General features: G+C 43.9%; 1 protein-coding gene across 1 annotated transcript; it reads right to left on the bottom strand.

Moving 5' to 3' along the window:
• Positions 1–64,807: 64,807 nt before the first annotated feature.
• si:ch211-236l14.4 (SITS-binding protein) lies at positions 64,808–143,148 on the bottom strand. The gene is made up of 10 exons (XM_041836606.2): positions 142,229–143,148; positions 126,193–126,364; positions 91,887–92,094; positions 87,773–87,923; positions 82,119–82,325; positions 81,410–81,654; positions 81,169–81,305; positions 79,648–79,769; positions 66,776–66,955; positions 64,808–65,860 (listed from the first exon to the last, which is right to left on the bottom strand). The coding sequence occupies exons 1-10, from the start codon at positions 142,697–142,699 to the stop codon at positions 65,684–65,686; spliced, it is 2,070 nt and encodes a 689-aa protein (XP_041692540.1). The 5' UTR covers positions 142,700–143,148; the 3' UTR covers positions 64,808–65,683.
• Positions 143,149–144,179: the final 1,031 nt, after the last annotated feature.

Below are 144,179 nucleotides of genomic sequence, written 5' to 3'. Positions count from 1 at the left end.
TTGTATTCAGTAGTTGTTTGCTTTTAGTCAGTAACTACCTGTGGTCAGTAGTTGTGGTTTTGGTAATTCGTTTTGTGGTCAGAAGTTGTAGTCAATAGTTGTGGTTTAGTAGTTGTTGTCAGTAATTGTGTGGTTGTGGTCAGTAGCTGTGATCAGTAAGTGATGTCAGTAATTTTGTTGTTGTTGTCAGTAATTTTGCTAAGTAGTTGTGGTCAATAGTTGTGTGCTTGTGGTCATCTTGAAGAGCAATCTGGCCTTAAATGGCCATGTACTCTTATAATCTCCACCCGGCACAGCCAGAAGAGGACTGGCCACCCCAGTAGTTATGTTCAGTAGTTGTCATCAGTAATGGTCAGTAGCTTTGTTCAGCAGTTTAGGTAAGTAGTTGTGTGGTTTTGGTCATTAGTTGTGTGGTCAGTAGTTGTGTGGTTGTGGTCAGTAATTTTTGTCAGTAGTTTTATTGTTGTGGTCAGTAGTTCTGGTCAGTAGTTGTAGTCAATAGTTGTGGTCAGTAGTGGTCAGTAGTTCTGGTCAATAGTTGTGTGCTTGTGGTCATTAGTTATGTGGTTCAGTAGTTGTCTGGTCAGTTGTGATCAGTAGTTGAGTGGTTATGGTCAGTAGTTGTAATGATTAGTAGTGGTGAGTATTTGTGGTTAGTAGTTTTGGTAAGTAGGTGTGTTGTTAATTCGTTTAGGTCAGTAATTGTATGGTTATGGTCAGTAGTTGTGGTTTAGTAGTTGTGTTGTGTTCAGTAGCTGTGAACGGTAGTTGCGGTCAGTAGTTGTCTGCTAGTTGTAATTAGCTGTTTAGTTCAGTAGATGTGTGGTCAGTTGTTGTGGTGAGTATTTGTGTGGTAGAAACTTGTGGTCAGTAGTTTTGTTTAGCAGCATTGGTAAGTAGTGGTGTGGTTCAGTAGTTGTTGGTTTTGGTCAGTAACTGATTGTGGTCAGTAGTTTTCAGTAGTTGTGTGGTTGTGGTCATTAGTTGTGTGGCCAGAAGTTGTGGTCAGTAGTTGTCAGTAATTGTGGCCAGTAGTTTTGTTGTTGTGGTCAGTAGTTATGGTCAGTAGTTGCAGTCAATAGTCGTTGTTTAGTAGTTGTCAGTAGTTGTGTGGTTGTGGTCAGTAGTTAAGGTCAGTAGTTTTGTGGTTGTGGTCAGTAGTTGTTGTCAGTAGTTGTGTGGTTAAGTTGATGTGTGGTCAGTAGTTGTTGTCGGTATTTGTGTGGTTAAGTAGCTGTGTGGTCAGTAGTTGTGTGCTTGTGGTCATTAGTTGTGTGGTTTAGTAGTTTTGTGGTCAGTTGTGGTCAGTAGTTGTGTGGTTATGGTTAACTACTGACTACAAACAAACAACTACTTACCACAACTACTGACCACAACTACTAAACCACAAAACCAATGACCACAACCACACAACTACTGACAACAACTACTGACCATAACCACAAAACTACTCTCCACAACTGCTGACCACAACTACTGACAAGCACTACTGACCACAACCACACAACTCCTGACCACAATAATACTGAACTCAACAGCTAACTACAACCACAAAACGAATGACCACAACTACTGACCACTACTGACCACAACTATTGACTCCAACTACTGACCACAACTACTGACCACAACCACAAAACTACTGACCACAGCTAATGACAACAAAACTACTGAACCACAAAATCAATGACCACATCCACAAAATTACTGACCACAACTACTGACTACAACCGAACAACTACTTACCAGAACTACTGACCACAACTTCTAAACCACAAAACCAATGACCACAACAACACAACTACTGACAACAACGACTGACCATAACCACAAAACCACTCTCCACAACTGCTGACCACAACCACGCAACTACTGACCACATCTACTGACCACAACCAAACAACTGCTGGCAACAACTACTAAACCATGACTGACAAAACCTACAAAATGACTGACCACAACTACTGACCACAACCACACAACTAATGACCACAACAATAAAACTACTGACCACAACTACTGACCACAACCACACAACTACTGACCACAACTACTGACCACACATCTACTGAACTAAACAGCTAATTACAAGAAGCAGACATCTGCTGACCACAACTACGGATACAGCTACTGACCACAACAACACAACTAATGACCACATAACTATTTAACCACACAACTAATGTCCACAACTAATGAACCACACAACTACTTACCAAAACCACTAATCAAAAATTCTGATCACTACTGACCACCACTACTCACCAATACTACTCACTACAACTACTGACCATAACCACACAACTACTGACCACAAGTACTGACCCACAAAGCTATTGAAACACACAATTACTGACCGCAAACACACAACTACTGACCACAACCACAAAACTACTGACCACAACTACTGAACCACACAACTACTTACTAAAACGAATGACCAAAACTACTGACCACAACTACTGACCACAACTACTGACCACAACCACACAACTACTGACAACAACTATTGAACCATAAACATACTTACCAAAACTACTAACCACTACTGACCACAAACACCACTACTACTGACCACAACCACAATACTACTGAACTCAACAGCTAACTACAACCATAAAATGAATGACCACAACTACTGACCACTACTGACTGCTACTGACCACAACTATTGACTCCAACTACTGACCACAACTACTGACCACAGCGACTGACAACAAAACTTCTAAACCACAAAACCAATGACCACAACCACACAACTACTGACAACAACTACTGACCATAACCACACAACTACTGCCCGCAACCACACAACTACTGACCACAACCACAAAACTACTGACCACAACTACTGAACCACACAACTACTTACCAAAACGAATGACCAAAACTACTGACCACAACTACTGACCATAACTACTGACCACAACCACACAACTACTGACAACAACTATTGAACCATAAACATACTTACCAAAACTACTAACCACTACTGACCACAAACACCACTACTACTGACCACAACCACACAACTACTGACAAGTACTAGTAAACCATGACTGACAACAACTACAAAACTACTGACCACAACTACTGACCACATCTATTGACTACATATACTGAACGGAACTACTTACCACAACAACAAAACGACTGACTACAGTCGTGGTCAAAAGTTTTAAGAATGACACAAGTATTGGTCTTCACAAAGTTTGCTGCTTCAGTGTTTTTAGATATTTTTGTCAGATGTTACTATGGTATACTGAAGTATAATTACAAGCATTCCATAAGTGTCAAAGGCTTTTATTGACAATTACATTACGTTTATGCAAAGAGTCAATATTTGCAGTGTTGACCCTTATTTTCAAGACCTCTGCAATCTGCCTTGACATGCTGTCAATTAACTTCTGGGCCACATCCTGACTGATGGCAGCCCATTCTTGCATAATCAATGCTTGGAGTTTGTCAGAATTTGTGGGGTTTTGTTTGTCCACCTGCCTCTTGAGGATTGACCACAAGTTCTCAATGGGATTAAGGTCTGGGGAGTTTCCTGGCCATGGACCCAAAATGTTGATATTTTGTTCCTCGAGCCACTTAGTTATCACTTTTGCCTTATGGCAAGGTGCTTCATCATGCTGGAAAAGGCACTGTTTGTCACCAAACTGTTATTGGATGGTTGAGAGAAGTTGCAGTCTAAGGATGTGTTGGTACCATTCTTTATTCATGGCTGTGTTCTTAGGAAAAATTGTGAGTGAGTCCACTCCCTTGGCTGAGAAGCAACCCCACACATGAATAGACTCAGGATGCTTTACTGTTGGCATGACACAGGACTGATGGTAGCGCTCACCTTGTCTTCTCCGGACAAGCTTTTTTCCGGATGCCCCGAACAATCGGAAAGGGGATTCATCAGAGAAAATGACTTTACCCCAGTCCTCAGCAGTCCAATCCCTGTACCTTTTGCAGAATATCACTCTGTCCCTGATGTTTTTCCTGGAGAGAAGTGGCTTCCTCGCTGCCCTTCTTGACACCAGGCCATCCTCCAAAAGTCTTTGCCTCACTGTGCGTGCAGATGCACTCGCACCTGCCTGCTGCCATTCCTGAGCAAGCTCTGCACTGGTGGTGCGATCCTGCAGCTGAATCAACTTTAGGAGACGGTCCTGGCGCTTGCTGGACTTTCTTGGCCACCCTGAAGCCTTCTTCACAACAATTGAACCTCTCTCCTTGAAGTTCTTGATGATCCGATAAATGGTTGATTTAGGTGCAATCTTACTAGCAGCAATATCCTTGCCTGTGAAGCCCTTTTTGTGCAATGCAATGATGACTGCACGTGTTTCCTTGCAGGTAACCATGGTTAACATAGGAAGAACAATGATTTTAAGCACCACCCTCCTTTTAAAGATTCCAGTCTGTTATTCTAACTCAATCAGCATGACAGAGTCATCTCCAGCCTTGTCCTCGTCAACACTCTCACCTGTGTTAACGAGAGAATCACTTACATGATGTCAGCTGGTCCTTTTGTGGCAGGGCTGAAATGCAGTGGAAATGTTTTTTGGGGATTAAGTTCATTTTCATGGCAAAGAGGGACTTTGCAATTAATTGCAATTCATCTGATCACTCTTCATAACATTATGGAGTATATGCAAATTACCATCATAAAAACTGAGGCAGCAGACTTTGTGAAAATTAATATTTGTGTCATTCTCAAAACGTTTGACCATGACTGTACAATAACTGACCACAACCAAACAACTACTGACCACAACTACTGACCACACAACTACTGACCACAACAACTTACCACTACAGACAACTATTAACCACAACTACACAAATACTGACCACAACTACTGACCACAAGAACAAAACCTACTGACAACTACTGACCACAACAAGTTACTGATAAAATTACACAACTACTTACCAAAACTGCTGATCAAAACAGCTTACTACAACTAATTACTACAGCTACTGACCACAACTACAGACCACACAACTATGTAATCACACAACTAATGACCACATCCACACAACTACTGAACACAACCACAAAACTACTGACCACAACTACTGACCACTACCACAAAACTTCTGACCACAACTTCTTACCACACAACTTCGAACCACACAACTACATACGAAAACTACTGACAAAAACTACTGACCACAACCACAACACTACTGACCACAACGACTAACCACAACCACAAAACGAATGACCATAACTACTGAACACTACTGACCACAACTATTGACTCCAACTAATAAACAGTTAATTACAACAAACAGTTAATTAATTACAACAAGCAGACAACAACTACCGATCACAGCTACTGAAAACAACAACAAAACTATTGACCACTACTAAACCACAATAACTGACCACAAATACTGACCACAACTACTGACCATAACTATTGACCACAACCACAAAACTACTGACCACAACTACTGAACCATACACCTATTTACCAAAACGACTAACCACTACTGACCACAAATACCGGTACTACTGACCACAGCTACTGACCACAACCACACAACTACTGACAAGAACTGCTAAACCACGACTGATAACCACAAAACTACTGACCACAACTACTGACCACTACTGACCACAACTATTGACTATATATACTGAACAGGACTACTGACCTCAACAACAAAACTGCTGACCACAATTACTGATCACAACCACACAACTACTGACCAGAACTATTGACCACACAACTAATACCTCAACCACACAACTACTGACCACAACTACTTAATACTACTGACAACTACTGACCACAGCTACTGAAACACACAACTACTTACCCCAAGTACTGACTACAACTACAAACCACAATAAAAAACTACTGACAAAAACCACACAACTACTTACGAAAACTTCTGACCAAAACTGCTGACCAAAACTACTTCCCACAACTACTTCCCACAACCACAAAACTACTGACCACAACCACTTACCACAACTACTGAAACACACAACTACTTACCAAAACGACTGACAAGAACTACTAGCCACAACCACAACACTACTGACCACAAATACTGTCCACTACTGACAACTACTGACCACAAGTACTGACCACACACACACAACTACTGACCACAACTACTGACATAAACTACTGACCACAACTACTTACCACAACTACTGAACCACGGAACTACTTACCAAATCTACAAAAACTACTGACCACAACCACAACACTACTGACCACAATGACAAACCACAACCACAAAAACTACTGACGACAACTATTGACTACTAAACAGATAATTACAACAAGCTGACCACATTTACCAATCACAGTTACTGAACACAAACACACAACTACTGACCACAAGTACTAAACCACAACTACTGATCACAGCCTGAAAACTACTGACCCAACTACTGAACACATTTGAGAACAACTACTGAACACAGCTACTGACCACAGCCATACAATTACTGACCACAACTAATGAACCACACAACTACTTACCAAAACCACTGACCACTACTGACCAAAACGACTTACCATAACTACTGACCACAACCACACAACTACTTAATCACACAACTAATGACCACAACCGCACAACTTCTGAACGCAACCACAACACTACTGACCACAACTAATGACCACAACCACACAACTACTGACCACATCTACTGACAACAAAACTAATGAACCACACAACTTAAGACCACAACAACAAAACTACTGACCACAACCACACAACTACTGACCACAACTAATGAACCACATGACTACTTACCAAAACCACTGATCACTACTGACCACAACTACTGACCACAACTACTGACCACTACAACAAAATGACTGACCCCAACCACTTACCACAACTACTGAAACACACAACTACTGACCAAAATGACTGACAAGAACTACTAACCACAACACTACTGATCACTGATCACTACTGCCCACAACTACTGACCATAACTACTGACAACAACTACTGACCAAAACTACTGACCACAACCACACAACTACTTACCACAACTACTGAACTACACATATACTTACCAAAACTACGGACAACTACTGACCATAACTACTGACCATAACTACTGACAAAATCTAGTGACAAAAACTACTGACCACAACCACACAACTACTAATCACAACTACTGAACTACACACCTACTTACCAAAACTACTGACCACTACTGATCACAACTACTCACCACTACTACTCATTACAATACTCACACAACTATTGACCATAACTACCACAACCACACAACTACTGACCACAACTATTGACCACAACCACAAAACTACTGACCACAACTACTTGCAATGTTACAAATCACATTGCCAGATAGCAGCTGGCCAATTACATTGACATTCTTTGGAATTCCTAGCAAGCGTAGATAAACAAATGTAGCTCATTAGCTAGCTAGGTAACATTAGCTACCTTACCTCAGCTTGTTCTCTATTCTGCTGCACTGATTTTTGCTGATCGGATGCCTTCCTCTTTGAAGTGAAGGGGAATATAGATGGAATACCATCACTTTTCAATGTTGGATGACATGGCAACCCCATCAGTTGAGACTTCAGTTCCATTTTGAAGGCCTCTGTCTAAAAAGTGTTGTCTATAAACACAGACATTTTTATATTTCCTCCAAGGGGGCGGTCCTCCACTTCCTGAAATCTTCATGAATTATGGTTTGCTTACAACCAGGAAATGTAGCTGGCCCATTTCTACTGGTGAGATGTAGAAACATTCGTTTTTGCGTGTAGTGAGGAAATTCTAAATTTTGATGACACATACAATATGTTAATAACATATTAATGGACATATATAGTGAAATAGAGCAGCGGAGAAATGTCCATTTAACTTGCTGTTTGGATAGTCAGTATTCCAAAACGGGTTTGGAAAACAAAACTGATATGAGCATTGAGGCCAGGAGTGTAAACAAACTTTCAAACAATGTTTAATTAGCTAGCTAGTCACTTTGTTCCTAGTTACACTACATGGACAAATGTATGTGAACACCCCTTCAAATTAGTGGATTCTGCTATTTCAGCCACACCCGTTGCTGACAGGTGTATAAAATCGAGCACACAGCCATGCAATCGCCATCGACAAACATTGGCAGTAGAATGGCCCGTACTGAGGAGCTCAATGACTTTCAACATAGGATGCCACATTTCCAACAAGTCAGTTTGTCAAATTTCTGCCCTGCTATAGCTTCCCCGGTCAACTGTAAGTTGAAACGTCTTGGAGCAACAACAGCTCAGTTGGTAGGCCACACAAGCTAAAGAAAGAAGACGAGTAGGTGGCCGATACGTTGTAATAAACTTGAGTGAACCATTAACATAATATATTTACAAAATAATACATATGGGAGCAGTCAGCCTAGTACATCAGGCCACACAAGCTCACAGAACGGGACCTCCGAGTGCTGAAGCGCGTAACGCATAAAAATCGTCTGTCCTTGGTTGCAACGCTCACTACCGAGTTCCAAACTGCCTCTAGAAGCAACGGCCGCACAATAACTGTTAGTCGGGGACTTAATGAAATGGGTTTCCATGGCCGTGCAGCCGCACACAAGCCTAAGATCACCATGCGCAATGCCAAGCGTTGGCTAGAGTGGTGTAAAGCTCTCCGCCATGGGACTCTGGAGCAGTGGAAATGCCTTCTCTGGAGTGATGAATCCAGTGGCGGTCAGTGCCATTTAAGATGAGGGAGGACAATTGTTTTTTAGAACTAACGCGTTAGTAAACCCACTACAATCATGCAGTAATGTTACAGTGTACAGTCAGTAAGCAGTTACACCGCTGGTCCCCGGTGGCAATAAATTACTAATACCAAAAGTTTACCTTGACTTGGAAGTGTTCCAGAGTTGTGTTGGAAAGTCATAGCCAGCTAGCTAACATAGCATCCCTCTGTTTGAGCAAGGTGTTTCAGTAGGCTAAACTAGCTAGCTGCATTTGCTAGCTAAGTAAGCGAAACTTAAAGTGGGAAGAAAAAAAAATCTCTCTCTCTATTTCTCTTTTGCTTCTCCTTCATTTTGGAAGAAATTCATTTTCTCAAAACTGTTCAACTATTGTCTTTCTCTCTCTTTGAGTCAACTACTCACGACATTTTATACACTGCAGTGCTAGCTAGCTGTAGCTTATGCTTTCAGTACTAGATAATTCTCTGATCCTTTGATTGGGTGGATGTCCTCCAGAAGCTGTCATAATTACTGTGTAAGTTAATGGAAGGTGGTGAGAACCATGAGCCTCTTAGGTTTTGTTTTGAAGTCAATGTACTCAGAGGAGGACGGAAGCTAGCTGTCCTCTGTGTACACCATGGTGCTACCCTACAGAGTGCTGTTGAGGCTACTGTAGACATTCTTTGCAAAATAGTGTGTTTTAATCAATATTTGGTGACGTGATTCTATTTAGTATAGTTCTATCTAAAAAGGGTACTTTTTTAATCTTTTACAAATTAAATTTTTATGAAATTCACTGAGGATGGTCCTCCCCTTCATCCTCTGAGGAGCCTCCACTGGATGAATCACGCTTCACAATCTGACAGTCCGACGGACAAATCTGGGTTTGGCGGATGCTAGGACAATGCTACCTGCCCGAATGCATAGTGCCAACTGTAAAGCTTGGTGGAGGAGGAATAATGTTCTGGTGTCACGACTTCCTCTGAAGCTGCCTCCTCTCCTTGTTCGGGCAGGCTTCGGCATTCGTCGTCACCGGCATTCTAGCCACTGCCGCTCCTCATCACATCATTGCATTTGTTTTGTCTTGTTTATTACACACACCTGGTTCATATCCCCTCATCAGTACCTGTATAAGTGTTCCCTCTGCCCCCTTGTCTTTGTGTGTGATTGTCTATTGTGAGGATAGTGAAGCTCAGTCGAGCTCCTTGTATTTTGTATCACCAGGATATTTTCCCCATGTGCCTTGTTGGTTCCAGTACGCTTATTTTTCGCACTGGACTGTTTTGACGCATTACTGCTAAATGGCATATTATATTATTATTATTATTATTATTATTATTATTATTATTATTATTATTATTATTATTATTATATTATTATTATTACTGTGTAACTCTGTATTCCGAAATAAATCCTGTTATTCTGTAATTTCCCTCCTGCGCCTGACTCCTTTAAATCACCCATCACAGAATCAAACACCCTCCATGAAGTCAGCAGGAGAGGAGCACATGCCTGGAGTCGTGGCACGGGTCCGGGAGCATTCGACGATGCTAGCCAGCATGGGAGAAGCGATGGATCAGGTTCTCCAGGTCGCCCAACGCCTGGAGAGGAGAGGACCCGATCTGTCGGGACCAGCTGGGTGACCGGATCCAGCCACCCACACTCCAGCACCCAGAGGGATCCATATATCCCGACCATGGGATTTCGACGGGACAGCTGCTCTCTGCAAGGAATTCCTCCTACAACTGGAGTTATATTATTCGAACATCAGCCAGGCTCCATTAGAGCAGGAAAAGGTGTCCGCCCTCGTCTCCTGCCTCTCGGGGAAAGCCCTGGAGTGGGCCAACGCGGTCTAGAGTGAAGGAGGAGCCACGTTGGACAACTACGGGGAGTTCGCACGCCTCTTTCGGGCCGTCTAAGATCACCCGCACGAAGGTAGAGAGGCGGGCGAGTGGCCGGTCCACCTGAGGCAGTTTTAGACTCTAGAGGCTGGGTCCGGGTGGAACGAACGGGCCCTCATCGACCACTTCCGGTTCGAGAGGACGTCCGAAGGGAGCTAGCCTGCCGGGACACCATGTTGTCCTTCAATCATCTGGTGGACATGGCCATCTGGTTGGACAACCTGCTGGCTTCTAGAGGACGTGCTGGAAAGGCAAGGCACTTTCGCATCACCCCAGGTATCGAACACCCACATTCGTTCAGAGCCCTCTACTGCACACTGTACCCTACCCATCCACTTTCCTGATTACACAGTAGTTCCCCAGTGAAAGGCGCTGGTCGATTCAGGCGCTGCTGGGAACTTTATGGACAGGTTATTTGCACATAGTCTAGGCATTACATTGGTTCCCCAATCCATTCCACTCCCCATCAGAGCACTTGACAGTCGACCACTAGGGTCCGGGTTCGTTAGGGAAGTTACAGCACCGTCACTATGGTTACACATGAGACCCATAGAGCGCAAGTCACCTTTTATATTATTGAGTCTCCTTATTTCCCTGTTGTGTTAGGTCTTCCCTGGTTAGCATTACACAACCCCACCTTTTCATGGCCGCAGAGGGTTCTCACGAGGTGGTTGCGAGAGTGTCAGGGTAGGTGTCTAGGTGTTTCCGTTGGTGCAACCATGGTGGAAAGTACAGACACTACCTCCACCGTGTGCATTCTCCCCGAATACCTCGATTTGGCGCACCCGTTTTCCAAAACGCAGGCAACCAAATTACTACCTCATCGGGCGGGGGATTGCATGATAAACCTCCGGGTAGATGCTGTGCCTCCCAGGAGTCATGTGAATTCCCTTCGCCCGCCTCCTCCAGTTTCTATTTTGTGAAGAAGAAAGACGGAGGTCTGTGCCCTTGCATTGATTACCGAGCACTGAACAAGGGGACAATACTTTGTAGTTATCCTCTACCCCTCATTCCATCTGTGATCGAATCAATGCATGGGGCACGCTTCTTCACAAAATTAGATCTCCGGACTGCGGACAACCTGGTTCATGTCCCAGAGGGGGACGAGTGGAAGACAGCATTCAGCACAACCATTGGGCATTACGAATACCTGGTGATGCGTACGGTTTGATGAATGCTCCATCAGTCTTCCAGTCCTTTGTGAACGAGGTGTTTCGGGACATGCTTGGTTGCGGTGTAGTGTTGTACTTCGATGACATTCTGGTGTATTCCGCTACGCGCGCCGAGCATTTGTTCATGGTTCGCAAAGTGCTGGCCCGACTGTTGGAACATGACCTTCATGCCAAGGCAGAAAAGTGTCTGTTTTTCCAACATTCCGTCTCCTTCCTCGGATACCGCATTACCACCTCAGGTGTGGAGATGGAGGGAGATCGCATTTCAGCCGTGCGTAATTGGCCGACTCCAACCACGGTTAAGGAGGTGCAGCACTTTATTGGCTTTGCCTACTACTATCGGAGGTTTATCCGGGGCTTTGGCAAAGTCGCAGCTCCCATCACATCTTTGTTGAAGGGTGGGCTGTCCCGGCTCAGCTGGTCTGCTGAGGCTGACAGGGCCTTCGGTAACCTGAGGAATCTGTTCAACTCAGCCCCGGTACTGGCCAATCCCAATCCATCACTACCGTTTGTAGTGGAGATGGATGTGTCCGAGGTAGGGATAGGCGCTGTCCTATCTCAACACTCGAGCACGCCACCCAAGCTCCGCCCCTGTGCCTTCTTCTTCAAGAAGCTCAGCCCGGCGGAGCAGAACTACGACGTTGGTGATTGGGAGCTGTTGGCTGTTGTCCGAGCCCTGACCATGTGGAGGCACTTTCTCGAGGGGACGAAACACCCTTTCCTCATCTGGACGGACCACCGTAACCTGGAGTACATCTGGGCAGCGAGGAGGCTGAACCCTCGCCAGGCCAGGTGGGCCCTATTCTTCACCCTGTTTGATTTTACTCTATCATACATCTCGGGTACGAAGAACGTGAAGGCAGACGCACTGTCATGGCTGTATGATGCAGAGAAGAGGCCGATAGACAACACCCCCATAATCCCAGCCTCCTGTATTGTGGCGCCGGTAGTATGGGCGATGGACGCGGACATAGAGCAGGCGTTACGCACAGAGCCATCTCCACCTCAGTGTCCAGCTGGGCTGCAGTACGTGCTGTCTCTTGTCCGTGACCATCTGATCTATTGGGCAAACACGTCCCCCTCCTCTGGTCACCCAGGTATCGGTCGTACAGTGCGCTGCCTGATCGGAAAAGTACAGGTGGCCGACCTTGGCTAAGGACGAGAGGTTGTATGTCTCCTCCTGTTCGGTGTGCGCCCAGAGTAAGGCACCTAGGCACCCCCAAGTGGGTAAGTTACAGCCCTTACCAGTTCCACAACGGCTATGGTCCTACCTGTGTATTGATTTTCTAACTGATCTTCCCTCTCTTAAGGTAACACCACCATCCTGGTTGTTGTGGACCGCTTTTCAAAAGCCTGCTGCCTCCTTTCTCTGCCCGGTCTCCCCATGGCCCTGTTTACTCACGTATTTCGGCACTACGGGGTGCCAGAGGACATAGTATTACATCCAGGGTCTAGAAGGCGTTCATGGAACGTCTGTGGGTCTTGTCAGCCTGACCTCTGGGTTTCACCCCGAGTGTAATGAGCAGATGTAACGGGTGAATCAGGATGTGGGTAGGTTCCTGCGGTCCTACTGCCAGGACCGGCCGGGGGAGTGGTCAGTGTTCTTGCCATGGGCAGAATATGCCCAGAACTCTCTTCGCCTCTCCTCCACTAACCTATCACCCTTTCAATGTGTTTTAGGTTATCAGCCGGTTCTGGCACCGTGGCATCAGAGCCAGACCGAAGCTCCTGTGGTGGATGACTGGTTTCGGTGCACGGAGCAGACGTGGGACACTGCTCATGTCCATCTCCAGCGCGCCGTGCGTCGTCAGAAGGCCAACGCTGACCCTCACCACAGTGAGGCTCCGGTCTTGGTACCGGGTGATTGGGTCTGGCTCTCGACCCGGAACTCCAGGGCGAAGTCCTGCGCGGTCCTCGTCCCCTGCCTCAGGTGGACCTCTCTACCTTCGGGTGGGTGATGGAAGACGGTCCGAAAGTGGCAAGCGAACTCTCGGTAGTTGTCCAACGCGGCTCCTCCTTCACTCCAGACCACGTTGGCCCACTCCAGGGCTTTCCCTGAGAGGCAGGCGACGAGGGCAGTCACCTTCTCCCACTCTGACGGAGCCTGGCTGATGTTCGAATAATATAACTCCAGTTGTGGGAGGAATCCCTGGCAGAGAGCAGCTGTCACGTCGAAATCCTGTGGTCGGGATATATGGATCCCTCTGGGTGCTGGGGTGCAATGGATCGGGTTCTCTCCTCTCCAGGCGTTGGATGACCTGGAGGATCCATTGCTTCTCCCACGCTGGCTAGCATCGCCGAATGCTCCCGGACCCATGCCATGACTCCAGGCATCAGCTCCTCTCCTGCTGACTCAATGGCGGGTGTGTGATTCTGTGATTGGTGATTTGAAGGAGTCAGGCGCAGGAGGGTAAATCACAGAAAAACTGGATTTATTCCGGAATACAGAGTTACGCAGTAATGCGTCAAAAACAGTCCAGTGCGCAAAACAGGCGCACTGGAACCAACAAGGCACACGGGGAAAAGAACCTGGCGATACAAAACACAAGGAGCTCAACCGAGCTTCACTCTCCTCACAATAAACAATCACACACAAAGACAAGGGGCAGAGGGAACACTTATACAGCTACTGATGAGGGTATATGAACCAGGTCTGTGTAATAAACAAGACAAAACAAATTGAATGATGAGATGAGGAGTGCCAGTGGCTAGAATGCCGGTGACGACGAACACCGAAGCCTGGCCGAACAAGGAGAGGAGGCAGCTTTGGAGGAAGTCGTGACACTTGGGGACTGTGAAGAGACCTCTGGTGGCATGTCTTGTGGGGTATGCATGACTGTCCAAGCTGTGCGCCAGTAGTTCAAACAGACAGCTCGGTGCATTCAACATATCAATACCTCTCATAAATACAAGTAGTGATGAAGTCAATCTCTACTCCACTTTGAGCCAGGAGAGATTGACATATTAATATTAGCTCTCTGTATACATCCAAGGGCCAGCCGTGCTGCCCTGTTCTGAGCCAATTGCAAGTCCTATTTTGTGTCACCTGGTGCCGACAGAGAGGGCTGCCTCGCCTCTAGTCCTTAGGAAACTTTGCAGTCTTTAGTTTTTTTATGTATTATTTCTTACAATGTTAACCCAGAAAATCTTAAGTGTTATTACATACAGCCGGGAAGAACTATTGGATATCAGAGCGGCGTCAATTTACCAGCACTATGACCAGGAATATGACTTTCCCGAAGCGGATCCTTTGTCCGCACCACCCAGGGCATTTGAGGAGAGGAGAGGCAGCTGGAGCGGTCTTCTAGTCAGACTTAGGAGGCGCGCACACCACCCATCGCTTCCGAGTATATTACTTGCTAATGTCCAGTCCCTACATAACAAAGTTGATGAGATCACGGCAAGTGATGCTTTCCAGAGAAACATCAGGGATTGTAACATACTCTGTTTCAAGGAAACATGGCTCTCTAGGGATATACTGTCCCCGTCCATACAGCCCTCTGGGTTCTCAGTACATCGCGCCGACTGAAGTAAACATCTCTCCGTGAAGAAGAAGGGTGGGGGGGTATGTTTCATGACTAACGACTCATGGTGTAATTGTGAAAACATACAAGAACTCAAGTAATTTAGTTCACCTGACCTAGAATTCCTCACAATCAAATGGCAACCGTATTATCTCCCAAGATAATTATCTTCGGTTATTGTTACAGCCGTGTATATTCCCCCTCAAGCCGATACCACGACGGCCCTCAAGGAACTTCACTGGACTTTATGCAAACTGGAAACCATATATCCTGAGGCTGCATTTATTGTAGCTGGGGATTTTAACAAAGCAAATTAGAGAAAAAGGCTTCCTAAATTCTATCAGCATATTGACTGCAGCACTCGCGCTGGAAAAACACTGGACCATTGTTACACTAACTTCCGCGATGCATACAAAGCCCTCCCCTCCCTCCTTTCGGCAAATCTGACCACGACTCCATTTTGCTCCTCCCTTCCTATAGGCAGAAACTCAAACAGGAAACACCAGTGCTAAGGACTATTCAATGCTGGTCTGACCAATCGGAATCCACGCTTCAAGATTGTTTTGAACACGCGGACTGGGAAATGTTCCCGGGTAGCCTCTTAGAATAATATAGACGTATGCGCTGATTCGATGAGTGGGTTTATAAGGAAGTGTATAGGAGATGTTGTACCCACTGTGACTATTAAACCCTACCCTAACCAGAAACCGTGGCTAGATGGCAGCATTCGCGAAAAACGGAAAGCACGAACCACCGCATTTAACCATGGCAAGGTGACGGGGAATATGGCAGAATACAAACATCGTGGTCATTCCCTCCGCAAGGCAATCAAACAGGCAAAACGTCAATATCAAGACAAAGTGGAGTCGCAATTCAACTGCTCAGACACAAGACGTATGTGGTAGGGTTTACAGACAATCACGGACTACAATAGGAAAACTAGCCATGTCGCGGACACCAACGTCTTGCTGACAGACGAGCTAAACAACTTCTTTGCCCGCTTTGAGGATAACACAGTGCCACCGACACGACCAGCTACCAAGTACTGTGGGCTCTCCTTCTCCGTGGCCAACGTGAGTAAGACATTTAAACGTGTTAACCCTCGCAAGGCTGCCGGCCCAGATGGCATTCCTAGCCGCGTCCTCAGAGCATGCGCAGAACAGCTGGCTGGTGTGTTTACGGACATATTCAATCTCTTCCTATCTCAGTCTGCTGTCCCCACATGCTTCAAGATGGCCACCATTGTTCCTGTACCCAAGAATGCAAAGGTAACTGAACTAAATGACTATCGCACCGTAGCACTCACATCTGTCATCATTAAGTGCTTTGAGAAACTAGTCAAGGATCATATCACCTCCACCTTACCGACCCACTTCAATTTCCTTACCGCCCCAATAGGTCCACAGACGATGCAATTGTCATCACTTCACACTGTGCCCTATCCCATCTGGACAAGAGGAATACCTATGTAAGAATGCTGTTCATTGACTATAGCTCAGCATTCAACACCATAGTACCCTCCAAGCTCATCCTTAAGCTTGAGGCCCTGGGTCTAAACCCCGCCCTGTGCAATTGGGTCCTGGACTTCCTGATGGGCCGCCCCCAAGTGGTGAAGGTAGGAAACAACATCTCCACTTCGCTGATCCTCAACACTGGAGCCCCACAAGGGTGTGTGCTCAGCCCCCTCCTGCACTCCCTGTTCACCCATGACTGCGTAGGCATGCATGCCTCCAACTCAATCATCAAGTTTGCAAACGACACAACAGTGGTAGGCTTGATTACCAACAACGATGAGACATTCTACAGGGAGGAGGTGAGGGTCTCGGAGTGTGGTGTCAGGAAAATATCCTCTCACTCAACGTCAAGAAAACAAAGGAGATGATCGTGGACTTCAGGAAACAGCAGAGGGAGTACCCCCCCATCCACATCGATGGGACAGCAGTGGAGAAGGTGGAACGTTTTAAGTTCCTCTGCATACATATCACTGACAAACTGAAATGGTCCACCCACACAGACAGTGTGGTGAAGAAAGCGCAACAGCGTCTCTTCAACCTCAGGAGGCTTAAGAAATTTGGCCTGTCATCTAAAACCCTCACAAACTTTTACAGATGCACAATTGAGAGCATCCTGTCGGGCTGTATCACCGCCTAGTACGGCAACTGCACCGCCCACAACCGCAGGGCTCTCCAGAGGGTGGTGCGGTCTGCACAATGCATCACCGGGGGCAAACTACCCGCCCTCCAAGACACCTACAGCACCCGATGTCACAGGAAGGCCAAAAAGATAATCAAGGACAACTACCACCCGAGCCACTGCCTGTTCACCCCGCTATCATCCAGAAGGCGAGGTCAGTACAGGTGCATCAAAGCTGGGACCGAGAGACTGAAAAAAAGCTTCTATCTCAAGGCCATAAGACTGTTAAACAGCCATCACTAGCACAGAGAGGCTGCTGCCTACATACAGAGTTGAAAATCACTGGCCACTTTAATAAATGGAACACTAGTCACTTTAACAATGCCACTTTAATAACGTTTACATATCTTGCATTACCCATCTCATATGTATATACTCTATTCTATACTTTCTTAATAATGTTTACATATCGTGCATTACCCATCTCATATGCATATACTGTATTCTATACTATCTATTGCATCTTAGCCTATGCCGCTCTGACAATGACATTGCTCATCCATATATTTATATATTCTTATTCCATTCCTTTACTTAGATTTGTGTGTATTAGGTATTTGTTGTGAAATTTTTAGATATTACTTGCTAGATATTACTGCACAGTCGGAACTAGAAGCACAAGAATTTCGCTACACTCACAATTACATCTGCTAACCATGTGTACGTGACCAATACATTTGATTTGATTTTGACAAAACTAGGGCCTGTAGGACCTGCCTTGTTGATAGTGCTGTTAAGAAAGTAGAGTAGCTTTTTATTATGGACATACTTCTCCCCATCTTAGCTACTGTTCTGTGAATATGTTTTGACCCTGACAGTTTACAATACAGGGTTACTCCAAGCAGTTTAGTCACCTGAACTTGCTCAATATCCACATTATTTATTACAAGATTTAGTTAAGGTTTAGGGTTTAGTGAATGATTTGTCCCAAATACAATGCTTTTAGTTTTAGAAATATTTAGGACTAACTTATTCCTCGCCACCCACTCTGAAACTAACTGGAACGCTTTGTTTAGTGTTGCAGTAATTTCAGTCGCTGTAGTAGCTGACATGTATAGTGTTGAGTCATCCACATACATAGACACTCTGGCTTTACTCAAAGCCAGTGGCATGTCATTAGTAAAGATTAAAAAAAGTAATGGGCCTAGACAGCTGCCCTGGGGAATTCCTGATTCTACCTGGATTATGTTGGAGAAGCTTCCATTAAAGAACACCCTCTGTGTTCTGTTAGACAGGTAACTCTTTATCCACAATATAGCAGGGGAAGTAAAGCCATAACACATACATTTTTCCAGCAGCAGACTATGATCAATAATGTCAAAAGCCACACTGAAGTCTAACAAAAGAGCCCCCACAATCTTTTTATCATAAATTTCTCTCAGCCTATCATCAGTCATTTGTGTAAGTGCTGGTCTTGTTGAATGTCCTTCTCTATAAGCATGCTGAAAGATTGTTGTCAATTTGTTTACTGTAAAATAGCATTGTATCTGGGGATTTAACAGTTTTTACTGTCATTTTCTTAATGGGTGCATGCTTATTAGTAACTGGAATAAGCAATTTTATAAATGTGTCAAATGCAGTGTCTGTTTGCTCCTCATTACACACCACAGACCAACATATATTCTTTGCAGATGGTTGATCTGTCCAGGCTATTGAATGCCTTTTCAAAGTCTATGAAGTTGATATACAAAGATGTGTTGCATTCTATTGACTGTTCAATGATGATGCGTAGTGTTGCGATGTGGTCCGTACCTGATCTGTCTTTCCTAAACCCGGCCTGCTGGTCCCTGAGCCTCTTGTCAACACTAGCCGCATCCTCAGAGCATGCGCAGACCAGCTGACTGGAGTGTTAACAGACATACGATCAAGGCTGGTTGTGATACAGCCCGGGATCGAACCCGGGTCTGTAGTGACACCTCTAACACTGCAATGCAGTGCCTTAGACAGCTGCGCCACTCAGGATCCCAACTAAATGACTCTCGATCCCGTACCACTCACTTCTGTCATCATGAAGTGCTTTGAGAGGCTAGTTAAGGATCATTCACCTCCACCTTACCTGACACCCTGAACCCACTTAAATTTGCATACTGCCCCTATAGATCCACAGATGATTCAATCGCCATCACACTGCACACTGCCCTATCCCATCTCGACAGGAGGAATACCTATGTAAGAATGCTGTTCGTTGACTACAGCTCAGCCTTCAACACCATAGTACCCTTCAAGCTCATCATTAAGCTCAGGGCCCTGTGTCTGAACCCCACCCTGTGTAACTGGGTCCTGGACTTCCTGACGGGCCACCCCAGGTGGATGTGCCCTGTGGAGCCTCGAAGGTGGTAAAGATTCCAATTCAGAACTCCACACAACATGACATTTACCTCTCTCAGAGAACAGTGCTGGGTTGGGTAGAGCTGATGGATGACATCAGACCTGTTATCACAGCACCTGACTGTCAGAAGAAGCATGTGAGTCAGTCTAGTGATGCTTTCCTATGCTCCACTCAGCTTCATCATGGTGAGCAGAGAAAAGAGAGTCACACACCAGTTGGGTCCAGAGAAAAACGGCACCCACCTGTTGACTTAGAACATCTACAGGAAGAGGGACATAACATAGTCAGAAGAATGCTGTATGAAGAATCTGATGTGTTCGCACAGGAAGATGGAGATATCGGCTGCATTCCGAACCTTAAGCTGAAATCAACTTGAAGGATCACACGCCTATCCAGAAAAGTTACAACTCCATTCTGAAACCTCTATACAAAGGGGTGAAAGAATATGTCCTAAACCTACTGGAGAGAGGCTGGATCAAGAAATTCACATCTCCATATTCATCCCCATATTCATCCCCGGTGGTCTGCGTGCAAAAGAAGGACAGCAGCCAGCGGTTATGTGTCGACTTCAGGGAGCTGAATCGCAAGACCATCCCTGACCGTCATCTGTTGCCACGGATACAAGACCTGCTGGATAACCTAGGGGGATACACGTGGTTCTCAATACTCAACCAAGGCAGCACTTACATCAAGGCTTTGTGGATGAAAGCTCAAGACAAGCCATCACTTTCAGCACCCCCTGGGTTCTATATGAGTGGTTCCGCATCCCCTTTGGTTTGACCAACGCATCAATCCGCTTTCCAGAGGTATATGGAAGGAGTTCTAGAGGGCATGAGAGATGACTGCTGTTCTCCATATCTGGACGATGTTCTCTGCTATTCCAAGACGTTCAGTGAACATGTGGAAGACCTGAGAAGAGTGCTTAGTCGGATGAGGAAGCACGGTATCAAACTGCGTCCGAAAAAGTTTGAAGTTTCAGACGCCAGGTGAGGTACATAGGTCGCATCGTATCCTGCGAGGGAGTACAAATCGACCCAAAAGACTTGGAGGCTGTGTTGCGGCTAAAGGAGAGGGAGCCACAGACAGTTGGAGAGGTCAGAACACTGCTGGGATTCTTCGGCAATTACAGGTCGTTCATCCAAGATTTCTCCAGGATGTCCAAACCCCTAGTTGAGCTGCTACAAAGTCCATCAGAAGAAAAGGGGAAAACTGCCAAGCCCAAATCAACCAGAGCAAAAACCCAGGCCAAAAAGGTTAGCAATGGACAACGGCCTCCCAAGACACCAGTCCAGTGGACGTCTGTACACAGAGCCATCGTAGCCAAGTTGGTGGACATGCTAACCAATCCACCCATACTAGCATACCCAGACTGTGACTTACCATTTGTGCTACACACTGACGTTTCCAATGAGGGTCTAGGGGCTGTCCTTTACCAACATCAGAACGGGAGACTACGTGTAATCGGGTATGGGTCCAGAATGCTAACAGAATCTATGCCACCAGAAGTCATCTCAGCGGTATCGCAAGGAAGCAGAGAAGTGAAAAATGAGGATGTTCCATTGGTGGCTGCGCTGCAAGTCAACTCTGGAGAGGGTGGTGTGTCACCTGAAGGCGTGCCTGCCATCACACCAGAGGATATCAAGGCTGCACAGCACGAGGATGCTGCAATCAGAGAAATCATCTTGCTGAAAAACTAAAGATGGAATCCAAATGAGAAAGAGAAAAAGCTAATGGGACCAGAAATAAGGAGACTAGTCCATGAGTGGAACAAGCTGGTCATCGAAAATAGAATCCTGTACAAACAGGCTGGACAACAGAAGCAACTTGTACTACCCAGCAAGCTGAAATCAATGGTGCTGAAGAACTTATATGACGACATGGGACACGTTGGAGAAGACAAAGTGATCCATCTAGTCAGGGAAAGATTTTACTGGCCATTCATGCAGCGTGAATTAGAATACTATGTGATCAGACAGTGTGCATGTATCAAGCAGAAACGTCCCTGTGTTCCAGAGAAAGCACCTATGGGTTCTATCGACACCAGTGCACCCTTTGAGCTTCTCTCCGTCTACTACATGCACCTGGAGCCAAGCAAAGGAGGCTATGAATATATTATTGTACTGGTCGATCATTTCACACACTTTGCACAGGCCTACCCAATGAAGAACAAGTCAGGAAAAACTGCAGCCGAGAAGATATTCCAAGACTTCATTCCTCGGTTTGCCTATCCTAGTAAGCTTCACCACGATCAAGGGCGAGAGTTCGAGAACAACCTGTTCCAGAGACTCCAGCAGCTTGCAGGGATCTCACACTCTCGAACTACCCCATACCATCCACAAGGGAACCCTGTGTAAAAGATTAATAGAACACTCCTGCAGATGCTCCGTACTCTGCAAGAAGAGAAGAAGACAGAGTGGAAAGACCATCTATCAAACATCGTCCATGCCTTTAACAATACGCTTGACCTCATCTTTACTAGATGCTGTACTTCTACTAATCTCACTGCAACTCCCCTCCAAGTCTCCGACCACTACTTTGTATCCTTTTCTCTCTCGCTCTCCTCCAACACTACTCACTCTGCCCCTACTCAGATGGTAATGTGCCGTCGCAACCTTCGCTCTCTCTCTCCCGCTACTCTCTCCTTTGCCATCCTATCATCTCTTCCCTCTGCTAAATCCTTCTCCCTCCGATCTACTGATTCTGCCTCCTCAACCCTCCTCCTCCAACAATCTGCATCTTTTGACTCTCTATGTCCCCTATCCTCCCGGCCGGCTCGGTCCTCCCCTCGTGCTCCGTGGCTTGATGACTCATTGCGAGCTCACAGAACAGGGCTCAGAGCAGCCGAGCGGAAATGGAGGAAAACTAGACGCCCTGCGGACCTGTCATCTTTTCACTCCCTCCTCTCTACATTCTCTTCCTCTGTTTCCGCTGCTAAAGCCACTTTCTACCACTCTAAATTTCAATCCTCTGCCTCTAACCCTAGGAAGCTCTTTGCCACCTTCTCCTCCCTGCTGAATCCTCCTCCTCCTCCCCCTCCCTCCTCCCTCTCTGTGGATGACTTTGTCAACCATTTTGAAAAGAAGGTTGACGACATCAGATCCTCATTTATCCGCACTGCTAAAGCTAACTCTCTCTCCTCTGCTCTTATCCTTCTAGACCTATCTGCTGCCTTTGATATTGTGAACCATCAGATCCTCCTCTCCACCCTCTCCGAGTTGGGGCATCTCCGGTGCTGCTCACTCTTGGATTGCGTCCTACCTGACAGGTCGCTCCTACCAGGTGGCGTGGCGAGAATCTGTCTCCGCACCACGTGCTCTCACCACTGGTGTTCCCCAGGGCTCAGTTCTAGGCCCTCTCCTATTCTCTCTATACACCAAATCACTTGGCTCTGTCATATCCTCACATGGTCTCTCCTATCATTGCTACGCAGACGACACATAATTCATTTTCTCCTTTCCCCCTTCTGATAACCAGGTCGCGAATCGCATCTCTGCATGTCTGGCAGACATATCAGTGTGGATGTCGGATCACCACCTCAAGCTGAACCTCGGCAAGACGGAGCTGCTCTTCCTCCCGGGGAAGGACTGCCCGCTCCATGATCTCGCCATCACGGTTGACAACTCCATTGTGTCCTCCTCCCAGAGTGCAAAGAACCTTGGCGTGACCCTGGACAACCCCCTGTTGTTCTCCGCTAACATCAAAGCGGTGACCCGATCTTGCAGGTTCATGCTCTACAACATTCGCAGTGTACGACCCTACCTTACACAGAAAGCGGCACAGGTCCTAATCCAGGCACTTGTCATCTCCCGTCTGGATTACTGCAACTCGCTGTTGGCTGGGCTCCCTGCCTGTGCCATTAAACCCCTACAACTTATCCAGAACGCTGCAGCCCGTCTGGTGTTCAACCTTCCCAAGTTCTCTCATGTCACCCCGCTCCTCCGCACACTCCACTGGCTTCCAGTTGAGGCTCGCATCTACTACAAGACCATTGTGCTTGCCTACGGAGCTGTGAGGGGAACGGCACCTCCTTACCTTCAGGCTCTGATTAGACCCTACACCCAAATGAGGGCACTACGTTCATCCACCTCTGGCCTGCTAGCTCCCCTACCTCTACGGAAGCACAGTTCCCGCTCAGCCCAGTCAAAGCTATTCGCTGCTCTGGCACCCCAATGGTGGAACAAGCTCCCCCACAACGCCAGGACAGTGGAGTCCCTGACCACCTTCCGGAGACACTTGAAACCCTACCTCTTTAAGGAATACCTGGAATAGTATAAAAGTAATCCTTCTTCCCCCACCCCCCATTAAAAAAAAAAGTGGTTGTCCCACTGGCTATCATAAGTTGAATGCACCAATTTGTAAGTCGCTCTGGATAAGAGCGTCTGCTAAATGATGTAAATGTAAATGTAAATAACTGTACAAGGCACGAGGCAACAGGATACTCACCATTTTCCTCCTGTATGGCAGAGCCCCAAGCCTTCCTATCGACCTACTGTTCAACCTCAAACCAGAAACAGTGACAAGAACCCAACAAACATTCGCAGAGAAGTGGGCAACAAAGATGCAAAGAGTCTGGAGACAAAGCTCTTCGTGTGCTGCACCGGAACTTCCTGTTACCTGTAAATGACTTGCCAGTGCATCAAGACACACCAACCAAACTTGTGAAAAGAACAACACCAAGACAAAAACAGACAACAAACAGTAACATGATTGACCAAGAATGTGACAGTTCAGATAAAGAGGAAAGCTACATGATTGCAGCTGCAAGACATCTGCCTTTTGAACACCTGCCCTGCACCGCGCACAGTCTCCAAAGATCCATCACAGTGCCCCTACTGAATAGAGGGTTCGACAATGCCCTAGTGTCACGAGAATTTATATCTCTAATTAATCAAACTTAATGCTTTGAATAATTCCCAGAGGGTGTAAGACTCTGGTTTAATCATGAATTAAACGAAGGTCCGCAACCAACAAGAATGATCTGTATGTTTTAATCATGGAGAGCTCTGGCGCCAAAAAACATACATACAGCTTTTATATCCCTTGACACACAAAGGCACTTTGCTCCGCCCACCTTTAAACAGTTTCGTAGTCCCCTTCACCCTGGAATGGTTTCTCAACAGTTTCTAACTTCCCCCCTCTGTTAGTGGGTTGACACTACATTATAACTCTAACACCGTTCACACATTTATACTGTATTTGGGGTGAAATCCTTTAATCATTATTCTTAAAATACAAATTACAGTTTTTGCCTATTGCTTACACACTTTTTGCAGAATTTGGCTCATTATGTCAAAACTCAACACACAAGCCAATCAGACATAGCACTTGGAGATTAACAACTCACATATATGCCAAAATGAAACACTGCAATCAAAACTTAACACTCCTTTCTAAAAATGAAATTCTTGCAACAAAACCATACACACAAGCAACATTTGAATTACTCTTTCATATCACCAGCAACACACTGATGGGCTTTATATAAAACACTGCAGTCTTTGTGTTTCTATTTTTATTGTCATTGTCTTCTGTAAAACTCAAAAGTAGAATTTCTGCAGTAATCAAACAGTATTTACAAAAAAGTTTTTACAAAAAAACAAACATTCTTACAGACATTTTTAACATCAAATTTAGCAACAAAACAAAAGTAAAAAAACAAGACAATTACTGGATAAATTGCTATTGGGGGAAAAAACATATACTTGTTTTGTGTGTGTGTGCGTGTGTGTGTGCGTGTGTGTGGTGGGGGGCGGGGGGGCTTATGGATCACGCCTTCTGTTCGGATCTGGCCACAAGACCTCGTCAACATCACAGGCGATGTCCTCACGGGCTAGGCATCGGGAAAATATCGCCTTGTGTGCCGAATCCACCCTTGGATTGATCCCACTTCAATGTCTCCACATGCCTCTTCCATTGCTTGCAGAAGAGTCATGCGGGCATGTGGTTGCCGATCATATACTTTCCACCGCCACGCTGAAAAGAATTCCTCGATTGCATTTAGAAAGGGGCTGTAAGGGGGCAGGTATAAAACTGTGAAATGATTATGGTTGTTGAACCAATCTCGGACCAGAGCAGCCCGGTGAAAACTAACATTATCCCAGATGACAACAAACCTGGGCTGCTGTGGTCTGTCCTGCACAACTGCATGTAGTGCATCTAGAAATGCAATGACCTTTCCTGTATTGTAGGGACCTAGAGTGGCATGATCCTTGGACACAACAGTTTTTGCCTATTGCTTACACACTTTTTGCAGAATTTGGCTCATTATGTCAAAACTCAACACACAAGCCAATCAGACATAGCACTTGGAGATTAACAACTCACATATATGCCAAAATGAAACACTGCAATCAAAACGTAACACTCCTTTCTAAAAATGAAATTCTTGCAACAAAACCATACACACAAGCAACATTTGAATTACTCTTTCATATCACCAGCAACACACTGATGGGCTTTATATAAAACACTGCAGTCTTTGTGTTTCTATTTTTATTGTCATTTTATTGTCATTGTCTTCTGTAAAACTCAAAAGTAGAATTTCTGCAGTAATCAAACAGTATTTACAAAAAAGTTTTTACAAAAAAAGTAACATTCTTACAGAAATTCTTAACATCAAATTTAGCAACAAAACAAAAGTAAAAAAACAGAACAATTACTGGATAAATTGCTATTGGGGGAAAAAACATATACTTGTTTTGTGTGTGTGTGTGGTGGGGGGCGGGGGGGCTTATGGATCACGCCTTCTGTTCGGATCTGGCCACAAGACCTCGTCAACATCACAGGCGATGTCCTCGCGGGCTAGGCATCGGGGAAAATATCGCCTTGTGTGCCGAATCCACCCTTGGATTGATTCCACCTCAATGTCTCCACATGCCTCTTCCATTGCTTGCAGAAGAGTCATGCGGGCATGTGGTTGCCGATCATATACTTTCCACCGCCACGCTGAAAAGAATTCCTCGATTGCATTTAGAAAGGGGCTGTAAGGGGGCACGTATAAAACTGTGAAATGATTATGGTTGTTGAACCAATCTCGGACCAGAGCAGCCCGGTGGAAACTAACATTATCCCAGATGACAACAAACCTGGGCTGCTGTGGTCTGTCCTGCACAACTGCATGTAGTGCATCTAGAAATGCAATGATCTGTCCTGTATTGTAGGGACCTAGAGTGGCATGATGATGCAGGACTCCTTGGACACTAATTGCAGCACACAAGGTGATATTTCCCCCACGCTGCCCGGGGACATTTACAACAGCCCTTTGTCCAACTACGTTACGGCCCCGACGCCTGGTTTTGGCCAGATTGAAGCCTGCCTCATCCACGTAGATGAACTCATGCGGCAGTTCGGCTGCATCAAACTCCAGAACTGTCTGTAACAGAAAATATTGAATAGTGTTACTGAAAACACATACAGTAACTACAATGTCTATATTTTCACACAAGTTGGGTGAGTATAGACAAAAACTACAAGCTACAGGCAGGGCAGGTGGCAGCATAAACCCTCATTCCCACATCACAATATATAGTATATAAAGTAAAGTGATACAGTGGGGAAAAAAAGCATTTAGTCAGCCACCAATTGTGCAAGTTCTCCCACTTAAAAAGATGAGAGAGGCCTGTAATTTTCATCATAGGTACACGTCAACTATGACAGACAAAATGTGGGAAAAAAATCCAGAAAATCACATTGCAGGATTTTTTATGAATTTATTTGCAGATTATGGTGGAAAATAAGTATTTGGTCAATAACAAAAGTTTCTCAATACTTTGTTATATACCCTTTGTTGGCAATGACACAGGTCAAACGTTTTCTGTAAGTCTTCACAAGGTTTTCACACACTGTTGCTGGTATTTTGGCCCATTTCTCCATGCAGATCTCCTCTAGAGCAGTGATGTTTTGGGGCTGTCGCTGGAAAACACAGACTTTCAACTCCCTCCAAAGATTTTCTATGGGGTTGAGATCTGGAGACTGGCTAGGCCACTCCAGGACCTTGAAATGCTTCTTACGAAGCCACTCCTTCGTTGCCCGGGCGGTGTGTTTGGGATCATTGTCATGCTGAAAGAACCAGCCACGTTTCATCTTCAATGCCCTTGCTGATGGAAGGAGGTTTTCACTCAAAATCTCACGATACATGACCCGATTCATTATTTCCTTTACACGGATCAGTCGTCCTGGTCCCTTTGCAGAAAAACAGCCCCAAAGCATGATGTTTCCACCCCCATGCTTCACAGTAGGTATGGTGTTCTTTGGATGCAACTCAGCATTCTTTGTCCTCCAAACACAACGAGTTGAGTTTTTACCAAAAAGTTATATTTTGGTTTCATCTGACCATATGACATTCTCCCAATCCTCTTCTGGATCATCCAAATGCACTCTAGCAAACTTCAGACGGGCCTGGACATGTACTGGCTTAAGCAGGGGGACACATCTGCACTGCAGGATTTGAGTCCCTGGCGGCGTAGTGTGTTACTGATGGTAGGCTTTGTTACTTTGGTCCCAGCTCTCTGCAGGTCATTCACTAGGTCCCCCCGTGTGGTTCTGGGATTTTTGCTCACCGTTCTTGTGATCATTTTGACCCCACGGGGTGAGATCTTGCGTGGAGCCCCAGATCGAGGGAGATTATCAGTGGTCTTGTATGTCTTCCATTTCCTAATAATTGCTCCCACAGTTGATTTCTTCAAACCAAGCTGCTTACCTATTGCAGATTCAGTCTTCCCAGCCTGGTGCAGGTCTACAATTTTGTTTCTGGTGTTCTTTGACAGCTCTTTGGTCTTGGCCATAGTGGAGTTTGGAGTGTGACTGTTTGAGGTTGTGGACAGGTGTCTTTTATACTGATAACAAGTTCAAACAGGTGCCATTAATACAGGTAACGAGTGGAGGACAGAGGAGCCTCTTAAAGAAGAAGTTACAGGTCTGTGAGAGCCAGAAATCTTGCTTGTTTGTAGGTGACCAAATACTTATTTTCCACCATAATTTGCAAATAAATTCATTAAAAATCCTACAATGTGATTTTCTGGATTTTTTTTCCTCAATTTATCTGTCATAGTTGACGTGTACCTATGATGAAAATTACAGGCCTCTTTCATCTTTTTAAGTGGGAGAACTTGCACAATTGGTGGCTGACTAAATACTTTTTTTCCCCACTGTACATACCTGCACATAATCATGGCGCAGATCCTTGACCCTGACACTGTTCCTCTCAAATGGCACCCTGTACAGCTGCTTCATTCTGAAGTTATGTTTCTGTAGGATGCGACTTAGTGTAGAAATGCTGACCCTGTTGATATTGTTGAATTCATTTCCATTTGCAATTATGCGTTGTTGCAACTCACGAAGTCGGATTGCATTATTTTCTCGCACCATTTCAATGATGGCAAGCTCTTGTTGTTGAGTGAAGAGCCGTTCCCTTCCACCTTGAGGAGGTCGTCCAACCATTCTGTAGAAAATGCCACCACAAGATGTCATTGGTTAGGTTATTTTTCACATACTGTACTTTCAAACTGTACACAGTACTGCAACATCACAATGGTATTCCTTTACATATACAGTACTTCACAGCACTACCCATTTTTGTATAGTATAGTTAGTACAGTAATACTGTAATATGATACAGAATCATGTGACACGTACAGTCTGGAGTAGAGACTTGAAGATATACCTGTTCTCCAGTCGGAATGTCCTTATTATCGATGCTACTGTGTAGTGACTGAGGTTAGGGTGGACTCTTTGCCCAGCCTCCCTCATGGACAGGCCATGATTTATCACATGGTCCACCAGAGTAGCCCTGATGTCATCTGATATACGTCTCCGCACTGGTCCTCGTCCTCTTCCACGTCCTCTTCCACATCCGACTCCTCTCTCTCTTTGTCCTCCTCTTACTCTGACTCTCATTGCCTCCATGCTTGCAAAGTTCTAAAAATGGCTTTGTAATTTGTAGTGCTAAGGCTCAGACTGATTGGTGTTCTGTTTTCTGTGCAAGTGTTTTCAGGTGTGTATGTAAGTGCATACAATTGCCAGATGAGTTTTGCATTTTGAACAGAGTGTTTTTCCAATGATAACAGGTGATTTTGTTTTTGAACAAAGTGTCTAATGTAAGAAAACGTGTGTAGTGTTTCGCAATAAGTGTGTTACAGAATTGCAAACAAAGTGCAAAGTTGACATTGTGTTTAAGCTATGGTTACACTGTGTTTAAGGTATGCTACAAGAAGTTTAGGTATTGAGGCTTTGGTCTAAGCATTCGGTTTTAGTGTGTAAGCAATGGGCAAAAACTGTAATCTATCACCTAGCCAAATAATGAAAAAATTTTGGGTTTTTCAAACACAGCCCACCAAAACGCTGCAGAGCTAGGACAACAGCAAGTTGCAAATGGCCAAAAGAAGGAGTCACTCGCACAAGATGTCACAACAAGATGGAATTCCACTCTGGAAATGGTCAAGTGTGTCCACAGAAACCAATAACCACTGTGAGATGCTCTGGCCCAACAGAAAACGAACATCACCATGCCAACCATAGCTGAAATGGAGAAACTACTGGAGCCCTGCAGGTTATCTTCTTTATCACACTATTAGTGGTATAATACGATTGTGTGTGTTTGTATGTGTGAGAGAGAGCGAGATTGTGTAAAGTGTGTGTGTGAGAGAGAGAGTGTAAAGTGTGTGTGTGTGTGTGTAAGAGAGAGAGAGAGAGAAGGAGAGAGTAAAGTGTCAGTGGTGTTGCCTGCTTTGTGCCGGGTGATGGAGAGCTCCGATGATGACCCTGCCTACGTGGTAAGATTCAAGCTAACATTCACAACAGACCTGGATAAATGCAAGGAAAACACCAACCTCACATGGCTGAAGATCGCCACAGCACTTGACCCAAGGTTTAAGGACCTGAAATGCCTTCCCAGACCTGAGAGGGGTGAGGTGTGGGCTTTGGTCAGCAACTTGCTGAAGGAAGAGAGGCCTGCACAGCAACCTGATAAAGCAACAGAGTCAGATCCAACAAAGAAGAAAGCTGTCCTCTTGTTGAGTTCTTCTGTCTGAGTCTAATGAAGAGGAGGAGACCATTGAGAAATGTGTGGAGCGTTACAAAGCAGAGCCCAGCATCAACATGGAGGACTGTCCACTACAGTGGTGGTCACAGCATGCAGGGGCACACACCAGGCTGGCCTGCATTGCACGAAGGTACCTCACAACGCCTGCCGCCTCTGGGCATATCATATACAGAAGAAGAGAGCAGCTTTATCATCTGAAAATGTCAACAGGCTTGTTTGACTTAGTAACTGGCTCATTGAAAATAAATAAGAGAGGACGACTGAAGTGTATGGTCACAGGTTCATGTTCTATGGAATCCATGACATTGTTGGACAGGTTTATGCTCTTTGTTCTTTTTATCTATAGAGCCAGTTATTTTTTCTTATAGACAACGCTATAATCATTTGGAATGACTGAAGCTTTAACAATGTGTGTGTGTGTGTGTGTGTGTGTGTGTGTGTGTGTGTGTGTGTGTGTGTGTCTGTGTGTGTGTGTGTGTGTGTGTGTGTGTGTGTGTCTGTGTGTGTGTCTGTGTGTGTGTCTGTGTGTGTGTGTGTGTGTGTGTGTGTGTGTGTGTGTGTGTGTGTGTGTGTGTGTGTGTGTGTGTGTGTGTGTGTGTGTGTGTGTGTGTGTGTGTGTGTGTGTGTGTGTGTGTGTGTGTGTGTGTGTGTGTGTGTGTCTGTGTGTGTGTCTGTGTGTGTGTCTGTGTGTGTGTGTGTGTGTGTGTGTGTGTGTGTGTGTGTGTGTGTGTGTGTGTGTGTGTGTGTGTGTGTGTGTGTGTGTGTGTGTGTGTGTGTGTGTGTGTGTGTGTGTGCATGCGTGTGTGTGGAGAACATTTATGAGGGAGTAGGCCTAGTGAGAGCATTAGTAAGTTACAGGATTTTAATATTGCTTACCTTGTTTCAAATATGCCATTAAAAACATTCTGATACAGAAAATGTTAGTTTTTTTAGTCCCTACATGCCTATAACTCAGTACACTGCTTTTTTTTATTTATTGAAAATCTTTATTTAGCAACAAATCTGAGCAAAAATTTTTTTTCTCGATTAATCGTGATTAACTACAGAATTTAACGCGATTAATCGTGATTAATTATTTTAATCATTTGACAGCCCTAATATACAGTATATACAGCACCATTAAAAAGTTTGGACACACCTACTCATTCAAGGGTTTTCCTTTACTATTTTACTATTTTCCACATTGCAGAATAATAGTGAAGACATCAAAACTATGAAATAACACATATGGAATCATGTAGTAACCAAAAAAGTGTTAAACAAATCAAAATATATTTGAGATTTGAGATTCTTCAAAGTAGCCACCCTTTGCCTTGATGACAGCTTTGCACACTCTTGGCATTCTCTCAACCAGCTTCATGAGGAATGCTTTTCCAAAATTCTTGAAGGTGTTACCACATATGCTGAGCACTTGTTGGCTGCTTTTCCTTCACTCTGAGGTCCAACTCATCCCAAACCATCACATTTGGGTTGAGGTCGGGTGATTGTGGAAGCCAGGTCATCTGATCACTATCCTTCTTGGTCAAATAGCCCTTACACAGCCTGGAGGTGTGTTTTGGGTCATTGTCCTGTTGAAAAACAAATGATAGTCCCACTAAGCGCAAACCATATGGGATTGCGTATCGCTGCAGAATGCTGTGGTAGCCATGCTGGTTAAGTGTGCCTTGAATTCTAAATAAATCACTGACAGTGTCACCAGCAAAGCACCCCCACACCATCACATCTCCTCCTCCATGCTTCATGGTGGGAACCACACATGCGGAGATCTTTTCACCTACTCTGCGTCTCACAAAGACGCACCGTGCGGTGCTCGGCCCAGTCAGGTCTTTGACACGTTCACCCACTCCCCTGCTGAAAGATCAGCCACAAAATGTTGCCACCATTGTAACAGGTTGTAATCAAGCCCTGGTCTCCAGCATGGAAATACAGAAGAGGAATACCTGGTGCGGTAATCAGGTTGGAATAATCCAAATCATCTTGGTTCTGACACACACAAACAAACACAAGCTTTGCAGGTCCATCAACCCATTTAAATACCTCTCACACTCTACAGTAATCTGTGGATCATGAGAGAACCTTCATAAATCAGCAGAATGTTAATAACCCATTTATTGACACTTTATGTGGTGTCCTGTAATACTTATATTATTTAAATGTGCATACATTTCCATGAAATAACCCACCAACAGTAACTCTTGAACCGTTCATGCTAGAGACACCAAACCAACTTTCACATGTTCAGGCTATTCTAACTTCAAATTCTTTAAAACGTTCTATCAACTAGAACTATATAAATGATCATAAATTAGCACAATATAACTAACGAACAGTAACTCTTGAACCGTTCAAGCTAGATACACCAAACAAACTTTCATATGTTCAGGCTATTCCAACGTTTCATCTACCTACTTTTTCAACTATAACCGGTCACCGCCATTACTACTGCAGACACTACCACTACTATAATGTTTCTCAAACATGCTTTAAATCTGCTTTGCTTTGTTTCTCAAACACTACTACAAAAATACTTTAAAGTGTTAAAGCAAGTCCCATCAATTGTACTTCATGGACAGTTACCATCTAGTAACAATATGAGTATGTAAGAAATCTAGAGTAAATATGATCTTGTTTGCATCAATAGCTATACACTACAGTGGTTAAAGCAATTCGACAAGCAATGCTTTTTTAATCAAAGGGATGTTGACTTATTATATTGCAGTACCACAGAGGTTTTCATTAGTTATAGATGGATGTCAATTCAATTCAATAAAAAATTCTGAACTTTTTTTACTTCTGAGTGTTTCCGTTCACCTTTGAAAATGAAATATATATTACAAGATTTCACTAGGATTTATATAGTCAGAATAAGAACCAGATACCTTTCGTTTCCTTTAACACCTAAAGCTAAATAAGTTAATCTCAAGACAATGAATGACATTAGTCCATGTAATGACTACTTAAGACAGAGATTTAACCATTGTGTTTTTTGTAACTCTGATATTAACATTTACATTTTAGTCATTTAGCAGACGCTCTTATCCAGAGCAACTTACAGTTAGTGAGTGCATACATTATTTTTTTATACCTCCCGTGGGAATCGAACCCACATTCCTGGCATTGAGCTACATCCCTGCCGGCCATTCCATCCCCTACCCTGGACGAATTGTGCACCGCCCCATGGGTCTCCCGGTCATGGCCGGCTACGACAGAGCCTGGATTCAAACCAGGATCTCTAGTGGCACAGCTAGCACTGCGATGCAGTGCCTTAGACCACTGCACCACTCGGCAGTGGTCTAAGGATGCATTTCTATACTGGATTACATATAATTATTTTATCATACCCACTTTAACTTATAATAATGGCATATTTTATTTCCTATTGGAGGACAGAAATGTTGAATTTATGTACAATAATTGGATTATTATGGCATATTTCATACACAAAATGGTGTTTCTTAAAAACGACCCCTCTGTTTGTAGTCTTTTTGAATGAGGTTACATTGTACAAGAAATCTTTGAAATTTGTTAAATCTAAAGAAGCCCTATGTCTTTATAATAACGTTTGTACTCTGATTTCTGATTAGACCACTTTGTGTCTTTGTTTTGTTTATTTCTTTGTTTAATTTAATTTTCTATTATTTATTCATGCTTTTTCTAATTGCTTGGTCTGTTTATTAGAACAAGTGTTTTTTATGTAAAATAAGCCTATTTGATTTAAAAAATATATATATATAAATAATTATGCTCATCAAATGAACATCTAGCCTATATCATGAGTGATCCTTTCATTTGATTTATAAATTCAAATCCGTAAAGTGTGGGCCTATGAGATAGGCCTAACCTTTGAATACACTCAGTTTCCCTGTTTATCCACTTTGAATACACTCAGTTTTCCTGTTTATCCAATACAGTGTACAAATAAAGAAAGAAATTCACACACTCTATAATAAAACATTATTGGGAGCACCCACAACATTTTTGCTACTACTTTATTTTTACATAGGCTATTATTCCGTTACTAAGCACCTCTTCCAAAATGTTTGGGTGTCAGCTCATTGTAGTAATGATTGTATCCCCTAGAGGGAGCTAAAAGATAGAGTATGATGTATGGTATGATGACACCCCGTTTGAAGAGTGCGAATTCCAGCAGGAATTAAACCCACGACAGTAATTACATCAAGGAAGGATTGATGCACTTTTAATGAGCTGAAACTGGGCCATGACATTTCTATACTATATAATAAATGCCATTTAGAAGACACATTTATCCAAAGCAACTTACAGTAGTATGCATACATTTTCGTATCGGTGGCCCCAATAGGAATTGAACCCACAACACTGACATTGCAAGTGCCATGCTCTACCAGCTGAACAACACAGAACTCATACATCAGCAATGCAGAACTCATACATCAGCAATGCAGAACTCATACATCAGCGTTGCAGAACTCATACATCAGCGGTGCAGAACTCATACATCAGGGGTGCAGAACTCTTGATCCCACAGATTTTAGTGCTGTGTTTTCTCACCCAGTGTTAAAGACAGTTTATTGTCCTGGATTCCCCAGGTCTACATCACTCTTTAACCCTCAAGCTACCAACATATTTTACATAAATGGATTACCAAATGGGGTCATTTTGACCACAAGAAGAAACATAAATGACATATAATAACTATTGAAAAAATATATATATATACAGTGGGGAGAACAAGTATTTGATACACTGCCGATTTTGCAGGTTTTCCTACTTACAAAGCATGTAGAGGTCTGTAATTTTTATCATAGGTACACTTCAACTGTGAGAGACGGAATCTAAATCCAGAAAATCACATTGTATGATTTTTAAGTAATTCATTTGCATTTTATTGCATGACATAAGTATTTGATACATCAGAAAAACAGAACTTAATATTTGGTACAGAAACCTTTGTTTGCAATTACAGAGATAATACGTTTCCTGTAGGTCTTGACCAGGTTTGCACACACTGCAGCAGGGATTTTGGCCCACTCCTCCATACAGACCTTCTCCAGATCCTTCAGGTTTCAGGGCTGTCGCTGGGCAATACGGACTTTCAGCTCCCTCCAAAGATTTTCTATTGGGTTCAGGTCTGGAGACTGGCTAGGCCACTCCAGGACTTTGAGATGCTTCTTACGGAGCCACTCCTTAGTTGCCCTGGCTGTGTGTTTCGGGTCGTTGTCATGCTGGAAGACCCAGCCACGACCCATCTTCAATGTTCTTACTGAGGGAAGGAGGTTGTTGGCCAAGATCTCGTGATACATGGCCCCATCCATCCTTCCCTCAATACGGTGCAGTCATCCTGTCCCCTTTGCAGAAAAGCATCCCCAAAGAATGATGTTTCCACCTCCATGCTTCACGGTTGGGATGGTGTTCTTGGGGTTGTACTCATCCTTCTTCTTCCTCCAAACACGGCGAGTGGAGTTTAGACCAAAAAGCTCTATTTTTGTCTCATCAGACCACATGACCTTCTCCCATTCCTCCTCTGGATCATTCAGATGGTCATTGGCAAATTTCAGACGGGCCTGGACATGCGCTGGCTTGAGCAGGGGGACCTTGCGTGCGCTGCAGGATTTTAATCCATGACGGCGTAGTGTGTTACTAATGGTTTTCTTTGAGACTGTGGTCCCAGCTCTCTTCAGGTCATTGACCAGGTCCTGCCGTGTAGTTCTGGGCTGATCCCTCACCTTCCTCATGATCATTGATGCCCCACGAGGTGAGATCTTGCATGGAGCCCCAGAACGAGGGTGATTGACCGTCATCTTGAACTTCTTCCATTTTCTAATAATTGTGCCAACAGTTGTTGCCTTTTCACCAAGCTGCTTGCCTATTGTCCTGTAGCCCATCGCAGCCTTGTGCAGGTCTACAATTTTATCCCTGATGTCCTTACACAGCTCTCTGGTCTTGGCCATTGTGGAGAGGTTGGAGTCTGTTTGATTGAGTGTGTGGACAGGTGTCTGTTATACAGGTAAAAAGTTCAAACAGGGGCAGTTAATACAGGTAATGAGTGGAGAACAGGAGGGCTTCTTAAAGAAAAACTAACAGGTCTGTGAGAGCCGGAATTCTTACTGGTTGGTAGGTGATCAAATACTTATGTCATGCAATAAAATGCAAATTAATTGCTTAAAAATCATACAATGTGATTTTCTGGATTTTTTGATTCCGTCTCTCACAGTTGAAGTGTACCTATGATAAAAATTACAGACCTCTACATGCTTTGTAAGTAGGAAAACCTGCAAAATTGGCAGTGTATCAAATACTTGTTCTCCCCACTGTATATACTATTGGAACAATCTTTGCAAAATATCAACTTATTTCTTATCACAACATCATTATACATGTAATTTATGTTTAGCTAAAATAAAAAATTACCAAAACAGACTGTTATTTTAGCAAAATTACAGGTAATTTGCATATTCTGTAAAACGAAAATATAAATGCAGCTTCTTTTCAATGTACAATGCACATTAGTACTAAAAACTATAATTTGATTCAAGTATCATTTAGTTTTCAGAATTTTGAAGTAAATATGAATTTTGTCATATTTATGTTGCAATATATACTTAATTTTACTGACAAAAAGTAATTAATTAAAATCACTTCAAAAAGTAATTTTGAGAGACATTGACCAAAAATATGGCTTAGTTTTCTTTCTTTACTTACCCCACAGCCAGCATTAGCGTCACTGTTAGTGAAACTGTAACGATCCCGGCAGTCTGAGTCGGGTCCTGTCTGTGGACTAGGTTTCTGCTCGTGATCTCCAGTTTCCCGAGGGTTCTGGAACGCTCCGGGGAGCTCTCTTGATTTCCGCACCTGCATCCCATCAGCAATCTGCACACCTGGTCCTGATCATCACCCTTCTTAGGCTCTGGCCTAACATCCATTCCCTGCCGGATCGTTAGCCATGAACAGTAGGTTTACCAGAGTATCAGTCTTAGAGCTTCTAGCGTTAGTTTTGTTGTTTTGCACCTTGTTGGTTTGTTGTTTACTTACCTCCGTTTTGTTCCATCTGCAGTCACTCGTCCGGAACCTTCATCCAACCTCTGCCTGGTGGTCGGCGGCTGCCGAGCCATGATTGGATCAACCACTGCACCCCCAACAACTAATCAACGCCGCCCGCTCTGTTCCCTGGATTATTCAGCATCACTCTTGAATTTGTAAATAAACACTCACCTTCGTTTCAACTTACCTTGTCCTGGTCTGCTTCTGGGTTCTGGCTTTGTAACTCGTGACAGAACGATCCGGCCAGTAATGAACCCAGCGGACCTGGACTCTGTTCGCCATGCCATTACCCATCAGGAGAAGATGTTGGGCCATCATAGCACGGTACTACAGGAGATCGCGTTGTCAGTTCGGAACCTTTCTACCGGTCTGACGGAGGTCCAGAACCAACGCAAGTTTCCGGTGGAGGATCCACTACCGGTTTCACCCATCTCGCCTGCCGCTTCTGGAGCTGTGTCCTTCCGTGAGCCCAAGGTTCCGACCCGGATAAATATGAGGGGGAGCTGGGAAGATGCCGTTCCTTCCTTATGCAGTGTGGATTAGTGTTCGATCTACAGCCCTACTCTTATGCCACAGACAAGGCTAGGATAGCCTTTGTGATTGAGTTGCTGCGTGGTCGAGCGCTGGAGTGGGCTTCAGCCGTTTGGGAACGACAGGATCCCTGCATGGCTTCATACCAGGGGTTCACGGCCGAGATGAGGAAGCTCTTCGACCATTCCGTCCGAGGGAGGGACGCAGCTAGGCGCCTGTTTTCGCTTCGCCAAGGAACTCGCAGCGTGGCCGACTTCGTGATCGAGTTCAAGACGTTGGCTGTGGAGAGTGGGTGGAATGAGGAGTCTCTGCAAGCGGCCTTTTACCAGGGTCTGTCGGAGCAGCTCAAGGATGAGTTGATCTCCTATCCGGAGCCTAGTGACCTGGACAGCTTGGTAGCCTTGTCTATTCGGGTGGATAATCGAGTCCGAGAGTGAAGGAGGGAGAAGCAATGGGTTCCGTCCAACCGATCAGCTTCTCAGGTTCCAGTCGGGTCGGGGATTGGACCAGAATACGTCGATCATCGTCCACCACACAGGATTAGTGGAGAGGTCCTGTCTCCCGATTCTGAACCAATGCAAGTAGGGCGGCACGGGTTAACCAAGGAGGAACGCCAACTCAGACGTAGGACGAACTGTTGCCTCTACTGTGGTGGTTCGGGACATTACCTCGCCACCTGTTCCCGGCGGTCGTCAAACTGCGCGGCTCGCTAAAGTTGGGAGGACTTTTAGCGAGCCAGTTTCGACCTCTCAATACCTCTGTCAGACCCCGTTTCCCGGCTACCCTTGTGAACAGGAATCAGAGCTTAGCGATTAACGCTTTGATCGATTCAGGTGCCGATGGAAGCTTTCTTGATGCCGAGTTGGTGGAACAGCTGGGGCTTTCCAAGGAGCAATTGCCGGAAGCCATTGAAGCGACCACTCTGAACGGCAGTAGTCTGGCACGTATCACGATGAGGACTGAACCGGTTAAGCTACTGTTGTCGGGAATCATTCGGAGATGATTTCATTCTTCATTCTGCCGTCTTCCCATGTTCCTCTGGTCCTTGGATACCCCTGGCTGAAGGAACACAATCCCACGTTCGATTGGGTGACGGGCAAGGTAACGAGTTGGAGCCTTGATTGTCATGCTAACTGTCTCAAGACTGCCTGTCCCCATTCGGTTCCCAGTCAGGTGATTGAGGCTAAACCCCCAGATTTGTCCCTGGTTCCCGAGACATATCACGATTTGGGGGAAGTGTTCAGTAAGCAGAAGGCTCTGTCACTCCCTCCCCACCGACCATATGATTGTGCCATCAACCTGTTCCCTGGAGCTGTCTACCCCAAGGGAAGGTTATACAGTATCTCCCGCCCTGAACGTGAGGCTTTGGAGACCTACATCAAGGAGTCCCTAGCTGCTGGTCTCGTTCGTCCCTCGTCATCACCCCTGGGGGCAGGATTCTTCTTTGTGGGTAAGAAGGATGGCTCTCTTCGACCGTGTATTGATTATCGGGGGTTGAATGACATCACGGTCAAGAACAAGTATCCCCTGCCCTTGATGAGTTCTGCCTTCGACTCCTTACAGGGTGCTACGGTGTTCACCAAGCTAGACCTACGCAATGCGTATCACATGGTCCGGATCAGAGAGGGAGACGAGTGGTTGACGGGTTTCAATACACCGATGGGTCACTTGAGTATCAGGTGATGCCGTTTGGACTGACCAATGCTCCAGCGGTATTCCAGAGTATGGTGAACGACGTCCTGAGAGACATGATCGGGTCTCTTTGTGTTTGTTTACCTGGATGACATTCTGATCTTCTCGAAGGAACCTTCCGACCACGTCCAGCATGTCCGGCAGGTTCTGCAGCGATTGTTGGAGAATCGCCTGTTCGTGAAGGCAGAGAAGTGCGAGTTTCACGCCCACACGACATCCTTTCTCGGGTACATCATCTCCAGGGGGGAGATTAGGATGGACCAGGAGAAGGTTAGAGCGGTTCTGGAATGGGCCCAGCCCGGTACGAGATTGCAGCTCCAGAGATTTTTGGGGTTTGCGAATTTCTACCGCAGATTCATCCGGGATTACGGCCGTGTGGCCGCTCCGTTAACTGCCTTGACTTCCAGTATCAGGAGCTTCAAGTGGAATCCGGAGGCGGATCGAGCGTTTCTGGATTTGAAGAGGCGATTCACCAACGCACCGATTCTCTCTCAACCGGACACGGCCCGTCAGTTCGTCGTTGAAGTGGACGCGTCTGATGTGGGAGTTGGCGCCATCCTGTCGCAGCGATGCTCCACGGACAGTAAACTCCATCCCTGCGCCTACTACTCTCGTCGCCTTTCGCCTGCGGGAGAGGAATTACGATGTGGGTAACCGGGAGCTTCTCGCGGTGAAACTTGCCTTGGAGGAGTGGCGGCACTGGTTGGAGGGCGGAGCAACCGTTTATTGTCTGGACTGACCACAAGAATCTTGCTTACGTGCAATCGGGCTAGACGTCTCAACTCCCGCCAGGCCAGGTGGTCGTTGTTTTTCGGACGATTCAATTTTTCCCTGACGTTCCGACCTGGATCTAAGAACGGCAAGGCGGACGCCTTGTCTCGGATGTTCTCCAAGACGGAGGAGAGTGGGTCCAAGACCGAGACAATTCTCCCCCGGAACTGCGTCGTGGGAGCTGTTAGGTGGAAGATTGAGGAGGAGGTGATGGCGGCCCTTCGGACGCAGCCCGGTCCCGGTAACGGTCCACCCGGTCGGTTGTTTGTGCCTGAGTCGGTTCGTCCTGCGGTCCTCAAATGGTCCCACGCCAGCAAGATGGCTTGTCACCCTGGCGTGGCTCGGACGATGGCGTTTCTTCGCAGACGTTTTTGGTGGCCTGCCATGGCCGAGGATACTCGGGGTTATGTTGCTGCCTGTCCAGTGTGTGCGCAGAATAAGAGTACCAATCGGCCCAGCTCTGGACTACTTCACCCCCTTCCTATTCCCCGCGACCATGGTCGCATCTGGCCCTGGACTTTGTCACTGGGTTGCCCGCTTCTGAGGGGAACACGGTCGTTCTGACTATCGTGGACAGATTCAGCAAGTTCGCCCACTTTGTGCCTATTGCCAAGCTTCCCTCTGCCTCGGAGACGTCCGAGATCCTGGTTAGGGAGGTTTTCAGGGTCCACGGTTTGCCCAGTGATATCGTTTCCGACCGTGGCCCTCAGTTTACCTCTGCTGTCTGGAAGTCCTTCTGTTTGGCCATTGGAGCTACAGTCAGTCTCACATCTGGTTTTCACCCCCAATCTAATGGTCAGGCGGAGAGAGCCAACCAGAAGATGGAATCCACGCTACGCTGCCTGGCCTCTTCCAACCCCACCTCCTGGGTCTCTCAGTTGCCTTGGGTTGAGTATGCCCACAATACTCTCCCTACATCTGCCACTGGGATGTCTCCCTTCCAGTGCCTGTATGGCTACCAACCTCCCTTGTTCCCTTCTCAGGAGAAGGAGCTCTCAGTGCCTTCTGTTCAGGCCCATATTCGCGTTGCCACCGGACCTGGCATCGGGCCAGAAAGGCACTCCTTAGAGTTTCGGACCGGTATCAGCTCCAGGCGAATCGTCGCCGGATCCCCGCTCCCACCTATACCATCGGAGATAGGGTCTGGTTGGCCACACGGGATCTTCCTTTACGGACTGAGTCTAGGAAGTTGTTACCGAAGTTCATTGGTCCGTTTGTGGTGGAGAAGGTGATCAATCCGGTGGCAGTTCGACTCAAACTCCCGAGGACGCTCAGAGTCCATCCCACCTTTCATGTCTCCTGCCTCAAGCCTGTTTTCCTCAGTCCTCTGTTGCCTCCTCCGCCTCCTCCTCCTCCTCCTCGGATGATCGGAGGTGGTCCTGCCTACACGGTGCGACGCATCATGGATTCCAGACGGCGGGGCCGGGGTTTCCAGTATCTCGTGGACTGGGAGGGGTATGGTCCTGAAGAGAGGAGTTGGATTCCGCGGCGACAGATCCTAGATGCTGACCTCATCCGTGACTTCTACCGCCTCCATCCTGGCGCTCCGGGAGTCCGCCCGGTGGCGTTCGTCGGAGGGGGTACTGTAACGATCCCGGCAGTCTGAGTCGGGTCCTGTCTGTGGACTAGGTTTCTGCTCGTGATCTCCAGTTTCCCGAGGGTTCTGGAACGCTCCGGGGAGCTCTCTTGATTTCCGCACCTGCATCCCATCAGCAATCTGCACACCTGGTCCTGATCATCACCCTTCTTAGGCTCTGGCCTAACATCCATTCCCTGCCGGATCGTTAGCCATGAACAGTAGGTTTACCAGAGTATCAGTCTTAGAGCTTCTAGCGTTAGTTTTGTTGTTTTGCACCTTGTTGGTTTGTTGTTTACTTACCTCCGTTTTGTTCCATCTGCAGTCACTCGTCCGGAACCTTCATCCAACCTCTGCCTGGTGGTCGGCGGCTGCCGAGCCATGATTGGATCAACCACTGCACCCCCAACAACTAATCAACGCCGCCCGCTCTGTTCCCTGGATTATTCAGCATCACTCTTGAATTTGTAAATAAACACTCACCTTCGTTTCAACTTACCTTGTCCTGGTCTGCTTCTGGGTTCTGGCTTTGTAACTCGTGACAGAAACAATGGGAGTGGTAGGGGTTATGGCATGCCCAAACCCTGTAAGTCAAATCAAACCAAATGGTATAGCACCCAAAATATCATTCCAAGTTGCACATATAGAATATTGGAAGTTAGTATAGGAATTCTGGTATATAATATAACATTTTCAGTAGAATAACTATTTTGGGGAGAATACACACCTATACAGCACTATGTGTACATTCAGATGGTGGCCGGTTACTGTGCTAGACTTTTATGAGCTGTTTTGACTGCAACTAAGCATATATCTAAATATGGCTTTTTAAATTCGATACCTAGTTATAACCAGTTATAACCATAGGCGAGTACATAAGGTGCTCCATCTCTGCAGGTGATCTGTCTATCTGGTAAAATCACTGATACAGGTCCCCCTCCACCCTCTGATGATATAGTATGTATAACTTAACATTATGTCTCCATAGAAACCAACTCAGTTGCCCTAGAATAACTATACACTGTTAAAATGAAGTGTTTTGCAACACTAAAACTAGTGGCAACTGAGCTGCTGGAATATTGAAACACATGGTTGTGAGGGTATTGGGACAGATTTAAGGTGTACTGAAACACCAATTATTCAGATTGAAGAACCACTTTGTGTGTTTCAGAGTACTTCCATTCTGTTTTGAAATACATTCAGTGTATCATAACACTTACATTGGGTTTACATTCAAACACCATCCAAACACCAGATCTCAGCTTAGGTGCACTACTTTTAATGGTTTTACTACACAATGATGGTGATTTAAGTTGTATTTGAACTGATTGTCCCTTCAACCCTCAAGCTACCAACTTGTGTCGGAGGCATATTTTTGATCGTAGGCAGTTTATTCAATTCTTAAAATGTTTCATGACTTTATCAATCAACTTGTTCTTAACAAATCGAAGTCATTGTTTAGTGTTTCGGTATCAATATTGACTTTTTAAATGTTCAAGTACTTTGTGGTCATTTTTACCCCAGCCAAAAACACCTACAGTAATTCAGCCCATAGTAATTTGATAGATAGGACCTATATTTGAATCTATTTTTATCTGGAAACATAATAACAAGTTATCCATCCCACCAGAGGGTGGAGGGGGACCTGTATTAGTGATTTTGACCAGATAGACAGATCATCTGCAGAGAAATAGCTCCCCATGTACTCGACTAAGATTGTACTTTTCTATACCACCTTTCATATGACTGTGTACAAAACCAAAATTACCTTATTTTTTGTGCATATAAAATCTGCCAATGGTAAATACTTGATAGAACTGCAATACAGTACTTAGATACAATTTGAATCTACACAGAGAGCTGTATTGGTGTGTATTCTCAGAAAATTAGTTATTCTAAAGGCAAATCTAATAAAGTATTTATTTAAATCCAGGTTTCTCTGGAGACATAATATTAAGTTATACATATCCTCAGAGGGTGGAGGGCGACCTGTTGGAGTGATCTTGACCTGATAGACAGATCACCTGCAGATGTGGAGCACTGTATGTACTCACCTATAACTGGTTATAACTAGGTAATTACCTTAGACATTATGCTTAAAGATGTCGGATCTTAACTTGATCACTCTTTTGTCGTGGATAATTTTCTCTCTCACTCGCTCAAATGCTAGTCCTAGGTCCTATTACTGCAACATTTAAATGTACAAAAATGTATCTAAAATGCAGCCATACAGATCAACAACTGTCATTTTATGTAGATTAATAACACAAGATAGATTTTGGTCTCCAGTAGGTTACGACATACAAGGGTCAAGTGTATCCTAAGGTCAAAATTCAGTTCAATTGTAGCCTGGGGTGGTCTAGCGGTTAGGGCTGCTGCCTTCAGCTTGCACACATAGGCCGAATGTTTCAGTGTGGGTTTGATTCCGGCCCATGCCTTTCTGGCACAAAGAACTCAATCCCCTGATTGACATGATATATTTACACATTTCAGACTAAGGTAATACTGAAATCATATTTTAGGGAGCGGTAATGAGGTGACCAATGGTTGCAATAATGGTTGCAATTAGCAGCTCTGCGTGGGAATTTAGCGCGTATTGATGGTTTTAACGAGACATAAACTGGTAATAATCTAGTGCCATTGATGGTTACAATAGGCCCCATATTTGATTATATTCCAATAGGCTACATTCTGTAGGCTACCTGTTAGCCTATCCATTGTCACATAATGAAAGGTGTGAAAACCGATAATAGGCTACTGTGTTTCCATGGCTGAGTTGATGAGCTGATTTGGGTCATCAGTTGATTGACAGATGTAGGCAAACTGTATAGTCGTGGTCAAAAGTTTTGAGAATGACACAAATACTAATTTTCACAGTCTGCTGCCTCAGTTTTGATGATGGCAATTTGCATATACTCCAGAATGTAATGAAGAGTGATCAAATGAATTGCAAATAATTGCAAAGTCCCTCTTTGCCATGAAAATGAACTTAATTCCCCAAAAACATTTCCACTGCATTTTAGCCCTGCCACAAAAGGACCAGCTGCCATCATGTCAGTGATTATCTCATTAACACAGGTGAGAGTGTTGACGAGGACAAGGCTGGAGATCACTCTGTCACGCTGATTGAGTTAGAATAACAGACTGGAAGCTTTAAAAGGAGGGTGGTGCTTGAAATCATTGTTCTTCCTCTGTTAACCATGGTTACCTGCAAGGAAAACGTGCCGTCATCATTGCTTTGCACAAAAAGGCCTTCACAGGCAAGGATATTGCTGCTAGTAAGATTGCACCTAAATCAACCATTTATCGGATCATCAAGAACTTCAAGGATAGAGGTTCAATTGTTGTGAAGAAGACGTCAGGGCGCCCAAGAAAGTCCAGCAAGCGCCAGGACCGTCTCCTAAAGTTGATTCAGCTGCGGGATCGGGGCACCACCAGTGCAGAGCTTGCTCAGGAATGGCAGCAGGCAGGTGTGAGTGCATCTGCACGCACAGTGAGTTGAAGACTTTTGGAAGATGGCCTGGTGTCAAGAAGGGCAGCAAAGAAGCCACTTCTCTCCAGTAAAAACATAATAATAATAATAATATGCCATTTAGCAGACGCCTTTATCCAAAGCGACTTACAGTCATCAGGGACAGACTGATATTCTGCAAAAGGTACAGGGATTGGACTGCTGAGGACTGGGGTAAAGTCATTTTCTCTGATGAATCCCCTTTCCGATTGTTTGGGGCATCCGGAAAACACCTTGTCCGGAGAAGACAAGGTGAGCGCTACCATCAGTTCTGTGTCATGCCAACAGTAAAGCATCCTGAGACCATTCATGTGTGGGGTTGCTTCTCAGCCAAGGGAGTGGGCTCACTCACAATTTTGCCTAAGAACACAGCCATGAATAAAGAATGGTACCAACACATCCTCCGAGAGCAACTTCTCTCAACCATCCAAGAACAGTTTGGTGACGACCAATGCCTTTTCCAGCATGATGGAGCACCTTGCCATAAGGCAAAAGTGATAACTAAGTGGCTCGGGGAACAAAACATCGACATTTTGGGTCCATGGCCAGGAAACTTCCCAGACCTTAATCCCATTGAGAACTTGTGGTCGATCCTCAAGAGGCGGGCGGACAAACAAAAATCCACAAATTCTGACAAACTCCAAGCATTGATTATGCAAGAATGGGCTGCCATCAGTCATCATCAACTTTCAGTGGACACCCCCCATGGGTGTCTTTCAGAACCCCTCCTAAAACCCCACCTGTTTTGTTTTGGTTGTTGTCAGTGACTCTTTGTTAGTTCCCCCTTCTGTTTGAGCGACAATTTTAGTTCTTCTTGCTGGGGAACGTAACAAAATGCAGGCTCGTCAGGATCTTGTTTCCTATGATAGCCACTCGAATTTCCTACTCTGAAGCTCTGCTGTGCCCAGATACTGTATTTGAGTGTTCAAAATACACTTTTGTGGTAGGGTTTCTGTCACTGACATCCACCCTGAGGGTTATAAGATTGGTGGAATCATTTTGAAAGTTGCATAAACACACAGGCTAATAAAAAATAGCCATGGACTTTAAGTTGGAAGCATTTGTGGAAAACCCTAGGAGATGCTAGATAAATGTACTTTGCTCATCATTGCAAAGCATTATGACGTGAAAGTGGCATCTGGCGATACAAAAGCAGTAGTCCGAGTTTATCGGTACTGTTTTGGTGGAGGAGGAAATCCTCTCGGAGAGAGAGGCTGATGAAAAGGGTGCTAAGGGTAGTGGGGTGAGTCCCGTAGACGTGCAACTGAGGGAGTAAGAAGTAAAGGCAAAGTTGGAGAAACATTAATTAGATCTAGAGCACAGGGAAAGACAAGATGAGCATGCAGCCAAACAACAACAACAAGAACGTGAACATGCAGCCAAACAACAAGATCAAGAACGTGAGCATGCCATTCGATTAAGAGATCAATCTGGAAGCACTCTGAATCCAGTCAGACCATCCTGCACCCTCAGAGTTTGATCTTGGCCAGAACAGCCGGCTTGTACTGATATTCAATGAAAAAGAGATGGATGTATATTTTACTCTGTTTGAGCGGATTGCCACATCCCTAAAATGTATGCGAGAGATTTGGTCACTGCTCCTCAAATGTGTTCTGGTGGGAAAAGCTTTTACGGAAATTATGAAAGACCGAAACACAAAGCCATGTTGAGTTCGCAAGGGAACAAGCATGTATTTTTGATCAGTGGTGTGGTTCTCAAGAGGTCAAGGACCTTGAGGATTTAAAGACATTCATACTTCTCGCAGTTCAAGAATTGCCTTCACGAAAGGGTTGCTACCTACATTTATGAGCACAAGGACCTCTCTCGAGAAATCTGCAGTCTTTGCAGATGAGTTTGTGTCTTTCATAACACCTAAAGCTACCTTCACAAACTAAGCACCCATTAGTTATCCCTACGCAAAAAGCAATCCTACTGCAAGGTTTCAGTCCTTTTCTACACCGCCCAAAGATGGGTTGCATGGAAGTTCCTTTGTGTAATGTGGAACTCGAGTCTGTTCTTGTTTCTGGTTCCATTGTCATTAGAGTGAGGCCTAGCCTACCGGTGAAGGGGGTCTCATTCATTTTGGGAAACGATTTGACTGGAGGAAGGTCGTGCCAAATCCTCCTTTTGTTTGTAAGGAACCCAGAGTACAGGAACCTGATGGGTTATCAGAAAAGTAACCTAGAGTTTTCCCAGCGTGTGCCGTTACACGTGCTATGTGTAAATGTTGCCGAGAGCAACTCTAGTGTTGAGGAGGATGTCAGCGATCCCACCATGGTCAATCCGTCTGAGGTGTTTATGGGTGATCCTGATTTCAGTATGTTTATGGGTGACCTCTCCTTTGAAAACCCCAAAGGTGAGCGAGTTTGTAGGACCGCTGAAGGAAGAGAGGGTTCCTACAGTTGACACTTCAATGTCTTGGAAGCAGCTGATTGCTGAATAGAGTAAAAATATTTCCCTCTCCCCTCTTTTTGCTGAGATACGTCTAGAGGAGTTTGGTGGGGTTCGTGGGGGTTGCTTTGACGGAGATGGTGTTCTGGTGAGGAAGTGGCATTCTTGCGCCACTTCTAGGCGGGACGATTGGCCCAGTGTATCTCAGGTTTTCATTCCAGTTACGCTTCGACGGGAGGTGCTGGGGTTGGCTCACGATGGTAGTATGGCAGGCCATCATGGGGTCAACAAGACGTTTGACCATACCTTGCGTAACTTCTTCTGTCCTGGTCTGAAACAGGATGTTGTGTCTTGCTGTGGATCCAGTTGAGTTTGCCAGTGGACGGGTAGACCGAGCCAGGCTGTGCCGGTTGCGCTTTCGCAGCCGGTTCCTGCTTTTGACTGGCCTTTTGGCAGGGTTCTGGTGGATTGTGTTGGTCCTTTGCCCAAAGCAAAGAGTGGAAACCAGCCTGTAACATACTTTGTTTCACGGAAACATGGCTCTCCGGATTCACATACAGGAACTCAAGTCCTTCTGCTCACCCGACCTAGAATATCTCACAATCAAATGTATTATCTCCCAAAATAATTTTCTTTGGTTATAGTCACGGCCGTGTATATCCCCCCTCAAGCCGATACCACGACGGCCCTCGAAGAACTTCACTGGACTTTATGCAAACTGGTAACCACATATCCTGAGGCTGCATTTATTGTAGCCAGGGATTTTAACAAAGCAAATTTAAGGACTAGGCTGCCAAAGTTCTATCAACATATCGACTGTTGTACTCGTGCTGCTAAAATCCTCGACCATTGCTATTCGAACTTCCGGGATGGTTATAAGGCCCTCCCCCGCCCTCCTTTCGGTAAATCTGACCATGACTCCATTTTGCTCCTCCCTTCCTATAGGCAGAAACTCAAACAGGAAGTACTCGTGCTTAGGACTATTCAATGCTGGTCTGACCAATCGGAATCCACACATCAAGATTGTTTTGATCACGTGGACTGGGATATGTTCCGGGTAGCTTGCAAAAATAATTTAGAAGAATACACTGAAACGGTGACTGAGTTTATCAGGAAGTGTATAGGTGATGTTGTGCCAACTGTGACTATTAAAACCTACCCTAACCAGAAACCGTGGATAGATGGCAGCATTCGCGCAAAACTGAAAGCGCGAACCACTGCATTTAACCATGGCAAGGTGACTGGGAATATGGCAGAATACAAACAGTGTAGCTACTCACTCCGCAAGGCAATTCAACTGGCAAAACATCAGTATAGAGACAAAGTGGAGTCGCAATTCAATGGCTCAGACACGAGACGTATGTGGCAGGGTCTACAGACAATCACGGACTACAAAAGGAAAACCAGCCACGTTGCCGACATCGACGTCTCACTTCCAAACAAGCTAAACACCTTCTTCGCCCACTTTGAGAATAACACAGTGCCACCGACGAGGCCCACTACCAAGGACTGTGGCCTTTCCTTCTCCGTGGACGACGTGAGTAAGACATTTAAGCATGTTAACCCCTGCAAGGCTGCCGGCCCAGACTGTATCCCTAGCCGCATCCTCAGAGCATGCGCAGACCAGCTGGAAGGTGTGTTTACGGACATATTCAATCACTCCCTTTCCCAGTCTGCTGTTCCCACATGCTTTAAGATGGCCACCATTGTTCCTGTACCCAAGAAAGCAAAGGTAACTGAACTGAATGACTATCGCCCCGTAGCCCTCACCTCTGTCATCATGAAGTGCTTTGAGAGACTAGTCAAGGATCATATCACCTCTACCTTACCTGTCACCCTAGACCCACTTCAATTTGCTTACCGCCCCAATAGATCCACAGACGGTGCAATCGCCATCACACTGCACACTGCCCTATCCCATCTGGACAAGAGGAATACCTATGTGAGAATGCTGTTCATTGACTATCGCTCAGCATTCAACACCATAGTACCCTCCAAGCTCATCAGGTCTGAAACCCGCCCTGTGCAACTGGGTCCTGGACTTCCTGACGGGCCGCCCCCAGGTGGTGAAGTTAGGAAACAACATCTCCACTTCGCTGATCCTCAACACTGGGGCCCCAGAAGGGTGCGTGCTCAGCCCCCTCCTGTACTCCCTGTTCACCCACGACTGTGTGGCCAAGCACGCCTCCAACGCAATCATCAAGTTTGCAGATGACACAACAGTAGTAGGCTTGATTTCCAACAATGATGAGACCGCCTACAGGGAGGAGGTGAGGGCTCTGGGAGTGTGGTGCCAGGAAAATAACGTCAACAAAACAAAGGAGATGATCGTGGACTTCAGGAAACAGCAGAGGGTGCACCCCCCTATCCACATCGACGGGACTGCAATGGAGAAGATGGAAAGCTTCAAGTTCCTTGGCGTACACATCACTGACAAACTGAAATGGTCCACCCACGCAGACAGTGTGGTGAAGAAGGCGCAACAGAGCCTCTTCAACCTCAGGAGGCTTAAGAAATTTGGCTTGGCACCTAAAACCCTCACAAACTTTTACAGAGGCACAATTGAGAGCATCTTGTCGGGCTGTATCACCGCCTGGTATGGTAACTGCACCGCCCGCAACCGCAGGGCTCTCCATAGGGTGGTGCAGTCTGCCCAACGCATTAACGGGGGCAAACTACCCGCCCTCCAAGACACCGACAGCACCCGATGTCACAGGAAGGCCAAAAAGATAATCAAGGACATCAACCACCCGAGCCACTGCCTGTTCACCCCGCTATCATCCAGAAGGCGAGGTCAGTACAGGTGCATCAAAGCTGGGACCGAGAGAATGAAAAACAGCTTCTATCTCAAGGCCATCAGACTGTTAAATAGCCATCACTAGCACATTAGAGGCTGCTGCTGCCTATTGAAATCACTGGCCACTTTAAGGAATGGAACACTAGTCACTTTAATAATGTTTACATATCTTGCACTACTCATCTCATATGTATATACTGTATTCTATTCCATAATATTCTACTGTAACTTAGTCCATGCTGCTCTGTCATTGCTTGTCCATATATGTGTATATTCTTAAATTCTATTCCTTACTAGATTTGTGTGTATTGGGTATATGTTGTGAAATTGTTAGATATTACTTGTTAGATATTACTGCACTGTCGGAGCTAGAAGCACAAGCATTTCGCTACACCCGCAATAATATCTGCTAAACACGTGTATGTGACAAATACAATTTGATTTGATTTGGATTCGATTAATGGAGAAGACCTTTGCTGCCAAGCTACTTAAACATCAGCCTGTTGTATCACGCCTGAACAAAACCAAATCAAATTGTAATAATAATAATAATAAATTGTCTTTGCCACATGCGCCGAATACAACAGGTGTAGACATTATAGTGAAATGCTTACTTACAAGCCCTTAACCAACAATGCAGTTTTAAGAAAAATACGTGTTAAGTAAAAAATAACAAATAATTAAAGAGCAGCAGTAAAATAACAGTAGGGAGGCTATATATGGGGGTACCGGTACAGAGTCAATGTGCGGGGGCACCGGTTAGTCGAGATAATTGAGGTAATATGTACATGTGGGTAGAGTTAAAGTGACTGAATAGATAATAAACAGAGTAGCAGCAGCGTAAAATAGGGGGTGGGGTGTACATTGCAAATTGTCCGGGTAGCCATGATTAGCTGTTCAGGAGTCTTATGGCTTGGGGGTAGAAGCTGTTAAGAAGCCTTTTGGACCTAGACTTGGCGCTCCGGTACCGCTTGCCGTGCGGTAGCAGAGAGAACAGTCTATGACTAGGGTGGCTGGAGTCTTTGACAAATCTTGGGGCCTTCCTCTGACACCGCCTGGTATAGAGGTCCTGGATGGCAGGAAGCTTGGCCCCAGTGATGTATACTAGTGCAAACTAGTGGTACTGATATTTGTCCACGTACAGCACATAGGCTGACAGTATAATATAATAATAATATGCCATTTAGCAGACGCTTTTATCCAAAGCGACTTACAGTCATGTGCGCATACATTTTTACGTATGGGTGGTCCCGGGGATCGAACCCACTACCCTGGCGTTACAAGCGCCATGCTCTACCAATTGAGCTACAGAGGACTACAGAGGACCACATGTGACCAGTATGTGGCCTACAGATTGCATGCCTGCATAGGACAAAAGCAAAGCAGCTAACAAGGTTCTGCTCTGTGTCAGCAGTCATGGTCAGCCTAACTGTATGGAGAAGAAAGTGCTTTTTGTATCCATGAGTGTCCATATCGCCCTGATCTTTGAAATGTTTGATTATTTCTTGACTGTCATGTGATTTGTGGATTCAAATAAAGTTTTAAAATGTGTGTGTGTGTGTGAGCCAGGTAGCGAAAGTTAAACAGTGACTGAAGCTACTTCAAACCAATCAGGATAGTATGTGGTCCTTAGCCCCTGCCTTGAAGCTAGTCTTCGTTGGTGTTCATCCAGACCCAAGCAAGACATAGTGGACACAACAACACCTGGACACCATTTGGTTAAGTCAGTATTAATATATATATTATATAGACAAAACCACCAAAGGATGGATCTACCAGCTAGCATGCATAAATAGACCCTACATTACTTCTTTGAGGAAATTGAAAACCACTTGAAATGAAGACTGTAGGAAAATGGGATCCTTCCTGCTACGAGGCAGTGTAGATTTACCTCGAGAGAGAGAGCTGTCCCCTTGCAGCAGCCCACCACACAGCCAGGTGGTCAGGCTCAAGTGTACCGCACCGAGGAGGCAGATCCAACTGCTGCGGTATTAATAAACCTGTCAAAGACCCACATTTGCGCGGTATTCCTCAGGAGCCCAAATTAAATGGAAAACGTTTAAAGGCGTCACGAGGTAGAGGGCGGCATTCCTGCAGGATGCCCGAGGGACATGCGGTCCCGACAGAGATCATTGCGGCGCAGTCTGCATTTATCATGCTGTGGTTGGGAGCAGGCGGTCACACAGAAAACTTTGGGATGAAAATATTTCTTGTTGTCCCGCAGATTATTTGGAAACAGTCCTCTTTCTTCTTTGTATGTATTAGCCTACCTATTGTATTAAAAGCACATCTTTGTCGCATTATTCACACTCAGAATTTGCTGCTTCAAATTAAGTAGCCTACCTCTTCTGTCCTAGTTGAGCTGCGAGATCAAGTGCGCCTAGTACCTGTATGTGTGGTCTCAATGAAATCGAGTAGGCTGCTGTCGTGGAAATTATTTTACAGGGACACTCGAAGTCAATCTTAAATGAATCATTGTTTATTGTCAGCGCGCTGGAGAGGTTCCATAAAACTTAATGCACCATAGTAAACGTCTGTCAGAAGCTCTAACGGGGCAGTCCCGTTAGTTCCCTTATATACTGACAAGTCATATTTGCATGATTTAGCTTATTCATAATTCATTAATCATTAACGTTTGCTTCATTCATGTGACCGACCAATACCTCACGAGGCTTCTTCTCTCTAAGCTGAGACCTTGAAAATTAGATATCCCTTTCTCTAAACAAGGTTCTGGGCATACTGCCAAATTGCAGACACTGATAGTGAGGATTCGTTCAATCAGTCACTTGCATGAACACAGAAATTGGTTTATAGAAAAGCACAAACATAGAACACAGAAATGTATAAAATAGAAAAGCACCAACACAAAATGTTCCATCACATACTGCCTATGCATGGGCGGAAAATCACGTGTCAGGTATCTTTCCAAGGAAATTACATTAAATATGATTAGACTATAGTTTACTACAGGGTCTGTAAATAAATATTGATAATTGAAAGAAGTGGCGGTGCAATCAAAAAATGTGATAATTGAAAAGGAAAAGGCGCAACACGCGCACAGGTTATGCTACCATGGTGAGCGAGCATTGCACCTTTTCATTTTCAATAAATATTGATTACCCATTTATTTGTCTCTGCCTGCAAATCGTCCTCCTAAAAGTTAAGCTATATCCTACATGCAAAACGTAGCTCAAGAGAAAGTGGAAGTGTCCGCTCATCATTCGTTGCTTCAAGTTTAGTAGCCATTCGTGCTAGATCAGGAGCGCGTGTGGTCTCACTTCAATAGAGTAGGCTAGGCTATAGCCTATGTATGGGCGGAGAACAACGGGGCAGTTATCGTTCCAAGGAAATGTACTTCCTAAATATGATTAGGCTATAGTTTACTATAAGGACCGCCTGGGACCAAAAATCATCCCTAGCATTTCTAACACACTGGACACATTTTGTTTTTTCTTGAGGCCCCCACACCCGGCCATTTTTTTTCCTTGTGGCCCCCATTATTAGCCAGATAATAATCATTTTGCATTTTTTTTAAACCAGTTAGACAGGCCACTGGGCTTAAAATGGACCAGCCCATCTGGCATTTTGGGCAAAGTCCGCCCCTGGTTTCCTACATTGCCTTGATAAATCAGTCCTGTGCAGACCACTATCACGAGGTGATAAGGAACAGGAAGTGATTAGATGGGACAGATCCCCCCTCCCCCCCTTTAAATCCCACACGCACCTCCAGAATGGTACGCCTGCCCCTATGTCACCCAGCCCTGGGCTTCCGCTGGTGGGCTAACGTTTCAAGGCCGAATTCCTGAGGTCTACTTGCCCCTCGTCAACTCTGGGAACCTGCAGCTTGGCTGCTTGGGGAAAAAGGATCACTTTCAAAGGCAGGGCCTTTGTAAATCAACATTTGAAAACACTTTCTTTGAATACATATCTCTAAGACTTGAGTATGTTGCATTCATTACATCTGCTGTGTTACACAGTATACCTTATTTTATCTGCTGAGATCCCTTTGAATTGCAGACAGAGAATGAATAACAGCCTACAAGCCAGACGAGACACACACTCATACTCCACACTACACATGCAGATACACAAATACACACACACATGCGCACAAACATGCAAACACACACACACACACACCCACAGACTGACACTGGCCTTGCACTGCACAAGAGGCTCCCAACCAACTGGCCCGTGGACAAGAGGCTTTTAAATTGTATGTCTAATTGGCAAGCTGGAAAACCCATTCACTCTGGGGCAGACACTGAAACCTAAAACTTGACTTGCACTTTCTAAAAGTAGACTGAGCGAGAGGTCTCAGGCCTCGGCTTGTCACCAATTTAATTCATCTGCCTGTCTCCCCAGTACACAACACCCTAAAAAAATAGACCATATTGTCTGCTGTGTGTGCTGGCTGACCAATCATCATGTGCGTTGACCCATTAATACAGGCCAGGGGTGTCCACATTCTAAACCAAAGTGACCATTCATTCATATTATTTGCCATTATGAAAAGGGCAAAGAGAGAGCGAACGACATTGTCGGTTCATGTCAGTTATGTAGATTGGATATCAAAGTTGTTCATTCGTGGCATTCTTGATTCGGGTTTGGCTGTACAATTTGTTTTTCATGCCTGGCTGGGAAGGTTGTGTTAAGCTCAAAGCTAATTGAGCAGACAGCAAATTCTCCAGTGTTAAATCAACACTGAGTGTTTAACACTGGTCCAGTGTCTATACAGGTGCACACTTTTCAGTGTTAAATGAACACACTGATTAGCGAAAAGTCTTATTTACATATTTCCCAGAATGCCTTGCCATTCAAGTACATTTTTGACTATATTTGTTAGTGACAGAGACATGGTTGTTGCATTCATCCATTTTCAGTCCTGTGACCTTCACCAAGTGAAATTCTAAGCAAACATATAATTAAAATACAATTATTTAACACAATACAACACATATTTCATAAGGCCTTATTTTCAGGGCTTAGTTTTACCCTAACACTCATCAGGCCTGCAAGTCACATTATGCAGGCTTGCAAAGTGACGTGTCATTTCTATCGGAATCCAACCAGAGTGGGGATTGCCAACATTTTGACATTTTATTCACCTGCATTCAGAATGATTGCTGGGTTGGGAAGACTAAGATATGAGACTATCTAAACTGTAACAACAAATTCAGTAAATGGGTGCAATAATTCCAAGTAAGAGATTGGATTACTTCAGAAACATGTTATTTATATTTGAGTAGCATAGGATGAATTAATGTACATGCAAAAACACAGATATTGAAACAAACAATTCTAAAAATCAACTTCCAATAGAGCATAATGGGAAATATGATCATGATAGGCGTGGTTTTGGTTCAACTCTGTTTATTAACACCAACAATGGGGTTATTTTACACCAATAAGTGTTAATTTAACACCAGAATCAACACTATACATTTTACACTGAAAAATCAACACTAGGTAACACTGGCAATTCGCTGTGTACATTGAATCAGGAAGAGCAGTGGAGAGGAGAGAAAGTAACTGGACCACTATGTGCTGCTGCAAAATATTTGCCTTTTTCACAGGCTGTGATACACAGAGCTACTGCTGTTTGGCATTTTCTCAGAAACAATGTTAATAGCTCACATTATCAGAAATACTGCACTATAGTCATTAGGACACAATAAGTTCAGTTTGATTTTAGCCGAAAATAGAGAGATTGAGATACCTAAACATTAACTCTGTACATACATTTTTCAGTATAGGCTCTGGTTATTGAGAGAGCCTTGTCAACAAACTGATAACCGTTCCTTCTGAGAACATTCAATCTTCATAATGGATGAGAAAAAAAGAAATCACCAATAAAAAAATAGATTATTGGAATTGTGCCCTTCAATGGCGTCTTGCCTGGGTCGTGTTCATTAGGGGGCACAACAGAAAACACTTTAAAGCGTTTTGCAATGGAAAACGAAAATGTGCGTTTCTTATTCGACAACTACGTTTTCAACCATTTGGTGCCTAATGAACATGGCCCAGGTCGCTCTACAAAAATACCTCCGGAGACCCGGCTGGTATTTCACATGGCAGAATTAACCTTATAAACGAGTTAAAAGCTGGCAAGCTAACTCATTGATCCTGCTTTAAGAAATACCTAGTATAAAAGGGATTACATAAATCCTAAATAGGGCTGAGTAGGGTGATTTGGTGAAGGTAAGATGTTGGTGGCCTGCCGTCTGTCTGAAGTGAAGGAGTAGAGAGAGAAACGAGAAAGGGGCCCCTGGATGGATCCCAGCCAGGCAGGGAGCTGAAAGGTAGCTCGGGGGGGCTGCATGGGTGAATGTGATTCCCCAGAGAATTCCAGCCACCACCGCATGCTCAACGCCACTATAAATAACTTTTTATTAGCTTTAAGAGGAATTAGTGGAGATGTTAGTCGTCAGCATGGACGCAGATATAAAGTGATAGACTGGCTGACAAGGAGGGGGGTAGAGTGAGTGACGTCCATATGTAGACTGCAAACACACGAATGCACAAGCAAGTGAATACATACTCACAAAGCCAAGCACATGACCATGAGCATACTCTCAAGCAAGTGAATACATACTCACAAAGCCAAGCACATGACCATGAGCATACTCTCAAGCAAGTGAATACATACTCACAAAGCCAAGCACATGACCATGAGCATACTCTCAAGCAAGTGAATACATACTCACAAAGCCAAGCACATGACCATGAGCATACTCTCAAGCAAGTGAATACATACTCACAAAGCCAAGCACATGACCATGAGCATACTCTCAAGCAAGTGAATACATACTCACAAAGCCAAGCACATGACCATGAGCATACTCTCAAGCAAGTGAATACATACTCACAAAGCCAAGCACATGACCATGAGCATACTCTCAAGCAAGTGTGCACACATACAACCAATCAAAAACACATTCACAAAACCACCCAAGCGCACACTCACAAAACCAAGTTAGCACACACTCGAAAAACAAAGCACACAGAAATATACAAGCAAGCAGGAAAAACGCACAAACTCACGCACACGTTTGTTTTACTATCCTTGTTGGCACCAAACAATGGATTCCCATTGAACATTATACTTTCCCATACTCCTAACCCTAATTCTAAGACTAATTGTAACCTTAAGCCTAAAACAGCCTTTTTCCTTGTGGTGACCGGCGAAATGTCCCCACTTGTCTGAATTTTCCTTGTGTTAGACTAGAAGTCCTACACACAAATATAAGGATGACTGCATCGGCACACACATAAACTGACAAATAAGCAAACAAGCATGCACATAATACAAAACACAATCACACACAGCCAAGCATACAGAAACAAGTAACCACACATTATTTTCTGTCCAAAGACACAGATGATAATACTATAATCATACAATAACTACAGACAAGAGCTCTCACAAAGAGACACACATTGACCATGTACATAGCAACACAACCTTGTGATATCATGATCCGTCTTGTCATAATTTAACAAAGTCAAGAACAGCTGTCGTAAGAAAATGTAAACTTTATTGCAGTTTGTCGATTTCTATTTCTCCAATTTACAGAAGAGAGAAATAAAATATGTAATGGCACAGTCATTGAAATATGTACATTGCTGATGTGGTCATAGTAAGACCCGGTCCGTCCTGCTACTGTATAAGAGAGGGCCGACAACAAGGTACATATGATCACGCTTGCTGCTCAGCGTGTGGTGGGAAAAGTGTCTCCAAGCTTTTCTTAGCAACTTACATCTACAGTACCATATAACAGCATACACTGAAAAACATAAATCAGGAAAAAAGAAAAGCTCCTTACATAAACAGTTAGTTCTACTGCATTGGGGCCATAACGGTTAAGTACATTCATCTCTAATAGGGTTTAAGACGTTTAAGACACGTGCTCACAACGTGCTGTGGCACTAAGACATTGTGTGATTTGATTAGCTACTAACAGTAGACCTGAGTGTTCTTTCTGTATACAGTAAACAAGTCAAATTAAAGTAAATCAATTAAGTTCTCAAAATTAAAGGTGTAATTAAGTGACGCAGCTCAGGTCCCAGAATGGCAAACAAACCAGAGAGAATCCGTACCGAGGCTTGATTAGTTTTTATTTCTTATGAAGGAAACGTTTTTATTAGAAATGCACTGTTTTCACCTATGTAGACACTGGTATGGTGCTTGATATAAAGAATGAGGTTACGGATCTGTGAAATTCTCTGTCTGTGAAATTCTGAGGGTATAGAGTTACACTAAATCAAATAACAGCACGAATTCACTAACCAACTCATTTAGCAGGTGCGTAATGTGTGGAGACATTGCTCTATGTTTGGACAGTCTCAACAAATCACATGCTTTCTAAACCAGATTGTCTGTCTATCTAACTGTATAGCAGGCCACTGATCATTCAGTCAAATGTTAATACAAAATCTATACAGTAGATCCTTCTTTCAATTGCTATGTAGCCTTCAAAAGATATTTGAGAATTTTTCCATAAAACTCTACTACTGCAGTAAATTAATCAGATGCTTTTAAAGATAGGATGTAGCTAATAATTCATAGAGATCAACTCAATATTATATTGATAAGGGCACTGATGCCAATTCATGGATCCAATTAATGGTTCCCACCGGCCATTTATGTTAGCCAAATATGCTATCATGCGAAATAATAATACAGAAACACAGAATTTCTACTATAAGCAATCAAGATATAGATGTGTGAACTATCATTTTAAAGGGGTAGTTCAGTGAAATTACACATGTAGATATTTAGAAATTCTTACCTTGAATGACTGCAATCCACAATTTGGTTTTGTTAAACTAGCTACTGGTCATGTTAGCATTTTGGGACCAAATAGTATCTCAATTTTTAAAATGTTCTGCCAAAATCATCTGAACCATTGAGCAACACAATCCATTTAAGAGATGATTTGGACTGCAGTGTGGATTGCAGTCACTCATTGTATCTAGACTGCTTTCAAAGAAACATATCGAAATATGTAATTTCCCTGAACTATCCCGTGAAGGTTAGGGTCACTGGAAGGAGAGCGAGCGCACACATTTGTTTGAGAGTGAATTGTTTGTAGCAGAAAGTTAAGTTTAACAGGCTGCAGTCTATTTTGTTTAATATATTTTTTTGTATTGGGTGTATTTACCGACGGCCTGTATAGGTCCGGAAAAATACATAAGTTATTGTCTCTTTTGTTACTCTGCCTGAAATCGCTATCTCTGCTACACCGATTTAGTTCCTATGTCTCTTCCCATGGAGGCTTTCCCGTTCAGGGAAAAAAGCGAGCATTTCATGCGCTGGAGGAGCTGTATTTAACATGCTCTCTTCCGGGACAATGTGGACCGACCAGAGTTTCGATGCAACAATTGTTTACTTGCAGAGGACTATAAGAAAGAAGTGACTACTCTTAGCAAACAGATTAAAAACTTGCACAATCTACTGGGGAAAGTACCCCCGCCTACCTTCTCCACACCACAGGCTGTGTTGAGAGTATCACCACCTTGTCAACACTCCTTGACTGAATGGCCAATGCCTTCCAGGCACCCTTCCCCAAAGAAGTCTCCTATTCCCCTGGGAAATGGAGCAGGACCATTGCTTCTGGTGGATTTAGCGGATAATACTCTCACCAATCCTGCTGCCCAACCATGGAAGCACTTCACCGGCCGTAGGCCAAATGGAGTGAAGTGGCCTGTGGCGAGTGGGGCTTCTTTGGTGCTGGGAAGCCCGACCCAAATCCAGTTGTCAAACAGCTTTACCATCTTGGCTTCGGAGATTCCAGCACCATTGTCCCCTTTCCGGACTCTTTCCGAGGGGGATTCTGTCTTGGATTCTGCCACGGATCCTCCAAGTTCCCGACGGGACTCTGCCCCAGACTCGGATCTGCTGCGCTCCTCCTCTCACCGGACCTCGAGGGTGTCTGACGCACCGGCTCCTCCATCAGCCATAATGGGTTTTGTGGCCGGCGGGAGACAAAAAACCTCCGGACCTCCTCTGCCATTTCACCAGCCGTTATCATCGGCAGCTTTATGGTGAGAAACATCTCGGTTCCCGGGGCAAAAACCTTGTGCTCTCCTGGGGCTCGGCTACAGGACATTACTAGGCTGCATCCTACTGTTTTACACCAGAAAACGGGGGTTGTTGCTGTCGTAGTCTTTGTGGGTTCTAATGACATTAGGATGGCTAGCTCAGAACTGCTGAAACGGGATTAGATCTGACAGAGTTGGTGGAGGTGTCGCCATATTTACAAAGGACAATTTAAATGTTTCTGTATCTCTCACTACCTGTCCCTAAGCAATTTGAATGTATAGTCCTAAATGTGGGCCTTGGTAATAATGCCCAATTTACGCTTGTGGAAATGTATTTCCCTCCCTCTGCCTCAACATGTGCTATTAACCAATTGTGTGACTTGCTGTCTAACTATGCTAAATCTGAATTATTCGTTTTGGGTGATCTTAATCTGGATTGGTTGAGGCCAGCTTCTGATAGGCAGTTGATAACTGAACCAACCCGCTCCAACTTTGAACACCCTGAAAAATCGACTCTTTTAGATATTATTTTGACAATTGCCCCTCATAAGTATCCAGCAATTTTTTATTTTTGCTAATGAGTTCAGTAACCATTGTCCCATTTTCTGCATAAGAAATGCAAAGCTACCTACATCTCGCCCTCGCATTATTACAAAGATAAATTATAGGAATTTAAATAAGCAACAATTCTTGTCTGATCTGGGATTGTGTGAATGGGGGGTTGTGTCATATCTCTAACTCGGATCAGGCGCTAAATTGTTTTACTTCTTTGCTCAACTCTATTTCAGATAAGCATCCTCCAAGAAACTAAGGGTAAGGGATAGAGCTAATCCCTGGTTTGCGCATGAACTATCAGAGATACTTCAGAAGATAAATTTAGCTTGGGCTAAGACTGACTTAATCTAAATCTGACTGGCAGTCCTTCAGACTCTTGAGAAATGCATGTCTATCCCTGGTTAAAAAGACAAAATCGACATACTTCTTGAACTGTGTGTCTGAGAATGGTGCGAATCCAGCTGCCTTCTGGAAGGTAGTCAAATCTCTGAAACAAAACTTCATCCCCTCATTACCCCAGCAGGTTATGACAGCCTCTGGTCCCATAACAGATAAGATGGACATTTGTGGTGCTTTTAATAACCACTTTGCCTCAGCGGGCCACCTATTTGATAAAATAGCTTCTGAAAACTTTGATTCCAGCAGAGGGAGTCGTTTTTACTCACCTCGAGCCAGGTTGTAGAGAACAAAACATTCCCAGATACACATTCCTCATTTTCATTTCAACCATTTGATGTCTATGTACTAAGTGCCTTATTGAAGATCGAAATCTGTTGTGGCTGACTCACTTGAGCTCTTTTTGCTGCAGCTTTCTGCCCCACATATTGCAGAATCCTTAACCTATATTTTTTACTTGCCAATTGTTTCTGGGGTTATCCCTAAGATCTGGATAACGGCATAAGTCCTCCCCCTACGCAAAGGTGGAGATCCTTCTGACTTGGATAACTACCATCCAATTTCCAAGCTACCTTGCCTTGCCAAAGTTTTAGAACCCTGGCCAACTCTCAGCTTAGAACTATTTAAACTTCTCATTCTATTCTTAATGAACATCAATCTGGTTTTAGACCTGGACATAGCACTGTTTCAGTGGCTGCACTTGTCTTAGGTGCTATATTGTTTAGACCATAAAAATATTTGTACTGCCTTATTTATCGACCTGATTTGAAGGAAGATTGTTCATGCAACGCTTCTCCCAGTACTTGATTATGGTGATATAATCTACATGCATGCGCAGCCTCTGCTTTAGAACCTTTAGATTCAGTCTATCATTCAGCACTGTGTTATATTTATCACTGGGGACAATTTTTTTTCACATCACTGCATTTTCTATAGTTCTGTTGACTGGGAGTCTCTGACTACCAGAAGGGCCCTGCATTGGCTACTTTTTGTATATAAATCGGTTCTTCAGAGACTCCCCAACTAACTCAGCTCACGTATTAACTGGAGATCCAGCCATTCTCAGACCCACTCTCTGGACTGGCTGGTTCTGGAGGTCCTGCGGGTCTCCACTGACCTGGGGGAAAAATGCTTTTTGTTTTTATGCTCATGGAATAGCCTTCAGGCCACCTTAAAATTAGACTCACTTGTCTCAATTGGACAGTTTAGATCAAGTTTAAGGGAGGTAATTTGTGAGTTGTTTGTTTTGATTAATCTTGTTGCATTTATTGTATTGATATGATTTATTGTATGTTCATGTTCACAGGGCTCCCTTGCAAATGAGACCCTAGTCGCAATGGTGACCCACCCTGTAAACAATTGGGGGAGGGGCTTACATTCTTTGACAGTAGTCATTCTAATCTGCGTCCAAACTGTGCTGCAACGGTTGCTATGACAGCGCAAACAGTACATAGGTGTTTCCAACCCTTGACATACGCAGGAACTTTGGGGCACCTTATCTCCATTACGACTGGCGTCCACCTTTAAAGCCTGGCGTCTTTGTTTAAAGCCTCCTCTGGCTACCATGAAAGAGCACACCAACACAGCAGCAGTGCCAGTAAAAAATGACCATCCTATTAAAAGCTTTTAAGACAGACAGCAGATTCAGTAGGAGGTTTGAGTGGGCTAAGCTGCAATAAGCAATATCTGTTGCGTATGGTGCATGCTATTACTGGGACAGCGGTTTAGGTTCAAGTTCATGTATAAAAAAGGCACTCAATTGGGTTGCTTATACCAGTGTAGAGCTTGACAAGCTACACTATATATATACGAAAGTATGTGGACACCCATTCAAATTAGTGGATTCGGCAATTTCAGCCACACCCGTTGCTGACAGGTGTATAAAATCGAGCACACAGCCACAGAACGGGACCGCTGAAGCGCGTAAAAAACATATGTCCTCGGTTGCAACACTCACTACCGAGTTCCAAACTGCCTCTGGAAGCAACGTCAGTACAAAAACTGTTCGTCCGGAGCTTCATGAAATTGGTTTCCATGGCCGAGCAGCTGCACACAAGCCTAAGATCCCCATGCGCAATGCCAAGCGTCTGTTGGAGTGGTGTAAAGCTCGCCGCCATTGGACTCTGGAGCAGTGGAAACGTATTCTATGGAGTGATGAATTACTGGCAGTCCGACGGACGAATCTGGGTGAACGCTCCCCGCCTCAATGCATAGTGCCAACTGTAAAGTTTGGTGGAGGAGGAATAATGGTCTGGGGCTGTTTTTGAAGGGAAAGGGAAATCTTAATGCTACAGCATACAATGACATTCTAAACGATTCTGTGCTTCCAACTTTGTAGCAACAGTTTGGGGAAGGCCCTTTCCTGTTTCAGCATGACCATGCCCCCGTGCACAAAGCGAGGTCCATATAGAAATCGCTTGTTAAGATCGGTGTGGAAGAACTTGACTGGCCTGTACAGTGCCCTGACCTCAACCCCATCGAACACCTTTGGGATGAATTGGAACGCCGACTGCGAGCCAGGCCTAATCGCCCAACATCAGCGCCCGAACTCACTAATGCTTGTGGCTGAATGGGAGCAACTCCCCACAGCAATGTTCCAACATCTAGTGGAAAGCCTTCCCAGAAGATTGGAGACTGTTATAGCAGCAAAGGTGGGTCCAACTCCATATTAATGCCCCTGATTTTGGAATGAGATGTTCGACGAACAGGTGTCCACATACTTTTAGTCATGTAGTGTATGTTAAGGTTGTAAAGTACAATACAGAATATTAGCATTATCTTCTGCATATTGTTTGAGCGTGAGTTTAAAAAATAAGTCCTTTAAAGGAGAGGGGTGTCTTGAAGTGTGTAAGTGTTGATTGACAGACTTGTTAGCGAGTAAAGCAATGAAAAACTGAAGTTGAGGTACATTCATCATATGTCAGCTCTGAGCCCAGGTAAGTTCAAGTAAAAGCTTTTCCAAAGAATGAGAGAGACATACCAAGGTGCTTCAGCCTCTTTCATATCAAGCTAACATCTCATTCATCTCATTCATTCCTTCCAGGCTCTCCTTTAGCAGAAACCATATCCTTCTGTTTCTTTTCCTTCGTTTGGTCTTTAGAAATTCATACGATTTGTTTTTAAGCGAACGAGGGGCTTGCGTTGGTACTCCATGTCTCCATAAGAACCGGCAGCAGTTAAACGTTTAAAGACTGTAGAAATGAATCGTATGTAAACACACAGGTTTCTTTCTCCATAACTTAGATACAAAAAAGCAAGAACAGCAATGATTAAAAGAAACAAAAAATAAGTCCTGAAACAATCAGCCGAGAGGTAAAACAGATTAAAGTTTAAAAAAGGAAGAAGAGAGAAGAAAACGACGTCAGTAAAATACAAATCGTTCTGAATTGTAAAGTGCAAGTATAAAAATATTCACATATAATCTCAAGAAGAAGTCTTGAGCCTCTGTCAATTGTCTTTGTGGAAAAGTGCAACTTGAGAACAGCACGAGTAAAACATAAAATAAAGGATTCAAAACTAGTATCCGGATAGGTCACGTATAAATCATGTGACTCGAGCCTCAAGATCTCCTCCTTAAGAAAATGGCAACCTCCTCGAGGGCGACAGGGTAGTCCTTCAAGAGAGTTCCCCCGTCGAACACCTGGGCGTTGCGGCTGTCCTGCCACTGGAAGCCCCCGTCGGGCAGGTAAATATCTCTCCGTACTGTCCCCCTCTCTATTACCGGGGCAACCAGGACCTGGAAATACATAATAATAATATTAATAATAACAACAACAACAAATTAAAGGAGTTAATTAAAGTTCCGTTTTTTAAAACTCAATGTTAGATGGTTCCTTACCCTGAAAGTAGTCTATCGACCAGGAGAAACTGTACTAACTTTAGCTACCGCTAGCTAAAAATCTATGGGAGTGATAGGAGCATGCAACACGTCTATCCCACTGACACCAACTGTAATAAAGAGACCTAGGGCCTCAGGCACTGGCCACTAGTTGATGTTGGCGTTAGAAGTGGGATCCACGCGGGAGACTGTCTGAGATGAATACTGAGGCCCTAGGCCTCTTTCTTACACTTGGAAACTGGGGGGTCTCATTCAGTAGGCCCCAAACGGCATATTTAAAAATATATATTTTTATTGAACCTTTTATTTGAACAGGGAAATCTCATTGAGACCCATCCTTCTTTTACAAGGGAGCCCTGCAATCAATCATACACATTTTACAATTTCAACACAATAAAAACATACAATATTTACAAGCAATTTAAGAAAAGTAGCTTCATAAAACTATCATAAAAAATAAAAAAGATTCCTCAGTTAAAAGGTGACCTAACAGCACCAAAACATCAAATTTTTGTGCGTTCTGGAGATCATTGAAAAAGTAAGGTAAAAAAAAATGAAATGCAGATCTACTTAACTCAGTGGAGACCAAAGGGATCTCCAGAGTTAGTCATCTCTGAGACCGGGTCTGGTAACTGAAGTAAGGTATGGCTGAAGTTTGTGCAAGAGGGCTATATAAAGGTTGTACCAGAATTTCTTCAATAAGAATGTTTATTATCGGTGTGCGTCCTTCAATTTGAGCCAACCACTTCAAGCATAACCAGCAGAATTAGAAAGAGTATAAAACAATTCCATGTCTGAGTGTCATTCGGTCACCTCGTCTCCAATGAGGAACTGGTCATTGATGGTGAAGGTCACAGGGTCATCAGGGCTGAGCCACCACAGGGGCCGGTAAATTGGGCTCCCCGAGGTCATCCAGTCCTCTGCATACCTCGTCACCAGTGGAACCACAAAGTCCTGGTGCCACGCGATGAGGGCCCGCGTCAAGTTCAGCACCTAGGGAGGAGGGACAATCACATATAAATACAGAGAAACAACATACTTTTGAACAATCATTGGAACAGCCAAAGCTGTAAGCAGTGTACTTACTGTACACTGAGGGCCAGTCTTAAACCAGATTAAGCCTATCCCACTGGGCAAAAACTGATTTGAATCAACGTTGTTTCCAAGTAATTTCAACAAAAAATCTAATGTAATGACGTTGAATCAACGTGGAAAACTGATTGGATTTTTTAAAAATCTTCAACGTAAGGGAATTTAGTCTCTTTTTCACCCAACATTTAACCTAAATCCAATGACACAGTGACACGTTTCGTTGAGCTCACGTTGAATTCAGGTTAGTTGACAACTCAACCAAATGTAAATCGAAACTAGAAGTTGAACTGACATCTGTGCACAGCACTTTCAGTGGAGATTTTCCATTGAGCATGCATTTTAGTCCAGGAGTGAGCTTAATCTGGGTGCGGAAACTGGTCCTCAGTGTACATTAAAGACCTGTAAATGCATTTGAGTTGAGAGAGGTGAGCCTATTTCAGCCATCCTTCTCAGACACGCAGGAATAAAGAACAGAGCATTGTTAACATTGTGGTCTAACAGTGTCCGTCTCCTCTCCGGTTCGGGCCAAACCTCTCGGACATTCCAGGAAGGGTCACACACCCGGGTTAACGTCCTCTCCAGTCTCCCGTGACGGAAACAAAACCCAACCACAACCATAAAACTATGTATTTTGACAAGGGGGGAAAACATTTGTCGAAATGAATGTGGAAGAATCATAGCCTGGCTATGACTGGAGCTCTAATTGAAAAAACAGGCATGCGGTTTAAACCATGGGTATTATTCCTATTTGGACCCAAAACGGTCATTGATGTAACAGTCTCTGAAGGGTGTTGCGCATGCGCACGCATGCATGCACACACGCACACACACACACACTATGATGGCCAATGCAAATACACCCAAACACAAGGACACTATGGAAAATAAATGTAGTCCAAGGTATTTCTCACGACAACACAATAATAGCAGTCTGACATACCTACTGTAATTTGTCATGCGTTATATATCCGGCAGAACACCACTTAATTCAAGCTCTCAGACACAAATAACACCCGATTCCCCAGTGCACTACTTTCGACCAGAACCACCAGAGAATAGGGTGTCATTTGAGATACAGCCAAGGACCGACATGGAAAAACTACAGTCCCTCAATCACTAACTGACCAATATTTTCACATTTCCCATATTTCCATAATTGTCATGCAAATGTTGTTTCTCTCTGGATATTTCCCCCTCTCTTTGCTTCCCAAAAGTGGAAAAATGAGTTGATCTCCATCAGCCCTGTCACACTAGTCAATTACACATGGGAACCTTAATGACTGTAATAAAGTCTTTTTCCAAGACTTGTCCTCAAATTTATTATCATTCCTGCCGAAGTGGCTCGCATCATGGCCCGAGAGTGAGAGAGTCATAAATCTAGAGGAAGGCCCTAATGTGGACCAGATGGATTCCTAACCACAGGTGATACTGGGCCGAAGGGAGGGAGGGGGCCAACCGATTGCTCCCATCGAGAAAAGTGGGAAAAAACCCTTTCACCACCACCACCATCATCACCACCTCAACCTCTATCCTCTCCAAAAAGACACGGCTTTGCGTAAGGCAAAACCTAGCCACCCAATCCAGAGAATTCCACCCCCTCGCTTCCACTACCACCACCCCAAAACCCCAACACTATCACCCCACCCACCATCATCTCCGAAAAGCCACTGGGCCTAGCGGAACACCCTTACTTGCATTCTAAATAGTAGGCTCATTGGGTATACGAAAAAGAACGTTTTATAAGATGTGATTTTGTTTTTGTTTTTATGGAGTGTGTTTTAAATGCCAGGATGTCATACTAATTTTGGCTTTTCATCTAGTATGAATTCGCTGCACACTAGTGAGGAAGATAATCTTCTTTTCAGATCCATGTGTGTTTGACAACAGCTGATAATCAAATAAGGGGATGTACTGTACCAAAATGAATGAATTGCGGGGAACAACCCAATTGTGCATTATATGACGACTTCTCAGTATGGATAAGCATTAGTATGTTGATACACTGAGTGAACCGCCTCAATTCGTCGGGGCATGGACTCTACAAGGTGTCGAAAGCGTTCCACAGGGTGGCGCAGTGGTCTAAGGCACTGCATCGCAGTGCTAGCTGTGCCACTAGAGATCCTGGTTCGAATTCAGGCTCTGTCGTAGCCGGCCGTGACCGGGAGACCCATGGGGCGGCGCACAATTGGCCCAGCGTCGTCCAGGGTAGGGGAGGGAATGGCCGGCAGGGATGTAGCTCAGTTGGTAGAGCATGGCGTTTGCAATGTCAGGGTTGTGGGTTCGATTCCCACGTCGGGCCAGTATGAAAAAAATAAAATAATGTATGCACTCACTAACTGTAAGTCGCTCTGGATAAGAGCGTCTGCTAAATGACGTAAATGTAAATGTAAATGATGCTGGTCCATGTTGATTCCAATGCTTCCCACAGTTGTGTCAAGTTGACTGGATGTCCTTTGGGTGGTGGACCATTCTTGATACCCACAGGAAACTGTTGAGCGTGAAAAACCCAGTAACGTTGCAGTTCTTGACACAAACCGGTGTGCCTGGGCACCTACTACCATACCCCGTTCAAAGGCATTTAAGTATTTTGTCTTGCCCATTCACCCTCAATGGCACACATACACAATCCATGTCTCAATTGTCTCAAGGCTTAAAAATCCTTCTTTAACCTGTCTCCTCCCCTTCATCTACACTGATTGAAGTGGATTTAACAAGGGATCATAGCTTTCACCTAAATTCTCCTAGTCAGTCTATATCATGGAAAGAGCAGGTGTTCTTAATGTTTTGTATAATTAGTTTATTTGTACCATTTTTACTGAACAGTATTCTCAAATATACTGAAAAAAATATAAAACGCAACAATTTCACTGAGTTACAGTTCATACAAGGAAATCAGTCAATTGAAATAAATAAATTAGACCCTAATCTATGGATATCACATGACTGGGCAGGGACGCAGCCATGGGTGGGCCTGGGAGTGCATAAGCCCAGCCACTTGGGAGCCAGGCCCACCCACTGGGGAGCCAGGCCCAGCCAATAAGAATGAGTTTTTCCCCACAAAAGGGATTTATTACAGACCGAAATACTCTTCAGTTTCATCAGCTGTCTGGGTGGCTGGTTTCAGACGATCCCGCAGGTGATGTGGAGGTCCTGGGCTGGCATGGTTATACGTGGTTTAAGGTTGTGAGGCCGGTTGGACGTACTGCCAAATTCTCTAAAACACATTTTAGGCGGCTTATGGTAGAGAAATTAACCTTAAATTCTCTGGCAACAGCTCTGGTGGACATTCCTGCAGCCAGCATGCCAATTGCACGCTCCCTCAAATCTTGAGACATCGGTGGCATTGTGTTGTGACAAAACTGCACATTTTAGAGTGGCCTTTTATTGTCCCCAGCACAAAGTACACCTGTGTAATGATGATGCTGTTTAATCAGCTTCTTGATATGCCACACCTGTCAGGTAGATAGGTTATCTTGGCAAAGGAGAAATGCTCACTAACAGGGATGTAAACAAATTTGTGCACAAAATTTGAGAGAAATACGCTTTTTGTGCGTATGGAAAATGTATTTAATTTCATCTCATGAAACATAGGACCAACACGTTACATGTTGCGTTTAGTATAGTATGTAGTGTGGTTAGTACACCGTATATAGTTGAGGTAGTATAGGCATCAACGATTTTGGGCACGGCCACTGTGCTTTGCTGAAGGCAAAACATACCCACCTCTCACGTACACTACATTACCAAAAGTATGTGGACACCTGCTCGTCGAACATCTCATTCCAAAATCATGGGCATTAATATGGAGTTGATCCCCCCTTTGCTGCTATAACAGCCTCCACTCTTCTGGGAAGGATTTCCACTAGATGTTGGAACATTGCTGCGGGGACTTACTTCCATTCAGCCACAAGAGCATTAATGAGGTCTGGCACTGATGTTGGGCGATTAGGCCTGGCTCGCAGTCTGTGTTTCCAATTCATCCCAAAGGTGTTTGATGGAGTTGAGGTCTGGGCTCTTTGCAGGCCAGTCAAGTTCTTCCATAACGATCTCGACAAACCATTTCTGAATGGACCTCATATTGTGCACGGGGGCATTGTCATGCTGAAACAGGAAAGGGCTTTCCCCAAACTGTTGCCACAAAGTTGGAAGCACAGAATCGTCTAGAATGTCATTGTATGCTGTGACTTTCAGATGTTCCTTCACTGGAACTAAGGGGCCTAGCCCGAACCATGAAAAACAGCCCCAGACCATTATTCCTCCTCCACCAAACTTTACAGTTGGCACTATGCATTCGGGCAGGTAGCGTTCTCCTGGCATCCACCAAACCCAGATTCGTCCGTCAGACTGCCAGATGGTGAAGCATGTTTCATCGCTCCAGAGAACGTATTTCCACTGCTCCAGGGTCCAATGGCGGCGAGCTTTACACCACTCCAGCCGACAACTGGCATTGCACATGGTGATATTAGGTTTGTATGCGGCTGCTCGGCCATGGAAACCCATTTCATGAAGCTCCTGAAGAACAGTTCTTGTGCTGACGTTGCTTCCAGAGGCAGTTTGAAACTCGGTAGTTAGTGTTGCAACCGAGGACAGACTATTTTTACGCGCTTCAGCACTCTGCGGTCCCGTTCTGTGAGCTTGTGTGGCCTACCACTTTGTGGCTGAGCCATTGTTGCTCTTAGGTGTTTCCACTTCATAATAACAGCACTTACAGTTGACCCGGGCAGCTCTAGCAGTGCAGAAATTTGAAGAACTGACTAGTTGGAAAGGTGGCATCCTATGACGGTGCCATGTTGAAAGTCACTGTGCTCTTCAGTACGGCCCATTCTACTGCCAATGTTTGTCTATGGGGATTACATGGCTGTATGCTCTATTTTATACACCTGTCAGAAATGGGTGTGGCTGAAATAGCCGATTCCACTAATTTGAAGGGGTGTCCACATACTTTTGCCCATGTAGTGTATTCCCAGGTTCCGCTGGATTTCTTAACACGCTACGGGAGATTACGTGGAGCTCTGAGCTAAAATAACCTTGGTTGTTACGGTGTCAAGCCAGCTTGATACTAGACAGCTGAAATTGCATGGGAAATGGTAATTGTCTGCGTTCAAACTCCCGCCCCAATTAAATTACATCCTATTATGAACAACGAAATCGAAATAAGAAAAAATATAAAATGTAAGAATTACATATTACAACTGAAATAAAATTATTCAACCAGAAATGTAACTTGTCAATTACGATGATTTAGTGAATACATTTTAAATTGCACACCAATTAGCAATTAAGACAAATTATGCCTACATCGAAGCTACTCTTCTGCGAAAATAAAGTTATTGAAGACTAACTTGTATTTAATTTCCACATTGTAAATGAAAGTATATGGAATGCAGCAACGTGTGATAGGCAATTTAAATATCATTATAAAACGAAGCACTTTGCAAAGCTTGATGTTCATTATTTGAATTAGCTGTGTAATGCTAGGGCAAAAAATAAAATGTGGACCAAGTTTGGGAAACGATAAGTTAATCTAACGACTTCCAAATAACACGAAATTACTCTCCCATACCACATTTCTTTCCAATTCAGACATTGTTTCTTCAATAAAGTACAATTTGCCACAGTAGGCCTACTGGCCTTCTAGTCCTGTAGGAAAGTATAAAGGTTCACTATTGAGTGTTGCGCTACAAATAAATAAACAATCTCTGCAAACCACACATAGGATGTTACTCTGAAATACCAGCCTAACCACGAACGATTAAAAAATAGATATAATATAATTTGTGCAACTTTAAATCAATAAGTGTCTATTGATGCACCTGTGCATCAATCAAAGTAACATAATAACATCAGTTTAAGCTAGAGCATGGGCTGCGTCTCAATCCACTGCATCCGCCTATATCGGCATTCTGCATCTGTGGTGGAAGGTGGCCAAGCTACAATGATGTTTGTCAGACCAAGAGACACGAAAACGAACGGTTTGGCCTATTTTGCTCTACGACCCCCACAAGTGTCACGGGACTCGTCGGAAGGTAACCCATGAATGGAAGTATGGAGGTAGTTTTGTGGCATCAAAAATAAGGGATTAAATATGTGTCCAAAAAACCACGTGATTCATTTCAGGAAACTAGGTGTCACTACTTCACAGGAGAGCCATTTGAATGTAAACTTTTTTTTAAAAATCTAAATGCGTTGTTTGGCAGAAATGCCTTCTGGAACATTTGAACTTTCATGTGCCTTAATAACAAACGTGTATGCCATCTGTAAATACAAATACAATGTTTTAATTACGAGCCTAGTTGGTTTAGCCACAGAAAAAGACAGGAACCTTCCCGCTAGCCATGATTGGCTGAGATAATGGGTGGGCTGGACATGCCGAGAGAAGTTCGGATTGGTCTGCCATGTAGCGCTCTTCTGTCTATAACATGAGCTGGTCAGTATGTGTAGGTAATCCTTTCTAACCCAGCTTTTTTGAAAGATATCACATAGTAGAACTGCAAAGGTGTTGCTCTCCACTTTCTGGAGGACAGAGTTTTGAAATCAGTGGAATGCACGGTGAAATTAGAGTATGATAGCTAAGGAGATGGAGAAAGTTATTGCGTTTGATTGCAAATATGCAGACTGGGTCAAAAATAGAACACACAGAAGGCTGGTGTATAAAACACCTGTCTCTGGATTACATATTCAAACTAAGGCAACCACGGCATCTGTGACAGAGAGTGAGAAGCATCAATCCATGTATAAGGGTAAGACAGTCTAGCTAGCTACATTTTCTGATATTACACATTCCAAGTTAAAGTGTACTGTTAGCTAGCTAGCTAACGTTAGCTGGCTGGCTCGCTAGCTAAAGTTACATCTATGATCTGTGTATTAATATTATTTGTATCTCCGAGCCATTTGTATTGCTAGTTATAGCCTAATGTTAGCTAGTTAGCTAATATTGAACCTGGTTGGTTAGCTACAGTGCCTTGCAAAAGTATTCAACCCCCTTGGCGTTTTTTTTCCTATTTTTTCCCATTACAACCTGTAATTTAAATGGATTTTTATTTGGATTTCATGTAATGGACATACACAAAATAGTCCAAATTTGTGAAGTGAAATACAAAAAATAACTTTTTCCAAAAAATGAAAAAAATAAAATAACGGAAAAGGGGAGCGTGCATATGTATTCACCCCCTTTGCTATGATCTGGTGCAACCAGTTACCTTCAGAAGTCACAAAATTAGTTCAATAAAGTCCACCTGTGTGCAATCTAAGTCACATGATCTGTCACATGATCTCAGTATATATACACCTGTTCTGAAAGGCCCAAGAGTCTGCAACACCACTAAGCAAGGGGCACGACCAAGCAAGCGGCACCATGAAGAACAAGGAGCTCTCCAAACAGGTCATGGACAAAGTTGTGGAGAAGTACAGATCAGGGTTGGGTTATAGAAAAATATCAGAAACTTTGAACATCCCACAGACCACCATTAAATCCATTATAAAAAAATGGAAAGAATATGGCACCACAACAAACCTGCCAAGAGAGGGCCGCCCACAAAAACTCACGGACCAGGCAAGGAGGGCATTAATCAGAGAGGCAACAAAGACACAAAAGATAACCCTGAAGAAGCTACAAATCTCCACAGCGGAGATTGGAGTATCTGTCCATAGGACCACTTTAAGCCGTACACTCCACAGAGCTGGGCTTTACAGAAGAGTGGCCAGAAAAAAGCAATTGCTTAAAGAAAAAAATAAGCAAACAGGTTTGGTGTTCACCAAAAGGCATGTGGGAGACTCCCCAAACATATGGAAGAAGGTACTCTCGTCAGATGAGACTAAAATTTAGCTTTTTGGCCATCAAGGTAATTATTATTATTATTATTATTATTATTATGTCTGGCGTAAATCCAAACCTCTCATCACCCTGAGAACACCATCCCCACAGTGAAGCATGCTGTTGGCAGCATCATGCTGTGGGGATGTTTTTCATCGGCAGGGACTGGGAAACTGGTGAGAATTGAAGGCATGATGGATGGCGCTAAATACTGGGAAATTCTTGAGGGAAACCTGTTTCAGTCTTCCAGAGATTTGAGACTGGGACGGAGGTTCACCTTCCAGCAGGACAATGACCCTAAGCATACTGCTAAAGCAACACTCGAGTGGTTTAATGGGAAACATTTAAATGTCTTGGAATGGCCTAGTCAAAGCCCAGACCTCAATCCAATTGAGAATCTGTGGTATGACTTAAAGATTGCTGTACACCAGCGGAACCAATCCAACTTGAAGGAGCTGGAGCAGTTTTGCCTTGAAGAATGGGCAAAAATCCCAGTGGCTAGATGTGCCAAGCTTATAAAGACATACCCCAAGAGACTTGCAGCTGTAATTGCTGCAAAAGGTGGCTCTACAAAGTATTGACTTTGGGGGGTTGAATAGTTATGCACGCTCAAGTTCTGTTTTTTTGTCTTATTTCTTGCTTGTTTCACAAGAAAAAAATGTTTTTTTCATCTTCAAAGTGGTAGGCATGTTGTGTAAATCAAATGATACAAACCCCCCAAAAATCAATTTTAATTCCAAGTTGTAAGGCAACAAAATAGGAAAAATGCCAATGGGGTGAATACTTTCGCAAGCCACTGTACCTGCAGATTCATGCAGGGTAGTAATGTTATGAGTTGGGATTATGGTTCATTGTTTAGCTAGCTACATGACCAAACAAAAGACTCCACTATGCAAGTAACCATTTCAATAGAATGTTCATGATGTCACTGCGACAACTGCCGATAGACGTAGCTGGTAAATTCACTCTTGCTATCTACTCCGATTTCAAAGCACTCGTCTGTGTGTGCCAGAGCGCAGAATAACTGACGGATTTACGAACCTGTTGAATATATGGCCGGTGTCAGTAAATGTTGGCAAAAAAGCATAATTAAATTATTGCCAGCAGCACAGTTGCAGTCACCAATGCTCTGGATAACATAAAAACAGCCTAACCAGCTCTGCTAGGGTGAGTAAAATGGTCAGAGTGAGCTGTTCCCTCATTTGTGTCTGGAAGTAGCTAGCAAGCTAGCAAACGTTAGCCAGTTAGCTTGGGTGCTTGGCTGCTTGGCTAATGCTGTTAAGTCAGAACGGTCGGATCAACCCTATTCCTCGTCCAGAGCATCCAGTGTGTGCTCTGAACGCTCCGAGAGCGAAATGCTCTGAATTTACGAACAGACAATCTGACAACGCTCTGAGTTTACGAACGCCCAGAGCGCACACTGGGCTCACTCTGGCACTCCAGATTGAATTTACGAAGTAACCCGTAGTATAAACCAGCCTTTAGTCTTGAAATCTTTGGTTGTTTAGTACATGGCCTCACATGTGAATCCTTAAAGATAAGGGTGGGGCTAAGGCTTAAGAGGGTGTGAACGATGCTGAATGGGTGTAGACAAAGAAGAGATCTCCAGTAGGTGTACCAAAACATTCAAGGGCCATTTTCTCTTGAGGTTACAAGTTTGTCAACTTTCAAAGCAGAATTACTTTCCCATTGTTCCTCAACTGTAGTGTATGATATACCATTTTATAGCTCAGATTCTCTACTTTTATCCAATGTAAAAAACACAATTTCAAATGTTGCTACATAAGACCGAATCGAGCCGGTCGATCAAATATTTCCTGAGCTTTCTTACATCTCCTAGATATTGGACAGACACTTCAAAACTTTTGTAAAAAAATTAATCCGAATGAACAACCAACCATAGAAATATAATCCATAGATGGCGGTTCCCATTCAAGTAAGGTCTGGCAGCCATTGCTAGCGTACCCATGAGTTTAATAGTCAAATTGCCAGGGTATTGGAATTATTTATTTATTATTTATTTGCTCCGTGGGATGTTCAAAGTTTCTGATATTTTTTTATAACCCAACCCTGATCTGTAATTCTATACAACTTTGTCCCTGACCTGTTTGGAGAGCTCCTTGGTCTTCATGGTGCTGCTTGCTTGGTGGTGCCACTTGCTTAGTGGTGTTGCAGACTCTGGGGCCTTTTAGAACAGGTATATATATACTGAGATCATTTGACAGATCATGTGACACTTAGATTGCACACAGGTGGACTTTATTTAACTAATTATGTGACTTCTGAAGGTAATTGGATGCACCAGATCTTATTTAGGGACTTCATACCAAAGGTATGCACGCACCACTTTTCCGTTATTTATTTTTGTAGAATTTTTTGAAACAAATCATTTTTTTCATTTCCTTTCACCAATTTGGACTATTTTGTGTATATCCATTACATGAAATCAAAATAAAAATCAATTTAAATTACAGGTTGTAATGTAACAAAATAGGAAAAATGCCGAGGGGGATGAATACTTTTGCAAGGCACTGTGTGTGTGTGTGTGTGTATATATATATACACACACTGTGTGTATATATACACACACACACTACCAGTTAAAAGTTTGGACACACCTACTCATTCAAGGGTTTATCTTTATTTTTACTATTTTTTACATTGTAGAATAATAGTGAAGACATCAAAACTATGAACACATACGGAATCATGTAGTAACCAAAACAGTGTTAAACAAATTAACATATATTTAATATTTGAGATTCTTCAAATAGCCACCATTTGCCTTGATGACAGCTTTGCAAACTCTTGGCATTCTCTCAACCAGCTTCACCTGGAATGTTTTTCCAACAGTCTTGAAGGAGTTCCCACATATGCTGAGCACTTGTTGGCTGCTTTTCCTTCACTCTGCCATCCGACTCATCCCAAATCATCTCAATTGGGTTGAGGTCGGGGGATTGTGGAGGCCAGGTCATCTGATGCATCACTCTCCTTCTTGGTAAAATAACCCTTACACAGCCTGGAGGTGTGTTGGGTCAAGCCCAAACCAGATGGGATGGCGTATTGCTGCAGAATGCTGTGCTAGACATGCTGGTAAAGTGTGCCTAGAATTCTAATAAATCACAGACAGTGTCACCAGCAAAGCACCCCCACACCATAACACCACCACCTCCATTCTTTACGGTGGGAACTACACATGTGGAGATCATCTGTTCTCCCACACCGCGTCTCAAAGACACGGCGGTTTGAACCAAAAATCTCCAATTTGGACTCATTTCCACCGGTCTAATATCCATTGCTCGGGTTTCTTGGCCCAAGCATGTCTCTTCTTCTGGTTGGTGTCCTTTAGTAGTGGTTTCTTTGCAGCAATTCGACCATGAAGGCCTGATTCACACAGTCCCCTCTGAACAGTTGATGTTGAGATGTGTCTGTTACTTGAACTCTGTGAAGCATTTATTTGGCCTGCAATTTCTGAGGCTGGTAACTCTAATGAACTTATCCTCTGCAGCAGAGGTACCTCTGGGTCTTCCATTCCTGTGGCGGTCTTCATGAGAGCCCGTTTCATCATAGCGCTTGATGGTTTTTGCGACTGCACTTGAAGAAACTTTCAAAGTTCTTAATGTTCAGTATTGACTGACCTTCATTTCTTAAAGTAATGATGGACTGTCGTTTCTCTTTGCTTATTTGAGCAGTTTTTGCCATAATATGGACTTGGTCTTTTACCAAATAGGTGCTATCTTCAAACTTTTGACTGGTACTGTATATACACATATGTATATATATATATATATATATATATATATATATATATATATATATATATATATATATATATATATATATATATACATACATACATATATAATATACACAAAAACATATTATTCAATTTTTTTTTTACATTGTTATAAATAAATAAAAATGCTGCCTCTTGGGCCCAGGGGCTTCAACCCTGGTAAGCCCCTGAATTAATCCGGCTCGTCGGTGGCCAATGCTGGTTGCAATTGAGATAAGCTTGCGGTTGAATTTAGCGCGTATTGATGGTTTAACAAGAGATCAGCTGGCGATAATCTAGCGGCCAATCTTCGTCGCAATAGGCACATTGATATCAATGACCAGACACCCTGAGAGTACCCTTGGAGCCCTAATCCCTTGTTTTCCATGCCTACTTGGTGAAGTGTATATTTCTGATGTCCATCAGAGAGGTGAGGATGGGGAGTGATCCAGTAACATGCTGGGAAAGAGAGGGAGGGAGGGAGAGAGAAAGGCCTGGTTTTGGATAGACCCAGACACAATATACTTTAAACTTCCACACACACAAAAATGTGACAGACAGACACATGGACTGATGGACAAACGCGGTGGGAAAAGCACTGAGTGACCCAGAGGCAAAGGGAGAGGATCAATAAACACACTATCACAATATCAGGCCTCCACTGACAGAGCACACACCCTAACCCTAAACACACTAGCTAAACTATCCTATAAGAATGAAAGAACATCTCTCCAGCACAGCACATCGAATTGGCCAAATTCACTCCCCACCTCTCACTGTGATCGGAATGTGTGGTGGTGAGTATGTAAAAAGGGCTTTGGTCCCTGGCGTCCCAAAATATTGTAGTCTTACAGGAGGTCTGAACATTTGGGGTGTTTGTGTGTATGAGGGTTCAGGGTTGCATTTTCCAACTAGGAGTTCTGAAAACCCTGTGAATGTTTTTTAAAATGTTGAAATCCTAGTTGGGAGTCTTTGTGGTGTCTTGTGAGGGTGGTGTTCACTCACCCGGTCCTCCCCACAGACCCAGGGAGGTGTCTCAAAGCTGATGACGGGGAGGAAGGCTACAATCTGCAGCCACCTGATAAACAGCTCCTCGTCAGTCACCAGGTCCCCAGACAGAGAACCACCTGGAAGAAAGAAAGAAAGAGATGGGGGGGGTGGAGAGGGAGATGTAGGGGAAGGGTGTGGGGGGAGAGAGAGAGAGAGAGTTAGAATTTATCAAACCAGCCTGCTATGCCCATATACTATAGAGGTAGACAGACATTTCACTGAAGGCGTGAAATCCAACAGTTATTAATATAGCATTTTAGTCTGAGAGGGTGAAAGAAGTTAGTGAAATTTCCAGCCCATCTATCCTTCCTCTCTCTGACAGCTTTCTGTTTTCTCCACATCAAAGTAAATACTTGTCTGATATGTTCCCTAACCGGAATTCAGAGTATTTTGGGAATATGTCATTTTTTTGCCAAAGCCCAAGGATGTTTCACCTTTGGGAATATGCAGTCGTCCAGAATATCAAAGGTGGTGCGATGGTTGTTACTTTAAATAGAATCAGGTCTGACTGCAGACTTTATGGCAGAAATAGCAGTGAACCCATGACCAAACCATCTGAAAATAACTTCAAATCTAGTCATTGATCAGCACAATCCATTTAAGAGATCATTTGGGCAGCCTCCCGAGTGGCGCAGCGGTCTAAGACACTGCTACGCAGTGCTTGAGGCGTCACTACAGACCCAGGTTCGATCCCAGGCTGTGTCACAGCCGGCCCAGCGTCATCCGGGTTAGGGGAGGGTTTGGCCAGCCGGGATGACCTTGTCCCATTGCTCTCTAGCAGCTCCTTGTGGCGGGCCGGGCGCCTGCAAGCTGACTTCGGTTGTACGGTGTTTCCTCTGACACATTGGTGCGGCTGGCTTCTGGGTTAAGCGAGGAGTGTGTCAAGAAGCAGTGCGGCTTGGCAGAGTCGTGTTTCTGACGACACATGCCTCTCCCGAGTTGTGAGTGAGTTGCAGCGATGGGACAAGACTGTAACTATCAATTGGATATCACGAAAATGGGTAAAAGTACAACAACATAAAAATAGATGATTTGGGCATGCAATTTAAAACATACTGAACAGCGGATATTGACATTCAGTTTTGGTCCGTACATGCTCATATTAGCGATTAGTGGCAATGGCTACTTTAACTAAACTAAAGTGTGGATTGCAGTCCCTCCTTGTCCATAGACTGCTTTCATGGCAAGGAAACCAATATGCTAACATGTACTTTTGCTGAACTATCCCTTTATACAGGACTATCCAAACAATGTAAAAGCAGTGAGCATCTGAATCAGACTTTACTGTATTCTAGAGACTGACTATTTCAGGGTATAATAGACTAGGTGATTGATGAATTGAGCGAGCGAATTAATGAGTGAATGAGGGAGTCAACATTCACTCGTTTGCTCACTAGCGAGAGTGTGAGTGTCCATTGGCTTTGGTACGACTATCTGAACTGAAGGTATAGTGATGGTGAGTAGCTGTGGTATTACCTACTGCGTCGGGAATGAGTAAGTTGTACCCCAGCAGAGTGTGGTGCAGCAAGGAGGGAATGAGGCCCTTCAGTCCAGAGGAGCTCCAGTCAGACTGCAAAGGAGGCATTCGCACAAACACAGGCTTGTGGCTCGACCTGGGGGAAGAGCGAGAAATGATAGTTATGCTATATTGTCAGTGTATTGTGTGTGTGTGCAAAGAAAGAAAGCGAGAGAAAGAGAGTCCTCCCTCAGCCCTCACCTTGTCCCTGCATTCATGATAGCTGACTCTTCTATCCTGGCTGCCACATCCGCCAGCTGGCCGATATACTGATCTCCCCCGCCCAGGTCCAGCGGGTTCCCCTCTGCCCCCTCCAGAAGGATGTACTCCATGCCCAGACGGGCCTGCAGCAAGCCCACCCGGTCCAGGAACCAGCTGACCGCCTCTGGGTTGCTGATATTCAGCTTCACGCAGAATTGCCCTCGCCACTGGGTTAGCACAGGCACCTGGAAAGAGAGAGAGTAGATTGGGCAATATGTCATTGTATGGCCTTTACATACTTAAAACATTAGAACATGCCAGACTTGGACAATACCTGAAGAGGACAAGCAGGAAATAAACGCCACAATAAATATGGTCTTTAAAGCATGCAAAATGCAAGGATGCCATTTTCCTTTTTTTCATCCAGATAACCACCACCCCATTACAACAGACACCTCCCTTAGGCCCAATGGATCTCCCCACTACACTTAGAAAAAACAGTGCTAAGTAGAACCATATAGCGTTCTTCGGCTATCCCGATATGGGAACCCTTTACAAAAAACCCTCGTCTTCCAAAAAGGGTTATTCGGATGAAAACGGTTCATAGTAAAATCCTATCCCTTCGCAAAGAACCCTTTTGGAATCCTTTTTTCTGAGTGTAGAGTTCCACCACTCCCCAGGTCAGGTGACGGTTTGCTAGGCTGCTTACCAGTCGCCCCTGTGGGGCTACGGGGAGGCTGAGCCAATAGGCCTCGGTGCCGTCCAGCAGGGACTTGTGAAACTGGGTGGTGTCCACGCTCAGGAACGGGGACAGGGTGATGGAAATGTTTAGAAGCTTGATCAGCGAGAGGTCCCTGAAGTCCATGGTCTGTCTCTTGGATGTCCCCCTTTTCCTGCTGGTGAGGTAGTCATGGTCCTGTAGGAAGAGAGAAAGAGATATTGGAGCAGAAGACCAGAAAAGAGACATGCAGGATATTAACTGGGAACTGAAGAAGACCATGTCGTCAAAACATTGTGATCATATCACTTAAGCTTCATTAAAAAATCACGTTTGGGAGCAGCAAAACAGTGAGCCGGCTTTCTTTTCTCTTCATTTTTCTTTATTCTTTGAAAAATATAACCTGATTGAAAACAAGATGCTGCCGCTTTGCTTACTTACAAAGTTTCACTTTTTTATTGAAGTTAACATTTTGGTTCACCTACCTTGGTTTAGGTAGACCTAAACTTCATCACTTCAATAAATACATTTCAAAGTAAGCCATGTACAAGAACAGCTACAGTATCAAAACAAAAACCATTAATGCTGTTGAAACAGAACCAAGAAAGGGACACTGAAGGACACTATTGGTAGAAAATAACAGAAATTCTACTATTCTAAATTCTACTAATTCTACTATTGAGTAAAGTAGCTGACTCATGCGGCCTTTGGACTCTGTGGCTGCTATAACAACTACAGTGAGGGAAAAAAGTATTTGATCCCCTGCTGATTTTGTACATTTGCCCACTGACAAAAAAATGATCAGTCTATAATTTTAATGGTAGGTTTATTTGAACAGTGAGAGACAGAATAACAAATAAATCCAGAAAAATGCATGTCAAGAATGTTATAAATTGATTTGCATTTTAATGAGGGAAATAAGTATTTGACCCCCTCTCAATCAGAAAGATTTCTGGCTCCCAGGTGTCTTTTATACAGGTACCGATCTAAGATTAGGAGCACACTCTTAAAAGGAGTGCTCCTAATCTCAGCTTGTTACCTGTATAAAAGACACCTGTCCACAGAAGCAATCAATCAATCAGATTCCAAACTCTCCACCATGGCCAAGACCAAAGAGCTCCCCAAGGATGACAGGGACAAGATTGTAGACCTACACAAGGCTGGAATGGGCTACAAGACCATCGCCAAGCAGTTTGGTGAGAAGGTGACAACAGTTGGTGCGATTATTCGCAAATGGAAGAAACACAAAATAACTGTCAATCTCCCTCGGCCTGGGGCTCCATGCAAGATCTCACCTCGTGGAGTTGCAATGATCATGAGAATGGTGAGGAATCAGCCCAGAAATACACGGGAGGATCTTGTCAATGATCTCAAGGCAGCTGGGACCATAGTCACCAAGAAAACAATTGGTAACACACTACGCCGTGAAGGACTGAAATCCTGCAGCGCCCGCAAGGTCCCCCTGCTCAAGAAAGCACATATACAGGGCCGTCTGAAGTTTGCCAATGAACATCTGAATGATTCAGAGGAGAACTGGGTGAAAGTGTTGTGGTCAGATGAGACCAAAATCGAGCTCTTTGGCATCAACTCAACTCACCGTGTTTGGAGGAGGAGGAATGCTGCCTATGACCCCAATAACACCATCCCCACCGTCAAACATGGAGGTGGAAACATTATGCTTTGGGGGTGTTTTTCTGCTAAGGGGACAGGACAACTTCACCGCATCAAAGGGACGATGGACAGGGCCATGTACCGTCAAATCTTGGGTGAGAACCTCCTTCCCTCAGCCAGGGCATTGAAATGGGTCGTGGATGGGTATTCCAGCATGACAATGACCCAAAACACACGGCCAAGGCAACAAAGGAGTGGCTCAAGAAGAAGCATATTAAGGTCCTGGAGTGGCCTAGCCAGTCTCCAGACCTTAATCCCATAGAAAATCTGTGGAGGGAGCTGAAGGTTCGAGTTGCCAAACGTCAGCCTCGAAACCTTAATGACTTGGAGAAGATCTGTAAAGTGGAGTGGAACAAAATCCCTCCTGAGATGTGTGCAAACCTGGTGGCCAACTACAAGAAACATCTGACCTCTGTGATTGCCAACAAGGGTTTTGCCACCAAGTACATGTTTTGCAGAGGGGTCAAATACTTATTTCCCTCATTAAAATGCAAATCAATTTATAACATTTTTGATATGCTTTTTTCTGGATTTTTTTGTTGTTATTCTGTCTCTCACTGTTCAAATAAACCTACCATTATAGACTGATCATGTCTTTGTCAGTGGGCAAACATACAAAATCAGCAGGGGATCAAATACTTTTTTCCCTTACTGTAAGTAAACACGTAACTATGGCGATATAACCTCTGCTACGACTGTTTAACATCTAATTTAATCATCTGGTGATTAGACGTGAGAAGAAAAGGGCAAAGGGGATTTCTGCTTATGTAATGGCATAACTAAGAAAGCCTTTTGATACAAGTTGACCTTTTGAGCCTGACCCCATGAGGTCAACCATTACACAGTAATTATTACACTTCAAAGGAAACATAACTTTTATAAATCTTCATAAACCCTTTATGAGGCCTCTTCATAAGCAAATATCATGAAGGGTGGGGAAAGGGTGGTATCGCACTTGACAGAGCAACAGATGTAAGGACTGAGTATATCACCTTAATGTAGCTTATAAATTATTAGAGAAATATCTACCGATATGTAGTGCTTATAAAGACTTTATGAATGCTCTATAAAGTCTTTACAAGTTGTTTTTCATTTAAAGGGAGACAAATAGTCCCTTATAGTATTTATCATACTAGCTAGCTGTAAGTCGCTCTGGTTAAGAGCATGTGCTAAATGACTAAAATGTAAATGTATCATTGAATAATGCTGATCTAACAAAAATGTATGATCCGATTGTATTTTGTTTGGCCAACCATACATTACACAAAGTTTTTTCAGCAATTTACATTTACATTTTAGTCATTTAGCAGACGCTCTTATCCAGAGCGACTTACAGTTAGTGCATACCTATTTTTTTTTATTTTTTATTTTCATACCCCCTGTGGGAAACGAACCCACAACCCAGGCGTTGCAAACGCCATGCTCTATCTACTGTGCTACATCCCTGCCGGCCATTCCCTCCATACCCTGGACGACGCTGGGCCAATTGCGCGCCGCCCCATGGGTCTCCCGGTCGCGGCCGGCTACGACAGAGCCTGGATTCGAACCAGGATCTCTAGTGGCACAGCAATAAAGGCAAAAACCTGGCAGTCCTATTTATATCCCAATTTGCTCTACGCCAAGTTGTTGTTCCAACTCAAGAGCTCGTTGTATAAAGCTAATATGGAAACTAGAAAAAAAAAATAACTTGTGGCTTGACTGATAACTTATGAATACTTATAAAAATATAACAAGAGAGAAGCATAGTCCTTGCAGCAATTCATTGTTGCCGTTCACACTTACGCTACTTTGCCAATCGTGCCAAGGTTTCCATACGCTAACTGTGCCCTTGGATAATTCGACGTTATTAGCAAAGTGAACTGGGTGACCTCAGCAAGCACCCTTTGATCAGACGCTCTTGTTCTTAGTCTCAAAAATATTATCCTTCCCCCGCAATGTCTCTCTCTCTCTCCTCTCTCACCCCCCCTGTGGGAAAGTGACTGTGGAGATGGAATGCAAACCTGGTGTGTTCTGATAGACAGTGAATTTAGAATAACAGTAGGTGAACTGGCGACTCCTCTCCCATGTAGCTGAGGCAGATCACTGCACTAGCTAGGTGTCAGGTTCACCTAAACTAGTTTCTCTTGGCTCCCTGCCCAGCCTCAGTCAAATGTCTCGGCTGTCCGACTATCAGCCGGGGGACATAGGACTATTTTTCTTCTCACAGATGTATTTGTTTGAATGAGATATCAAAGTATTGCAGAGAATCCGGGGGGTAGCCCCGACCGGCATAACCCAACAATTTAGCCGTTACACCAAGATATCAAATACATTTTTATTTGTCACATGCGCCAAATACAACAGGTGTAGACCTTACTGTGAACTGCTTACTTAACCAACAATGCAGTTAAGAAAATAGAGTTAAGAAAATATTTACTAAATAAACTAAAGTTAAAAATAAAAATTATGAGGCTATATACAGGGGGTACCGGTATCGAGTCAATGTGCGGGGGTACAGGTTAGTTGAGGTAATTTGTACATGTAGGTAGGGGTAAAGTGACTATGCATAGATGATAAACAGCGAGTAGCAGCAGTGTAAAACAAAAGGGGGGGTGGGGTCAATGCAAATAGTCCGGGTGGCCATTTGATTAATTGTTCAGCAGTCTTATGACTTGGGGGTAGAAGCTGTTAAGGAGCCTTTTGGACTTAGACTTGGCGCTCCGGTACCGCTTGCCGTGCGGTAGCAGAGAGAACAGTCTATGACTTGGGTTACTGGAGTATTTGACAAAATTTAGGGCCATCCTCTGACACCGCCTAGTATATAGGTCCTGGATGGCAGGAAGCTTGGCCCCAGTGATTTTACATTTACATTTTAGTCATTTAGCAGACGCTCTTATCCAGAGCGACTTACAGTTAGTGAATACATATATATTTTTTTGTTATTTTTTTTTTTTTTTTCATACTGGTCCCCCGTGGGAATCGAACCCACAACCCTGGCGTTGCAAACGCCATGCTCTATCAACTGAGCTACATCCCTGCCGGCCATTCCCTCCCCTACCCTGGGCCAATTGTGCGCCGCCCATGAGTCTCCCGGTCGCGGCCGGCTGCGACAGAGCCTGGATTCAAACCAGGATCTCTAGTGGCACAGCTAGCACTGCGATGCAGTGCCTTAGACCACTGCGCCACTCAGGAGACAGGAGTGATGTACTGGGCTGTACGCACTACCCTCTGTAGTGCCTTACGGTCGGATACCGAGCAGTTGCCATACCAGGCGGTGATGCAACCGGTCAGGATGCTCTCGTTGGTACAATTGTATAACTTTTTGAGGATCTGGGGACCCATGCCAAATCTTTTTAGTCTCCTGAGGGGTAAAAGGCGTTGTCGTGCCCTTTTCATGACTTTCTTGGTGTGTTTGGATCATGATAGTTTGTTGGTGATGTGGACACCAAGGAACTTCAAACTCTCGACCGGCTCCACTACAGCCCCGTCGATGTGAATGGGGCGTGTTCAGCCCTCCTTTTCCTGTAGTCCACGATCATCTCCTTAGTTTGCTCACGTTGAGTGAGATGTTGTTGTCCTGGCACCACATACACACATCCGAACCTCTCAACTTGTTTGTAAGGTGTTGTTGGGCTAATAAAGTTTGCTGCACTACCCCTTCTTTTGAAAACCCTTTTTGGGGGTATCCTCGACTAGGACTCGAACCTGGGTCCAGCGACTGTCAACCAAACACCTTGGAAGGTCAAAATAAAGACGAGAGAAGAGACAAGGGTAACACTTTGTTTTTCAAGCCGCCGCTTACCAGGTAGTTACTTAGAAACTGCTTGTTATAATGGTAACCATTTGGGTTGAATTCTTTGAGGTAACTATCAGAAAGTATCCATTGTTACCACCTAAATACCAGGTAAGTACCAGCTTAAACTGGGCAGTAAAATGAAGTGTTACTGCGACAAGAAAGGAGAAGGAGAAAAGAGAGGAGGAGAGAAGGGACATACCATGTCGGCGAGGAGGGCGGTGGAATGTTCGTTGAGGCTGATGGCCCCCTCCCCCAGCTGGTGTCTCCTCAGACGGTTGGAGAAGGTCCTCAACTCCCTCTCTACCTTCGGCCCTGAGTCCACACTGGCCAGCAGCTTCCAGAAAGGCAACCTGGATGGGGGAGGGATGGACAGACAGATAGGATTCCGTCTAACTTAAGATCCACATGCATAACTCAAGTTTTTGACATCAATGCGTTACACATAAATTATGCGACTGCTGAGTTAAAAGCACAGGCATCTCAAGTTAGGATTCCAACTGAAATGGGAATTTGTGAGGTCTCGTTGGGTTTCAATCATATCTGCGCTAGCCGACACCCGCATAGCTGGTGTTTTGGTAGTGTTGGAAGTGGAACTGTGTTAGAGCTGTCAAATACACAAGCGGCTACCGGTGTTATACCAATCGTAGACATTGCCTGTGGATGCACCTAGTCACATTAGTAGAAATCCCATGCAGCCGTGATACAAGTCTGAACACTCGCATGTGTGATGTAATCTACACCTCAATTAGGCTGATATAAATCATTTTTATTTCATTCAATCATTTTCAATTTGAGTATAATTTTTTCCAGCCTACACTTTCTCGTTCTGAACTTCTAACACGGGTGGAACAGGTGTGGCTTCATGACAATGACCACAAAAGCAGCCGCTCACCGATTTGACAGCTCCCATGGAGTTACACCTACGACACCGCCAAAACACCAGCTATGCGGGTGTCGGGTAGCGCCAGTTAATGCTTGATATGATTGAATATAGGCCTAACACTTGAACAACATGACAATTGCCCTGCAATGGTTACTAAGACCAAACAGTTAGGCTGGTGTCACGGCTATTCCCGCTCCCCCGCTCCGGCGCTTGACGTCGCCGGTTTACTAACCACCGGCCCTGGCAACCCATCATTACGTACACCTGACAAACCTCACTACGCACACCTGCACCCCATCATTAGGCACACCTGGACTTCATTGCTACCCCTTTATCTAGCACTCCCTAGCATTACTCTTCACGCAGCTTTGGTTCTGTGTTCATGTCCAGATGCTTATCTTGTTTTGTATCGCTTTGTTCTTTATTATTAAACTCACCAACTGAACCTGCTTCCTGACTCCCAGCGTCATTGTTACAGAATACTGCCTCTACAAATGGAAGCAGCAGGGAATCAAGACATCTCCCAGATGGTCGGCAAACCGGGACACTTACTTCGCCAACACCACGACCAGCTGGCGCAACTGGGAATGGCTATGGATGAGGTCCTCCGCGTTCTTCAACGTCTCGACATTACCCGAGGGGCATCATCTCCAACGAGCGGAGGATTCTCTACTACAAATCGACCCAGCGAGCCAGCACCCCAGCCCATCCAGCAGTACGCCCAGGTCAGCGATGCCCGCTTGTCCCTCCCGGACAAATACGACGAGACTCCATCCAAATGCTGTGGCTTCCTACTCCAGTGCTCCCTCTATTTCACTCATCAGATGGGAGCCCCCACCACCGAGAGGTCCAAGGTTGCCATGGTTACTTCCCTGCTGACCGGCCGGGCGTTGGAATAGGCTACGGCCGTCTGGGAGAGAGGAGGGGAGGAGCTGGGTTCCTATGAGGGGTTCAATTCTCTGTTCAGAGGAGTCTTCGATCATCCACCGGAGGGCAGAGAGGGGGGTAAGTGCCTACTCCAACTACGTCAGGATGGCCAGACCGCTGCGGAGTACGCCCTCACCTTCCGGACAGTGGCAGCATCCAGCGGATGGAATGAGCTGGCACTCGGCACCCTATTCAGAAGAGGACCGTGCAAAGACACCCTCTCCTTGGACGCACTCATCGCGATGGCCATCCGTCTGGATAACCTTCTTCGGGAGTGTCGGCACCCCCCTCTCTACCTCCTTCGTTGACCGTTCTGAGTCAGAGCCTGAACCCATGGAAGTGGGGGCGACACGCCTCACCACGGCTGAGCGATGCCGTCAGAGACAGCTGGATCTCTGTCTCTATTGCGGTCAAGAGGTGCACCAGCTTCAATGGTGTCCGTTACGTCCCAACCCGGGGTCCACGAGAGCAGAGGGACAACCCCGTGATCAGCTGTCTCCTGGGTTAGGCGTGAGTATTCCATCATCATTACTTTCCGCCAAACCCTTTTTACTATTGATTTCACTAGTTGGCTGTCCCTCATGTATTGTTTCTACAGCTCTAGTGGATTCTGGTGCGGTGGGGAATTTTATTGACCAGGCCCTTGCTTCCTCCCTCAACATCACCTCATACCCACTCCCGTCTCCGTTTCGGTTCAAGCGCTGGATAATGGACCACTGGGATCCGGGACTATCACACACATCACAACACCACTCACCCTCACTGTGGAGTCCATATATCAAGAAAGCCTTCCCTTCCTCATCATCAGTGCACCCGTACACAATATCATCCTTGGCCTCCCATGGCTCCAACGCCATAACCCCACCATCTCATGGTCGAGGATGACAATCACGTACTGGGCACCCGAATGCCGGAGCACCTGCTTTCCCTTCTCCTGTGGTTCCACGTCGGTTGAGAGTCCTGTGGTTGCCGTTCAGCCCAACGTCCCGGAAGTATAGCAAGACCTGCGGGAGTTTTTTTCCAAGACCCGCGCCACCTGTCTCCCTCCTCATCGCCCCTGGGACTGTGCCATCGTTTGCAGGCTCTGTGCCTCCCCGCAGTCGCATCTACCCTCTATTGGTGGCTGAAACCAAGGCTATGGAGGAGTACATCCATGAGGCGCTCCAACAGGGTTTCATCCACACGTCCACCTCCCCTGCATCTGTAGGCTTCTTCTTCATGGCAAAGAAGGATGGAGGGTTACTCCCGTGCATTGATTACAGAGATTTGAATTCCATCACCACTAAATACCGTTACCTTCTCCCATTGGTGCCGGCAGCGATCGAACAGCTCCGCGGGGCCCGGTTCTTTACCAAATTGGACCTGCGGAGTGCCTACAATCACGGTCAGCCTCACTTCCGGGTACCGGCCTCAGTTTAACGGGCATGTTGAGAGGATGAACCAGGAGCTGGGGAGGTTCATGAGGAGTCACTGCCAGGACCGGCAAGGGGAGTGGGCCCGATTCCTTCCCTGGGCGGAGTACGCCCAGAATTCATTGCGTCACTCCTCCACTGGGCTGACTCCCTTCAAGTGTGTGCTGGGTTATCAGCCAGCCCTGGCTCAGTGGACCCCGAGCCAGAACGAAGCTCCTGCGGTGGACGAGTGGTTCAGGTGCGCAGAAGAGGTTTGGAACGATGCCCACGTGAGACTCCAGCGCGCTGTCTGCCGCCAGAAGGAGTAGGCGGAACGCCAACTCAGTGAGGCTTCCGTGTTCCATCCTGGTGATCACATCTGGCTCTCCACCAGGAACCTCCCACTCCGCCTGCCCTGTAAGAAGCTGAGCCCCCGGTTTGTGGGGCCATTCAAGGTCCTCCGGAGGGTCAACGATGTGACAAAGATTACAGCTCTCCACTAACTATTGGATCTCACCTTCGACGTCGTGGGGGTCGGCTCCAGTACCTGGTGGACTGGGAGGGGTACGGTCCAGAGCAGCGGTGTTGGGTTCCGGTGGACGACATTCTAGATCCCAACATCATCCAAGATTTCCTCCTTCGCCATCCGCACCGGCTGGAGCGAAGGGGGGAGGGGTACTGTCACGTCTACTCCCGCACTGGCACTTTATGTTGCCGGTTTATTAACCACCGTTCCTAGCAACCCATCATTATACACACCTGGCAACCGTCATTATGCACACCTGGACTTCATTACTACCCTGATTACTCCCCCTTTATCTAGCACTCCCTCTTCAGGCAGTATTGGTTCTGTGTTCATGTCCAGACGCTTCTCTTGTATTGCTCCATGTTCTTTATTATTAAACTCACCAACTGCACCTGCTTCCTGACTCCCAGCGTCATTGTTACAGCTGGACTGACTTTGTATAGTATGGACTGCAATGGACTGTGCTACACAGCTGGGTGATGAATAGGTAATGATCTCTATCCATAAGTTATAACACATAGCTAGTCCACTATAATCTAAATTAAATGTAATACAATTCAGGAAGACGAAGATGAGGGAGTTGTACCATAAGATGTCCATGTTGGGCAGCACCCTGCTGGGCGGTGAGAGCTGCTGCAGCGCCTCCTGGTGTACAGCCCTGATGTTGCGGCCCACGCACACGGTGTACTGCAGCGGGGTGCGCTCCAGGCTGGAGGGAGAATGCAGGCAGAAATGCCGTCGGCTCTCCATTCCCACCTGAAGAGGAACGTCTGGGGAAACCAGCACAGCTACACCTGGAGGAGAGAGAGAGAGACTCAGGTTAACATCTCTAGCAAATAAATAAGGAATGTCAAACCCTATGTCAAACCAAAGGGGGTTGTAGAGAAAAAGCACTAAAATACAGAGAGAGAGCAAGGGAAAATACATGTGAGGTGCAGAGCCATGCTCTAACATTCCTGGATTTATGCACATGTACAACTCTCCGCCTGAGACCGGGGTTTAATCCCTGTGTCTACCCTTCACTCTGCATCTCCTGCTCACCTGAATCCCCATTAGATTCTCATCTGATGATAGAGAAAGAGAGAGGGAGGATGAGAGCGATCGTTAAAGGGAGTGAAGACTAAATAAGCCACAGCTAAAGTATTTGAAAGTATGTGTTAGATGCAGGTCTGCTGCTGACAATGCTTCTCAAATGGTGCATCGTGGTTAGTTCCTATTGGGTTGTACCTGTTCTGCCTATTCACTTTGTTTTGTTTATCTGATGGGTTACCAGAGAACTGTGAGTCACAAATCACGATGCAGGAACATTTGAGAGTCACATGCTCGGAAATGACAGTCAGATGCCAATGAAATGACATAGCGTGAGAGAGCGAGAGGGGTGACATAATGTGAGAGAGAGAAGCGAAGGGAGAAAGGTGATGTGGCAAGGGTGGGGGTGTGGGGGGTAGAGTCAGCTGATCTCAGTGCATGGTGGTGGGAAAAGCAACTTTAGGATGATATCTAGGGGTTCAATATCAATCATACCCCCATTGGGGTATTCACGCTTGGTCAAATAAACTCAAATACTGGTCTTGTGTACTGTGTAAAAACCTACAACTACTACCAGTCAGACTCCCCTACAGTAGGTGCCCCATCATACATCCTTTCATAGTGCTCAATTCTGTACAACCAACCAACCAACCACAATCTTAAACCCCCTAAGGGTGATGTCCTTGCCTCCACAGACGTCTAAATAGCATAATAAAAAAATCCCCATAAAAATCTGTCAGTTTAAGCTAGAGATCTGTTTTTTTGCATTGGATGAGTCTCAATTCACCGCATCTGCATATGTCGCACTACCGCATCTGCAGTGAAAGGTGACAGAGCTAGAGAGGTGTTTCTCAGACAATGAGACATCCTGAAAATCGGTCGTCTCACAAAATCTTCTGTAGCATCCAAACGGTTTGGCCTACAAACACAGTCTGATCTTTTCCTCTATGGAAAGATTAGACTCTCACGAACACGATGGTGTTCTGCATTTTGCTCTATGACCCCCACAAGCGTCTTGGGACTCGTCTGAAGTCTGGTGCTGACGCAGATGGCGGCCTCGCGACTAGCTCTTAGGAAACTTTGCGGTACTTTGTTTTTTTCTGTATTATTTTTTACATTATTAGCTCAGAAAGTGTTTTGTATCATTACATACAGCCGGGAAAAACTATTGGATATCAGAGCGACGGTAACTCACCAGCATTACGACCAGGAATACAACCTTCCCGAAGCAGATCCTTTGTTTGCTCTCCCCAGGGCAATTGAACTGATTCCAGCGGCTGACCCAAAACATCGCCGGCAGAAGAGAGGTACTCGGAGCAGCCTGCTGGTTCGACTTAGGAGGCGCGCACACCACCCACCGCTTACAAGTATACTACTTGCTAATGTTCAGTCTTTGGATAACAATGTCGACGAGCTCCGGGCAATGATTTCTTTCCAGAGAGACATCAGGGCCTGTAACATAATTAGTTCCACCGACATGGCTCTCTGGGGTTATTCTGTCGAAATCGGTCCAGCCACATGGGTTCTCAGTTCATCGCACAGACATAAATAAATATCTCTCCGGGAAGCAGAAGTGCGGAGGTGTGTGTTTCATGATTAACGACTCATGGTGTAATTGTAGTAACATACAGGAATTCAAGTCCTTTTGTTCACCCGACCTAGAATAATCACAATCAAATGCCGACCGTATTATCTCCCAAGAGAGTTTTCTTTGGTTATAGTCACGGCCGTTTATATCCCCCCTCAAGCCGATACCTGGAAACCATTATATCCTGAGGTTGCATTTATTGTAGCCGGGGATTTTAACAAAGCAAATTTGAGGACTAGGCTGTCGAAGTTCTATCAACATATCGACTGTTGTACTCGGGCTGCTAAACTTCTCGACCATTGCTATTCGAACTTCCGGGATGGTTATAAGGCCCTCCCCCGCCCTCCTTTCTGCAAATCTGACCATGACTCCATTTTGCTCCTCCCTTCCTATAGGCAGAAACTCAAACAGGAAGTACCCGTGCTAAGGACTATTCAACGCTGGTCTGACTAATCAGAATCCACGCTTCAAGATTGTTTTGATCACACGGAATGGGATATGTTCCGGGTAGCTTGCGAAAATAACTTAGACGAATACACTGAAACGGTGACTGAGTTTATCAGGAAGTGTATAGGAGATGTTGTGCCCACTGTGACTATTAAAACCTACCCTAACCAGAACCCGTGGATAGATGGCAGCATTCGTGCAAAACTGAAACGCCATCCCATCTGGTTTGGGCTTAGTGGGACTATCATTTGTTTTTCAACAGGACAATGACTCAACACACCTCCAGGCTGTGTAAGGGCTATTTGACCAAGAAGAACAGTGATGGAGTGCTGCATCAGATGACCTGGCCTCCACAATCCCCCGACCTCAACCCAAATGAGATGGTTTGGGATGAGTCGGACTTGAGAGTGAAGGAAAAGCAGCCAACAAGTGCTCAGTATATGTGGGAACTCCTTCAAGACCGTTGGAAAAGCATTCCAGGTGAAGCTGGTTGAGAGAATGCCAAGAGTGTGCAAAGCTGTCATCAAGGCAAAGGGTGGCTATTTGAAGAATCTCAAATATATTTTGATTTGTTTAACACTTTTTTGGTTACTACATGATTCCATATGTGTTATTTCATAGTTTTGATGTATACAATGTAGAAAATAGTAAAAATAAAGAAAAACCATTTAATGAGTAGGTGTTCTAAAACTTTTTACCTGTAGTGTACATGATGTTTCCTGATCTTTCTTATATCTCTCAGATATAGGACAGACACTTCAGAACAAACTTCCTTGTGATTTTTTTGGGGGACTATCTGTTGTTCCATGTAATGAATCTGTTATTCAATGTGTTTGTGTGGGCTAATAGCATTAAGGCTCCAATTTTTTACAAATCAAAAATATTATTATTTGTTTTTATACTTCTAGGGGTCTTAAATTCAAAATCAAATAGCTAAATGATCCTTGGTATGACACTCCATATAATTAGCTTAGTAGAACCCCCTGGCTTAGACAGGGCTTAAACTCTTATGGGTTTTAAGGGATAGTTAACTTTTGTTGAAGTTAAATCTTATTTCTGAATTAGTGTTATATCCAAACCATTTTGAAGTTGGAAAGCTGTTTATTTTATATCTCGTTTCACGAAGGCAATTCACAAAAATGTTTGCAGAGTGGCTGATTACCTTCGTAATTGTCATGAACAAGCACGAGTGGCACAAGTTCGTGACACAGGTTTAGCAATTTCTTTGTGAAACAAAAACCTGTTGTTCATTGCAAATCGCATCTTGCGTGCAGCAAATTTTGTGAAACGAGCCCCAGAATCTCCTGGCTAGAATTTTTGCTAGTGGAAATGGACTGTATCCTTGCTTGCTTTCCACATACTTTTGAATGCACCGCTAACTGATACAATCCGTTTCCACTAGCATTGCAATATTTTCCATAAATGCTAACCAGGAGATTCTGGACGTTGCTAAAAAACCAGCTAACGAACTTGGTCAGTGAAAACTGCTTTGGATGGAACAACTGCCACCTAGGCAAATAAAAAATAAAAAAAACGTTTCAGCTTTTAAGAATTACCCAACAAAGTACACGTTAACAGACCATATTTCTACACAGCAATATCAAATCTACTTAACTTCGCAATTGTATTCTTGAGCCAGTTAACCTACAGCATATCTTTCTCTACTCCCATATCCTCTCTCTCGCACTCTCTCTCACTCCTGTTTGTATTTATGGTGTTCACAGCCTCCATGTGAAATGATGAGATTATGTGAACCAGATAATTGTGTCCACAGATGTAACTGCCCTGCCAGGAATGCCTCCTGCCTCTCAGGTTACCTCCCTCCTCCTCACCTCACCCCCACCAACCTCCTTTCCACCATCCATGTCTCTACCGGGTATCTCCTATGAAACTGTCCCATGCCCTGCCCTATACACCAGGACAGAATCCTATAGAGTTACCCCTATAAACACTGATCTAAGGTCATTTTTGCATTTCCCCACCATTATGGTTTAAGTTACATGGGAGGGTAGGCTAATCCTAAATCTGTGCCTAACTAAGGTCAATCTGGCCCATGTCCGAGAGTCCGAGAACCCTGAGAACCGAGCTCCTTAAGACTCAAATGTGGGTCTCTCGAGTTTCAATGGCTTTACTGTGATCACGCTGGCAATTGATCACAATAAGATCAGATGAATAGTCTGCTGTAGATGCTGTCCTATATTATGTATGCCAGGTGATCAGAAAAAATTATCTTTAAATCAGACATCAAGGAATTGGGAATACAAGTAGTAGTTCTGATTGTTCATGTGTAAAAACAAGGACTATTCTCTCTAACACAACACACGACTATGCAGATGGGTTTTTCTCTATCTTTATGCATACTCCAATGCTCCAACAACACAATACCTTGACATATATTTTTGCTTCATTCAGAAGATGTTTAGTTCTAATATCAAATTGCCAATAAATACATTCACACTTTTTTCTTCTGTCCAGCACCTCATGAGAAGTGAAACGCCTCTGACCGCAAACATTTTCTCAATGCGGTCCGAAAGCACGGTACAAAATTAGTCAATACATTTTCAATAAAATAACAGTGATGGTGCGAGCATGTGTGTGCAATGGAGAATGTCAAAGGGATAGTGGTAACCCTTCAGCCGCCTTTCCCAAGGTATTAAGTCACCACCCCACTCTTAATTACCAAATACATCGCATTTCTTAAGTTTTAATTGTGGATCAGCATCTAAATATAAAGAGTACCGGCACCCAAAAAGATTATGGATAACTATTTCAGTCCACTTCAAGCACTAACGGTACTCACGTTAACTATACTGTAATTGGGTTCATATTTTAAACTGATACTTAACGTTGCCACGAGCAGCAGGATGAAATGCTGATGTTGCACTTGCAAAAAATATCTGCACATGTGCATGGGTGCGCTTCACACTGTTGCAAAGTGATAGCTGTGGGACCAAAACAGAAGAGAAATTTAGCCTTGTGATTCGTATTCGTCGTTGTTGCAGAAATCAGATGATATTACTGTTTACTTCATGCATCGCTGACTCTACCTTTAAAACAGGTATTATTTAAGTATCAGTACTCAGTAGAAAAGCGGTGCCAATACTCTGTACCATTTAAGACCCACTTCAACCACTTGAAAATAGTTCACCGTTGAAAAGCATGAACTTGAGCCATCGACAACAAACACTGGCAATCCATCAACTTTGCCAATTCCAAAGCCTTCCATAAAAATATAAAAATTAAACATAAAAATTAAACACAGAGAGCATTTTAAGATAAAAGGAAGAGGAAGGGAGAAGATTAAGTGTAAAAATAAGTCACACAAGTGTGTGTGTGATGACTAGAGTGGCATCCACATACAATGCCTTAAGAAAGTATTTATACCATTTGGCTTATTCCACATTTTGTGCCACAGCCTGAATAAAAAATGGATATATATTTTTTTTATATCACCCATCTACACACAATACCTCATAATGACAAAGTGAAAACAATGAAATACAGAAATATCATTTACATAAGTATTCACACCATTGAGTCAATACATGTTAGAATTACCTTTTGTAAGCGATTACAACTGAGTCTTTCTGGTTAAGTCTCTAAGAGCTTTGCACACCTGGATTTTACAATATTTGCACATTATTCTTTTTAAAATTCTCCAAACTCTGTCAAGTTGGTTGTTGGTCATTACTAGACAGCCATTTTCAAGTCTTGCCATTGATTTCCAAGACGATTTAAGTCAAAACTGTAACTAGGCCACTCAGGAACATTCAATGTCATCTTGGTAAGCAACTCCAGTGTATATTTGGCCTTATGTTTTAGATTATTGTCCTGCTGAAAGGAGAATTTGTCTCCCAGTGTCTGTTAGAAATCAAATTGAACCATTTTTATCCTAAAAAAACAATCTAGTCCTTGCCGATGACAAGCATACCCATAACATGATGCCGCCACCACAATGCTCGAAAATATGAAGAGTGGTACTCTGTGGTCCTCTGGTCCTCTGTAGCTCAGCTCAGCTGGTAGAGCACGGCGCTTGTAACGCCAAGATAGTGGGTTCGATCCCCGGGACCACCCATACACAAAAATTTATGCACGCATGACTGTAAGTCGCTTTGGATAAAAGCATCTGCTAAATGGCATATTATTATTATTATTATTACTCAGTGATGTTGGATTTTCCCCAAACATAACGCTTTGTATTCAGGACATAAAGTTCATTTCTTTGACACATTTTTTGCAGTTTTACTTTAGTGCCTTATTGCAAACAGGGTGCATGTTTTGGAATATGTGTATTCTGTAGAGGCTTCCTTCTTATCAATCTGTCATTTAGGTTAGTACTGTGGAGTAACTACAATGTTGTTGATCCATCCTCAGTTTTCTCCTATCACAGCCATTCAACTCTGTAACTGTTTTAAAGTCACCACTGGCCTCATGGTGAAATCACTGACAGGGTTTCCTTCCTCTCCAGCAACTGAGCTAGGAAGGACGCCTGTATCTTTGTAGTGACTGGGTGTAATTAATAATTTCATCATGCTCAAAGGGATATTCAACATCTGCTTTGTTTTACCCATCTACCAATAGGTGCCATTTGCAAGGCATTGGAAAACCTCCCAGGTCTTTGTGGTTGAATCTGTGTTTAAAATGCACTGCTCGACTAAGGGATCTTACAAGTAATTTTATGTGTGGGGTACAGAGAGGAGGTAGTCTTTAAAAAACAAGTTAAACACAGAGTGAGTTCATGCAACTTATTATGTGACTTGTTAAGCACATTTTTACTCCTGAACTTTTTTAGGCTTGGAATAACAAAGGGGCTGAATACTTAGTGACTCAAGACATTTCAGCTTTTCATTTAAAAAAAAATTGTAAACTAGGACTGTCCCCGACTAAAAAAAATTGTGGTCAATCATGAGTCTAATGTTCTTTCGACCAATAGACTGGTCGAAAAATTTTAACGTGTATTATTCCATATACACTACTAGTTGAAAGTTTGGACACACCTACTCATTTAAGGGTTTTTCTTTATTCTACATTGTAGAATAATAGTGAAGACATTAAAACTATGAAATAACACATATGAAATCATGTAGTAACCAAAAAAGTGTTAAACAAATCAAAATATATTTTATATTTGAGATTCTTCAAATAGCCACCTTTTGCCTTGATGACAGCTTTGCACACTCTTGGCATTCTCTCAACCAGCCTCAACCAGCTTCATGAGGTAGTCTCCTGGAATGCATTTCAATTAACAGGTGTGCCTTGTTAAAAGTTAATTTGTGGAATTCATTTCCTTCTTAATGAGTTTGAGTCAATCACTTGTGTTGTGACAAGAAAGGGGGGTTATACAGACGATAGCCCTATTTGGAAAAATACCAAGTACATATTATGGCAAGAACAGCTCAAATAAGCAAAGAGAAACGACAGTCCATCATTACTTTAAGACATGAAGGGCAGTCAATACAGAAAATGTCAAGAACTTTGAAAGTTTCTTCAAGTGCAGTCGGAAAAACCATCAAGCGCTATGATGAAACTGGCTCTCATGAGGACCGTCACAGGAATGGAAGACCCATCACAGAGGATAAGTTCATTAGAGTTACCAGCCTCAGAAATTGCAGCCCAAATAAATGCTTCACAGAGTCGAAGTAACAAACACATCTCAACATCAACTGTTCAGTGGAGACTGTGTGAATCAGGCCTTCATGGTCGAAATGTTGCAAAGAAACCACTACTAAAGGACACCAATAAGAAGAAGAGACTTGCTTGGGCCAAGAAACACGAGCAATGGATTTTAGACAGATGGAAATGTGTCCTTTGTTCTGGAGTCCAAATTTGAGATTTTTGGTTCCAACCGCCGTGTCTTTGTGAGATGAGTAGGTCCTCATGAGAGTCAGTTTCATCATAGCGCTTGATGGTTTTTATGACTGCACTTGAAGAAACTTTCAAAGTTCTTGACATTTTCCGGATTGACTGAGCTTCATGTCTTAAAGTAATGATGGACTGTCGTTCCTCTTTGCTTATTTGAGCTGTTCTTGCCATAATATGGACTATCTTCTGTACCTTGTCACAACACAACTGATTGGCTCAAACACATTAAGGAAAGTTTAAGTTTAAGTTTAATTTGTTTAACACTGTTTTTTTGTTTGTTTTTTAACACTGGGTTTGGTGGATATGCCATGAGAATGCTACCTGCCCCAAAGCATAGGACCAACTGTAAAGTTTGGTGAAGGAGGAATAATGTTCTGGGGATGTTTTTCATGGTTCGGGCTAGGCCCCTTAGTTCCAGTGAAGGGAAATCTTAACTCTAAAGCATACAAGGACATTCTAGATGATTATGTGCTTCCAACTTTGTGGCAACAGTTTGGGGAAGGCCCTTTGTGTTTCAGCATGACAATGCCCCCATGCACAAGGCGAGGTCCATACAGAAATGTTTTGTTGCGATCGGTGTGGAAGAACTTGACTGGCCTGCACAGAGCCCTGACCTCAACCCTATCAAACACCTTTGGGATGAATTGGAACGCCTACTACGAGCCAGGCCTAATCACCCAATATCGGTGCCTGACCTCACTAATGCTCGTGGCTGAATGGAAGCCAATGAAGTCCCCGCATCAATGTTCCAACATCTAGTGGAAAGCCTTCCGAGAAGAGTGGAGGCTGTTTTTTAGCAGCAAAGGGGGGTCCCAGATACGTCTGGTCTGCGCTGCCAACTCTTATGGTTATTGTCCTGTGACAATGAAGTTGCATAGATCTGGCCTAAACTTACTACAAATCTCTGCATTTTGCGGAAAGCAAAAAGAACAGTAAAATGTCACCGATTTATGTAGATGTAAGTAAATAGTTTCAAGTTTTATTAGTCGTATGTACAGGATACACATGGTATACACCGTCCAACAAAATGCTTACTGCATAATGCAGGCTCCTCGACAATGCAACAACAATAAGAAATACGAGAATATAAGAATACGAACAAAGTAAATGGCTAAGTAGAATATAATACATTTTTTAGCATAAGTATAATACAGGAAGGCACAATTTATAGTACAATATTTAAACTTGTTTTGGGGGAATGGGGGTTATATGTACACTATGTACTGTACACTCTTATAATTAGTGGTGACTCGAGGAACCGTTGATAGTCGAAGGTTCATATTTGCACCTTTGGCTAGTTGAGGGGTTCTTGGAGGAACCTTTAATGGTTCAATGTAGCAACGGGTTTCCCTACTAAGCGTGGCTTAGTAGTGGCGTGGCTTTAAGATATTTATTTAGAGTAAATGTCATTAATGTTCATCTGTTCTGTTCTGTTGTATTGTCATCACGTAAAGGTTGAACACTGAAAGTTTCGTAGCCTCAATGGCTAACAGAGGCGTATGAGTTCCTCAAGAGCCTATGCAAATCCCAACGTTGGAATAGTTACCACTTAATTACTATATGTGATCAGCAATGTTAATATTCTTAATATTATATTAGAATATGTAATATCCATAAATATTCAAGGGAAGTTTAAAATGTGCAATGTACAAACTTAACATGATGAACAGGAATTACATTTACGCTAAAGGGTGGCCAAAAATAAAAGCCACACCTCCAATAAGCCATACCTCCGATCTGATAGGCTGCCACCTCTACAATATATTATTAAAAAGGTTCCAAATTTAACTCCTCCCATTACAAAAAGGTTCTGGATTGAACCTTTATACAGGGGTTCCTCAAATACCCTTTTCAGAGGGGTTCCTCTAGGAACCTTTTTGAACTAGGAAGGTTCTGCCGGTGTGGCAACACAAAAGGTTCTTCCAGGCAACTTTAATTCTAAGAGTGTACTGATTATGTACTGTATAGGGCAGGACTCAATCTAAACAGGTTACCAGGTTTTCAGGTCAGGTCTAAATACAGACTAAAGACATGCACAACATAGCTGTTTGAAGGAATATTAAGTTAATCTGGCTTTTCTGTTTCACACAGCAAATAACATTTTCATGGTGAAATAAAAACAATTATTTATTCCATGAAATGAAATTATCATACTGGTGACGGAAGAATACAGATTTTTTTTTCCTCACCCCAAAGCGTTTTCATACCCCTTGCAGGAAAATCTTGTCTGCGTTTTGGATTGAACAGTGACATACGATGCATGTAACATACAGGAATCCACCCAGTAGGGGGAATCAATAAATGTCATTTGTTGAAATGTAAGAGTTTTAAGGTTTGAGTTATGGCCAAGTTGGCTTCCTCAGGAGTTTAAAGGTAGACGGGAGAGCGCGCAGGGGTGTCTCTTATTTTTAGAACAATTCCCTAAATACCACCAGCTTCCATGAAATATTTTCCACTAGCTCTTAAAAGAAAAATGGAATGCCAGACGGACCGTATCCTTTTACCTTCAAAGCCGGCAGATGCATAGAAGTAAAAATAAAAATAAAGTGAATGAATTTTATTGAGCAGACGTGAATGATATGGCACACACACGTATCGGTTTTACAGCTGTTGAGCTAGAACACAAATCAACCACCATCTCTCTGTCTCTTACACACACTCAAAAGATTCACTCATGCACACGCACACACACACACACTCACAACGATTCACTCATTGCACACGTGCACACACGTGTACACAAACACACACACACACACTTTAATGCTCTCCCAGTGTTTGAATACAGATTTTTATAACCCGGGTTCACAGGTAAAAGACTGCAGCCCATCTGGTCCACAGCAGCAGCAGGGAGTCAGGCTGGAGCATTCACCCCCAATTCCCCCATTCATCGGGGGCTAGCGCCACTGTAAAACCCACCTAACCCTTCACAAGGTGCACAGGATCACTTCAAATGTCACCTTTTAACTTTGACCTTTCACTACAGACAGAGGGACATCCGTAGCCAATGTGAGTAAGACTTTTAAGCAGGTCAGCATTCACCAGACGGATTACCAGGACGTGTACTCCGAGCGTGCGCTGACAAACTGTCAAGTGTCTTCACTGACATTTTCAACATGTCCCTGACTGAGTCTGTAATACCAACATGTTTCAAGAAGACCACCATAGTCCCTGTGCCCAAGAACACTAAGATAACCTGCCTAAATGACTACCGACCTGTAGCACTCACGTCTGTAGCCATGAAGTGCTTTGAAAGGCTGGTCATGGCTCACATCAACACCACTAGACCCACTCTAATTTGCATACCGCCCCAACAGATCCACAGATGATGCAATCTCTATTGCACTCCACACTGCCCTTTCCCACCTGGACAAGAGGAACACCTACGTGAGAATGCTATTAATTAACTACAGCTCAGCGTTCAACCCCATAGTGCCATCAAATCTCATCACTAAGCTAAGGACCCTGGGACTAAACACCTCCCTCTGCAACTGGATCCTGGACTTCTGGATCTTGGACATCTGCCACGCTGATCCTCAACACGGGGGCCCCTCAGGGGTGCGTGCTCAGTCCCCTCCTGTACTCCCTGTTCACTCATGACTGTATGGCCAGGCACAACTCCAACACCATTATTAAGTTTGCCGACGACACAACAGTGGTAGGCCTGATCACCGACAACGATGAGACATCCTATAGGGAGGAGGTCAGAGACCTGGCCGTGTGGTGCCAGGATAACAACCTCTCCCTCAACGTGATCAAGACAAAGGAGATGATTGTGGACTACAGGAAAAAAAAGAGGACTGAGCACGCCCCCATTCTCATTGACGGGGCTGTAGTGGAACAGGTTGAGAGCTTCAAGTTACTTGGTGTCCACATCACCAACAAACTATCATGGTCCAAACACACCAAGATAGTCGTGAAGAGGGCACGACAAAGCCTATTCCCCCTCAGGAGACTGAAAAGATTTGGCATGGGTCCCCAGATCCTCAAAAAGTTATACAGCTGCACCATCGAGAGCATCCTGACTGGTTGCATCACCGCCTGGTATGGCAACTGCTCGGCCTCCGACCGCAAGGCACTACAGAGGGTAGTGCGTATGGCCCAGTACATCACTGGGGCCAAGCTTCCTGCCATCCAGGACCTCTATACCAGGCGGTGTCAGAGGAAGGCCCTAAAAATTGTAAAAGATTCCAGACTGTTCTCTCTGCTACCGCAAGGCAAGCGCCATGTCTAGGTCCAAAAGGCTTCTTAACAGCTTCTACCCCCAAGCCATAAGACTCCTGAACAGCTAATCATGGCTACCCAGACTATTTGCATTGTCCCCATCCCCCCCCCCCACCCCCTTTTTTTACACTGCTGCTACTCTCTGTTAAGTATCTATGCATAGTCACTTTAACTCTACCAACACGTACATATTAACTAAATTACCTCAACTAACCGGTGCCCCTGCACATTGACTCTGTACCGGTACCCCATGTATATAGCCTCCCTACTGTTATTTTATTTTACTGCTGCTCTTTAATTATTAGCTTTTTTTAAATGTATTAATTTTTTACCTATCTATTTTTTACTTAACACTTTTTATTTTATTTTTAAACTGCATTGTTGGTTAAGGGCTTGTAAGTAAACATTTGACTGTAATGTCTACACATGTTTTATTCAGCGCAGGTGGCAAATACAATTGTATTTTATTTATTTGAAGCACCTTTACTTTTTAATAAGCCTTTCCTGTTTTTCTTGGATGGATTCGGCATCCCGTTAAAATGCGTGTGTGTGTGTCTGCATGCATGCATTCGGAAAGCATTCAGACCCCTTGACTTTTTCCACATGCTGTTACGTTACAGCCTTATTCTAAAATTGATTTAAATGTTTTTTTCCCCTAATCAATCTACACACAATACTCCATAATGACAAAGCAAAAAAAAAACATCTAAAACTGAAATATGATATTTACATAAGTATTCAGACCCTTTAAACAGTACTTTTTTGAAGCACCTTTGGCAGCGATTACAGCCTCGAGTCTTCTTGTGTATGACGCTACAAACATGGCACACCTGTATTTGGGGAGTTTCTCCCATTCTTCTCTGCAGATGCTCCCAAGCTCTGTCAGGTTGGATGGGGAGTGTTGCTGCACAGCTATTTTCAGGTCTCTCCAGAGATGTTCGATCAGGTTCAAGTCCGGGCTCTGGCTGGACTTAAGAGACTTGTCCCGAAGCCACTCCTGCGTTGTCTTGGCTGTGTGCTTAGGGTCGTTGTCCTGTTGGAAGGTGAACAGTGGACCCAGTCTGAGGTGCTGTGCGCTCTGGAGCAGGCTTTCATCAAGGATCTCTCTGTACCTTGCTCCAATCATCTTTTCTACCAACTGCCACCACCATGCTTCACCAGACATGATGCTTGGCATTGAAGCAAAATAGTTCAATCTTGGTTTCATCAGACCAGAGAGTCTTGTTTCTCATGGTCTGAGAGTCTTTAGGTGCCTTTTGGCAAACTCCAAGCGGGCTGTCATATGCCTTTTACTGAGGAGTGGCTTCCGTCTGGCCAATCTACCATAAAGGCCTGATTGGTGGAGTGCTGCAGAGATGGTTGTCCTTCTGGAAGGTTCTCCCATCTACAGAAGATAGCCCTATTTGGTAAAAGACCAAGTCCATATTATGGCAAGAACAGCTCAAATAAGCAAAGAGAAATGACAGTCCATCATTACTTTAAGACATAAAAAAATTATCTCAACATCAACTGTTCAGAGGGTACAGTGTGAATCAGGCCTTCATGGTCAAATTGCTGCAAAGAAACCACTGCTAAAGGACACCAATAAGAAGAAGAGACCTGCTTGGACATGAGGCAGGTGGAAATGTGTCCTTTGGTCTTGAGTCCAAATTGGAGATTTTTGGTTCCAACCGCCGTGTCTTTGTGAGACGCGGTGGGGGTGAACGGATTATCTCCACATGTGTAGTTCCCACTGTAAAGCATGGAGGAGGAGGTGTTATGGTGTGGGGGTGCTTTGCTGGTGACACTGTCTGTGATTTATTTAGAATTCAAGCCACAGCATTCTGCAGCGAAACACCATCCCATCTGGTTTGGGCTTAGTGGGACTATCATTTGTTTTTCAACAGGACAATGACCCAACACACCTCCAGGCTGTGTAAGGGCTATTTTACCAAGAAGGAGAGTGATGGGGTGCTGCATCACATGGCCTGGCCTCCACAATCCCCTGACCTCAACCCAATTGAGATGGTTTGGGATGAGTCGGAAGACAGAGTGAAGGAAAAGCAGCCAACAAATGCTAAGCATCTGTGGGAACTCATTCAAGACTGTTGGAAAAGCATTCCAGGTGAAGCTGGTTGAGAGAATGCCAAGACTGTGCAAAGCTGTCATCAAGGCAAAGGGTGGCTATTTGAAGAATCTCAAATATAAAATATATTTTGATTTGTTTAACACTTTTTTGGTTACTACATGATTCCATATGTGTTATTTCATAGTGTTGATGTCTTCACTATTATTCTACAATGTAGAAAATAGTAAAAATAAAGAAAAACCCTTGAATGAGTAGGTGTGTCCAAACTTTTGACTGGTGCTGTATATAAATAAGGTATTTCTGTTTTTTTTTTTTAATAAATTAGCAAACATTTCTAAAAACCTGTTTTCGCTTTGTCATTATGGGGTATTGTGTGTAGATTGATGAGAAAAAATGGCTGTAACGTAATAAAATGTGGAGAAAGTCAAGGGGTCTGAATATTTCCCGAATGCACTGTATTCCACTCATCTGAATTGCATTGATAAACTGTAAACTGATGAATTTCAAGCAGAGAGAGAGGCGATACTGAATCAGTTGACAAGTTACGTAGAAAAGGTGATCTTGTACAATGTATCTTGGAGTAGTAATGGCATACAACACCGTGCTATGTTTGTACAGTAGCCAACTGTTTTACAATACCCCTATTTCTGATGATTTGTCCTACGTATGTACTGTATAAGGATAATGAAACTGTAAGACTGACATATTTCTCAACATGCTCACAACCTGCCGTTGAATACTAATTATTTAAAAAAAAATGTCTGTCAAGTTGTCAAATACTGTGTGGAAAATTATATTAACCATCTATTATTCTTTCTATTTAGCACTTCAAAAAGAACAGTATCATTGTCTGATGTATTCGTGACTAAACAAAATGTTCTCATGGTATTTCACGGAAAACGTTCATTGTGCATGAATGACTCAGGGGTGAAAGATATGTTTCAGTTTGGTGGCTATCGAACACGACCCTGGTTTCCGGTGGTTTAGAGTGGGGTACCCGAGAGCAGTGTTTCCCAACTCCAGTCCTCGAATACCCCCAACAGTTTGTCCGGGGCTACAACACAAATGTGTGCTGTTGGGTGTACTCGAGGACTGGAGTTGGGAAACACTGCCCTAGAGGTAAAACTGCTTCTGAAAGGCATTAAAGACAGCAGACCTGAGAAAGAGATTTGAGACAACTACTATGTATGATCACTCTCTCCTTACTCTCTCTGAGCTGTGTTTGGCAAGGCCTTCTAGAAAAACAACTAAAGACGGAGGAGAGTCTCTCTTTTCTCTAGGATCAACAGATGGAAAGATATAGTTAGAGAGATAGAAAGAGTGAGAGAAAAGGAGATTGGGAGAGAGGTACAAAAAAGAGCGGGACAGAGAGCGGAGGTATAGAAAGAGAGAAAGAGGACAGCGGGGAGAAGTGGAAAGGTCTCAGGGAGTTGATCTGAGGTCTTGTACGTCGTCTAGAATGAATTTCAAACGCTAATCCCTGATAGCAACTTCTTAAAAGAGGGAGAAGGAGGGAATGGCGGAAAAAATTACAGATATCAGAAGACCGCCGAATGAATTACTTTTATTGGTTCCAGACTGATTCCAAGACTGGCGATCTCTTTAGAGGAGCTATCAGGCCATCATTTAAAAGAGCCTGCTAGGAAAACAACAAAGGACAGGATCTTTCCTGGGCCTTATTTGTAATGATGGGTTGTGGAAACTTAGAGGAGAGCCAAGCGATCTGTCTTATTTAGGTATGTCAGCATAAGGGGATTTGAAGAGAAACCCTTTGTCTGTGAATTATGGAGCTCCAGAAAAAAAGAGAATGGAAAATAGGCTAATTATATTTGAGTGGAAAATAGAATGCTATGATATTATGTCTCCTAAATGTATGAAATCTTATGAAATCTTATAACACTAAATTCTGGTACTGGTTAGATGTTCAAGTCAAAGCTAATACAATAAATGCAAACACACGCACACAAACATACATACACGTGCGTGCACACGCATGCGCACACATACCTACACACACTACTTTGCTTATCTGTCACAGATCCCCCCGGTACTGCTGCTCATTCCGTTCACCAGCTCCGGAGGTCTACGTCACCTGCCTTCTAGGCGTCACTGAACTGGTTCATTACCACCAACCACGGACTGTCTTGTCTCATTACGCACACCTGGTTCCCATTCCCCCTGATTAGTATGTGTATATATGTGCCCTCTGTTCCCCATTGTCCTTGTCCATTATTGTCCCATGTCCGTTGGTCTCGTGAGCTCTTGTTATTACGGGTCTCGTTCCGTGTATTGTAAAGAGGTTACACCTCACTCTTTTCTTTGGGTTACATCCCTTTGTTATGTAAATCAAATCACATTTTATTTGCCACATGTGCCGAATACAACAGGTGGAGACATTACAGTGAAATGCTTACTTACAAAAAAAAAGTAAATTAAAAAAAGTAAATAATTAAAGAGCAGCAGTAAAATAAAATAACAGTAGGGAGGCTATATACAGGGGGTACCGGTACAGAGTCAATCTGCGGGGGCACCGGTTAGTCGAGGTAATTGAGGTAATATGTATAGTGGGGAGAACAAATATTTGATACACTGCCGATTTTGCAGGTTTTCCTACTTACAAAGCATTTGGGGTCTGTAATTTTTATCATAGGTACACTTCAACTGTGAGAGACAGAATCTAAAACAAAAATCCAGAAAATCACATTGTATGATTTTTGAGTAATTAATTTGCATTTTATTGCATGACATAAGTATTTGATACATCAGAAAAGCAGAACTTAATATTTGGTACAGAAACCTTTGTTTGCAATTACAGAGATCATATGTTTCCTGTAGGTCTTGACCAGGTTTGCACACACTGCAGCAGGGATTTTGGCCCACTCCTCCATACAAACCTTCTCCAGATCCTTCAGGTTTCGGGGCTGTCGCTGGGCAATACGGACTTTCAGCTCCCTCCAAAGATTTTCTCTTGAGTTCAGGTCTGGAGACTGGCTAGGCCACTCCAGGACCTTGAGATGCTTCTTACAGAGCCACTCCTTAGTTGCCCTGGCTGTGTGTTTCTTCAATGCTCTTACTGAGGGAAGGAGGTTGTTGGCCAAGATCTCGCGATACATGGCCCCATCCATCCTCCCCTCAATACGGTGCAGTCGTCCTGTCCCCTTTGCAGAAAAGCATCCCCAAAGAATGATGTTTCCACCTCCATGCTTCACGGTTGGGATGGTGTTCTTGGGGTTGTACTCATCCTTCTTCTTCCTCCAAACACGGCGAGTGGAGTTTAGACCAAAAAGCTCTATTTTTGTCTCATCAGACCACATGACCTTCTCCCATTCCTCCTCTGGATCATCCAGATGGTCATTTGCAAACTTCAGACGGGCCTGGACATGCACTGGCTTGAGCAGGGGGACCTTGTGTGCGCTGCAGGATTTTAATCCATGACGGTGTAGTGTGTTACTAATGGTTTTCTTTGAGACTGTGGTCCCAGCCGTGTAGTTCTGGGCTGATCCCTCACCTTCCTCATGATCATTGATGCCCCACGAGGTGAGATCTTGCATGGAGCCCCAGACCGAGGGTGATTGACCGTCATCTTGAACTTCTTCCATTTTCTAATAATTGCGCCAACAGTTGTTGCCTTCTCACCAAGCTGCTTGCCTATTGTCCTGTAGCCCATCCCAGCCTTGTGCAGGTCTACAATTGTATCCCTGCTGTCCTTACACAGCTCTCTGGTCTTGGCCATTGTGGAGAGGTTGGAGTCTGTTTGATTGAGTGTGTGGACAGGTGTCTTTTATACTGGTAACGAGTTCAAACAGGTGCAGTTAATACAGGTAATGAGGGAGAACAGGAGGGCTTCTTAAAGAAAAACTAACAGGTCTGTGAGAGCCGGAATTCTTACTGGTTGGTAGGTGATCAAATACTTATGTCATGCAATAAAATGCAAATTAATTACTTAAAAATCATACAATGTGATTTTCTGGATTTTTGTTTTAGATTCCATCTCTCACAGTTGAAGTGTACCTATGATAAAAAAATTACAGACCTCTACATGCTTTGTAAGTAGGAAAACCTGCAAAATCGGCAGTGTATCAAATACTTGTTCTACCCACTGTACATGTGGGTAGAGTTAAAGTGACTATGCATAAATAATAAACAGTAGCAGCATCGTAAAAGAGGGGGATTTGCAATGCAAATAGTCCGGGTAGCCATGATGAGCTGTTCAGGAGTCTTATGGCTTGTGGGTAGAAGCTGTTAAGAAGCCTTTTGGACCTAGACTTGGCGCTACGGTACCGCTTGCCGTGCGGTAGCAGAGAGAACAGTCTAGGCTAGGGTGGCTGGAGTCTTTGACAATTTTTAGGGCCTTCCTCTGACACCGCCTGGTATAGAGGTCCTGGATGGCAGGAAGCTTGGCCCCAGTGATGTAGTGTCTCATTACGCACACCTGGTTCCCATTCCCCCTGATTAGTATGTGTATATATGTGCCCTCTGTTCCCCGTTGTCCTTGTCGTTACACCTCACTCTTTTGTTTGGGTTACATCCCTTTGTTATACATATTGTGATGTCACGAGAGGCTACACAGCTTTCAGCGGGATTGCTCAAGTAGTGCAAGGAGACCAGGTTCAACCAAAACAAGGATTTTATTAAAGGTCTTGGGAAACTAACGAAAGTATAACACAATTCTGTTCTCTGGTGGCTCTTTAAGGGTTAACAGTTCAGGGATGTCTCTTCCACATCCAAAATCATAACTCTCCCTCGCTCAAATAACTTTTCCCCAGTCTTACTGTATTCCACGTTGCAGCTAGTGGCCAACCCAGCAAAACGTCCTTCCAAATGTCCCACACGTATTTCCACAGGTGCATATATCCAAAGGTGAGTATTTCCCAAAGGTAAGTATCTCCAAATCCTTATATTCCTCATGGAAGTGGACGTGCAGCACTCTTGTCCTCCAGAGAGCCCAGCTTGGAGACCGTGTCTCTTCCCTTCAACAAACCTTCAGCTCATCAGCTCCTGATTGGTTTCAGCTGCGTGGGAAGATTGGCCATAGAGGGTTGGAGTTCCCGACCATACCAGCAGATGGAGCCATAGCTGTCTGGGTTTGCAGCCATCTCAGGGGGATGTAACGTCCCTCCAGGACACAGCCTCTCGTGACATCACACATCCCCCTCCTCGGGACCGACGTCCTCGTCGGGGTAAAGGCAGCGAAGAAGGCATCACGCCGGGAGAGGGCGTCCGCATTGCCGTGGTGCTTGCCAGCCCTGTGGACAACAGAAAAGTTAAACGGTTGCAAGCTCAAAAACCATCTGGTTACTCTACTGTTTGATTCCTTGTTCTTGGCCATCCACTGCAGAGGGGCGTGATCAGATACCACCATGAAACGTCGGCCCAGGAGATAGAACCGAAGGGACTCCAGGGCCCAGACTACAGCCAGACATTCTTTCTCCACCGTTGAATAGTTCTTCTCTCTTGGAAGTAACTTTCTGCTTAGGTAGAGAATGGGATGTTCTTCACCGTCATGTGCCTGGGTGAGGACAGCACCCAGACCCACCTCCGAAGCATCCGCTTGGACAATGAATTCCTTCTTGAAGTCTGGTGCCACCAGGATCGGACTGGAGCAGAGTGCTCGCTTCAGGTTGAGGAAAGCCGCCTCCGCCGCAGGGTTCCACTTCACCATTCGTGAGTGGCGTTTTGGTCGTCAGCTCCGTCAACGGTGCAGCTATGGTAGCAAAATCTGCAATAAAGCGTCTATAGTAGCCAGCGAGGCCCAAAAATGACCTTACTTGCTTCTTGTTGATGGGCTGCGGCCAGTCCTGTATGGCCCGCAGTTTGGCTTCCTGTGGTTTGACCAACCCCCGCCCAATGGTGTACCCCAGGTAGTTTGTCTCACTGAAGGCCACCTTGCACTTCTTCGGGTTTGCCGTGAGCCCTGCTTCCCTGAGCGAATCCAGCACCGCTTGTACCCGGGGTAGGTGGCTGGCCCAATCCTGACTTTGTATAACAACATCATCCAAATAAGCCGCTGCGTACCTCTTGTGGGGCGCAAGGACTCGATCCATCAGGCGTTGGAGCGTGGCAGGTGCCCCGTGGAGACCAAACGGAAGTCGGGTATACTGGTAGAGCCCCTCCCGGGGTGGCAAAGGCTGTCTTCTCCTTAGACGCCGGGGTCAAGGGCACCTGCCAGTAGCCTTTTGTGAGATCAAGAGTGGTTAGGAAACGAGCATGCCCCAAGGAGTCTATTAAATCATCGACACGAGGCATTGGGTATGCATCAAATTCAGACACTTCATTCAACTTTCGATAGTCATTACAAAATCGTACTGAACCGTCTGGCTTGGGAACTAGTACGATGGGACTTGCCCAGGCACTGTGGGACTCTTCGATTACTCCCAACTCCCGCATCTTCCTTACCTCCTTCTGTATAACCACTTTACGAGCCTCTGGCACGCGGTACGGGCGCTGGTTTACCGTTCGGCCAGGCATGGTGCGGATCTCATGTTGGACCACCCTCTGTCTCTGCAACTGCAATTCCTCTGCCTTCAGAAGGTTGGCTTTCTTTTGCTCCTCCAAGAGAGCCACGGTTGCTTGCATCTGGGCTTGCTGGCCAGCAACAAGGGCTTTCAATATGTCCTCCATTTCAGTCGGCGGGGAGCCTACGGCCAACTTGGAAAACTGGGTGATCAAACCTTCGGTATCCTCCTCTGACATGCACTATTAACGCTTGAGCGTGCCCGTATTCTCCACCATCTGTGATGTCACGAGAGGCTACACAGCTTTCAGCGGGATTGCTCAAGTAGTGCAAGGAGACCAGGTTCAACCAAAACAAGGATTTTATTAAAGGTCTTGGGAAACTAACGAAAGTATAACACAATTCTGTTCTCTGGTGGCTCTTTAAGGGTTAACAGTTCAGGGATGTCTCTTCCACATCCAAAATCATAACTCTCCCTCGCTCAAATAACTTTTCCCCAGTCTTACTGTATTCCACGTTGCAGCTAGTGGCCAACCCAGCAAAACGTCCTTCCAAATGTCCCACACGTATTTCCACAGGTGCATATATCCAAAGGTGAGTATTTCCCAAAGGTAAGTATCTCCAAATCCTTATATTCCTCATGGAAGTGGACGTGCAGCACTCTTGTCCTCCAGAGAGCCCAGCTTGGAGACCGTGTCTCTTCCCTTCAACAAACCTTCAGCTCATCAGCTCCTGATTGGTTTCAGCTGCGTGGGAAGATTGGCCATAGAGGGTTGGAGTTCCCGACCATACCAGCAGATGGAGCCATAGCTGTCTGGGTTTGCAGCCATCTCAGGGGGATGTAACGTCCCTCCAGGACACAGCCTCTCGTGACATCACAATATACACAGTGGGGAAAAAAGTATTTATTCAGCCACCAATTGTGCAAGTTCTCCCACTTAAAAAGATGAGAGAGGCCTGTAATTTTCATCATAGGTACACGTCAACTATGACAGACAAAATGATTTTTAAAAATCCAGAAAATCAATTGTAGGATTTTTTATGAATTTATTTGCAAATTATGGTGGAAAATAAGTATTTGGTCAATAACAAAAGTTTCTCAATACTTTGTTATATACCCTTTGTTGGCAATGACACAGGTCAAACGTTTTCTGTAAGTCTTCACAAGGTTTTCACACACTGTTGCTGGTATTTTGGCCCATTCCTCCATGCACATCTCCTCTAGAGCAGTGATGTTTTGGGGCTGTCGCTGGGCAACACAGACTTTCAAATCCCTCCAAAGATTTTCTATGGGGTTGAGATCTGGAGACTGGCTAGGCCACTCCAGGACCTTGAAATGCTTCTTACGAAGCCACTCCTTCGTTGCCCGTGCGGTGTGTTTGGAATCATTGTCATGCTGAAAGACCCAGCCATGTTTCATCTTCAATGCCCTTGCTGATGGAAGGAGGTTTTCAATCAAAATCTCACGATACATGGCCCCATTCATTCTTTCCTTTACACGGATCAGTCGTCCTGGTCCCTTTGCAGAAAAACTGCCCCAAAGCATGATGTTTCCACCCCCATGCTTCACAGTAGGTATGGTGTTCTTTGGATGCAACTCAGCATTCTTTGTCCTCCAAACACGACGAGTTGAGTTTTTACCAAAAAGTTATATTTTGGTTTCATCTGACCATATGATATTCTCCCAATCCTCTTCTGGATCATCCAAATGCACTCTAGCAAACTTCAGACGGGCCTGGACATGTACTGGCTTAAGCAGGGGGACACGTCTGGCACTGCAGGATTTGAGTCCCTGGCAGCGTAGTGTGTTACTGATGGTAGGCTTTGTTCCAAACATGCTCTCTGCAGGTCATTCACTAGGTCCCCCCGTGTGGTTCTGGGATTTTTGCTCACCGTTCTTGTGATCATTTTGACCCTACGGGGTGAGATCTTGCATGGAGCCCCAGATCGAGGGAGATTATCAGTGGTCTTGTATGTCTTCCATTTCCTAATAATTGCTCCCACAGTTGATTTCTTCAAACCAAGCTGCTTACCTATTGCAGATTCAGTCTTCCCAGCCTGGTGCAGGTCTACAATTTTGTTTCTGGTGTCCTTTGACAGCTCTTTGGTCTTGGCCATAGTGGAGTTTGGAGTGTGACTGTTTGAGGTTGTGGACAGGTGTCTTTTATACTGATAACAAGTTCAAACAGTTGCCATTAATACAGGTAACGAGTGGAGGACAGAGGAGCCTCTTAAAGAAGAAGTTACAGGTCTGTGAGAGCCAGAAATCTTGCTTGTTTGTAGGTGACCAAATACTTATTTTCCACCATAATTTGCAAATAAATTCATTAAAAATCCTACAATGTGATTTTCTGGATTTTTTTTCTCAATTTGTCTGTCATAGTTGACGGGTACCTATGATGAAAATTACAGGCCTCTCTCATATTTTTAAGTGGGAGAACTTGCACAATTGGTGGCTGACTAAATACTTTTTTCCCCGACTGTATATATACAGTTGAAGTCGGAAGTTTATATACACTTAGGTTGGAGTCATTAAAACTCGTTTTTCAACCACTCCACAAATTTCTTGTTAACAAACTATAGTTTTGGCAAGTCGGTTAGTTCATCTACTTTGTACATGATACAAGTAATTTTTCCAACAATTGTTTACAGACAGATTATTTCACTTATAATTCATTGTATCACAATTCCAATGGGTCAGAAGGTAACATACCCTAAGTTTACTGTGCCTTTAAACAGCTTGGAAAATTCCAGAAAATGATGTCATGGCTTTAGAAGCTTCTGATAGGCTAATTGACATAATTTGAGTCAATTGGAGGTGTACCTGTGGATGTATTTCAAGGCTTACCTTCAATCTCAGTGCCTCTTTGCTTGAAATCATGGGAAAATCAAAAGAAATCAGCCAAGACCTCAGAAAAAAAATTGTAGACCTCCCCAAGTCTGGTTCATCCTTGGGAGCAATTTCCAAACGCCTGTAGGTACCAAGTTCATCTTTACAAACAATAGTACGCAAGTATAAACACCATGGGACCACACAGCCGCCATACCGCTCAGGAAGGAGACGCGTTCTGTCTCCTAAAGATGAACGTACTTCGGTGCGAAAAGTGCAAATCAATCCCAGAACAACAGCAAAGGACCTTGTGAAGATGCTGAATGAAACAGGTACAAAAGTATCTATATCCACAGTAAAACGAGTCCTATCTCGACATAACCTGAAAGGCCGCTCAGCAAGGAAGAAGCCACTGCTCCAAAACCGCCATAAAAAAGCAAGACTACGGTTTGCAACTGCACATGTGGACAAAGATCGTACTTTTTGGAGAAATGTCCTCTGGTCTGATGAAACAAAAATAGAACTGTTTGGCCATAATGACCATCGTTATGTTTGGAGGAAAAAGGGGGTGGCTTGCAAGCCGAAGATCACCATCCCAACCGTGAAGGACGGGGGTGGCAGCATCATGCTTTGGGGGTGATTTGCTGCAGGAGGGACTGGTGCACTTCACAAAATAGATGGCATCATGAGGAAGGAAAATTATGTGGATATATTGAAGCAACATCTCAAGACATCGGTCAGGAAGTTAAAGCTTGGTCGCAAATGGGTCTTCCAAATGGACAATGACCCCAAGCATACTTCCAAAGTTGTGGCAAAATGGCTTAAGGACAACAGTCAAGGTATTGGAATGGCCATCACAAAGCCCAGACCTCAATCCTGTAGAAAATGTGTGGGCAGAACTGAAAAAGCATGTGCGAGCAAGGAGGCCTACAAACCTGACTCAGTTACACCAGCTCTGTCAGGAGGAATGGGCCAAAATTTACCCAACTTATTGTGGGAAGCTTGTGGAAGGCTACCCCAAACGTTAAACAATTTAAAGGCAATGCTACCAAATACTAATTGAGTGTATGTAAACTTCAGACCCACTGGGAATGTGATGAAAGCTGAAATAAATCATTCTCTCAACTATTATTCTGACATTTCACATTCTTAAAATAAAGTGGTGATCCTTTTTCCTAGGATTAAATGTCAGGAATTGTGAAAAACTGAGTTTAAATGTATTTGGCTAAGGTGTATGTAAACTTCCGACTTCAACTGTATATATATATATATATATACACACGCACACACACACACACACACACACACACACACACACATACGTGTTTGTTTTGGGCTTCGTCCTCGTCGTTTTTCATGACATACCTTGTGTTGGAAGGAGTAAATCTAACCCCTATGACGTATTCCTACAACTGTCTTCTAATCATTATACAACGTGACATTATCATCTGACAATCATTAACAGTGTGATCTGTACAATCGTTGTCACACTTTAGAGTTTCAAACACATCAAATATGAAATATGCAAGATAAACCAAATATCTATTTGCTCTACAGACAAAAGACTTTACTTGGTAAAACATTAATTTTTCCATTCAATAATACTCCTTTCAAGAATATTTTGTTTTCCCAGGTATAGCCCATCTGTGAAAGTTGACCTTACTAATCAGAGATGGATTTGAATTTAACTAAGAATCTGAGGGCGTTATAGAGCAGTGCACTATACAGCCGACAATGTACCTTTTAAAGGCAATGTTCCCAATGTTCAGGGAGATCACATTCACAGCTAATGCTGCAAATGTCGGCTCAATCGGAAACACACACCTTTAAATGTCAAGTGCTCTACATTACAATGCGCCTCGGATTGAATCCCGGCCTTCGTGAGACCAAGTTCATTAATAACATCTAAAATGAGTAGCCGACAATGTTTATGTATCATCAACTGTTATAAACCGGTAGTATATCACCTATCCTATAGTATACTTTACACCAATAATGCTTACGTCTTGGTTGTGGTAACCCCCTGTAACGTGTATCTACATTACTTAATGATGTGTAAATATAGGAATAAGCCTTTGGGCTTTAGACCGCTCGCATGATAGCTCCAAAAAAAATGTATCTTGCATCTCAGCGATATCTAATCTGCACTCCAGTACTTCCAGTTGTTATGTACAGTTTAAGACAGGTGGGCATAGGACAAGCTCCCCCAGTTGGCAACTAGCTCAAATTTCACTTTCCTGCTCTCTCTCTTTCCTGTGCTCTCTCCCTCCTGTACTCTCCAGTACCCTCTCTCTTCTTTTTTTTTATCTCTCTTGCGCTCTATTTCTTTATTTATTCTCCTGTGTGCGCTCTCTCTGTCTCTTATCTTATTAGTTGTTACGGTGACCGTATTACCACCACACCGGCGGTCACGAGTCATGACGGCAGTCAAATTCCATGTGACTGTTTAGTCACGGTAATTAGGCGTCTCCAAGCTCTGATGCTGCTGATGGTCATAGGTATCCTACCAAACTTGCTAACTGCATGGTACTCAGCACTCTATTGTCCCTCTAATCACTCTGACATCAATGCACATGTAATCGAAAATTTAATCAAACACTTCATGACAGCCCGTGAGCTCATGTTGCGCAACATTTCTATAGGCTATGCAATTTCGTGAGAAAACAGAGTGATGGCCTCTATTAAAAAGAGGAGGATCGCATCAGCTTTCTATAGACTAGGCCTACTATATTTATTTCTCAACCTTCCTAATATTAAGCACATTGCTTCTCTTTAAAACAGGAGTATAGCTTACCTGGCTGGCATGAAAATGAACCACAGGAAAAGCTTCCTCCATTCGCTATTTAAGTGCATAGATGACATTTATTTTTTTCCCCGCTGCCCCAGTTCCGTGACAGGTGCATGATAATGTTCCATTCTACATCAAAACAAATTTCACACATACATTATTTTGTATATGTAAAGACAAGATTAAATCAATAATAGTGTGATGGGTGACAATATTAGCCTCTCACTTGTGAATGATATATTATCACCTGTCAGCTTAAGGCAAACGATGCATGCTTTTTCTGCAACTTTTTCAAATCATATTCGCACACCTCATGTAGCCTAGCCAATCGACCTATATGTTATGATAAGTTTTGTATCACAACTAAAGTGGCCAAATAACTTCTGAAAATTAAGCACATTAATACGCTTTACAATGGGTGTAGAACCTAACTGGTATACATACAGTGCCTTCGGAAAGTATTCAGACCCCTTGACTTTTTCCACATTTTGTTACGTTACAGCCTTATTAATTTTTTTTTTTTTTTTTTTTTTTAAGAATCCTCAGCAATCTACACACAATACCCTATGATGACAAAGTGAAAACAGGTTTTTACCTTATTTACATAAGTATTCAGACCTTTTGCTATGAGATTCGAAATTGAGCTCAGGTGCATCCTGTTTCCATTGATCATCCTTGAGATGTTTCTACAACTTGACTGGAGTCCACCTGTGGTAAATTCAATTGATTGGACATGATTTGGAAAGGCACAGACCTGTCTATATAAGGTCACACAGTTGACAGTGCATGTCAGAGCAAAAACCAAGCCATGAGGTCGAAGGAATTGTCCGTAGAGCTCAGAGACGACAGGATTGTGTCGAGGCACAGATCTGGAGAAGGGTACCGAAAAGTTTCTGTAGCATTGAAGGTCCCCAAGAACACAGTGGCCTACATCATTCTTAAATGGAAGACGTTTGGAACCACCAAGACTCTTCTTAGAGTCCGCTTGGAGTTTGCCAAAAGGCAACTAAAGACTCTCAGACCATGAAAAACAAGATTCTCTGTTCTGATGAAACCAAGATTGAACTCTTTGGCCTGAATGCCAAGCGTCACTTCTGGAGGAAACTTGGCACCATCCCTACAGTGAAGCATGGTGGTGGCAGCATCATGCTCTTGGGATGTTTTCCAGCGGCAGGGACTGGGAGACTAGTCAGTATTGAGGCAAAGATTAATGGAGCAATGTACAGAGAGATCCTTGATGAAAACCTGCTCCAGAGCACTCAGGACCTCAGACTGGGGCAAAGGTTCACATTCCAACAGGACACCGACCCTAAGCACACAGCCAAGACAATGCAGGAGTGGCTTCAGGACAAGTCTCTGAATGTCCTTGAGATACCCGATCGAACATCTCTGGAGAGACCTGAAAATAGCTTGAGAGGATCTGCAGAGGATCTGCAGAGGTGTGCCAAGCTTGTAGCATCATACCCAAGAAGACTCGAGACTGTAATCGCTGCCAAAGGTGCTTCAACAAAGTACTGAGTAAAGGGTCTGAAAACATATGTAAATGTGATATCAGTTTTTTTCTAAAATCCTGTTTTTGCTTTGTCATTATGGGGTCATTGTGTGCAGATTGATGAGGAGGAAAAACAATTTAATCAATTTTAGAATAAGGCTGAAACCTAACAAAATGTGGAAAATGTCAAGGGGTCTGAATACTTTTCGAAGGCACTGTATGCAGCGCGTGAGTTTCAAGTTTGGGGAAGAATTTTCACCATAAAAATGCACCTTTGTAATAAAAGCATTACATGCATAATCGCATTTTTGGTCACTTTTGAGAATGGTGTTTTCCTGCTAATGTAACATTCGCGCTTATAGGCTACTGCTGTGTGTGCATTGCTGCGCTTATAATGGGAAGAAATAGCCTAATAGTTTATAAACATTTTAAGCTAAACGTGCCCATCTGTTGCGTCAGGCTCACTGCTTAAAACAGTTTTTTTGATGCTAGTGGTTGTATTAATTTGGGATCTATTCCATCCCTCAACTGTCCCGGACTATGTTTGTAATATTTATTTCTCGCACAGAATAGGGCAACTTTTGTACTATGGGGGATAGTTGATTGACATAGGCTAGTGCTTTTGCTGTTCGTTAGGCCTACTCATCTTGTTGGCTGACGAAAAGTAAATGTGGACAGTTCTTACAATATCTTCAATATGCACATCGGAATTGGATAAGGACGCGCACAGTTGCGTCCCCGATGTGTGTCTTTACTTGTAGCCTGTGAGAAAGACCTGATCACGTAACTGAGAGGTGCTTCGGCACCCAGCGTTGAGAAGGGAATTATAATAATTATATTCAGCCCAAGGGCACAACGGCCACTGGCCGCAAAAGGCATGGATTTCTTTTGGGGGGATTATAGCCACACAAAGGGGATGCAGCCGGGAAATTCAAGGCCTTATCAAGTTCTTGTCAAATTGTGAATGAGAGACTGATGAAGTGTGTACAGCCTGCGCAAAAAAAACAAAGCAGAGCTCATGCCTTTCAAGCAACTTTTTTCAAATCATCATTAGTCGCATCATGCAGCCTTAGAATGTATTAAAAATCAAAACATATAACCCAACATTTGTATCACAACTAAAGTTACATAAATAACTCTAAATTAAGCATATAAGAGTACCTGCTTCTTTGTTAACCGCTCAACACAGAACAGCCGCATGTGCGCACTCCCTCAAATCGTTTGGAGAAAATATCCTTTCAATTTTATTCAGCTGTGTTCAATTGTATTCTTCATACTATAAAATAATGCCATGGAATTCTAAGCATATCTTGTCTGCTAAATGAACTAGTGTAGCCCACAGGCATATGGCATAGCCAGATCAGGGCCTAACATAAGGACAACGCAGAGTACGCTATTCTGTTAATCTGTTTCTTTAGACCTGTCTAAAATAAATAATGGATTTATTGTGATGGTGTAAGCTATATTACATGGATTTATTAGACTTCTTAAAATGTAGATGTTCCAAAGGTCTGCATCAGTGTGGCTTGTAGGCTATGTGTGGAAGCCAGGAGATGCTAAATGTGTTTATGTTCATTAACGGTCAATTACCATGAGACCGGCTGTTATTTGCTTGACAATCACCGGCTGACAAAATGTCATGACCGCCACAGCCCTATGTGCACCTAAGTTAGCAAATGTTGTTAAAAAAATACAGTTTAAAAGTCACACACAATGTATAAACCTATTACAACTGGAGCAGGCCAACCCTGTTGGGTGTGCAGGCTTCTGTTCCAACCCAGCACTAACACACCTGATTCAATTTATCAAACCTAATTAGTTGATAATCAAGTATGTTATTGCTGGGCTGGAACAGAAATCTGCACACCCAGTAGATCAGGGATCAGTGGAGCGAGGCTGGCCACCTCTGGTATTTACTTTTTTTTGTTTACTTTAAATTATGCTTTAGTAATAATAGCCTTGTTATTTAGATGTCTAACCTTTATCTATGAGTTAGCTTACTTGTAAGCTTTGAAATTATATGAAAGTGTTGATTCTTTGAAGTGAGGTGTTTAAACTTGTAATTGGTAACTTAAAACTATTATTCAAGATGAACTAGTGTCAATGTTGATTAATCACATCTCAAAATCCTGCAATAAAGGGACTCTCTCTAATTTGTGTGTGTTGTATTCTCAAATGAACATTACCTACACTACATGACCAAAAGTATGTGGACACATGCTCGTCGAACAGCTCATTCCAAAATCATGGGTATTAATATGGAGTTGGTCCCCCCTTTGCTACTATAACTGCTTCCACTCTTATTGGAAGGCTTTCCACTAGATGTTGGAACATTGCTGCGGGGACTTGCTTTCATTCAGCCACACAATATCATTAGTGAGGTTGGGCACTGATGTTGGGCGATTAGGCCTGGCTCGCAGTCGGCGTTTCAATTCATCCCAAAGGTGTTTGATGGGGTTGAGGTCAGGGCTCTGTGTAGGCCAGTCAAGTTCTTCCACACCGATCTCAACAAACCATTTCTGTATGGACCTCGCTTTGTGCACGGGGGAATTGTCATGCTGAAACAGGAAAGGGCCTTCCCCAAACTGTTGCCACAAAGTTGGAAGCACAGAATTATCTAGAATATCATTGTATACTGTAGCGTTAAGATTTCCATTCACTGGAACTAAGGGGCCTAGCCCAAACCATGAAAAACAGCCCCAGACCATTATTCCTCCTCCACCAAACTTTACAGTTGGCACTATGCATTGGGGCAGGTAGCGTTCTCCTGACATCCGCCAAACCCAGATTTGTCTATCGGACTGCCAGATGGTGAAGCGTGATGAAACACCCCAGAGAACGCGTTTCCACTGCTCCAGAGTCCATTGGTCGGCAAGCTTTACACCACTCCAGCCAACGCTTGGCATTGCGCATGGTGATCTTAGGCTTGTGTGTGGCTGCTCGGCCATGGAAACCCATTTCATGAAGCTCCCGATGAACAGTTTTTGTGCTGACGTTGCTTCCAGAGGCAGTTTGGAACTCGATAGTGTTGCAATCAAGGACAAACGATTTCTACGTGCTACGCAGTTCAGCACTCGGCGGTCCCATTCTGTGAGCTTGTGTGGCCTACCACTTCGCCGCTGAGCCGTTGCTGCTCCTAGACGTTTGCACTTCACAATAACAGCACTTACAGTTGACCAGGGCAGCTTTAGCAGGGTAGAAATTTGACGAACTGACTTGTTGGAAAGGTGGCATCCTATGACAGTGCCACGTTGAAAGTCACTGAGCCCTTCAGGAAGGCCATTCTACTGTGAATATTTGTCTATGGAGATTGCATGGCTGTGTGCTCGTTTTTATACACCTGTCAGCAACGGGTGTGGCTGAAATAGCCGAATCCACTAATTTGAAGGGGTGTCCACATACTTTTGTATCTGTAGTGTACCTTTTTGTTCAGTTTTAAGCTCTCCAATTAGTTTTATTTGATTGTCACTCTTTTCAGGATATCAGCAATGTCAACTCCTTTTGCAGGTGATAATGGCATTCAACGCCATTGCAGCCATAGGCCTACAGCAGTGGTTCCCAACTCCAGGCCTTGAATACTCCCCCAACAGCACACATTTTTGTTGTTGCCCCAGACAAACTCACCTGATTCAACTCATTGAGGAATTGATGATTTATTGACAAGTTGAATCAGCTGTGCTTTTTGTAATTTTGTTTTACTAAGGACAAAAGTAACTTTGTTTTACATTTTAGTTTCTTACAGGTATTTTGTTTCATATACATTAATTTAATAGGTTTAAGGCAATCGGTTTCCTTAAACCATTTGAGTAGCAAGTTTTCATGTTCAAGTGAGCTTAACTCAATTGTGTTTACGTCAACTTCACTCACAAGGGTTACATTACAATAACATAGTATATTTAAGTAAAGTCGACAACATAATTTAAGCACTTCACTCAATTATTCAAGTAAAGTCAACAACATAATTTAAATTAGCTTCACTCTATAGTGTTATGTTACATTTATGTTGTTTATTCAAGCACAGTTAAAAGGAACACTTGTTGTACATTGCTTACTCACACATTGACAGTACAGTATAATCAAATGATTCATTTGCCAACTCAAATGGCTCAAGGCAATCGGTTTCCTCAAAACCATTTGAGTAAACGTACCTTATCAGCTTTTACAGTGTGAAACACAGTATTACAACCCTCTGGTCTTAGCCATGTAACCGACTGTATTTTTAATGACAAGATCAAGACATAATGGGAATTACGTCATTTTCTGGTTTTTATTTGTTAACAAAACATCTTTATACAACCAGTATTTAATCATGATGTCATTGCAACCCGTTTTTCCAGCTGGGTTCTTCTATTCCCCTAGAGATAACCACTGATCTGTAAGTGAGTGGATAGGTGAAAACATTACAGTGACAGATCAATGATTTTCCCAAGACAGACTGCGTTTCAGCTAGATCAGCTGCTGCTCTTATCACCTTCATTATATACAGTAGAACAATGAGACCTGAGCTCACTGTTACCGTGGATTCACTCGACAAAACCACCAGAATTAACTCATTTTCAATGGAGGGCGGAGACATAGGAGCCAAAGAAATGCATACAATGCATTTAATGTAAAACAAATTAAATCACGTGGAATAGAGAACCACGTGGGCTCTATTCATTATGGGCCGGTTTCCCAGACACAGATTAGGCCTAGCCCTTGACTAAAAAGCTCTTTCAATGGAGAAGCTTTTTAATCCAGGACTAGGCTTAATCTGTGTCTGGGAAACCGGCCCTACATTTCATTCTGAGTGTTACTTTTGAAATCTTACCTGCAAAATGTTAGCATTAGTATCACATTAGCATGTCTGGCATTGTCGTTGATCAGCTTTGCTATGTCCAGAGATAGCGGCAGTAGCTTTAGCCCAGAGCACTTTTATTATTTATCTTCAAAGCACAGTGATAACAGAGGGTTAAAACGTCCTGGACATTACTGCTACCCTCTCAGAAGGTGGAAAAGGGATTTAAGTCATGCGACTCTCTCCCTTAGTTAAGCCCCTGCTACTGTGTTATATAAGACTGTGTGTGTGTGTGTGTGTGTGAGGGGGAAACAATGGTCTGATGAATCATAAAGGGCCTTTGTTTGTATCACATGATGATAATTATGGCCTTTAGTTGATGTACTGCCCCATGCTCTGATCTGGAATGGCAAAGCTGTCTGGGACAAAGATTAGCATGTTTCAGCTCCAACAAACACACACAGTCATGGTACATTCTCTCACTCACACGTGTACACACACACACACACACACACACACACACGCGCGCACATACACACTCAGACACACACTTACACAAACAGACCTTGACTCACACACATTGCATTAAAATGTATTTGTATTATGCACTCTTTTCTTATTGTGTGTGTGTGTGTGTGTGTGTGTTTGGCGTTTACATATGGCTCACTTTTAGCGGAGACTAGGTTAGGAGCTCAGCAGCCCTGTCACACATGCCACACATAGCAGGCGTGGTGGTCCATAGTCCCCAGGGGTCATTGCAATACCCCTCATCACACACACACACACACACACAAACACACACACACACACATTTACATCCGGCTGAGACCACTAGCATGGCATGCCCTACAATCCTATCCAGATAAAACTGATACCCCCCAAAATAACCTGTACAATAAAGTAATCTGTTGCTTCTTATAATAGAAACAAAAGGCAATTAGTGCTGCATCCCTAGGAGTTCATGTATGATGGTGGTTTGCTGCCCTTTGTAGTCTAATCTCTCAATTAATAAACCCAGGGACAACCTGTATCGTGTTACACTATTTACAGAGCAGATGTCCCGTAGGGATGTAAGTGATACAGTAAGTCAACAAAAGAACAACAACAGGGCTTTCCCCTGTCCCTGTGACTCATCATGTCACCCATAGAATCAGATATCCCTTCCCCTAATGCTAACCATAACCATTAGGGGATGGAAAATGTATCTAACCCTGTATCATTGATTAGGGGCCACTTTTAGCTAAATCAATCTGGCTCAACATTCTCATTCGGCACCCGTTATTAAGCCGACAGACCAGATATTGCGCTCGTTGTCAAGGCGATGACCCCTTACCTGACGAGCCCAGGAAGTAGCGTTCGAGGACTGAGCCAAAGCCAGAGGGGTTGTCCCTGAGGTTGCTAACAGTGAACGGCTGCATGGTGACATTCTGCTCGTTGATTGGCCAGCTCTGGTTCTGGACGCTGGCGCCACCGTACCATGACATGTTAGCCATGGAGAAGCAGTCCTGGGGAGGGGGAAGACACACACACACACACACACACACACACACAGTTAGATAAGACATACAGACAATATTTTCAGTTAAAGCGTGAGTGGAATAGGAGGACAGAGAGAAGTAGATGGTGGGAAAAAATAGCAGAGAGGAGATTAATACAATGTCAGCAAGAGGGAAGTGAGAGATGGACAAAGAGAAAGAAAGAGACCGGGATCGTGACAGTGGAAGGAAGGAGGAAGAGAGAATATTCCTCTAAAGAAACAGAACCGGGGAGAGAGAGGTGAATTAAAATAGGGTCAAGAGGGAGGGAGGAAAATGATGAGAGATAGATTAAAGGTAGTTGAATGATAAAGAATAGACAGTGGAAGAAAACAGAGATTGAGACCGAGTTGGAAAGTCTAAAGGGGTTGATCTGAGGTCTTGAGTGTCATCTAGAATCAATCTCAAACACTAATGCATATCTGACTCGTTTCAGGAAACTAGGCGTGTGTTGCAAGTCACGACTTCACAGGAGAGGCATTTGAACGTTTCTTTTTTATCAAAATGCGTTTTTTGGCAGAAATGCCTTCTGGAACATGTGCCTTAATAACAAACTTGTATGCCATCTGTAAATACGAATAAAGTTGTTAAATTACGAGCCTAGTTGGTTTAGCCACAGAAAAAGACAGGAACATTCTCGCTAGCCATGATTGGCTGAGATAATGAATGGGCTAGATATGCAGAGAGATGAGTTTCGGATTGGTCTGCCGTGTAGCATCTTCCATCTATAGAATGAGCCGCTCGTTATGTGTAGGGGTGTGTTCGTAAATTCAGTCTGGAGTGCCAGAGTGCGCTCAGAGTGTGCTCTGGGCGTTCGTAAACTCAGAGCGTTGTCAGATTGTCAGTTCGTAAATTCAGAGCGTTTCGCTCTAGGAGCGTTCAGAGCGCACACTGGACGCTCTGGCCGAGGAGTAGGGTTGATCCGAGCGTTCTGACCACACAACGGCAGTCAAGCACCCAAGCTAACTGGCTAACGTTGGCTAGCTTGCTAGCTACTTCCAGACACAAAAAGAACACCTCACTCTGACAATTTTTTACTCGCCCTAGCAGAGCTGGTTAGGCTGTTTTCATGTTATCCAGGGGTTAGCAGTCTGCCGTGAAGCATTCATCCATGTATATGGTAAGCGTCTAGCTACAGTTTCAGATATTATACATTTCTAATTTTGTCAGAAAGTTGATTTCATTGCAAGTTAAAGCTTACTGTTAGCTAGCTAGCTAACGTTATGTGGCTGGCTCGCTAGCTAAAATTAATTGTATGATCTGTGTAGTAATATTATCTCAGAAAGCCATTTGCGTTGCTAGTTATAGCCTAATGTTAGCTAGCTAATATACACAAATCTAAGAAAAGGAATGGAATAAGAATATATACACTACTCGGTCAAAAGTTTTAGGACACCTACTCATTCAAGGGTTTTTCTTTATTTTTACTATTTTCTACATCATGGAAATAATAGTGAAGACATCGAAACTATTAAAAAACACATATGGAATCATGTAGTAACCAAAAAAGTGGGAGGGTTGCTAAGAAGAAGCCTCTGCTGTCAAAAAAGAACCAAACTGCCGTCTTATAGTAAAAATAAAGAAAACTGCTTGAATGAGTAGGTGTGTCAAAACCTTTCACTGGTGCTGTCTGTGTGTATTTACTACTGGTAAAAAGTTTTAGAACACCTACTCATTCAAAGGTTTTTCTTCATTTTGTACTATTTTCTACATTGTAGAATAATAGAAGACAAACTATGAAATGACACATGGAATCATGTAGTAACCAAAAAGGTGTTAAACAAAACATAATATATTTTAGATTCTTCAAGTAGCCACCCTTTGCCTTGACGACAGCTTTGCACAGTCTTGGCATTCTCTCAACCAGCTTCAGCTGGAATGCTTTTCCAACAGTCTTGAAGGAGTTCCCACATATGCTGAGCACTTGTTGGCTGCTTTTCCTTCACTCTGCGGTCCGACGCATCCCACACCATCTCAATTTAGATGAGGTCGGGGGATTGTGGAGGCCAGGTCATCTGATGCAGCACTACATCATTCTCCTTGGTCAAATAGCCCTTACACAGCCTGGAGGTGTGTTGGGTCATTGTCCTGTTGAAAAAAAAATTGATAGTTCCACTAAGCCCAAACCAGATGCGATAGCATATCGCTGCAGAATGCTGTGGTAGCCATGCTGGTTAAGTGTGCCTTGAATTCTAAATAAATCACAGACAGTGTCACCAGCAAAGTACCCCCACACCATAACACCTCCTCCTCCATGCTTTACAGTGGGAAATACACATGCAGAGATTATGCGTTCACCCACAACGCGTCTCACAAAGACATGGCGGTTGGAACCAAAAATCTCAAATTTGGACTCCAGACCAAAGGACACATTTCCACCGGCCTCATGTCCATTGCTCGTGTTTCTTGGCCCAAGCAAGTCTCTTCTTCTTATTGGTGTGCTTTAGTAGTGGTTTCTTTGCAGTAATTCGACCATGAAGACCTGATTCACAAGGTCTCCTCTGAACAGTTGATGTTGAGATGTGTCTGTTACTTGAGCTCTGTGAAGCATTTATTTGGGCTGCAATTTCTGAGGCTGGTAACTCGAATGAACTTATCCTCTGCAGCAGAGGTACCTCTGGGTCTTCCATTCCTGTGGTGGTCCTCATGAGAGCCAGTTTCATCATTGCACTTGATGGTTTTTGCGACTGCACTTGAAGAAACTTTGAAAGTTCTTGACATGTTCCGTATTGACTGACCTTCATGTCTTAACTTAATGATGGAATGTGGTTTCTCTTCGCTTATTTGAGCTGTTCTTGCCAAAATATGGACTTGGTCTTTTACCAAATAGGGATTTCTTCTGTATACCCCCCTACCTTGTCTCAACACAACTGATTGGCTCAAACGCATTAAGAAGGAAATAAATTCCACAAATTAACTGTTATGAAGGCACACCTGTCAATTGAAATGCATTCCAGGTGACTTCCTCATGAAGCTGGTTGAGAGAATGACAAGAGTGTGCAAAGCTGTCATCAAGGCAAAGGCTGGCTATTTGAAGAATCTCAAATATAAAATATATTTTGATTTGTTTAACACTTTTTTGGTTACTACATGATTCCATATGTTATTTCATAGTTTTGATGTCTTCACTATTATTCTACAATTTAGAAAATAAAAACCCTTGAATGAGTAGGTGTTCTAAAACTTTTGACCGGTAGTGTAAATATATGGATGAGCAATGTCATTATCATTATCAGAGTGGCATAGTCTAAGATGCAATAGATAGTATAGAATACAGTATATACATATGATATGGTAATGCAAGATATGTAAACATTAAAGGGGCATTATTAGAGTGACTAGTGTTCTATTTATTAAAGTGGCCAGTGATTTTCAAGTCTGTATTTAGGCAGCAGCCTCTCTGTGCTAGTGATGGAACATCAATAGAACACGCCTGACTCTCCTCCACCAGTCATACAAGGAGAATGGTGAGCGGTCTGTCTACCAGAAGATGGTTGCTGACTGCAAGACCACCTGTCAAGACCTGCAGTTGTCTCTGGGAGGCACTACTGAACCAGCAAGCAAAGACAACAGGGTGCATTTCAGCTTTGATTTTGCTCAACAAGTAAGCAACATTTCCTCCTTTATACTGATTCAGGACATACAGTGGGGAGAACAAGTATTTGATACACTGCCGATTTTGCAGGTTTTCCTACTTACAAAGCATGTAGAGGTCTGTAATTTTTATCATAGGTACACTTCAACTGTGAGAGACGGAATCTAAAACAAAAATCATTGATGCCCCACGAGGTGAGATCTTGCATTGAGCCCCAGACCGAGGGTGATTGACCGTCATCTTGAACTTCTTCCATTTTCTAATAATTGTGCCAACAGTTGTTGCCTTCTCACCAAGCTGCTTGCCTATTGTCCTGTAGCCCATCTTAGCCTTGTGCAGGTCTACAATTTTATCCCGGATGTCCTTACACAGCTCTCTGGTCTTGGCCATTGTGGAGAGGTTGGAGTCTGTTTGATTGAGTGTGTGGACAGGTGTCTTTTATACAGGTAACGAGTTCAAACAGCTGCAGTTAATACAGGTAATGAGTGGAGAACAGGTCTGTGAGAGCCAGAATTCTTACTGGTTGGTAGGTGATCAAATACTTATGTCATGCAATAAAATGCAAATTAATTACTTAAAAATCATACAATGTGATTTTCTGGATTTTTGTTTTAGATTCCGTCTCTCACAGTTGAAGTGTACCTATGATAAAAATTACAGACCTCTACATGCTTTGTAAGTAGGAAAACCTGCAAAATCGGCAGTGTATCAAATACTTGTTCTCCCCACTGTACATATATATATATATACATATATACACACATATATATATATATATATATATATACACATATGTATACACACACACACACACATATATATATATATGTAATGTCCTTAAAACAAGTCTAAATGAGGCTCAGTAGTGTGTGTGGCCTCCACGTGCCTGTATGACCTCCCTACAACGCCTGGGCATGCTCCTGATGAGGTGGCAGATGGTCTCCTGAGGGATCTCCTCCCAGACCTGGACTAAAGCATCCGCCAACTCCTGGACAGTCTGTGGTGCAACGTGGCGTTGGTGGATGGAGCGGGACATGATGTCCCAGATGTGCTCAATTGGATTCAGGTCTGGGGAATGGGCGGTCCATAGCATCAATGCCTTCCTCTTGCAGGAACTGCTGACACACTCCAGCCACATGAGGTCTAGCATTGTCTTGCATTAAGAGGAACCCAGCGCCAACCGCACCAGCATATGGTCTCACAAGTGGTCTGAGGATCTCATCTCGGTACCTAATGGCAGTCAGGCTACCTCTGGCGAGCACATTGAGGGCTGTGCGCCCCCCCAAAGAAATGCCACCCCACACCATGACTGACCCACCGCCAAACCGGTCATGCTGGAGGATGTTGCAGGCAGCAGAACGTTCTATACGGCGTCTCCAGACTCTGTCACGTCTGTCACGTGCTCAGTGTGAACCTGCTTTCATCTGTGAAGAGCACAGGGCGCCAGTGGCGAATTTGCCAATCTTGGTGTTCTCTGGCAAATGCCAAACGTCCTGCACATTGTTGGGCTGTAAGCACAACCCCCACCTGTGGACGTCGGGCCCTCATACCACCCTCATGGAGTCTGTTTCTGGCCGTTTGAGCAGACACCGCCAGCATTCAAAAGTGACCAAAACATCAGCCAGGAAGCATAGGAACTGAGAAGTGGTCTGTGGTCACCACCTGCAAAACCAGTCCTTTATTGGGGGTGTCTTGCTAATTGCCTATCATTTCCACCTGTTGTCTATTCCATTTGCACATTAGCATGTGGAATTTATTGTCAATCAGTGTTGCTTCCTAAGTGGATGTCACGAATTCGGCCGAGGCTGCTCCTCCTCCTTGCTCGGGCAGGCTTCGGTGTTCGTCGTCCCCGGAGTACTAGCTACCACCGTTGGATGTTTCGATGTTTGTTTGGTTTGGTCTGTCTGTTGCACCTGTGTCCGTTTGTGTCTAATTATGTGACCTATAAGTTTCCTGCTTTGTGTATGTGTGATTGTGTGTTATTGTCCGACTGTCCGTTGGTGTCTCTTGTGTGGAACTTTTTAGCCTTGTTTATTGTTACGCACTGTTGTGCGTTATCGCACGCCTCCTGTGATATCGAGGCCCTTTATTTTGTATTGTTGTTACGTCTAGTAAAGTCATGTTTGACTGAGCCTCTGTGTCCTGCGCCTGACTCCTACACCGCATCCACATCAGCTAGTGACAGAAGATACCACCATAACTGGACCAAGCAGCGTGTCCAGGAGCCAACGCCGGAGAGGACTCTAACAAATATCCACCTCGACTGGGTCAAGCCGCGGGAGGAGGATAGAGGCTGGACTTGGGAGCAGAGGAGCGAGAGTCTGGCGAGAGCCATGGAGGCCTGGCCCACGGGGAGGAGAGATGCCCAGAAAATTTTTAGGGGGGGGCTCACGCCGTGGACGACGGGGCAGCAGGAGGCCGCCAGGTTACGGGAGTCACTGGTCACCAGGGGGAAGGAGGATGTATAGGCACGGCAAGAGGTACTGGGGTGTGTTGCCAGTCCGGTCCGGCCCGTTCCTGATCCCCGCGTAGGGCCAGTGGTGTGTGTCCCCAGTACGGTCCGGCTTGTTCCTGTCCCTCGCACCGAGCCTGTGGTGCGCGTCGCCAGCCCGGTCCGGCATGTTCCTGCCCCTCGCACCAAGCCTGTGGTGCGCGTCGCCAGCCCGGTCCGGCCTGTTCCTGCCCCTCGCACCAAGCCAGTGGTGCGCATCGCCAGCCAGGTCCGGCCCGTTCCTTCTTCCCGCACCAAGCCAGTGGAGCGCGTCGTCAGCCCGGTCCGGCCCGTTCCTGCTTCCTGCACCAAGCCAGTGGTGCGCGTCGTCAGCCCGGTTCGGCCCGTCCCTGCTCCCCGCACCAAGCCTGTGGCGTGCGTCGTTAGCCCGGTCCGGCCTGTTCCTGCTCCCCGCACCAAGCCAGTGGTGCGCTTCGTCAGCCCGGTTCGGCCCGTCCCTGCTCCCCACACCAAGCCAATGGTGCGCGTCGTCAGCCCGGTCCGGCCTGTTCCTGCTCCCCGCACCAAGCCAGTGGTGCGCTTCGTCAGCCCGGTTTGGCCCGTCCCTGCTCCCCGCACCAAGCCTGTGGTGCGCGTCGTCAGTCCGGCACAGCCCGTGCCTGTTCCACCGGTTCCTGGTCCGGCACCGGTCAGCTGCTCCACTCCGGAGCTAGAGCAATCCGCTCCACCAGTGTTCAGTCCAGCTCCAGCCAGCAGGGCCAGACCGGACCAGGGGCGCTTTGGGGGGTTAGAGAGGGAGTGGGGGTCATGCCCGGAGCCGGAACCGCCTCCGAGGAGGAATGCCCACCCGGCCCTCCCCTGTTCGGTTTATGTTTGGCGCGGTCGCAGTCCGCGCCTTTGGGGGGGGGGGGTACTGTCACGCCCTGGCTCTGGGACTCTGTTATGTTGAGCCAGGGTGTGTTGTTTCTATGTGTTTTGTGTGCTAGGGTGATTGTCTAGTTCATTTGTTTCTATGTTGGCCAGTGTGGTTCTCAATCAGAGGCAACGTGTATCAGCTGTTGCTTGTTGTCTCTGATTGGGAACCATACTTAGGCAGCCTGTTTTCCACAGTGTGTTGTGGGATCTTGTTCCGTTTGGTTTGTGTAACCGTAGGACTTCACGTTTCGTATCGTTTGTTGTTTTGTTCGTGTGGTGACTCTAATAAAAGAAGTATGTTCACTTATCACGCTGCGCATTGGTCCACTTCTATCGACGAGCGTGACAGTGGACAGTTTGATTTCACAGAAGTGTGATTGACTTGGAGTTACATTGTGTTGTTTAAGTGTTCCCTTTATTTTTTTGAGCAGTGTATATATATATATACACACACACACACAGCACCAGTGAACGGTTTGGACACACCTACTCATTCAAGTGTTTTTCTTTATTTGTACTATAAGACGGGCAGTTTGATTCTTTTTTGACAGCAGAGGCTTCTTCTTAGCAACCCTACCATGAATGGCATTTACATTCAGTGTTATTCTTATTGTTGAAGCATGCACAGTTACCTGAGATGCAGCAAGGGAGGTCTGCAAATCTCTAGATATTATGTTTGGGTTGGATTTTACCTGATTTATTATTGTTCTTGTGGCGCTTTGGAATATTTTGGAAGGGCATCCACTTCTAGGCCGAGTTGCTGTCATGTTAAATGCTCTCCATTTGTAAAGTATTTGCCTCACAGTGGACTGATGGCGCTCAAATCTTTTGGAGATGATTTTATAGCCTTCCCCAGACTGATGTGCTCTCACTACCCTCGTCCTGATGGCCTCTGAGATCTCCTTTCCTCCCAGCATGGTGTGCTTTGCATTCACCTGGAAGGGTAACTGACCAGGTTCCTTATCTCTATTTATCAGAGTCCCGCCCAAACTCTTTCCTAACGATCTCTCCTTTGATCTGTTCATTTGGTAGCTAATTTTACTTACCTGCTTGATTTAACCAATGCAACTTGGGGTTCACTTATTTTTGCACCTGCACTAATTCATTTTTAATTTTGTTTTTCTACTACTCACATAATTTCCTCTACACCAACATATGGTATTGGTAAATATAAACCTGTTATGTCAGATCAAAAAGACTGGTTCTGATTAAATGAAGATTTCATGGTAAAACTGAAGAAATCTGTAATTGCACAAGGGTTTCACATACTTTCAAGCAGCACTGTATATATGGGAAGCAGGCAAATGCCTTTCACTGAGCTATGTAAAGACAGACTAACAGGGGTGAGACAATTAATTTTAATTTATCTTAATGTTCTTTTGTTGTTGTTTGCAGGTGCACTATCCTTCACCAACTACGGAGTTGGGGAAACACGTGTGGACCTGAATTGTGACAACTGCAGTGGCCAAAACAAGAACAAGTTTGTGCTCTGGTATTGTGCCTGGCGGACCATGCACAAGTTCTACCACAGTCTGGACCTTCACTTCCTGATCACAGGCCACACCAAGTTTGCCCCCGACTGGTGCTTCGGCCTCATCAAGCAGCGCTTCAGAAAGACCAGAGTGAACACTTTGTCCGAGATTGCTTGTGTTGTGAAGGAGCACTCTGACAGGGGTCAACATCCCACAGCTGGTTGGACTGGAGGATGGTACGGTGCTGGTGGAAAGCTATGGCTGGCAACAACACCTGACTCCGTACTTCAGGCCGCTGCCACAGATCAAGCCATACCAGCACTTCAGGTAAATATCATTTTCATTGCATTGTATGAGGTTATTCTTCTTATCTAAACTTGGGAGGTGAATTGATGTTATGCAAGGTTGTAATGTCTTCTCAATTTTTTTTGTTATTTCCTGTTTTACAGCTTCGATGCTCTGGAGCCTGGTGTTGTTGTCGCCAAGGAGCGTTCAGACTCAGTCAGGACCAGGTTTCAGCTGCTATGCAACGCTGACATCCTTCCTCCAATAGATGGTCTGCCTGTACAAGCACCACCTAGACTGGACACAGCTAGACAAACTTTAGGGAGTTTTGTGACCAAGAGGCTATGGACATCACATGCCCTGCACCAAAGTCAAGGGCAGGACAGAAACAAGCTCTCCGAATATAGATTCCCTTGTTCATGCGTGGTTCGGACGGACCCGTTCATCACTGGGGGCGAGTTCCCATTCATCAGCACTATCTGCAGTGCCTCTATTCACATGACTCTCTCCTAACACACACACCATACGTTGCTGCTACTATTCATTTTTTTTATCCTGCTGCTCTGCCACTTTACCGCTAATTGTATGCATATAACTACCTGATCTATCACCAGTATCACTGATATGGTTATTGATATTGTTCTTGTACATACTGTATATTATGTAGTTCTTTCTCTACTGGCATTGACATGTGTTCTTTTTTTGATATTGACACTATCTATTTTTGATATTGCTACTATGTCATCTAATATCTATAAAATATTTTTATCTGGACACTTTCTGTTTACCTGGAATTTTTACTTATTGTAGGCTACTACTATTACCACTTTTAGTCTTAATCTTTACTACACTACTCACTGTTTAGCACATGACCTCACATGTGAATCCTTAAAGAGGGGCTAGCTTAAGAGGGTGTGAACAATGCTGAATGGGTGTAGACAAAGAAGAGCTCTCCAATAGGGCTACCAAAACATTCAAGGGCCATTTTCTCAAAAGTGGGGTTACAAGTTTATCAACTTTCGAAGCAGAATTACTTTCCCATTGTTCCTCAACTGTGTCTGCTTTTATCCAATGTAAAAAATAATAATAATAATCAAATTTTGCTACATAAGACCGATTTAAGGCGGTCGGTCACATATCTTCATAAAAAATAAAGGAGGAGGGGGGGAGGAGGAGGATAAGGAAAAAGGAATGGGGAAAAAGCCATCACAAGAGAGGACGAGTGTTGAAGATCTAACTTAAAAAGTGCTACCTACAAAAATAATGAGCTGGTTGTGACTGAGGGCAACAGACTTTTCAACCAAGAGCTGTGATTTAAATAAATATATCAAATAAATCAGAAGTAGCTCTTTTTGATTTCATATGGCCAAGAGAGGTGTAATACGTAGATGCTGCATAAAGTATCAACAAATAATCGAGACAGATTTGCCATATCTGGAAAACCTTTAGGTGTAGCCTAAGTAAGAACAATTTTAAAACAAATGTATCCAATTAAATCTTAATTATAGTGATCCTTATATCCACTTGACTTAACTGTACACTATAACGTAAAACTGTAATTTATACAGTAATTTGGGGTATTATCAACAGTAAAATACTGTGAAACATTTTACAGCAGCATACTGTAAATTATGGTGCATTGTGGGTGGGGAAAGATTTGCTGTATTTCAAGGGTACTGTAATCATACCCCACAGAATAAAGTACTGTAGCGTACTTTTGGAGCACAAAAATACTTTTGACCACAAGTGGGTGTTGTTGTTTCTGGTTCATTAACATATTTTGAGGCGTACCTTGTAAGAGCCTATATTTGTTGCACCTGTTAGTGTACCAATTTAACTCCTATGTGGTTATATTATATTGCCCCATCAATTTAAAATGTATAGGGGATAGGTTGGAGTGGTAACAAGTCTTAAAGGCCCAGTACAGTCAAAAATTCAGTTTTTCCTGTGTTTTGTATCATATTGTACAACAGCTGATGAAACTAACACTGTAAAAGTGTGAAAAAATGTGTGTTATATCCTGATAGTTGCTGGTTGAAAATACAATCTACACAGAACCTTCTACACTGAGTGTACAAAACATTAGGAGCACCGTCCTAATATTGTGCTATACCCCTTTTTGCCCTCAGAACAGCCTCAATTCATCAGGGCATGGACTCTAAAAGGTGTCGAAAGCATTCCACAGGGATTCTGGCCGATGTTGACTCCAATGCTTCCCACAGTTGTGTCAATTTGGCTGGTAGTGAAGCTCTACTTCGAATAGCTAGTTCCATCTCATCCGACAGATGCTCAATTGGATTGACTTGTGGCATGGGCATTATCCTGCTGAAAAAATAAATTTGCAGATGGATACACTGCTGCCATGAAGGGATGCACCAGATTGGCAATGATGTTCAGATATACTGTGGCATTCAAGCATTGCTCCACTTTTATCAAGGGGCCAAATGTGTGCCATGAAATCACCCCACACCATCACACAACCACCAGCCTGCAATGTTGACACGTGGCATGATGGATGCATGTACTCATGTGGTTTTCTCCACACCCTAGTCCTCCCATCAGCGTGAAACAGCAGGAACTGGGATTCATCAGATTCATTCATTGTTTTTCCAATTCTACAGTATCCACTGTTTTCGTTCCTTAGCCACTGTAACCGCAGTTTCATTTTTTTTGCTGAAAGAATAGGAACTCGTCAGCTGCCGTACCCCATTCTTGTCAATGTACGACAAGTTGTGCATTCTTTTATGGGTCTTTGGGCACCAAAGTTGTACTGGACTGTCAGTTGACTAACTGTAGCCCATCTGTTGCACTGCACAATTATTGTCAGCCTCCTTTGTCCTCTTTCATCAATGACCCGTTTTTGACCACTGGCCTGCCGTTGGCTGGATGTCCTTTGGGTGATAGATAATTCTTGTTACACACGGGAAACTGCTGAGCATTAAAAACCCAGCACCATTGTAGTTCTTGACACACTCAAACTGGTACGCCTGGCACCTACTACCATACCCCGTTCAAAGGCACTTAAATCTTTTGACTTGCACATTCACCCTCTGAATGGCACACATACACAATCCATGTCTTAATTGTCTCAAGGCTTAAAAATCCTTCTTTAACCTATTTCCTCCCCTTCATCTACACTGATTGAAGTGGATTTAACAGGTGACATCAATAAGGGATCATAGCTTTCACCTGAAATCACCTGGTCAGTCTATGTCATGGAAAGAGCAGGTGTTCCTAATGTTTTGTACACTCAGTATATATAATCAGCAGGTTTTGCATGGGTGGGGTTTCGGCTTGCCTGGTGACATCACCAGGCGGTAAATTAGTTAATAGACCAATAACACGAGATAAATAGTTATTGCTAAAAAGCTATTTTGATAATTTTTTTACTATTTGAATGGGAAACTATTACAGTAATCTACTTCATTGTTACACAGAAATGATTTAATATTCATATAAAAACGGCTGCATTGGGCCTTATATTTTTGAGCATTTTGCCATTTCTTTTTGGTCTGTTTTGCCCTGTAGTCGCTGCCAGTTTGGAAGCCTTTGTTAAGGCCTCCAGTAGTGAAAGTGATATAAAACACCAAATATTCATTGATATGTTCTAATATGTAAACACATTACCTAGCAGCCAACCTGCTTGCACCAGCAAAATACTGTGAAATACAAACCCCTCCCCTCAATGAATTTCATTCATTCATTAATTTATCCATTCATTCATTATGATTACAGTAGCATTTACTTTTTTACAGTATAATACATTCAATTGTTTGGTATTGTACTGTGTGTCATTATACAGTACTTGCTTTGATACTGTAATTAGTAGCAGTAGATGTACTGCAATATAAAATACAGTAACTTACTTGCCACTTTGCTGCCTGTAAGTTACTGTCAAATTCATGGCAACCCCTTTACAGTCTAACTGGTAAAATATTGCACTCTACATACTCATTATATACTCTAATCAAATTGTGATAAGTAGTACTGTAAGCGATTGTGTTTAGTAATTTTTGGGCATCAAAATTGGTTACATTTCATTTTTGTTTAAATCTACCTGATCAATATTCCACTTACAGTAAAGCTGGTGAATTATGTGGAATAATAATAATAACAACATGTGACATTGAATCAAATGAAAAACGACAGGCCTACAATATTACATTCAATTTTCTTCGAATGTGCAGAACACATGGTCTGGCGGCCGGTAATATGATTCCACATGGATTCAAGTGCCACATTTGAATTCATCTCCACTTCACTGCTTTACTGTAGCCTAAAGAATAAAATATGTCCACGTAAACCCCATCACGCCACATTTGTAGTCTTTCACCCTAGCCTCTGATGTTCTTTCATGCTGCTTTTCCTCTAAGTATTTTCCGCTCCGTGCCAGGAATGAAACAAGTGCCAGGTTGTCACCTGATACGCGTGACAGGCCTGATAGGATTTGGGACTTTCGAAATGACAGTTCAGCATCAACAATAAAGCTTTTAGGCTATAAAGCAACTGAAATCGCCAAATGACACGGGACAACAGACTTATGCCAGGGAATGTACCAATACAAGGATTAAACTTTCAAAACATCCGAATTGTTAAGCGTTTAATCATTTGGCAACAGGAGGGACTGAAGGACAGTAATTATGTGGTCTTAGAACCCAGTGCCATGACGAAGCAGACTGGACGTTCAAGATCCTGCTTCCCTTCCACAGCCATGTCTGTGCATCGTGCGCACACTGGACATCTCATTAAAATGTATTCAAGTTCAACAAAATAATATAAATGTCTAGGATAAATTAAACCATTTCCAGGGTAATTTGTCAGCCCCCCAAAAAGTATACAAACAATAGGCTACAAACAGTATGCCTAGTGCACACAATCCAAAAAGCTTCATTGTTATTTATGAAAAATAGGCAGAATTTTCAAGTATAGGGGAGACCAGGGTTGTTTGTCACAGTGCGAATTACTCCCAATCAAAATGGTGCTATTTTTTAGGGTTCAAATGTGTGAATTCTTTGAAAGAACTCATCCACCTGGTCAATTTATGTGTTTTTCATAGGTGAAATAAAATTTAAAAATGGGGGTATCCATGAACAATAATGTTTGTTGAAAAGAGGAAATTGGGAGATATATTTCAAACCTATTGCTGAGTTCCTAGGTCAAGCCATGTGGTAACTAGAATCTTAATTAGCATTGGGTGGGTGGTTGTCATAATCAACCCCATTATAAAAACAAATTGGTGTTGGTTGTGGGCAATTCCATGGTAACAGAATGATGGTAACAGAATGACATCATTGGTCCCTGATCTGTACTATATAGAAATGCATAATTATGAATGTCATTATCTTCATGGTAAAAATGTAGAATTGTCCTTTGTATGTGTGGGTATTCTTCTACATACTGGCTATTATTCTAATGCGCTCCGCCTCCAAACAAGACCAAATTTGGTTAGTCTGGACCAAATCTGTACCAATCATAGACATCTATGTTTCACAGGTTTGGGCATCACAGAACAGCACAGCAGAGAACAGCACAGCACAGTAAATTATACTGTTCTCTACACTAGTGTGCTCAAATGTACTGTACTGTACTAAACTCTAATGTATTGTACTGAACTATACTCTACTGTTTTCTAAGACCCCTTTTCCATCTGTTTGACCAGAAATCAAAGCCTTTGGTTATTAAATTTTTTGGAGATGGATAAAAAAAATTTTTTTTATATATGCCTTAATTAATCCAAAAATAAAAATAATGTTGATGTGCTCTTATGTTAGTGCTCATGGGGCCTTTCACATGGAAATGCCCTTGTCACAATTCAACCCATTGTAACCACCCAGCAAACCGGGAACATTCCCAGAATATTAGCTAAGATTACCATTAAGTTTTAGTTAGGGTTTTATCTAAAATTAGGATGATAACACACCAAAAACATTCAAAGAATGTTTTGATTAAAAATAAAATAATATTCAAATTAAATATCCTTGGAATGTTGTCCTAACATTCACTAAAATGTTGTGCACAACATCTGTAACAACCACAAAAGAACATTCCCCGAACCCAAACGTTCTCATTAGGTTTCCAGGTAATGTAATAACACAATGTACCAGTAACGTTTTTAGAACATTGTTATTATTATTAACATACTGCTGCAACAAAATGTGAGAGCAACGTTCTGGGAACATTATTGCAACATCAGGCAAATGTTTTACACAAACATTGTATAATCATCAGCACAACTGGACAGTTTTTGTGTTATGAGAATATTTGCCACAACCTAACAAATGTTCTGGGAACTTTCACAGAACCAATTTTGGTTTGCTGGGCATATTGTTCAGGGACATTACAATAAATCCTAAGCTCTTTTGTGCTTGTGCTATAGAGAGCTCACTTCGTTGCCTCCCTCTCACGCACATATTATTTTCTGTCACTCACCCACACATGCATGTGCAAACACGCATAGAACAAAAATAGGACAGCACTCCGGTGAATAAATGTAAATTTACATTCACACTCACAAATTTACTCAATATGTAATATGTTATTATCAAGGCATAAAATGCTGAATTTTGTTAATAATATCGTTCAATCATATGCTATAAGCTATATGCTATATTGCTTCATTTCCTGTTACAGATGGAATAAGCTACTAGCAAACACTGTGACAACCAACCCCATACTGTGTGACAACCAACCCCACAATGGGGCTGGTTGTCACAAGTGGACAGAGTGTGTTTGATGGCTTATAACTAACTCCATGTTGGAATAAGATATGCAGATAAAAAGGATCCCCATTTCAACCCAAGACCTTGTAAGATATACTGGTGCTGACAACTACAGACAATAATAAAAAGTGTGACAACCAACCCAGCCTCCCAATAAGAAAAGGCACTTATGTAAATTGATTGTTTTGGAATCGACAATTTTGGAAAATGTATCCTGATCGGTTTATGTGAATACTCTATCTGTCTGACAGGCTGAATCCGCTGTGTGTGTGCGCGCACAGAGAGAGAGAGAGAGAGAGAGAGAGAGAGAGAGAGAGAGAGAGAGAGAGAGAGAGAGAGAGAGAGAGAGAGAGAGAGAGAGAGAGAGAGAGAGAGAGAGAGAGAGAGTTCCCATACCTTCAGCTCCACATGACAGTGCACCGGCGCCCATGTCATGCTATAACACTCCGTCTCCGTCGCCTCATTCACCTCCAAAGATATTTTAATGTCCGCCACCGAATCCCATGTATAGCAGAACTCTGTCTTATTGAGCCAGCACAGGTTCCTGACAAATGGCACTTCAATATCGGGGTTCCCCACGTTGCCCACATCAATCTCCACGTAGGTCTTGTCTTCTGTCAGTGTCTGTATGACCAGAGAGTGAGTCCGTCTCTCCCAGATTAGCCCGCTATAACTCCCCTTTAGGATCCAGTTCTTGTTGGGCTGATCCACCACTTGCCAGTATATGATCCCAATGGTCATGACGAAGAAGACTGCCACCCCGAGACAGGCAATAGCTCCCTTCCAAGTTTCGTTCATCTCCTTCAATCCCGTATCCCATGTTACCTCGGGGATGGGGCTAGGGTTCCTGTTTCGAGCATGAGGCATGTTTGTTTTGAAATGAGGAAGAATCAAATAAAAAAAATGAAGAAAAAATCTCTGCAAGTGGTTGTTGAAAAGATTGGGTGCCTCATTATCATCATGTCATGTTTGTTTCAGAGTGACTGAACGTTCGTTAGCCTACTTTTGTACAATCTCCAACACACGGTGTTACCGCAGTTTTTGCGCAATTATGTCAGCCACAGAGACAACTGGCCAAACTGTCATATGAGTGAAAACGGTAAAAATCCCAACGGTTGGAAAAATTAATCAGAGAAGAATTGACTTACCACATGCTTACCACGGTTTAAAAGTGTTCCTTTTTAATGACATTGAACGCTGAGCTGTGAGTGAGCAGCCTTAACCCGGGTTTCGCAGCAATGCTTAGCTCCTTAGACGCCGAATTGCTTGCCCTGCACTTTTTGCCCGGGTCTGACGTAACGCCAGGCTGTTTCTTCAGAAAGGTAGAGTAGGGAAGAGATAATGATTAGGGAGCCGGTAGACGCAAGGAGCTTGGCTTGACAGGCAGTCCCAGAGCAGCCAGTTGGGGCGAGCAGGCCATTGGCGGTGGGGAGTGACCGGTGCTCGCTCCCCTTGCATGCGCTCCAACTGGCAGGCTCGCCATTGCACGTTTTTACAACACTGCGCTCAAGTTAATATCACCCGAATAAATATTCATTTGGAGAGGGGTACAATTGTGTAGCCTAACCATTTTTAGAACTCAATGTCTTTAGGTTTCAATTGGCAGACTTTCTATGGAGTAGGCCTAGGCCTATAGTGGGCGAAACATCAACAAGTAGGCTAAATTTGGCCAGTTGCAATTAAAATTGACATTAAAAGCCGATATTCACAGGAAGCAATCTGGACGCAATTTATGTTGCATGCAACAAAGTTTCATCTGGGTTAGTCAGTGGCTCACCACCCAAAAATTGCCTGCAATTTAGTTGAATTGCATCGCAAGAAATATAAATCAATCCTGTAGAGCAATAGCCTAAATACTTTTTGTAGGCACTAACCCTGCCATGGCGCGTTGGTCAATGCCTATGGGGAAAATTAATAGGGGTTTCTGTATGGTTTTTGGATAAATGGCGAAAATAAGGTCTCTGATAAAAACAGGATTAGGAGTGGCGCAGTGGTCTAAGGCACTGCATCGCAGTGCTAGCTGTGCCACTAGAGATCCTGCTTCGAGTCCAGGCTCTGTCGCGACCGGGAGACCCATGGGCGGCGCACAATTGGTCCAGCGTCGTCCAAGGTAGGGCAGGGATGTGGGTTCGTTTCCCACGGGGGGCCAGTATGAAAAAAACAAAAACATGTATGCATTCACTAACTGTAAGTCGCTCTGGATAAGAGCGTCTGCTAAATGACTGAAATGTAAATCATATACATTTTGTTCTATGACAATCTTCTTCAGCTAACATAACTTTTATGAATTTTGAAAAATTGATGTAATCAAAACAATAACATAATGGCTTCATAATTCATATACAGT

The sequence above is a fragment of the Coregonus clupeaformis genome, chromosome 19 (genome assembly GCF_020615455.1).
Source record: "Coregonus clupeaformis isolate EN_2021a chromosome 19, ASM2061545v1, whole genome shotgun sequence".
Classification (NCBI taxonomy): domain Eukaryota; kingdom Metazoa; phylum Chordata; class Actinopteri; order Salmoniformes; family Salmonidae; genus Coregonus; species Coregonus clupeaformis.
Note: the sequence above shows the minus strand (reverse complement) of the source record. Positions and strands in the feature narration are given on the sequence as shown.

Coding starts and splice junctions, on each gene's coding strand:
- si:ch211-236l14.4 (XM_041836606.2), bottom strand. CDS start 142,699: ATGCCTCATGCTCGAAACAGGAACCCTAGCCCCATCCCCGAGGTAACA. Junction 87,924..91,886: donor CCCAACATGGACATCTTATG/GTACAACTCCCT, acceptor TCCCCCATCCAG/GTTGCCTTTCTGGAAGCTGC. Junction 79,770..81,168: donor ACTCATTCCCGACGCAGTAG/GTAATACCACAG, acceptor TCTTTCTTCCAG/GTGGTTCTCTGTCTGGGGAC.